The sequence below is a fragment of the Psittacula echo genome (assembly GCF_963264785.1).
Source record: "Psittacula echo genome assembly, chromosome: 1".
In the NCBI taxonomy this organism is placed as follows: Eukaryota; Metazoa; Chordata; class Aves; order Psittaciformes; family Psittacidae; genus Psittacula; species Psittacula echo.
Window position 1 is genome coordinate 2,134,686 of NC_137735.1, and position 121,896 is coordinate 2,256,581.

The 121,896-nt window shown below is 46.4% G+C and overlaps 1 protein-coding gene across 2 annotated transcripts; it reads left to right on the forward strand.

Moving 5' to 3' along the window:
- Positions 1–50,590: 50,590 nt before the first annotated feature.
- Positions 50,591–119,380, forward strand: GFRA4 (GDNF family receptor alpha 4; the record flags this gene model as incomplete). 2 transcript variants are annotated; one of them, XM_080636860.1, is made up of 8 exons in its annotated part: positions 50,591–50,630; positions 105,583–105,870; positions 108,775–108,855; positions 112,441–112,786; positions 115,646–115,755; positions 116,709–116,843; positions 117,585–117,742; positions 119,185–119,380. In XM_080636860.1, the coding sequence occupies 8 exons, from the start codon at positions 50,591–50,593 to the stop codon at positions 119,329–119,331; spliced, it is 1,305 nt and encodes a 434-aa protein (XP_080492986.1). In that variant the 3' UTR covers positions 119,332–119,380. The 2 variants fall into 2 exon arrangements, with proteins under 2 accessions (XP_080492986.1, XP_080492987.1); XM_080636861.1 differs by having other exon boundaries at positions 105,583–105,861.
- Positions 119,381–121,896: the final 2,516 nt, after the last annotated feature.

A 121,896-nucleotide genomic window follows, 5' to 3' on the forward strand; every position in this document is an offset into this window, starting at 1 on the left:
AGGCAAAGCTGGAAACATGATTAGGAGCTGAGAGTATTGAAGGAGAGAAAGCTTTCACTTGAAGGTTGGAGAAGAAACAGTAGTGTCTCAGTTACACTAGCAGGAGTTATCCAAAAGGACTGGATTCCCGTTTCCCTGGAATATCTTAAGGTGAGCAGCTACTCCACCTCTGAAATCCATCTGAGTTATCTTTGTTATGTTTCCACCCATGCCCTCCTATTTACACCCTCTTTAGCATCCCAGAGCAGTCTTGTGGCTCTGCAAGTCTCTATAGATGGTTAATACATTTCACACCCCAGTTTCCTCCATCAGAGCCTGGCTAAGCAATGTGTATTGGAATTCATTTGGAGAGCAGGGTTGTAAGGGTTTTAATAAAATCCAAATAGAAACTCTTTATCCACTAATAGTTTCAGCTACAAATAGGAAACAAATTTCTATGCTGAGATTTACTCTGTATATACTCGGGCATTTCTTGTGGGTTTGAGCTTTTTTCCCTCTCTTTAGCCGCTCTGTAGGTACTGATTTCACTCAGCACTTGTTCTATTAGTTACACTTACAACTGCCAGAATTACTCTTCTGTCTAGTGAATGCACATTTTTTTTTTCTTAGATTTGCTTTTGCATTTTTAGTTTTGCGTTAGAGTTTCTTTTCTTCCTTCATTTTCCTCAGCCTGTAAGGGGGTGCCACTTACGCAGTCATACTAAGTTCCTAAGCTCAGCTGGGCTATTCCCATACACCCCTGGATCAATGATACCATATCTCTTCCCACAGCTGTGGAAAGAGGATGAAGCATCTTTCTAAATCACCTGAGCTGGCCAAAGCCAAAGCAGTGAGAAGTGAATCTCTTTCCTCAGTATTAGATCCTTCCAAGCACTGTCCCTTTCTGTTTAGGAGGGGACACATCGTTGACTCCACATTATTTCATCAATGCTTCAATTTCCAGTTTAAACATTTGTCAGTGGATTTTCTTAGCATCCTCTGCAGCACAAAATTGGGCTGTTGATTTGTGCTGTGCCTGCTCACAGTTTCTGAGAATCCCCTTATTGCCTCTTTATCAATAGCCACCCTGCTTTTCCAGGCAGCCTCACAATTTGTCTTGGCTGTTACAGATGGATTTAAAACAAGGAGTTTTATCTCTCAGCTATTTCTGGCTCAGTATCCCAATCACCTCTGCCATCATTCCCCCTCCTACTGAGATTCAACCACCAGAGAATGAAGTGCATTTTGGAAACGTCTTGTTTATGCCACGTAAGGGATGAACAGCCTGTCCCTTCAGCATCCTCGTGCAGATATCCTCAGTGAATCTTGAGCTCATTTCTTACAATATTAGAAAGTTGGAAATCCACTGTGTGAAGGCATCACCCATATGAAACCTGCAATCACGGGTGCATGAAGGTTACCTACTGGGAGAGTTCGGAATGCAACAGCATGAAAGCTCTTATTAGCTCCCTGAATGCCTTTAAACTTTACAGACCGTCACAACATGGCCATCTGGATCCTGGGCACATGATCTAAAGAACAAAGCACTTGCCATTTACAGTACATAAATCTGGGGAGATTTCAGTGGAGGTGATCATAAAAATGTAGAAGCACTAGAGGTCAGAACGCTTGTATGATGGCAATAAAAACAACCCCAATGCAGAAAGCAAGTCCTTTTCACTCAAATCTCTAATATCCTTCACTATTAGAAGTGAAATGACACTCATATAAGGCAGCAGGAGAAGACAAACCAGGGTTATCCTAAATGCTGGAAGGAAGAAATCTAGTCATATACTGTGAGACCAATAAAAGCATGTGCTATTTAATCTGACAGATTCTCACTTATTTCTGGTGCTCCAAAGGTTTTCCTCTTGCTCCATGGGAAATGCAAGTGTAAAGCATCCATCCAGATCTCCATCTCCTCTGACTATGGGTACTATGCTCAGTGTCTCATCAGGGGAATTTGGTATTTACCATTTGAATAAGAGTTCCATCCTGAGAAAACATCCTGCTGGAACTCGCCTGGCAATAGATTCATCACTCAGCTTTGTGCATGTGCAAGCGAAAAAGAAAAGAAGCCTGCTAAGCCTTGCATCCCTGTCCTTCCTCCCCCACTATGTGCGCTCGCCCTAGTGCCATCCAATTAGCGCTAATTGATGCTTTCAGCAGTGGGAGCTGAGCATGTCCCATTCTGTCTGTATACCTAGAGAAGGTCATTTCTAGTCCCAGGCTGAGAGGGAGGTGTGGAGGGATGCGCTTGCACACGCATGGGGGAGCGCGGTGGGCAGAAGGACTGGAGACCACCAGGTCTTGCAGCAGAGATGCGCCTCCATTCTTCTCATTACCTGTCACTAGGGCTTTTAATTACCCTTTCTCTCTGACAATCAGAATTGCAGCTCCTCCAGGACTCGTTTGCTGGAGGTGGGCAATGGCATTATTAAAGTCTGCCATGTACCAAATGTCAGGGACTGGAGCTGTCACATAGCCAGCATTAGTGTGCCCAGCATCAAATCCTCACCTCCCACTGCTCCCACTATGGATCCTCCTGGTAAAACTTTCCATCCAGGGCAGTGTGTGACATGTATCACTCATTGCTGTATGGGAGAAGAAAACAAGAGGTCAAAGACCTCATCAGAAACATGCAGACATAGCAAATTACCCATATGGGCACCCACCAGCCCTTCCCAAGCTCCCCAGCATCACACCAGCATCATGCAGCAGGAACTGTAATTCTGCATTAGTGTCGGACCACTTCAGTATCCTCTTTCCATGGCTTTTTACACCTGGATCAGTACGATTACACTGGTAAAGGCAGAAAGGGGAAAGTTGTGTATGTCAGCCTGTATGACATGAACACATTTCTATCTGGTGCAGGATTAGACCTCAAATCCCTCCGGAGTCATCTCCTGATGGATCAAACGCAAGCTGCTTCATCTGCTGGATTTATGGGGTGGCTCAAGGGTAAATGATAGCATTCAGAGGTTTCTTTGCTCTCACTGAGACAGTTTAGGTGTTTTTCAACAGCTTTACTTCATAGTTATATAAGTAGACACCATTTTTTGACAAGAACATTAAGAGGCAAAATGAGATTTGAAACAGGAAAATAAGGGGACATTTGAAGGGGAAAAAGAAAGAAAGCACTCACCAGGGTGAGAAAGAAAAAGAAGGAGAACAGGAGTAGAGGAAGAGGATGAGAAGGAGTGTGAAGAAGAGATCAAACATGGGATCACATGGCATTTGAAGACTGCAGGGATCATCCTGGAGGGATGATGTGGTCAGATAGGAAGCAGTGGATATACCCTCAAAGGGAATTCCAGCTCCGCACTATGCTTTCAGGCAGTAGACCCCGCATACTTGTGCTGAGGAGGTCATGAAGAGAGGGGCCATGTCATGCTGCTGTGCACCATGGCTCCCATTGTTTTGAGTGCTCCATGCTTCGGGTGGGAATTTGCTGGTTCATCCCAGCTGTGAAACTCTTGTGTTCAACCCCAAGTTGCTCAAGGACGGGCATAGCAAAGGTTGGAAGAAAGGAACTGAACAGCAATGCAGGGAAGATGACTCCTCTACTAGAGTGTCCACATCACATCATACAGTATGAGGCCATAAACTGGAGGAGGAACTTTCCCATTGTCCCTCAAGGAGATATTACATGGAAGGGCACACTCCTGGGCTTTGCAAGGAGCTCCTGCACTTGCATAGTGAAAGTCAGTACCAGAGCCAGTGGGTACCACTCAATGGCATCTCTAGTGCAGGTGCATGGCTAGGATGCAGGGACAAGTCCTCCTGGGATGAACCCACAAAGAGTGAGCTGGCTGGTGAGGATCTAATCCCTGAATCTGGAATAAAAGCTGGTCAGCAGAGCAAGCTGTGAAGTGACTAATCCGAGTAAGAGCTATCTAAAATGCCTGTGAGCATGCTTTTAACTCTCTAATACATGTAACTTGCCTAAACACTGTTCTACATACCCCAGAACTGCTGCTTTTTTCCAGCACTGAAGCAATACTGATGTGCCTGGAGGAAAAGTGCGACGGTGCCTACTCTGATAATGATATGAGGGAGTCTGGGAGAGCTTTTAATAAAGCTCAGTCACGGGCACAAATTGCACCTTTCATAGTGGCTTTGGAGACAGAATCATTTTCATCTGGGGACAGGTGCTTTCGGGGTTCTCTTTATTTAAACTAATCTCTCTGTTTCCAGGAGATGGCAGATTGCAATTAGAGCACAGCATGCTGGTCAGGGCTGGGTGTCCGCATCCCCATCCTCCAGTCCAACTGGGAAGGGAGGCATCTCCCCCAACAGAAGCAGCTGTTGGAAAGTGCAAAGCCAAGGCAGGAATGAGAAGGCAACACACAGCAGTGAGACTAATGAGTCTGCTGCTCGGCTCTTGGCTTATTTGAATTCATTTAGGGCTTAGGGAACTTTTCCTGCCTTTTCTTTATGGCTGTTCCTGTGTGGTTGAAGGACGTTTGTGCTGAAGGTAATTGGGTGGATTTGAAGCCTGTTTGAAATGCTCGGGAAGGAATTTTTCCCCCAAACAAAGCAAATTGTGTCTGGGTGAGATCCTCAGCTGCTGCAAAGTGATGGACATCCTGTGACCTCTGCTAAGGATTGGACATAAAGTGCTTTAAAAGGCTGTGTTTGTGTCCCTGTTGTTATTAATTTGTTAAAGGCTGAAACCTTCAAAAGGAGCCAAAGGAACAGAGGAGCCTGGTTCTTACTGAATTGTGGCCAGGCTTATATGAATTTCTACAGGACACTGAATTCCCACAGTGCTCTTGGAACAATTCTGGCCTTTGGGCTGGTGATGTGATAAGCACTGTAACACACAAATAAAACTATTCCATCTGTGCCTCATGAGCCCAAAGAGATTGACAGATTAAATTGAAAAGGTCCAAACAGGTCCTCTAGGATGGAGGCTTTGTGAGATCTATCATGGCCTGGCAGACGTCTCATTCTTACATCAATGTAGGGTTATCTCATCCTTCTTCCCCAAGGCTGAAGACAGAGTAAACCAGGACAGATTGCTTGTGGGCCTCTTCAGCTGAGAAGGACACATCTCAAAGTGACTGTTCATGTAGGAATCACATAGGGTCTTCTGGCTAAGGACGACTAGGAGATTATGCTGGCCATCCATGTATGATCCTTTCTAGCTTACATATGCGTGAGCCTACCCTGGGGCCTTCAAAGCACTAGAGCAAGAATATCTACTTGCAGTTTGTTTCAGAAGTGCAATTGCATGCAAGATTGAGGCCCCAGGGGTTCCCACCCCAAGCAGGAATGTGGTTTGAGGTTTGGTGAGTGAGGCACATTGTGCTGTTATAATGGGTACACCCATGCCCTAGCACAGAAGGTGAAAGATCATCCTCACTGTTAGGTCAAACTCTCTCCCATTTAAATCATTCATAGCAACACAGTGGTAGGGCCATCTTTAAGCCCCACTGGACTGAGGCCATCTAATAAAGGCTCCTCAAAAGGACACCCACCTTCTTGGAGGAAAGCATTTCTTGAAGACAACGACCAACTGCCTTGTTCATGGTGCATCCCATTCTCATCCCACAGACCTACTCAAGGATCCCTATTGCTAAACATGTCAGCCTTTCACCGCAAGCATGGCTTAAGGTCTCATGCAGACCAGGGATGGTTTCCACCAGGCACTGGAGGCAAGGCTGGTCTAGTCTGAGGGGAAGGGATAATCATATCCATATAGGTGAAAGTTGAGCTGAGGGAGATGTGGCCTGAGGGATGCTTGAGCTTTGCAAGGCCAAGATTCCTTATGTCTCTGAGTTGGTACCTCTCCTCTCTTCAAATGGGGACCATAAAGTGAAGTCTTTGCTTACCTGACTCTGCTGTGATTACAGAGCCCTCTAGTTTGGAATAAAGTTGTAAAGAGCATCTGCTGGTGGATTGGGTTTGATTTGCTTGAGGTCAAGCAAAGTCAACCAAGGTCAGCAGCCGTCAAATGGGATGGGGATGTACCACTGGGATTTCCTCCTGGCCCAGAAGCGAGGGGATAGGATCAGCTACTGGAGCTCAAGCAGGGTTCCGTGGTGGAGCCCCTGTGATGAGGAAAGGCTGGATGAAGAGCTTTCCAGCAGTGAACAAAGAGCTGGGGATGAGATCCAAAGTGACGTGCATGGGGTCACACAGTCTGAGCAGCAGAGGCCAGCCCTGAACCCTGCTGCCTTCCAAGCCAGCCTGGCATTCAGTGAGCATCCTGCTGCCTTCTGTGTGGAGTGATTGCCCTGTTTTAAAAAGCAAAGAGGATTGATTTGCTGAGTGTCCCTTTGCGGGTGCAGCTTGCAGCTGCTGCTCTAACTGTGAACAGGAACTCCTCCTGAGACAGGAAAGAATGTCAGCTTAGGTAAAAATATATACGAAAATAAAAGATGAAAACGGTCCTGCAAACTTAAGTGAAGGAATTTGCACCATTCTGGAGCTTAGTGACAAGAATAAGTCCTGAAACATCTCAGTAGTAATTAGTTCAGGTTAGATCTAAGGCAGGAGCTCTTTACCGTGAGGGTGGTGAGGCTCTGGCACAGGTTGCTGAGAGAAGTGGTAAATGCTCCATTCCTATCAGTGTTCAAGGCCAGGCTGGACAGAGTCTTGGGTGGCATGATCTAGTGTGTGGTGTCCAAGCCCATGGCAGGGGGATTGGAACTGGATGATCTTCAGTCCCTTTCCAACCCAAGCTATTCTATGATTCTATGTTTTATTCTAGTTTCAAAGAACAAGCTGTGCCCTGATGTTGGATTCTGCTATCCAGGATTGTGCTATCCCGGGATTAAAGAACCAAACTGGGTTTGCAATATGTCATTTTCTTCATATACCATAGGTGTAAGGTAGGCATTTATATTCAGATTGGGCTTTGTCTTTATCAGCCCTTCCCAGCAAAGCAAGTGGATGATTTGATCAGCTCTGGGGATGAAGCCGGAAGGGAAAGTTATTTAATAAGGATTTCAAAATGGAAAGTTTCATCTTCTGAAAAACTTCCCAGTTTTGACATTTGTTCCTGTCTTCAACAGAGCCAAGAGGAGCCAAACTTTGAAAAGCATTTGGTTCAAACAGGACAAAGAATTGTCTCCAAGGTGGTCAGATTGAGCTCAGGCAATGAAAGAGAACATCAGATACCCCTTGAGCTACTGTCCAGGCAAAAAAAGAAGCGCATAAAACAAACCTGGGTCTAACAGCACTGGGAACTAACATTTCCATGAGGAACTGGCACACCTAGGGATGAATGAAACGTTAAATGAGGCAGCTTGTCTGGATTATTCTCCATTGAAATTCTGTTAAAATCAATTTTCTCATCAATTTTTCTTAGTTCTGAATCATTGCGATTCCCAGTGAGATGTAAAAGCTGCTTTTGGCCATCTGGGGTCACTGAACATATGAGATCTGTGCGGTTTTAAAGCATTGAAAATGCACACAGGCAATTTTAGTTCGCATTGTAATTTCACTAAAGTGCTCCAATATCATGAACAACCCACACAGAATAAACAGCAAAATGTTTGCAATACTACACAAGAAATATGGGAAAACCGGCTAGGTTTGCAATGCTCCAAGCTCATTTCCACTTGGGATAAATCAAAGGAGAGAAGATTTTGCTCGTTGGACTTTGCACTTGTTTTTCATTAAAATCTCCCTTGAAAGTGAGTAAAGGCGCAAAATTCTGTATCCCCCCAAAATTTGCTGTTATATTTACCCACAAAGTAAAGCAGCAGCTTTGGGGTCTTCATTCTCACTTCTTTGCATGCTTCCGGCTATGCTGGTTTTGCTAGTGAAAAAGGAAAGCAACCCCAATCAGCTTCTCCCACCAAACTGCTGTCGTGTAACACTCATCTGCAGGTCCCTCAGACCAGAAGGCAATAGATCTGCCAAGACTTCGTGTTTTGGCTCAACGTATCTCCAACAGAGCAAGTAAAGTAGGCAAAAGCTCCTCCATCAGAAGCTAGAACTATATATAACTATATATAACAGGAAGTTGTAGTTGTGGCTTGGGACAGAGAACCAAAAAGAGCCACATGGGAAAGCACTAAACCTATGCAGATTGCTTTGACTTCCTTTTGGTCCTGGTAACACTACCGCGGCCACCCTGTGTTTTGGAGATCCACACACTGAGAAGGTTGGGCTGTTGGATCAGTCATGACCACGCAGCTGCAAGATGCTATTGAGATGCTTTTGTTCACACCACATTTTTGTATTCATAACCCAAAGGGTCATAGGTTCATTTGAACTGAAAAGGACCTCAGGAGTTTCCCAGTCCAACCTCCTACCCAAAGCAGGGTCACCTTCAAGATCAGATCAGCTTAGTCAGGGCTTTGTCCAGTCTGGTCTTGAAAATCTCCATGAATGGAGACTATGTTGGTGTCTCAGCCTTTTCCGGTGCTGGAAGATGATTTCCTCGCTGGTAGATACACATGTATATTGGGTATGAAGTTGTTATTCCAAGGAACCTGTCCTAGGAAATAGTGAAATCCTCAAATGATCAGTCTGGGGCTGCAATTACAAGTCCATAGAATAACTCAATGCTGCATTTCTGCCCTCATGTGTCGGGCTGTAAAATTCTCAGTTACAAAACAATGTTGGCTTTACCTAAGTCCAAAGTGAAAAAAAGACCCAAAAACCTTGCACCACAGGCAAGGAAGAAGTGTTCTACAGCATAGCCCATTATTCTCCTTCTAAGAGCAGCCACAGCAGAAGGTGTGAGTACATACATTACACTACCCAACAATACTCCCCCAATCCACAGTAATTCATGGCGGTGTGTAATTAATAGGCCTCACTGAATTTCCCACTGTGAATTCATCTCATTGACTTCCCAACCACTGTAAATTTTCAGTGCACACCATACCCTACAGCAAGGACCACCACTGCTAACCATGCGTGTGAAGAAGCACCTCCTTTTCTTCCTTTTAATCCTACCTCCTGCTGCTTTCCTTTGATGCCCTGGCACCCCTCAGAGAGAAGAAGCAGTGTTGTGCTGGCTAGGCACCCAAGGCTGAATCCTGGCTCTTGCTGTGAATAGTGCTTGGAAGCAGAGAGATGCTGTTATTCCCTGCTCCAAAGCAAGTGTGGACTTTAGAGGGTGTAACATAGAATCATAACATGGTTTGGGCTGGAAGGGAGCTTAAAGCTCATCCAGTTCCAACCCCGGCCACGGGCAAGGACACCTTCCATTAGAGCAGCTTGCTCCAAGCCCCTGTGTCCAACCTGGCCTTGAACACTGCCAGGGATGGGGCAGCCACAGCTTCCCTGGGCACCCTGTGCCAGCGCCTCAGCACCCTCACAGGGAAGAACTTCTTCCTTATCTCCGACCTGAACTTCTTCTGTTTCAGTTTGCACCCACCACCCCTTGTCCTATCGCTACAGTCCCCAATGAAGAGTCCCTCCCCAGCATCCTTGTAGTCCCCTTCAGACACTGGAAGCTGCTCTGATGTCTCCACGCAGCCTTCTCTTCTCCAGGCTGAACAGCCCCAGTTTTCTCTGCCTGCCTTTGTATTGAGGTGCTTCAGCCCCTGATCATCCTCGTGGTCTCCTTTGGACTTGCTCCAACAGTTCAGCAGTCGAACAGTATCTCTAATGACCTGTGTTATTGGCCAACTATCCAACTGTGTTTGCATTCCAAAGCCAAGGGAAAGTAGATTTGGATACTGGTGAGTCCCCACCAAGGCGGCCGTTCTTATAGTCTAGATGATTATACCAGGGATGAGAGTGAGGGCTTGGACTGCAGGAAAACTCTTTACCCATCTGTGTCTTAGCTTCTTCATTTATAAGCTGGGACAAGCTTAGCTTCAAAGAAGCCAGACCTCAGAGAAGCCTTCCAGTATCTGAAAAGGGGCTATAAGGAAGTTGGGGATAGACTATTCATTAGGGTCTGTAGTGATAGGAAAAGGGGTAATGGGTTAAAACTTAAACAGGGGAAGTTTAGATTGGATCTAAGGAAGAAATTCTTTACTGTGAGGGTGGTGAGGCACTGGAATGGGTTGCCCAGGGAAGGTTGTGAATGCTCCATCCCTGGTGGTGTTCAAGGCCAGGTTGGACAGAGCCTTGGTTTAGTGTGAGGTGTCCCTGTCCGTGGCAGGGGGGTTGGAACTGGATGATCTTAAGGTCCTTTCCAACCCTGACTATTCTATGATTCTACGATTCTAAGCCAGGGGATGCACTTTGACTTCCACAACACCTTTACCCTCAGGTGTACATCCCAAGTTTCATAGAAATTACAGAACTAGGTGAAAGTCACCACCAGGAAAATGCATTTCCACCAGCAAATGAAGCACTTCTTCAAGTCCTTTCCAGATGTAAAGGCACATCAGAGCTGTGGTTTAAAGCAGAGAGAGTAAGAAGCTCCTTCTGCCACCTGATGGTGAATGGAGGTAAGGAGTCACAGCACTACATCTGCTCAGTGCTTAGCCAGAATTACTGAGGACCAGGCAGGGCATTGGTTTTTGCCACTCAGCTATTGGCAAGGGCTGAGAAACATGGCCATAGGGACAGTTTGAGCTCCAAATGTCCATCCTTAACCTCCTCCAGTGACATGTGCAGTAATCACTGGAACAGAAGCCAAACTGAGAGTACACCATGGGGTGCAAGCTGAAACGCCCAGGAAGATGTGGGACTGTGTCTGGACTTGTGGGAGAGAGGTGTGGGAGTGATCCTTGAACATCCTTTACATGCCTGGAAGCTCCTCATGGGTATTTTTCTCTCACTGAGAGGACTATGAGAAGCCGCTTGTATTGTAAGGATGTTCCCTTTTAACCAGCCCATAAGCTAAAGAGACCCACAGCAAGGGGAAACAGCTAGCAGGTCAGGGGAAGGAACGCTTTGGAATTGACTCAGGAGCAGCATTACTGATGCAACCTTCCTTTCAACCCTTGGAGAGTTTCTTCCCTTTCATCACCGCCCCAAAACCTGACCAAGCTCATTGTCATTGCTGTGCCACCCATGTTCTTCTGCTCCAAGCATGGAGCTAATGGTCTCCCCTCTGTCCTTCAGACTTCATACCTGCACCCAGTCTCTTTGGTCCCTGCACAAGCCAGTCACCCCAAACATGGTGGTGCACACATTCCTTGGCATGCTGTGACCCTTCTTTCTGAGAGTCCAAATTCCTGCAGCCCTGCAAGGTCCCAGAGGGGCTGACAGGGCATTAAGGTCTTCTGTCAGTGCAGTTAGAGTGAGAACAGTGACCGTGTAAGTCCCCAGGTCTGCAAAGTGAAAGGTAAATCACGCCTCATATCAGTGCTGTTGGCTTGATGGAGGTTTGGGAGGGAAGCAAACCCCAGCCATTGCCAGGATGGCAGTCTTTCAAACTGATAACAAGGGCTTGATTTTACAGAGGGTGACATTCCTCACATTTTTCCTTGTGATTAATGCTTTCCTTGTATGTCCTTGCCACACCGAGAGCTCCTTCATTGCACAATAACCCTTTGTGTGCTGCAGGACACACCCAGCAAACAGCAGTAAGGTCTCAAAGTTAGATCCATCATGGTAAAGAGATGGGGGACAGTCTGGGTACCATGACTAAGAGTGTGGGCTGCACTGGGTGGAGCAACCCCAGAAAACAAGATACAGGTGGGATCTGATAAAACCATTGTGATAGTGGAAAGATGCCTCCCCTACAACACTGCTGACTTTGAGGCTCTTGGCATGAGCATTGTGCATAAATCATGTTTGAAACGGCTGAGCTGGCAGCAATGATGCATACCAGAGCTTTGGACCTTCTCAGGGCTGTAGAAACATCATCTACAGGGCCATGCTTGGGGGACAGGCATTGCAGAAGGCAGTGTTTCCCTGCAGAAGCCTCTGTTGCCCCAGTTTTGGGACTGTGTCTGGCCAAGGAGCGCTTAGAAGCAACTTTAGACAATGGCAAAGAAGATCTGGACAGAGTCCCAAAAGCCAGGGAAGACATTCAGCATGGAAACAGAGCTAAACAGCCAAGGACCATCCCCCTTTGCAGTCTGCTGTAGTCTGGGGTCATGCTGTAGAGTCCATGCCCCCATGGAGGCTTTGGGATGAGCAAACAACTGCATTATCGCTGCTTGACTGCCCACTGCAAACTCAGGTTGATTTCCAAAGCTGAGTCATGAAGTAGGATGGTATGAAAAGGGCAGCATCCCTTACTCATGCATGAGATGTAAGAGTGTGGGAGGAACAGGGGAACTCTTGGGATCCCAAGGCCTTTTGTAGGTCTGAAACAAAAGCAGTAAACTTCAAATCACGACCAGCATGGAGAGGATTATTGCATGTTTTGATTGCTGATCGGTGAAACAACTGGAGCTGGTATCACTGGAGCAGAGACGTAGCAAAGAGAGAGCTGGTACGGTTGTTAATTTTCCTCATGTGTCTTGTTTATGTTCACAGAGTGTGGTGGCAGCAGCAGCAGCATTACTCATCTGAGACCTGGGTCCTTCGTGGATGTCAGACCTTCACAAGTAATCAGGTATGAGCTGTTCTTTCAAGGGTTGGAGCAGATCCTGAGAGTGTATCATCACAGAATTGAATAGGGATGTGAAAGCAATGGAGAGTGCTTTTCACCATGGATTTGGTGCATTTTATTGCGTGAGCAGTGCATTCAAATCTCTTCCAAATCACTTCTGGGCCCCCTCTCTGGGTGCTGAACAAGACTCTCAGCATTTCTAACAGCTTCATGTTAGTTGGTTCTCAGCTCAGCTTATTCCTTCTTCATGCTTTACCATCATGTTGGGATTGAAGGGCACATCCATTCCCTCACAGCTTGCTTACAGCAGTGGCTTCAGTGTTTCCATTCCCTGCATGAAAAGGAAGCCAAGAAACCAGTGCTAATTGTACAGTAATTAAAAGCCAAGTGTGAATACTCAGTCAAGGGTTAGCTTGGGTGAAGTCCCAGGCACAGCAGCAGGGTGGCTGTTTCAGGAGTGGGAACGTGCCTCATATCTGAGCTCTGAGCACTGCAGAGCTAATTGCTGAGCTGGGAGGGCTGCCCAGCTCTCAAGACCTGAGCCAGGCTCTCAACTTGGAGCCATGTGGTAGCAACAGCTTGTCCACATCTTAAACCCAGAGGTTGCATGGCACTAGGGCAGAAGCTCAGGGATCAAGAGGCAAAGCTTCCTTCCTGAGAGGTTTCTATCCTTGGGAGGCTCTATTGGGAACTGTGGCAAGAGGAGTGATGATCCAGGTTGAGGTTAGACAACAGAAGATGTACCTTTCTTCTCTTGGGACATGTGTGGTAGGCACAGCTAAACAGCACAGCTTTGTAGAATATGGGCCTGGTCCTTTTGCTCCAAGGTGCAAATCATGAGTAGCTTCACAAGATGTCATGGAGGTACCTCATAGGCTTTTTGGAAGCTCCCAAAGGGTGAGCGTTCCTTGATTATTTCTCTTTTATTAGTCTGATTAGTACATGGTTTTGAAGGTTGTCACTTGGAGGCCATTTCCAGAGCCCCAGCTCTCCTGGAATTTGGTGGTTGAGACACCCTCAATATTGGGCTCGAGTCCCCCTTTTTTCCTTCATTTTATTACCATTTTATTACTTTATAACTTTTCAAATGTCTGAATCCATCCATGTGAAACTGGTGTGAGAACAGAACATGGTGCAGTGACATTTAGTTGCCTTTTCATCTGTCTTCCATCCTGATGTTATACACCAGAATCATCTTCTCTTTGAACCCTCATAGAGATGCTCTCCCACTGGCTTTGTCTGCAGCAGTGTTTACTCCACTCTACCTAAATATCAGATCCAAGCTGTCCAGTCATCAGGTAGTCAAATGCCCTCCTGAGTAGCTTGACTATCTGGCAACAATACATTTGAATGGATGTTGTTAGAAACACTCCTGCAGGAAACCTTCCTCTCCTCCATCCCACTGTGATAGCATTGTCCATGTGCCTCTGTAACCGATTGTATAGCAACAAAAATGCCTCTCCTCTCTTATTTAGGTGAACAAAGATTTACCAAAAATGCTCATTTTCTAAGAGGTCACAGGAAAAGTGTTTCAATAAGGTGGAATGACAATAACTAAATAAGAAAACTTTACATTGCTCAGGGCTACCGATGAGATCAGTCTCAACTGAAGCAGACATTCAGAGGAGCATTTTCGCCAATTGCTACTACTGGGTGCTGGAGAAGAGCTGCATCCTAATTTCTTGAGGTAATTGTAGCTCTTGAGGTTCTTTCAAAAGAGGTAAAGGATTTGTCTGCATTTCACGGCCAGTTTTGAATGAGGTGATCCCATTTTGCCTCCAGGGGAGGACAGCCTTCCCAATAACTCCAGAGCACTTGTTCCTAAGTCAGTGCATTTATGTCATGATGCAATATAAAAAATGAACATTGCCAAGTTTTCATAAAGCTTCCACAGAAGAGAACAAGATGCAGCTTCTCTCTATTAAAGAGAGTGCCAGAGTATGTGATTTAGTAATACTAACTCCAGCTCTGATGGATAGCTACACGCAAGCCACTTGGGAAAGTGCCTCCCCAGAAATGCACCCAATGGGTGTCAAAGATTTCAGTGTCCTGTAATGGAAACAGGATGATTTTATGAACCAAGATGCAACCAAGTTACTTCCTGCCAGCCAAGCAAGGAAGAGCAGTATTTCAGACATCTCCTTAATGGTTAATACAAGTCAATTTGGGCCATCAAATGCTGCATATACACAATGCCACAGGCTATTGTAAATCTGCATAATTGGTACTTAACCACTAATAGTGGATTCAGTTACAGCCGTAATTAAGAGTGTGAAATTTCAGTGTTTATTACATTGGTGTAATGAGGACTGATCCTCTCTCAGTTTAAAGTGGAGTAACTACCATCAGCCACCATCAGAAGGTCTCCAATCTTCACAAAGTACCCTAGCTTCCTGGATGGTGACAGCAGCTCTATGGCGGTGAGACACTGACACGCCACCAGCTGAGGATCAGCCTTTCCTCTGTGTGCTCCAAAACAGGCACAGCAGAGCTCAGCAAAGCCAAGTAGGAGCAAAGAAAACATCTTTGCTCCTGTTCCCATACTCCTGAGCCTCTTCCAGGAAAGGACCAAGCAGTAGACGATAACAGCTCTTTGAGCTGACCTGGGGAGGGCAGGCCTGTGATTGAGATAGAGGTCTCCGGGGACAGCAACAGTTGAAGTCTTTCCAATTAGCACTTTGGATTGGAGTCAAGAGCTGTCAGGGCTTTAATTTACTAACCTGTGTCCCTCTCCCTATATATCCATGTGACAGCTCATTCGTTTAGGGTTGATAGAGTGTGTGGTTGGCCTCTAACTGTTCTCCCATCCATCTCCCTCTCCAATTTACTTCCTCAAGAACATTTTCCAAAGTGGAATTTCCATGGCTTGTGGACGCCCAGGCCAATTTATGCCAAATATTCCTGATGAGAAACAAAAGCTCAAGTCTTTATGAGTCCTTTTATGCCTGTGGGTATGTTGGTTGATGTCCATCACCATACAGAGGAGACAACGTTTTTCTCGACAGTGTGTTAAGCAAGCTTTTATTGAGCTTGTTGGACACCAGCAAGACACAGCAGCTCTATTGATTCTCTTTGTCCAAGATCAAAATAAGGGCTACAAAATTGCACCCTGGTCAAATTGTTCCCTGAGAGACCCTGAGCCTTTGGTCCAGAAGATAGACTTCCTGGAAGACAGGGTATTGCATGTTCACCATCCACGTGCTTTGTTTAGGGTAGCCTCTTACCTGCCTCTTATTAGCCAGCATCTCCCACCAATATCAATACTGTATTATTGTTGGGATAAACATGGACAACCTTCCTTATTATTTCTGAGCATGTATTAAATGTCACTAGCTCCTGAGCCTGGTCAGAGCAGTAGATAAGGCCCAAGGCTCAAGAATGCACCCAAGTACAAGTCCCAATAACTTCCTGAGATCCTTCGGCAACTGAACAGCCAAAAGCAGCAAACCATTAGCAGATATGCCATAGAAACCCTTCTTTGACATGTACAATCTACCCTACATCCTCATTAAACCTCATGGTTTCCTACTCAGAGCTGTCACTTTCTGTTTAGAGTGCAATAGATTTCCAAATGATACTAGGCATATAACTGAAGGGTCTTATATCCAGAAAGGACCATTATTACTCAAACACCCATAATCCAGACTATCTGGCTTCATCTGACCTAGTGTCCACCCTAGAAACTCTGGTTCTGCTTGAATCTTCCTTAATATTATACCTTCAGTCTGCATGCTCACTTTTGAGCCAGTTGTCTACAGTGGTTCCTCTGGCCATGTAGACAGGTCTGCAATGTACAAATCTCCACTGGAGTTAGTCCCCTGGGCTCCCTTTGTGGCTAATTGGGAGAAACAAGACACAAGCCATCTGGTCTCTTGTATAAATTTACTTAGGAGGCAATGAGTCATTCCTAGAAGTACCCATTTTGCTCCTTCGGTTACAATGGAGGGTGTGCAGCTAATTTGGATGGAGATGTGTACACTGATCTAAAGTCTCGGAGATTTAAAGTTTAAAGGCTTCAAATGATGTGAATCCAAATGACCATAATTACAGCATAAAAAGGAAGGAAAGATACTCCAGCATCATTATGATGCTCATGGAATAAGAAACAAGAATGAAAACACAGAACCAAGACCACATGTTCTGCTATTAAACAGGCATCACAGGTCAGCTTCTCAACTAGTGGGAACCTGCTACCTCTCTTAACATCCATATTCCTTGACCAAGGAACCTGAGTACCAAAAAGATGCTGGAAACAGGTAGAACCAGAGCAATGCAAGGAGTAGTTTGAGGATCAGTGTAAGATCTCACAGTTTCTCAATGCTGGTGAGATTTCAAGGACACAAAGACACCTGTGCTTCAATTGAGACTGATGGGAAGTAAATCCCTCCAGGTCCTTTATGCCTTTGGATCTTACCTATTCAGCTGCATTACGATAAAAACTACTGTAAATTGCGAGCTGGGAGGGGCAGAAAGCAGTGAGCAAGATCAGTCTTGTTAGTTGTTAGACTGACAAGAATAATGGAAAAGAGGAGGAGAGGGCACAAGAGAATGCAGGAGCATTAGGCAGAAACTCAGTGATGCTTACGCAACCTAAAAAACAATGCGATTTGCACGCAGCACCGTTTAACCTCATGGCCCTGTGACTAATGAATTTTCAATGCTGGGGGATAGAGAAAAAACCAAAACACAACAATGACAGCAATAAAGTAAGAGCCACAGCAGCCCACAATTAGCTGGCAAAGCAGCAGAAGGATGGTGTTTTCCCCAGCCTCTATTGCAAAGCTTTCTCAGCAGTGTATCTGAGGGGGCATCAGTGGGAGATGGACAGGCTCAGCGCAGGACTTCAATTCTCAGGCATCGTCTGACTGATAAAGGTTTTAATTGGAGTGTTTATGTTTCCAGTCCTCCAGCAACACAGATCTGTTCTGATAATGTGTTTTAAGGGACCAGAGGTAGCGTTTGGAAGATGAATGTGGTGTCAGATGCCCACTGGGTTACGCAAACATTATACTCACTGAGGATCCATTTTCCATTGTATTTTGAAGGCTTTTAATGAGTTTTCCAGGCATCTGCTTCTGGTTTTATGGAACTTTACCTCCTCCCTCTGCTTTTAGGTATCAAACTGGATGATCACCTGATGTAAATCAAGTCACTTTCCTCGACTGGCTTAGGTGGGCTCTCAGGTAGGATTTTGAACGGCAGAGATACTCTGAAGACAGGACACTGGAGCCGCTGTTCTTATTACAGCCCAGGTCAGCAGTTTTCATAGGTAGGGGTGCTAACAACATAAGGAAGAGAAACAACTTTTCATTCTCATGAATGAAAGGAAAGGAGCCATACAAAGGAAAAGGAGCCATGCTCTGCCTGACCTAATAGCCTACATGGCCATCAGTATCTGTGAAACCACGGATTAGAGGAAGGCAGATGGAAGACATTCATGGTTGCACTTCCATAACCCAATGGTGAGATCTAGCTTTGGTGCCTAGCCACCACCAGTTCTTGTTCGAGAATACGATTGCTTGGGCAGTGAGCTGTGGATGTGGACACATCCCTGAAGCACCCAACAGTGCTAATTCAGGGATGGCTGCAGGCATTCTGCTGTGACTCTGGCCTTAGCAAGGGGCAGCAATGTCATTCCCTCCCTAGCATGCACACGCAGCAACTCACACCATTTGTCTTCACTGCCTCCAGTGGCTTGATTAGCATGAGAAAGTCGGGCTGACACAGATTTATTTGTTTTGACTACATGTGGGGCACATTCCAAAGTGCCACATTGACAGCCTGGGAGAGCACAGTCCTGCATGTGCCCTGGAGAAAGGGAAAACAGCCATACAGACTCCAGCTTTTCTGGCCACCATCTTTAATGAGGAGCTACCACTTAAGAAGGCCTACCTCCAGGTAGAAGAATATTATCCCCTACCTCTTCAAGACAAAGAGAAGAAGAAGAGAAGAAGAGAAGGCTGCGTGGAGACCTCAGAGCAGCTTCCAGTATCTGAAGGGGGCTACAAGGATGCTGGGGATGGACTCTTCATCAGGGACTGCAGTGACAGGACAAGGGGTAACGGGTTCAAACTGAAACAGGGGAAGTTTAGATTGGATCTAAGGAAGAAATTCTTTACTGAGAGGGTGGTGAGGCACTGGAATGGGTTGCCCAGGGAGGTTGTGAATGCTCCATCCCTGGCAGTGTTCGAGGCCAGGTTGGACAGAGCCTTGGGTGCCATGGTTTAGCGTGAGGTGTCCCTGCCCATGGGAGGGGGGTTGGAACTGGATGATCTTAAGGTCCTTTCCAGCCCTAACTATTCTATGATTCTATGAAGCTGACTCGTAGCAGCTTGCTGGGATACTCCCTTTTCAGACTTGAGATCATTTCAGATGAGTGAGAAGAAATTTTGAGTCTTTACAGCTTGATTTCAACAGCAACCCAAGAACAAACAGCACAAAAGCCCTCCAGTTTGTCCCCCTAAAAGACAAGAATTGTCTAAAAAGGCGAAAACCAAAAGGAATATTTTCCCTTCAGAGGTGATTTCCCACCCCACCAACATTTCTGGTTGTTCCATTACAGCTTACAGGGCTGTCAGATTCATAGAGCTTGGGAACATGGAGACAGGAAGTATTTAGAATTGGCACTGGCTTTATTTTCAGCCTTCCAAAGGCAGCCCAAAAGGAGAAAATCAGCCTCTGAAGATTTATATGCTCTTTGAATAAGCAGCGAGCAGAGCTTTGAATTGATCCCAGTTCATTTAAAGTGAGAGCTGAGCAAGGCTGGGGCTGTTGTAGGGTCAGGACTAACAAAAGTACACTTCCACATGTCCTTGGAAACCCCAGTGTTATCGGCAACATCCTCTGCTCCTAGAAAATTCTTCCTTCTAGCAATATACCTCAACCTAAAATCCCTTAGAAAGGGATGTGCTGGGGCATGGCACACAAGTGCATGCTCATGAGGTAGATGCCGTGTACCACAAAACAATGTCTTAATCTCCTTGTGGCTGTGTCTAATGAATGTGCTGCCCTCTCTCTTTGATGTAACTATAGAGATGTGTGTAAGGAGCAGGAAAACCAGCAGAATCACATCCACTTTGCAACAAGAGGAAGATTTCCTTTAACCCAAATGATTATCCAATTTAAACTGTGAAATGCTGGATGAACAGGGATGCTAAAAAGAGGATTCTTGCATAGAAACAAAGAGTTTCTCCTTTACAACCCACCCCTGAGACAGCCCCTGGGAGAATTCACTGTCCTCTTCTTCCTTACAGTGGTTTGAACTGTATGGTAATGTATTAGAACTATATGCAGAATGTTGGGCTGTAATCACCAGCTCATGGCTGTCCCCATGTCCTCACCGTTGCTGGATAATCAGCAAACTCCAAAGCAAGAAAGCAGAAACTAAAAGTTGTTGACTGACTTGGACCCAACATTGTGTAGGGTCCAATGAGTCATTTCTCACAAGAACTGATTCAGTTAAAAGTGGAGGGATGGAGCCCGTGTGTTATTTGTGAATATGGGTTGAGTGCAGGTGATGGCTTCAGCTGAAAATAGAAGCACAGCGATGGTAGAAGGGAAATGTCCAAATGTTTCTTTTCAACCTGTCTTATGTTTCACATCAGAAACACCAAGGCAATTTCAAAGCAAAACCTTTCAGCTTCTATTTGTCATTTCAGAGTGGAGTTTCTCTCAGTGTGGACCTGTTTATTTTTAATAGCTTAGAAATGAGACAAAAAAATTTAATTAGGTAGTCAAGGGAAATATTTTGGGTTGACCCTAAATGATCTATTTCAGCTTTTTTTACTTTCTCTGAAAATGAGAGGGGAAATGGTTGGGCTTGACTTACATCAGTTGTTTTTTATTGATTTTCCAGTAAAAGCCGGAAAAAGAATGATTCCTGAGTTCTGAACCTTGCTCTGAACCGTGCTGTATCTCACGCTAGTGTGGGTGAAGTACCTTCTCCTGATTATAAATAGTCTGTGCTTATAGAGAGTAGTTGGAAATATAAAGGATTGGGAAAAAAAACAGAGAAGAATAAAAGCTGCTTGAATGTCTCACCAGCTTCCATCATGCTGACAGTGCTCAGCTTTGCTGGGGTTTTATCTGGAAGCACATCCGTCCTTAGAAGATGGGCAGGGATGGAGACAGAGCTGGGGTAAGGTGCTGGATGTGGAAAGGGTGAAGAAATGACCAGGGAGCCTTGGGGTCACTGGAATGGTCATGACAGGGTGCAAAGCTTGTTCTCCTCCTGCAGCCGAAGCAGCAGGGGAGGAAAAAGCTCAGCTCTCTTTTGCTTCCTAAGGAGAGCATCTCTGCCCATAGCACTTCATCTGATCCCATTCCCCTAGTTTTCTCCCCTGGGCAGTGAGCACAGAAAACAAATAGCATTTGCCCCTTAAGGGTATCTTGTGCTAACACAGTGCTCAGTGCCTCCCAGGATGTGCAGTCTCTGTTTAAATATGCTCACAAGAGCATGCTGATTTGTCTATGCTTCCTACTGAGACCGGCAGGGTCTTCGTTAGAATCAGGTCGGCAGCTCACATCCCTAAAATTGCCATGAAAAAGCAGGCCCAATGTCTGAATTCTGGCCCCGTGTTCTCTGGGAATGTGGATCATCTTCCTTGTCTGCTCCAGGCAGCCAGATTTACCCACAGCCTTTTCCTTCAAGAACTGGGGTTATTTCTGCCTGGTTTTGGGTCTTCCCTTCCCTCCTCCTCCCAACACCTCCTGAATCCATTTATCCATTATCCATTTTCAACCACCTCCGAAGCAGAAGGGAGAGTTTCCCGAGCTAACAAAGTCTGGGAAAAGCAGCAAGGTTGGGGAGAGAGTCTCAAACACAGGGATTTATTTGCAGGCTCTATTGGCTTTTCTGGCCCTGGACTTTGCTTTATCCTTGCTAAGCATATCACAGCATGGGACAGACTTCGGTGCAGAGCTCCACAAGACCTCACTTAGTCTATTGTCAGGACCTAAGGAGCTTGAGGATGTCCAAGATGTCCTGCTGACACCAGATGGGGTTTTCTATGGTAGTTTTCTAGAGGTGGACTAGGTCCAAAGAAGGATCTGGCATGCTGCCACTGAGAGATGATGCTATAAATGCTTCCTTCATCACACAAATGAGGAGCTGGTGGCTCTCAGCAGTGGTAGTGGGAAGGTAGAAAGAGAAGATTTCCAGCCATCCCAATGCAAATCTCCTCCGTAAATCTCCCTTGAAGACTCTGACAGATGCTGGGGCTGTTAACACTGAAATTCAAACAATCTGGGATTTCCTTTCCCAACACATTTGTATTCTCCTGAGAGAGGACCCTGTTCTGTGTCATGTCGACTCCGCACTGAATCTATGCTCAACACCTCTCCCTCTCTGCGTACAACATTTATATATCTAAAAGGAGAAACTCAGAAAAGGAAAACGAAACAGAACAAAACATCCACCTAAGAAATACCAGTAAGAAAACAGCTGTTTCTGCAGCCCCAGAGGGAAAGAACAGCGAAAGAGCATCTTTGGAGGCTAACAACCAGCTAAGCAGGCAGAAATCCTCTCCTCTGAGGCTGTGAGCTGCACAGTTTCCCACCCTTGCTCTCAGCCTGATTTCTGGGCAGCTGCAGCACAAAACCCCAAGCTTACAAATGAATCAAGCCATATTTGATGCTGTTTCTACAGAACCCGTTGGGGAAATGGCTCTTCAGTAATGTCTGTCGGGGTAAAAATAAAGAAGGAGAAAAACAAAGGCATCTTTTTACATGTGTATTTTATTTTACAGCATTACAGAAAGGACCAAAATGGACCAGGGAAAGCAGGCTGGTGCTCACCCCGAGTATATATTGACACCAGTGGCGCTAGCGGGTGTATACTCATTTATGTCAGCTGAGAAACAAGGCCTGGGGTTCTTATTATACAGACAGCATTGAATCCTGATTTATTGTTCCCCATGAATGAAAAGAGGGAGATGGAGGGTCAAGCAGCATAAAATCCAGATCAATAGGAGCAGGGAGTTATCTGTGTTCAAGTGGTGCTGCTGAAGATTCAGGACAAGCAACTTGTTTACTGTAGGAAATACTCTTCCTTCAACACCATCATGAAGTAAAGGAGTCCTCCTTTTTCAAGATCATGATCTATGATCTATGGTGGGGGTAAAACCAGGTTTTTAGAGAAGATGGGGAGTGCTCCCACTCCATCTCCAATGGAGCAAGGCAAGGAGATCAGTGTGGCTGGTGGGACTGTGAGAAGCCTGCCCAAGCTCTGGAAATTGGTTGGGAAAGATCACACAAAACTGGCTGGAGCGAGGCCAAAGGAGGCCATGGAGATGCTGCGAGGGCTGGAGCAGCTCTGCTCTGGAGCCAGGCTGAGAGAGCTGGGCTGGGGCAGCCTGGACAAGAGAAGGCTCCTGAAGGGGAGACCTGAGAGCAGCTCCAGTGCCTAAAGGGGCTGCAGGAAAGCTGGAGAGGGGCCTGGGACAAGGGCCTGTAGGGACAGGCCAAGGGGAATGGCTTTAACCTGCCAGAGGGGAGACTGAGCTGAGCTCTTAGGCAGAAGCTCTTCCCTGCGAGGGTGCTGAGTCGCTGGCCCAGGGTGCCCAGAGAAGCTGTGGCTGCCCCATCCCTGGCAGTGTTCAAGGCCAGGTTGGACACAGGGGCTTGGAGCAAGCTGCTCCAGTGGAAGGGGTCCCTGCCTGTGGCAGGGGTTGGAGCTGGATGAGCTTTAAGGTGTTAAAGACCTTAAAGGTCTCTTCCAACCATGCCATGACCTATGACTACGTCTGCACCTCTCTAAAGAAACAGAAAGGACAGTTTTGAGATGAAATGCACTCTGGATTCTCTTCTTGAATCACACCCCCTTGGCATAGCTGTCTCTTGGTACACCTGTGGACTCACTCTGCAAATATAATAGCTCTGAGCTCAATGCTGACCTTTGGGGTGCAAAAGGACTGGCTAAACTCTATGTGCGAATATTGCTCTGAAAGTTGCAAGCTTCCTAGGAAAATTTAGGTGGGTTTCCCATTTTCTGGATAAAAGAGCGTACAAGGCAAAGAGATATTCCTGTATTCCCTCATGGTGAAAAAAAAGGCAACAATAAAGTGGAAAATTTAGTGTGACTATCTTCTCAGGCAGCAACATCTGATGACCATGAGACACGTCCCTGTGGGAAATCAGATACTTCATTCATGGAGCAAAGCTTGGAAAATGAATGTTGGCATATAGCCCAAGGTGGAACATTAGGAAACACTGCCCTGGAACATGTGGGAATCATAAACCATCTCATAGAAGGGAGTAATCCTCACTATTGATGCAGGGATGCCCATTTCAGCCTATAGACCATGTGGTTTAGCTATTCAGGCACTATGCATTGTGTCTGGGAAATGCTGGATTGAACCAGTTATAACATAGGACACTGAGCAAAGTGGACATAGGGGTATCTGCTGGCTTTTCTATCATAGAATCATAGAATAGTTAGGGTTGGAAAGGACCTTAAGATCATCCAGTTCCAACCTCAGCATACGTCTTGACAAGGCTGGAAAACCAATGGCAGAATCAAACAGAAGGAAGACCCTAATCATAGGAACCAGGGATTTTGAAGAACACCATGGTTAGTCCAGAAATGGTGCTGGAGAATCAGGCCCTCTGATAAGTGGTGCCACATGAGGACCAGGAGGAAAATCGAGTACCTTTCCCTTTGAACCACAAGAGGATCTTTAGGAATGCAAGGGAAGACAAATAACTCTGCAGATCTCCTGCTGACATCCTCCTCTGATTCTGTTTGGCTTCCTGGAGTAGGTAGAAAACTATCCTGGCTAATGAAATTCTGGGGTAGGAAGCTGTGCTTCTGCGCTCCTGTCCTTCAGCCCAGAAGGGAGATGAACTACAAGGGGATATGTTATAATTGTGATTGGAAGTAAGGAATATCCTCAAATGCTTCCCTGGAGGAAAATCATAATTGCATGTAATTTTAAAAGCTGTGAGAGAAGATGCGGGAGAACACAGGCCTGGAAGATAAAGCTTTCCCTCACTGTTGGAGTGGTTATGGGAAACACTGATTGGAGGGCACAGGGTAAGATCTAGGATGCTGTGATGATTAAAGAAACCCAAACCACAAATAGAAGAAACTTCCTAGTTAATGGCATGGAAGACTCCCATCTAATAAACTGGAAAGCACTCTCTGAAGTAATAATACAATAAGTCATCCTCCAGGAGGGGCTGCACAGCAGAAGGATTTGAGCCAGCAGACGGATGGGAAGCCAGCAAAGGAGCAATTACCTGGTCATTGGCTTTGCAGAAAGCCTGAAGTGCCAAAGCAATGATGGTGGTGTGTGGTGCTCTGAGCTACCTAAGTGTGAATGGAAGTAGCTCTGACATCCATCAATCACTTGATTCAAGATGGAGATGTCTGGACAATGATTTAAGAAAAGCAGAAATTGTCAGGATTTCTCGTAGGTGATTCAGCATGTTAAAAAGTAGCATTGCACCCAGCTGTTCAAATCTTTGCAAGTCCACTCTTTTTAAGGGCGATTTGAGGGGTATGGAACAGTTTTATTTTATTTTATTTTATTTTATTTTATTTTATTTTATTTTATTTTATTTTATTATTTTATATTGGTTTATTTTATCTTTTCTTTTCTTTATTTTTATGTTATTATGTTATTATTTTATTTAATTTCATGTCATTTATTTTTTGCATGTGGGAATTTTCTGCTTCTTTTGAAAATGGTCCCGTTTCTCATCGAAGACTCAGGGAAGCTTTTTGCCAAAACCTCACAAAACACTGGGGTTCAGTGGAAGGTTGATCTTTTCATCCTTGAAAGAACAGAAGCTTTTCTGTTCCATTTCTGATTCTGGTTTGATTCTATCTCTGTTTTCTGGAAAGAATAAACCATTTTCCAGCCACATTCACTTTAAAGGCTGGCAAGGTCAAAGTCTTGGAATATCTCTGAAAGCTCAGAAGGGGTCTCAAAAGTCTCTGTTCAAACCTGCCTCTGGGCTGTAGCTACATCTTTTAAGATAGAATCATAGAATCAGAATAGTTCGGGTTGGAAAGGACCTTAAGATCATGCAGTTCCAACCCCCCTGCCATGGGCAGGGACACCTCACACTAAACCATGGCACCCAAGGCTCTGTCCAACCTGGCCTTGAACACCGCCAAGGATGGAGCATTCACAACCTCCCTGGGCAACCCATTCCAGTGCCTCACCACCCTCACAGTAAAGAATTTCTTCCTTAGATCCAATCTAAACTTCCCCTGTTTCAGTTTGAACCCGTTACCCCTTGTCCTGTCACTGCAGTCCCTGATGAAGAGTCCCTCCCCAGCATCCTTGTAGGCCCCCTTCAGACACTGGAAGGCTGCTATGAGGTCTCCACGCAGCCTTCTCTTCTCCAGGCTGAACAGCCCCAACTTTCTCAGCCTGTCTCCATACAGGAGGTGCTCCAGCCCCTGATCATCCTCGTGGCCTCCTCTGCACTTGTTCCAACAGTTCCATGTCCTTTTTATGTTGAGGACACCAGAACTGCACACAGTGCTCCAAGTGAGGTCTCCCGAGAGCAGAGCAGAGGGGCAGGATCACCTCCTTCGACCTGCTGGTCACGCTCCTTTTGATGCAGCCCAGGATACGGTTGCTTTCTGGGCTGCGAGCGCACACTGCAGCCGGCTCATGTTCATTTTCTCATCGACCAACACCCCCAAGTCCTTCTCTGCAGGGCTGCTCTGAATCTCTTCTCTGCCCAACCTGTAGCCGTGCCTGGGATTGCTCCGACCCAGGTGTAGGACCTTGCACTTGGCATGGTTAAACTTCATCAGGTTGGCATCAGCCCACCTCACAAGCGTGTCGAGGTCCCTCTGGATGTCATTCCTTCCCTCCAGCATATCAGCCGAACCACACAGCTTGGTGTCATCGGCAAGCTGTGTGGTTAATGAATCAATGAGTGATACAAAGACCAAGGACCTGAAGAGTTTTGAGGCTGGGAGCAGAACAAGTGTCACACTTCAGAAGAAGCTTTGAAATCAGTGCCAATTTCTGGCTCTGAATTCTCCAAATCATGGAGGCAGCTGCAAAGAGCAGATCCAAATTCCTCCCAATTCAAGACAAGATCTGAGCGCTTTGAAATGTAGCTTGATTTGAAGCCTGGATGTGAGTTCTGCTGGAATTCTCCCTCTCGTTCAGCAATGCCTTCAGAAAGCATCAGAGACACCAGAAGATCCCATCAGGACAAACCCAACTTGTGCGGGACTCTTTGTTTAGATGTTATTCTTCATTTCTGGTGAGCCAAAGGGAGAAGAAACTGTGTGACAACATATACAAGGCACAAGAAGGTGGTCTGGTGTGTGATGGTGTTGGTTTGCTTTAGCATCTCCCTGCCACAGCCATTAGGACAGTCAACGACTGGAGGACAGGCAGGGACCTGACCATAGCAAGCCCTTAGGTGCAGAAGATCATGCCTCTCAAATCCAAATGAGGATGGAGGTTGATTCCCTGCTGTATTTCACCATCCCAAGACTTTGCTAAAGGGTAGATTAATCTCTCCCAAGCAGAGACTTGAGATGTGGTTGCAATGCTCCTCACCCTTATGCTGGAGGAATATGGCCACAGGCAATGGTGGAAACAGGTCAGCCGAGCTTCAAACCTCCTTTTGAGTAGAGCTCTCTAAAACACATTTACATTGTCAGCATGACATGCTTCAGACCTCACAGGTTACAACTGTCCCATGTAAAGGATGTATTTGGGGCTGATGTCCTTCAGGGTTTTAGGGATCTTAGGTTCCTGCTTGAGAACCTTCTCATCCAGATACAATCTCAAGGAGATGGAAGGGTGAATTCATTCTTGCACAACACATGTGAGAGATTATTACACAAAAACCCAAGAGATCCTTGGGCAGGGGTATTGGTGAAGAAAGCCAGGAGAAATCGTGTATTCTTAGAGTTCCTGGAGGTATTTAAAAGACATGCAGAGGTGGTGCTTAGGGACATGGTTTAGTGGTGGGCTTGGCAGCGATGGGTTAACTGGACTCAATGAGCTTATAGGTCTTTTCCAGCCTAGATGATTCTATGGTTCTTGGAGTTAGGACTTTCCTGGCTTATCTGACCCTCCAGATAAGCATAAAGCACCTTTTCAGCTTTAAATAATACCCAAGGATGTGGTCACTCCACTTCATGCATCCCAGCTTTTTTCTGCCCAGGGAGCTTTGATCCTGTGACATGTTTCTCCATGGTCCAGCACAAGAGATGAAGGGTATCATCAAACAGTGGCCAGTGCCTGAGTGCTTGGAGCAGACGAGTCCAGTGGATTGACCCCTTGTACAAAAGAACTACGTACCCAGAGATTTGTTTGCCCGGTGAGGATGCCCCTGAAGACAGGGAAGGGATGGGATCATAACTGCATCAAACTCATACCACCCTCCAGAACAGCCACTGACACATCCAAATGCAGCACCTCGGCCTCATCCCTGTGCAGCCCAACCGATGCTTTCTAAGGAGCAGCTACTCATCTTCCACAGCCGAGCCTGTTCATGGGTTTATATGTGTCTGTGGGGTGAAGCTAGCCGGCTCCTTCCCCACACTTGCACACCACTCCATGCCCAGCTCCCCTGTCAGCAATAAGTCCAGCTCTTTTCTGGCCACTGAGTGCATTCCTAGCAATTGCCTGGCCACAGGATTAGATGAAAGGACAGCAGTGACAGGAGAGCTCTGGAGATTTGCACTTCCTTTGCCAGCATCCTGAAAGACTGGTGCATTCACAGACACAACACTCCATTATTCATGCCTGAAAGATGAAAAATAGGGCACATTATGATATCAAAACCCAGCACCTAAAATCTCTCACTTTGCAGTCTGCAACTGAAAGCATGTATCTGGCTGTATTAGGATGGAGAAGTTTCTTTTCCCAGGGAAATTTCTCCTTCCCTGCTGCCGCAGAAATCTGTGCCCCTGCACTGTGGGGCACAGATTTCTGGCTGTGGCTGCTAACTCTGAAAGCAGAACATCTGCCTGCATGCTCGGGGCAGCAAATTCCATCACCATCCAAGCATATCTTGATTTATATTGTGGCAATCCAGACAGCAATCTGGTCTGCTGTTTCTTGGGAGAGGGGTGTCTACACATATATATATAAAATGTATATATATATTATGTGTATATATATATTTATAGCAAGTAAATCTATGCTATAAAGCAGCACCCATGGAGCTGTGGCTTTGCAAATTCACCTTCCCATCGAAGCCACTCTCTTTTCCCTGGGTCACACAACAGCCTTGTTTGCCTCTGACATGGAGTTTTGAGGCTGAACAAGTGTCACACTTCAGAAACAAACCTTGCAGTGGGACCTGCCTGGCAGAACAGGGACAAACAACCCTGAACATCAAACATACATGTTGCTGCTGTCTTGTTATGTCAACTCACTGTCTTCTAGAAGTGGCATTCATTTGTTATAGAGGTTAGCTGCTGTTACAGACCCAGGGGATGAGATTCATCTTATCAACCTGCAGATGTTTGCAGTGCAGGTATCTATTCACTGTTGCTCTTGAGCACCACGGGGGAAGAAGCCATGGTTCACCTGAGCAGATGTAGACATGTAGCTTGAAAGAAGATGAGTTGCACCCTAAACCCACCTATTTTTCCTTTCTAATTCTAAGGGTAATCTCTGTGACTGTCTCCAGCAATCAGCCTGACACGTATTTCAAGTTCCAGCCTTGTCTTTCATGTTTGCCAGGGAAGACATTACACCAGGCATACCTTTGGGACAAGTCGAGACAAGGCTGAGGCACGTGAGGAAGGAAGAGTCCTGGCAATGAGGCACTTTGCTGCCAGTTGGCTCCCCACCTGCAGAGACTGCCAACATCTGCCTCTTTCACAAACACCTGGATGTGCTGACAGCAATGACCTGTCAAGGGAAGATCTCTGATGAATCCTAGGAAGCAAAAGTGTCCAAAACGAACAGAGCAGTTGTACAGAGTATGTGTTTGTCTTCCTGTAAAAGCCTGTTTCATGTAATGTCTTCTTACCCTCAAATCATTCTCTGAAGCACTACTGATTTATTATGGTTGGGGAAACTGAGGCATGCTGTGGCAGCACAAGTGATGGTTCCGAGAGTGTGAGTCACTGTATGCCAAAGCAAAGGGTTGAACCTTAGGCCTGAATGCTTTGGTCAGTGCTCTCAGCATTAGAAAATGTACCTTTCTGGTTGTCATATTGCTTCCCCTCCAACTTGGGAGGGAGAATATTGGCTGCAGGTGTCCCTTAAGAGGAAATGGAAAAAGAGAAAGATTAAAGGACAGAACCAAAAGCTGATCCCTTGTGGCATCCTTTCTCTTTACAAGGTCCCGAACATCCATTAAGGAAGCTTTTAGGACCAGCCCTTTTTTGTCTTACAAATGAAACCAGATGCCAAACCCCCAGAAGTGGCAGCAACAGTAAAACAAACCCAACCAACAGCTTCACCTCCTGAACGGGGCGGCAGTGTGAGGCCACCTCAACAAAGCCATCACGGGACCATCCATCACCTCCTCAAATTGCCGCTGCTCTAACTAAAGACAGACCATAAAGATTTTGGGGGTTTTATCCAATATTGGAAAGCAAAGGCACGCACTGAAAAAGTGATTAAGATCTTCATTGCTATTCATAAGGGGTTTCACTCAATAAGCATCTATGATGGATGATGGAGGGTTGCTCCAGCTCAGGAGCGAAGGGGCCTGATCCTACATGGAGTGGAACATGGAAAGGGTTTTATTTTCAGTAGCTTTTCTTCTAATTCAACAACAGCTTGTGGGAGGGGATGCTCGCTTCTTATCTATCTGGGGATGCTCACTTCTTATCTAGCTGGAGATGCTTGCTTCTTATCTAGCTGTGCTGTGAAATACACCCTAAATATGTCCTTTCATGTGAAAAAAGGGTTCTGGGCTATATTTATTTGCTACCTTTTCCTCTGAACATCTCCATCTTCCAAATCCCTGTTTAGTGCTGCAGCAGCTCTGGGAGTGTGTTTCTCAAAACCAGAGACCTGAGCAAGGTCTCAGGCAATTCCATAACAAAGGGGTTGGGGTGAGCAATCATCTCCTTTCCAATGCCCCCCATCTCCTGACAAAGCACCTATTTAGGTTCTGATTTATGGAGGTTTTGGGCCACAGAATTAGAATGAGAAATGTGGGTTATTTTTGCCTTTTTACTGAGCAGGTTTTTCACCAGGCAAAAGATGACTGGGGGAAAAGTGCTCGCATTTCATCATCAAAACATCCTTCACTCTTCAGTGGCAACCTTTGCTGGCTTTTAACAAACCTTTTGAGGTGTGGAAGGGTTTTAGTACTTCCAGCAGTGTCAAGAAAAGATAGTACTTTCCCCTTTTATTCCTCCTTCTAATCACATCCTCCCCTGCCTGCCTTCCATCTCCCCAGAGCTGCCTGCACCCTGCTGCTTTCCCCATCCCAGCCTCTGCTTTCTTGCCCTGTTGGCAGTTTTGCAATTTGCCTTTTTTCCCCCCTTTTATTTCCTGTCATTTAGGATTTTTGGTAGCTCCTTTCCCGTGGATTTTTAGCTTTGGCAAATGTGCAAAGCCTCCTCCTTTGGGAGAAGCCAGGGAAGCATTTCCATTTCACTGCAAGGGACTAGAAGTTCCTGAATCTCAATGCCCTTGAAGCCATGTGCCTTCCTCTGATTTAATATAGAGCCTTTATATGAAGTTAAGGACAAATACCTTTCCTTACAGAACCACTCCCTGTGACAGCCTCGCTAATTAGTTGTTATTAACAGTGATAACAGAGCTATCAGATTTAATAGGCAGCAGATTATGGCAATTACAGTGAATTCACTGAGTGTGGGAAGGCTGAAGTTTGGCTCCAGGGACAAATGGGCACATTCTGTAAGGCAGCACACACAGGGCAGAGCTGCTGCATGGAATGGTGCTCCTCAAGGGCTGAAACCAAGGCTGGGAAGATGCACCAGCCAGTGGGACCATGGGGTGAGGGAGGGTAGATATCATACATGTAAAGAATGGAAAGAGCTGGTTTGGAAATGCCGCTTTCTTGCTTTCCTTCTTGATTTTCCTCTTGATTTTCCTCTTGATTTCCTGTTTTCCTGCTTTCTTTCATGCCTGCTTTCCTTCTTTCTTGCTTCCCTCCCTTCTTACTTCCCTCCTTTCCTGCTTTCCTCCCTCCTTGCTTTCCTTTCTCCTTGCTTCCCTCCTTTCCTACTTTCTCTCTTTCTTGCTTCCCTTCCTTCTTTCTTCCCTTCTTTCTTGCTTCCTTCCTTCTTGCTTCCCTTCCTTCTTGCTTCCCTTCTTTCCTGCTTGTCCTGGGTTCAGCAGTAGCAGTCAGTTTTTCTCCTTTTTAGTAGCTGTTGCAGCACTGTGTTTTTGACTTTCAGCCTCGGAACAAAGCTGATAACAGTGATGTTTAGACTGACCAAAGACTTTGTGAGTCTCATGCTCTGCCAGGGAGGAGGAGGGGCCGGGAGGAAGCAGGGACAGGACGCCTGACCCAAACTAGCCAAAGAGGTATTCCATACCACAGCACGTCATGCCCGGGGATGTAACTGGGAGCTACCCGGAAGGGCACGTCCTCTTTTCGGTCGGGCTCTTTTCCGGCGAGCGGTATCATATTTTCTTCCCTTGTTATTTCTCTTATCATTATTATTATTGGTGGCAGCAGTAGTGATTTGTGTTATACCTGAGTTACTGGACTGTTCTTATCTCAACCCGTGGGAGTTACATTCTTTCGATTCTCCTCCCCATCCCTCTGGGGAGTGGGGGGGGGGGAAGTAGACTGCGTGGTTCTAATTTACGGCCTGGGCTTAAACCATGACAGTTCTTTTTGGCGCCCAACGTGGGGCCCGAAACCACGAAGGGTTGAGATAACGACAGATCTGACCGGAGTGTGTCTAATCGTATTTGTGATAAGCATTCAGTGTTTTAGATTAATAGTCACTCATCACAATGCTGATTTATTGGCTCTCAAAGTTGTTGTTTTTGATCTCACAGTCTCAATATGCCGTAGGTTACTTAGAGCCGGTATTTGCTGTGTTGGTGTTTTTCAAGTGTGGGGCTTGGGCTAAGGTTGTTGTCTCGTTGTATTTTGTAGCAATGACTTGTAATACAATAGAAGGATTGATCATGAAACTGATCTGGCTTGTGTTCCCAGTGTGGTCACCACCTTTATACTTTGGGAGGTATATAATACAAATGCTTAGCAACTATACATCTTTTTTCTCCTTCCTGGGTGGTCAACCTATGAAGGAGACATTCTTTTACCCTCCCAGTGCCCCTCCCAGACCGTTTACAGCATCGTTTGAGAGTTTTGAAATTTTTGAGTGGCCTTTTAATATTGTTGAGACCTGTTTGCTGATTGTGATGGGGGTCACCATGTTGGCACGCATACAGAGTGTGTTTTGTTCACAACCATTACGTCTGATCTCAAGAGTTAAGCAGAGTCGGGTTTGGGTCTTGTCTGGGGTTAGACGACAAAATAGGGGGACCGAGAGATTTTCCCCGAGGCTGGACAGCCATGAGTGGCAGGGTGTGTGGGATAGTATGGGCAAGTATCTAGGTCAGTGGGCCCCTCCAGTGTTTTGGAATTTCACCACCGAACAACTGCAAAATCCAGAAGAATTAGTAAAACACTTAAATGAGGTGTGCTGTCATCCTGGTCATACCAGAGAGGGACAAATCATGTCAACGTGCTGGGGCTTGGCCTATGCCTACCGGGCCTTGTTCAACGCTATCCAGCACCTTCAAAAGGGAAAAAATGTCCCTGGATCTGAGGGCGAAGCAACAGACAGCGCAGCTACTCCAGCTCCGAGCACAGCAGCTACACCACCGCCAGCGACAAGTACAGCCACTACTCAAACTTCGACTGCAACAGACAGTGCAGCTACCCCAGCTCCAAACACAGCAGCTACACCACCGCCAGCGACAAGTACAGCCGCTACTCAAACTTCAACTGCAACAGACAGCGAAGCTACCCCAGCTCCAACCACAGCAGCTACACTACCCCCAGCAACAAGTACTGTTGCTACTCAAACCACAGTGATGACTGCAGCTAAACCAGAGGACCAATTCGTACCAATATCGATTGCCCCTCTACGCAAGAGAAAAAGCAAAAAAGAGGCAAGAAGGGTGAAGCGAGATGAAGAAACAATGTATTCACCACTCAGGACAGCATCTGGTCAGGAGTCATCATCACATGACGAAGAAGAAGAAGAGGTGACTTCTCGACCTCGGACCTCAACCGAGCTACGGAATATGCGAAAAGATTTTACCCGTCAACCAGGGGAGCACATCATCACCTGGTTGCTGCGATGCTGGGACAATGGGGCCGATGGTCATGAACTAGGAGGTACGGAAGCCAAGCAGCTGGGATCACTTGCTAGAGAAGGGGGAATTGACAAAGCAATTGCAAGAGAGAAAAAGTCCCTCAGTCTTTGGAGGCGGCTCTTGGCAGCTGTGAAAGAAAGGTTTCCATACAAGGATGATGTTACGAGTCGTTCGGCCAAGTGGACTACTTTAGACAAAGGCATCCAGTCTCTGAGGGAATCAGCCATCGTAGAGATGATTTATCACATCAAACCGAATAACGGAGATATACCCATAGACCCAGATGAAGTCGAATGTACACGACCCATGTGGCGAAAACTTACACGGAATGCACCGTCATCATATGCCCATTCATTGGCAACAGTAACCTGGGGTGACATAGTAACACCAACAGTGGATGAAATGATTCATAAACTCCGAGAGTTCGAAGACAATCTCACCCCTTCCATCATCTCAGCTGTGGAAAAACTGTCCCAGGATGTCAAACAATTGAGGGACGATCTATCTGATTTATCCAGCTCCTCACGTGTACCAACACAGGTCTCAGCTGTTAACAAAAGACGTCCTATTGTTCGAGACAGAAGATATAGAAGGCAAACACCACGGGCCACCCTATGGTTTTACCTGCGGGATCATGGAGAAGACATGACGAAGTGGGATGGAAAACCTACTTCAGCTTTGGAGGAACGGGTGCATGAATTGAAAATAGGAACAAGGGTCAAGACTAATCATCCCATGAGAGCTGCGGCTTCAGTCTCTGGTGAGCAGGTTCCCAGATGGAGCGGAAGAGCTGATTTTACTCCAGCTCCTATGATAACGAAGAATAATCCCTTTCAATACGACTTAGGTGTCCAACGTTGTGATGACTGTTAGAGGGACCCTGCCTCCAGCCAGGTGGAGGTAGGGGATAATCGGATTTACTGGACTGTGTGGGTCAGATGGCCTGGCACATCAGTCCCACAGAAGTATAAAGCTCTCGTAGATACCGGTGCACAGTGTACCCTGATGCCGTCAAGCTGTCAAGGGGTGGAACCCATCTATATCTCTGGAGTGACAGGAGGTTCCCAAGAGTTGACTGTACTGGAGGCTGAGATCAGCCTGACTGGAAGGAAATGGCAAAAGCACCCCATTGTGACTGGTCCAGAGGCTCCATGCATCCTCGGCATAGATTACCTCAGGAGAGGGTACTTCAAAGACCCAAAAGGGTACCGATGGGCTTTTGGTATTGCTGCTTTGGAGACTGAGGAAAATGAGCAGCTGTCCACCTTGCCTGGTCTCTCAGAGGATCCTTCTGTTGTGGGGTTGCTGAAGGTCGAAGAACAACAAGTGCCAATCGCGACCGCAACAGTGCACCGGCGGCAATATCGCACCAATCGAGACTCCCTGATTCCCATCCATAAGCTGATCCGCAGTCTGGAGAGTCAGAGAGTGATCAGCAGGACCCGCTCACCCTTTAATAGCCCCATATGGCCAGTGCGAAAGTCTAACGGAGAGTGGAGACTAACAGTAGACTATCGTGGCCTGAATGAAGTCACACCACCATTGAGTGCTGCTGTACCGGACATGCTAGACCTTCAGTATGAACTGGAGTCAAAGGCAGCCAAGTGGTACGCCACGACTGATATTGCCAATGCATTCTTCTCAATTCCTTTGGCAGCAGAGTGTAGGCCACAGTTTGCTTTTACTTGGAGGAGCGTCCAGTACACTTGGAACCGACTGCCCCAGGGGTGGAAACACAGCCCTACCATTTGCCATGGACTGATCCAGAATGCACTGGAACAGGGGCAAGCTCCAGAACACCTGCAATACATTGATGACATTATTGTGTGGGGTGATACAGCGGAAGAAGTCTTTGAGAAAGGGAGGGAAATAATCCAAATCCTGCTGAAAGCTGGTTTTGCCATAAAACGGAGTAAGGTCAAGGGACCTGCACAGGAGATTCAGTTTTTGGGAATAAAATGGCAAGATGGACGTCGCCAGATCCCTACAGATGTGATCAACAAAATAACAGCAATGTCTCCACCAACTAATAAGAAAGAAACACAAGCTTTCTTGGGTGCTGTGGGGTTCTGGAGAATGCACATCCCAAATTACAGTTCGATTGTAAGCCCTCTCTATCATGTGACCCGGAAGAAGAACGATTTTAAATGGGGCCCTGAGCAACAACAAGCCTTTGAGCAAATTAAACGTGAGATAGTTCATGCAGTAGCCCTTGGACCAGTCCGGAACGGGCCAGATGTAAAAAATGTACTGTACACCGCAGCCGGGGAGAATGGTCCTACTTGGAGCCTCTGGCAGAAAGCTCCAGGGGAGACTCGAGGTCGACCCCTCGGCTTTTGGAGTCGGGGATACAAAGGATCTGAGGCCAGCTATACCCCAACTGAGAAAGAGATACTGGCAGCCTATGAAGGGGTTCGAGCTGCTTCGGAGGTGATTGGCACTGAAGCACAGCTCCTCCTGGCACCCCGGTTGCCCGTTCTGGGCTGGATGTTCAAAGGCAGGGTCTCCTCTACACATCATGCAACCGATGCGACATGGAGTAAATGGGCTGCACTAATTACACAACGAGCTCGAATAGGAAATCCCAGTCGTCCAGGCATTCTAGAAGTCATCATGGACTGGCCAGAGGGCAAAGATTTTGGAATGTCACCAGAGGAGGAGGTGATGCGTGCTGAAGAGGCCCCACCATATAATAAACTGTCAGAAAGTGAAAAGCAGTATGCCTTGTTTACTGATGGGTCCTGCCGTATTGTGGGAAAGCATCGGAGATGGAAGGCAGCTGTATGGAGTCCTCAACGACAAGTTGCAGAAACTGCTGAAGGGGAGGGTGAATCGAGTCAGTTTGCCGAGGTGAAAGCCATCCAGCTGGCTCTGGACATTGCTGAACGAGAAAAGTGGCCAGTACTTTATCTCTATACTGACTCATGGATGGTGGCAAATGCCCTGTGGGGGTGGTTGCAGCAATGGAAGCAGAGCAACTGGCAACGCAGAGGTAAACCCATCTGGGCTGCTGCACTGTGGCAAGATATCGCTGCCCGGGTGCAGAACCTGGTGGTGAAGGTACGCCATGTAGACGCCCATGTACCCAAGAGTCGGGCCACTGAGGAACACCAGAACAACCAACAAGTGGATAAAGCTGCTAAGATTGAAGTGGCTCAGATGGACTTAGATTGGCAACATAAAGGTGAATTATTTTTGGCTCGGTGGGCCCATGACACTTCAGGCCATCAGGGCAGAGATGCAACATACAGATGGGCCCGTGATCGAGGGGTGGACTTAACAATGGACACTATTGCCCAGGTTATTCATGAGTGTGAAACATGTGCTGCAATTAAACAAGCCAAACGGTTAAAGCCTCTTTGGTATGGAGGACGATGGCTGACGTATAAATATGGGGAGGCCTGGCAGATTGATTATATCACACTCCCACCAACCCGCCACGGCAAGCGCCATGTGCTTACCATGGTGGAAGCAACCACCGGATGGCTGGAAACATACGCTGTGCCCCATGCCACTGCCCGGAACACTATCCTGGGCCTTGAGAACCAGATTTTGTGGCGACATGGCACCCCAGAAAGAATTGAATCAGACAATGGGACTCATTTCCGGAATAACCTTATAGACACTTGGGCCAAAGAGCATGGCATTGAGTGGGTATATCACATCCCCTACCATGCACCAGCCTCTGGGAAAATCGAACGGTATAATGGGCTGTTAAAAACTACACTGAGAGCAATGGGCGGGGGAACTTTCAAGCATTGGGATACACACTTACCAAAGGCCACCTGGTTGGTCAACACCAGAGGATCTGCCAACAGGGCTGGCCCAGCCCAGTCAGAACTTTTACATATTGTAGAGGGGGACAAAGTTCCTGTGGTGCACGTGAAGAATTTGCTGGGGAAGACAGTCTGGGTTATTCCTGCTTCAGGTAAAGGCAAACCCACTCGTGGGATTGCTTTTGCTCAGGGACCTGGATATACTTGGTGGGTAATGCAGGAAGATGGGGAAGTCCGATGCGTACCTCAAGGGGATTTGATTTTAGGGGAAAACAGACAATGAACTCAATTGTACGCTGTTGCCTGCTATAGCCATCAACTAGAAGTCTGCAGGGCACCAGCGACTGGCCCTGACTTCCCTCCGACCATCATCCCAACAGAGAATGAACTTTGATAGAACCGGATGAGTTCTACAGTGAAGGAACGATCAGCATCAGCAGACAACGATCCAACACTGCACACAGCCTCTCCTGCCCTGAAAGACTGTTACAAGAGATGGAGCCCAACATCATGAACCGAACGGACTCAGTAGCTTTATAGGAATTGGTCCGTGCACTAAGATAACAGTGCACTGAAATGAGAGTGAGGGTATATGGAAAATGTGGGATCTGAGCATGACGTGAATGGTATGGAATAAGGGGTGGATACAACGAGATCGGGCGTTTTCAGGGTGGTGTGGCCATAGGCCCTTACTCCTTCCTTCCCTTCCTCCTTTCTTCCCTTCCTGCTTGCTTCCCTCCTTTCCTGCTCCCCTTCCTTCTTGCTCCCCTTCCTCCTTGCTCCCCTTCCTCCTTGCTTCCCTTCCTCTTTGCTTCCCTTCCTCCTTGCTTCCCTTCCTCTTTGCTTCCCTTCCTCTTTGCTTCCCTTCCTCTTTGCTTCCCTTCCTCTTTGCTTCCCTTCCTCTTTGCTTCCCTTCCTCCTTGCTTCCCTTCCTCCTTGCTTTTACTTTTCTCTTGCACTTTTGCTCTTTGTCTCTCACTTTGTTCCTCTCTCCCCTCCCTTTTTCCAGGAGAAAACTGTGAGAAAGAGAAAGATGAGGAGCATTCAGAAAACATTAACATGTAATTGCTTCTCACCGTCCCTGGCCAAGTGTCTCTGATGTGTGTGAGCTGGTTTTACACACTCCCCTGGATGATCATGGAGAGCAGGGTGCCAAGGACAATCTTGAGACCGAATCATTCTATAAACCATAGTGAAAAAGGGTCTGGGGTCCAAACGCCACCTGGTTGGAGGAGTTGTGGTGTGGGAGAAACCTCAGAGGTCCCCACAGCTCAGCTCATCAGTGATTTCGGCAAGTCCACCTGCCTGGACCTGTCTCATGGACCATAAATGTGGAAACACTGCTGAGGACCACCTCATCCTCCCTCCCCCTGAGCCTGCAGCCCCTCCAGCAGTGCAGGCGTTTCCCTCCGCGCATGCATTCCCTTTTTCCCTGCTGAATTTTTCTTCATTAAATCAGCCTTTGGGAGCAGAACCAAACACAACATCCTGACACGGCAGCCCATCACTCCTCGGGAACGCACTTACCAGAGGCAGCCCCGGCTGCTCTGTTTTCCCCATTAGCATCGAAGCTGCTGAAGACATCCCCCTCTAGTTTCTATAACATGCAAATCCCTGTCCCCCACTGCTCTCTCCACTTCACTCACTCCTCAGGCAAACAGCTTGGCTGGAAAAATGATCCAAGACACAGAGATCCTGGAGCACGGTTGCTGTGATAGCCCCCAAGGAACCACTCCTCTGCTCCTCTGAGCTGGACCCCTATGCCTCATGTAGCATCTTAGGGAGGGAACAGCACACAAGTGATGGAGGAAAGGCAAGAGGCTGAGGGGATGCAGATGTGAATTCCCCCATGCTTCCACTTTGCACTTCCTTTCTTAATCAAATTCCAGGAGTGTTTAGAGACCACCACTGAGATCAAAGCCTTGTTAGGCTGAAAAAGAGGTAGATCCTACCCCCAAAAAACTGCTGAACTGAGCTGGGAAAAGGATAGGGGAAGGGGGCTTCAGGGACAAACTCTTTGGTCCTGCTCTTAAAGGCTGGGGTACAGCCAGAATTACATCTCCATCCCTTCTTGTGAATCATCATCCCTGGTTTATCCGAAGGCATGAGTGAAATTTGCTAGCAAAATAGGAGATATCAGAAAGAGATTTAGAAGATGTGGCATGGAGAAACCATACCTATTGCTCTTTATCTGCTGCTTGCCCCTGATGAGATTTTGCTGGATGTTTGCAAGGCTTGGGCTTGAATTGGTTGCTGTGTTGTAATGTGTGGAGCTGCGAGAGTCAATGTGTCAGACAGTGCTATAAGGAGTGCATCAGCTGCTAGCACAGTCACCATGAAGGGTGGTGGAGCTGTGATGAATAGGTGACCTCCCCGGACCTGAAACAGGCTGGAAAGTAGATCTGATGGAAGCACAAACCTCCCAAAGACTATTTTGTGCAGCATTCTGTGTTGTAACAGGCCTTTTCTAAGACGTTTTGTCTTCCCCATAGATTCAGTCCTTTTTTCTGCTCCTCCCTCTCCATCTCAAAGCTACTTTCTCATCACAACCCAACTGAAATCCCAAAGGGAAACAGCTCAACTAAAAGCTCAACTTGACCACTTGCCATGGGTTGGCTAACTCAGGCACAAAAAAGCCCCATCCAGAATGGGCCAGAACAGATATCTATGCAGCATTTTGGTTCAAAGTGGTTTGAATGAAAGAGATGCAAATACTGATAAATGATTCACTTCATTTTTTCCTACTCTCTCACAAAGAAGAAAATAAATGACACAGACTCAATTTCTATAACATTCTGTTTTCATCTGTAAGAAGAAAATTTTCAAGCTTAGGTGCCAAAAGCAGGAAAATTAAGTCTCTGTTTAGACAGTTAAATAAGAGGCTCAATATTCAAAAGTACCAATACCCTGTATGCCTAATTGCTACCAGAGGAGGCTGAAACCTTTACTTTTAAAAGGATATTTTCCAACTCCATAAAAAAAAAAAACCAACTTCTTTATTTGCAAAGCAATTTCACAGAAAATGTCCATTAGGGAATGAGGGACAGAAGTCCACTGAGAAACAGCATCTGTGTTGCTTCCTTTTAGAGTTCAACTGCTGGTGCTAGGCAACTCAGATGGATTCAGTAGCAACAGAGTTACAGTGATAAAGGTCCTATGCTCAGCTCTTCTTCCGTTCCTCTGAACTGAAGGGTTGAATCCAAACTACTGCCAGTGGATATTAGGGGTTTCTCAATGTTGACCTCCTATGAGAAGATGACCTGCTGAGTGGATGAGGGAAATGCTGTGGATGTTATCTACCTAGACACCATTTCCCACAGTATTCTCCTGGAGAATCTGGCTGCATGTGGCTTGGATGGGTGTTCTCTTCTCTGGGTAAAAACTGGCTGCATGGTTGAGCTCAAAGAGCGATGGTGAATGGAGTTGTGTGAATCTTGAGCTTAGTGCATCCCTACCAGCTCCATGTATTGAAAGTACAAATCCATTATTGTACAGCCTTTGTTATACTGGTGTTTGATTTAGTTCTGAGCACAGACAGGGAGCTCTTAAACAAAGCAGAGGAGAATGTCATCGAAGTAGGAGCTTCAGGATTTGACCTTGACCAAATCATGAGAGATGTTGGATTACATCAAGCTCTAAGAACTTCCTATCATTTCTCCTCAAAATGCCAAGACCCAGGACGGACACTGATGAAAGATTAGATGCTCTTAGATAACTTAATGTGCAGTGGAATGGCTATGAGTGTCAGAAAATGAATAAAATACAACCCAAAAGTGTCATGAACTGAAAAACAGGCTGGTGCTGGCATGAGGAATAACATGGTTTGGAGAAGAGCTGTCATCTAAAGATGGGTGAACTTCATCCTCGTGTGCTTCTGAGAAAGCTCTGAGACATGCTAGCAAAGCCATGTGGGAAAGGCTGTGTCAACCCTCCATGCCAGTGGCTAAAGAGAGGACTTTGGTCCCCAAGGGCTGTCCGTCAGCTTTGAGGCTATTCCACCAGATTTACTCAAAGACAAACAAGCTTGGAAGGCAAATGTATAGACTTTACAAGAAGGCTTCCAACCAAAGGGAAGAGGATTCTTTGCCCCAGGTTCTATTTTGTTCTATTTTATGCTCATGCTGACTCTGAGTGGACACCCTCAATGTGTGTGATATCACACAAATGCTGAGTAAGAGAAATTCCTTTCTCCAAAAGGATGGGCAGCTGGATCAAGGCACCAAATCCACTTTGCAGGGTGAAAGTTATTCAGGCAGCTGCTGTTTCTGGACATGCAAACAAATCGGCATTGGTATATAGCTATTTTCATAGCACTGTGGTTTTGCTCTAGTATCTGGTCCCTAATGACTTCATGGGATGAACCATGGGTCATTTGGTGCATTGAATATTAAAGGGACTAAGGTGGCATTCAGGACATGTGAATGATGTTTGCCTTCAAAGACCCTCTTGCATTACACAAGGCAGTGACAGCGTAGCTCAGTTATAAAACATGGTCACCTTGATAATGCATCAAGACACTGGCTATTAGAAGTTTAGCAATGAACACAATATCCTCACGCTCTGAAGAAAAGGAGGAGGGGAGGAAAGACTTTCAGCCATAAAAATGTCAATCTCTGGTTTACTTAAAAACACCACTAAAACAATGAGCTGAAAACGGGAAATCCAGAAAACTCCTTCAATAAATGTCAGTACTTTTAAATTAGGACAAAGGAATTAGAAAAATGGAGGCTTATGTTTAATTCACTTGAAAGCAAATTAAAGGGTTCGGCTTATGGATGAAAGAGAAAATTAGGTTATTTTTTCTCTCGGAGAGTTACCAAGGCTACTGCAGCCCAGAGAAAGCCACAGTTCAGCACACAGCTTTGGAGAGCTTCTATTGACAGGGCTGTTTGCACGTCTTAAGTGGATTTAGGAGAAGTGGCTCCATCTCAGAAGCTGGACCAGACACTGTGTGTCACATCCCAGCATGGGCAGCACTCGGTTGGGTCTAACCCAGGCATTTTTCCCAATATGGGGATGAAGCCCCCAGCAGCAGGTTATGTGATTTTTGAGATACTCATGTGCCGGTTAAAGTCACCTTCTGACCCATAGTGTGGTACCTCCAGCATTTTCACATGGGCTAAATGCCTGTTTTTAGTCAAGTACCCCAAAATGTGCCCCCCAGTCTATATGTGTGCATTCATTACCCATTTATACTGTCATGGCTCAAGGTGGGAGTGATTTAACAGAAGAAACAGGTTTATCAAGAGCTCTGTTTAAGGAAACCCTTATTTTCAGGTTCTGAGTTTACATTTTGTGCTATTTCATCCTGTTCCTGCTCGTTCTCGAGGTCTTCTTTTATTTAGCTCCTCCTGCATTTCAGGGAGATTTCTCAGCTTTGTTCCACCAACAGGCTTCATTAGAACTTCTTTTCCACCTTAGGGGCCAAAATTGCTATAGGAAACCTTAAACAAATCAATTGCAAGAGAGCCCCAGGAGATGCTCCACTACTAGATGAGCTCCCCAGACCAGCACTGTTCAATATCATTTCCCCATTAGCCACTACCTTACTTTTGGCCTGGTTCCCTCCTCAAACGCTGTTTTCCTGCTAGAGTAACAAGGTTTCCCCATGACACTGCATCAATTTTCCACTTAAAATCCAAAGAAAGGAGTTTTTTCTCATGTCCATTTTTTTGTTCCTAAACAAATGCATTTTATCCAAGAAAATACTAAGTTTGCATGCTGTGATCTCTTAGCCATTCCCCATGTCTTCAGTTCCCCATTCCCCCCATATTGTTATAAAGCCCAGTGAAGCTTTGAGCAGAGATTTACATCTCTGATGTCTCTTGGATTACTTCTGTCTTTCTGATGTAAGCACTGCTTTTGCTGGTCCCCAGTCCAGAGGCTGCCCCTTGACTGGACAGTTTCTGGTTTGCATCCTTGCCTCCAAATCCAAGTTTGTGCATGTTGATCTGCAGAAATATGGTGATGGAGAGTGTGAAGTCTTTCTGATATGATGTTTTCATATTAGAAACATTAGAATCCCACACAAAATGTTAGGGAATGGAGCTTCCCTGTAGTTCTTATTTCTCAATGCATTTTCTTTCTCAGTGCACTTTGCTTTTCCACCTTCTTTAACAGTGCATCTTAACTGAAAGCAAAGGTGAAATACTTATTTTTTCCCAAGGGATACCTACATACCACATATACAGACATATAACTGGATATCAGCCATAATTTCCTTCATTTCACTGTATAATGTAGGCCCATCTTCTGTGTTTTCTTTTCAATGTATCCTATGAATGGATATAAGAAGAGTACAGGGGGATTTGGGGTCACTACAACACCCAGATTCCTTTTCCCCTTTGTTTACTACAAACCATGGAAGATTAATCCTGCTGTATCCCACCTAAGGGGTGGCTGTGCTCCAGCAAAGTGAGGACTGTGATTTGCTGCATTTATTGATGACGTAACTCTGCAAGGCAATGTGGTCCTCCAATTGACCTGGCTGGGAGCTCAAGCTTCCCAGGATCTCAGGCTTCCCAGGATTCCACCAAAGGAACAGAGTTCATAAAACCTGCAAGGATTGCCAAAGTCTTTGCATTTTCCTGGGAATCCAAACCTACTAAACTGAGCAATGAGTTTGGACACCCTACAGGTGCTGAGACACTGGAGTACTTGGAAAAGTGAAGCTCTTCCTAGAAAGGTTTCACAGCTGCCACAATGAATTGTTTTGGGTGGGGTTTTGTGTTCCTTATTTGCTCCTAAATGGTAGCAAGAAACCCTCCTTCCCTTGTGGCAGCCCAATTTAATAGGTTTGCATGACATTATCGCAGAAGTTCAGCAACCAGAGTCCATAACAACACATCTGCAAGCAACAAAGAAGAGCAAACTCCCTAAACTAGCAAAACCCAGATATGTTTCCAATTCACAGCTCTTACAATCTCACAAACAGCTGATAAGCCAGAACCTAGACTCTCCCCTTGCCTTTCATTAAAACCAGCACCAACACCACCTGATTAAGGAGGTGATGTAGAGAATGCAAGTTGGTGGTCAAGCACAGCAGGCGAGGATGAACATCACAGCAGCTCTTTCAGCTCAGGACAAGGTTATAGGATCATAGAATAGTTAGGGTTGGAAAGGACTTTAAGATCATCCAGTTCCAACCCCCTGCCATGGGCAGGGACACCACTCACTAAGCCATGCCACCCAAGGCTCTGTCCAACCTGGCCTTGAACACCACCAGGGATAGAGCATTCACAACTTCCTTGGGCAACCCATTCCAGTGCCTCACCACCCTCACAGTAAAGAATTTCTTCCTTAGATCCAATCTAAACTTCCCCTGTTTCAGTTTGAACCCGTTACCCCTTATCCTATCACTACAGTCCTAATGAAGAGTCCCTTCCCAGCATCCTTATAGGCCCCTTCAGATACTGGAAGGCTGCTATGAGGTCTTCATGCAGCCTTAGGTTAATCTGTTTCTGATAGTGGCCAGTATTGGTATCTAAAGAAGACAATAAGAATGGGAACAGCTTTGGGTAAAACCTTTACAGAATACTCCCTTAACCTCTGAACTTGCAGCTCTGGGATCTCCTGAGCTACAGGTAATGTTTCTGTACTTAACTTACCCTGACTGGAAAAAGGTTACTCCTTACTTGTTACTGGGGTCCTTACTGTGAAGTTGTCTAGTTTAGTTTTTTGGAGCTATGTTACCTTCTAAGAGTTACAAAGTCCTGTATGAAGGCAGCAACACACCAAAGATCCACTTTTTGCAGTCAGTTTTGGATCTGTTTCCTTTTAATTTAACTTCTTGGCCCTCACTCTGATATGAGATGAGGCAGAAGACAGACGACAGCCATCCAACTTGTCCAAATAGATCTGTACTCTCTACCCACACCGACATCTTCTCCAGGCTGAAGAGAAGATGTAGTCAAGCTAAAGTTACTCTTTAGATCTGCAGAAGCTGATCCACATCTTAGATTCTATGGTATAGATGAAGCAGGGGAGAACAACCTCTCACCTGGCTCTGCAGGTTGAAATGGTTTTTGAAGGGAGGGTTTGGAAAAGATCTAGCAGCTCCAAAATCCTAGTGGCAAGTGTGTTATCGAAGTCCATTGAAAACTGCTCCCCCTGATCCATGTTGTCCCCAGGAAGGACATCAAATGAGCATCCTACAGGTAGGTGTGTATGTGCCAGTAACAATCCTACTGCAGAGCATCCCATGCTGGCTGACTTAGAAACATCCTCCTGTGCCTGCAGACAAGGTGCCAGCCATCCCATGGGCTCTGAGTTTATCCTCCTCGTTTCCTGAGCTCTAACACCTCCAGCAAAACTCTCCTGTCTCTGATCACCTCCTTTGGGTGATCTCATTTTCGCTCATACAGAATGAGGTTTGTCCTGTCTTCACCTCTCTCTTTGATGCCCATCATTCCCTCCTTCCTCCTAGGGTTTTCCAACAGGATTTTCCTCCGCTGGATTTTCTTCCTGGGCTAAACAGCCAAATATTTCATGTGAAGGGAAGACAGCTCATCCTTTTTCCTCCTGTTTGTGAACATTCTCAGCACAGCAGGGAGTATATTCCTGTTTTGTTGCTTTGGTAAACATTCCTCTTTGCAATCAAACTTTTGCTTAGGACCCATATTTTTGAGCTTGAGAGGCAAAACAAGGTCCAACTTGGATACTCAGATTATTGCTAGAGTGAAGAAGGGCTGGGTTTCTGCAATCATTTGGTTTGTACACAGCTGATGTGAGGCTGGATGGGTTTCCAGCAGTTTTGAGCAGTTAGAACACAATCCTACCAACCATATCCTCATCAGTGTTTTTTGAAGCCACATCAAGGAAGCTTGCAGAGCTGACCTGGAAGTGTGTTGCTATTTTTTGGCCTATCTTAGTACAAATTTTGAGGTTTTCCAAATGGTTCCAAACAGTGAGGTCTAGAAACGTTTGGGGCAGGGAGTACTCTGGTGCCTCCCGCTTTTGGAGATCAAGATAGTTCATAGAGGTTCTATTCCACCTCTTCTGCCTGACGCATCCTCCCTATGTCTGCCTGGCTTTTTCTGCCACCCCAGCAGCAGGTTTCCATAGATTCTTACTGTTCCCATCCCACTTTTCTGGACAGTTTCATGTCCCCTGGCCAGCACCGGTTTATCTTGTCTCGTGTGTTACAGGCCAAGAGCCTACCACCATTTCCCTGAGAGGTGTTGTGAAGCAAGAGATGTTTGCGCATGAGTGCTGTCCATGGATGGAGGGATGTTCTGGAATGGTCCTGACTGTTTTCCAGCTTCCCTGAGTTGCATGAATCCCTTAATCTCTCAGTCATCGCTTCATTGTTCATAAAAAGGGACAGCTACAGCTCTCTTGCGTTGTTTCTATGGCTATTTTTGGATTAGGAGACCATTTATTATCAAGTGTGCATGATTGGGTCCTCCACAGCAGTCTTAAAGAAGACAAACCAACCTTGTGTTTCAGTTTCCATTGTAACCTGTTTCAATCTCACAACTGGGTTTCTATTAATCAGCGTATTTCATGTGCCTTCCCTGCCCAGTGATTTCTCCGTGGACCTACACAAACAATCCTTTCTTTCATTGCCTTTGCTGAATCTGTTGGCTGGAGCTCTGGGGAGCAGCTTGTTGGGATAGGTCTAATATGAGCAACAATGCTTTGATCAATACCTGAATTCATTTGTAAGGAAAGGTAGCAGGTAATTTCAGGAGAGGGGTGTGTATGTGTGTACAAGGAGTGGTTTTCTTCCTTAACTCTATTCATATCAGCATCTACCCAGTGATTAGGAGAAAGCCCAGATCTGATAAATAAAGCAGCAAGGAACAATGATCCCTCTTTCTTCATGGTATTTGCAGCATGTCTCTTCTGGGTGGCTTTTCCCAGAGCATGAGTCCTTCCCCTAAAGAAAAGGCAGGAAATACCTCCCTGTTGGGATGGGTGGTAGGGGTTGTCTGTGCCTGGACTTTCCCCATCTCCCAACCCCCTGCTATTGTCTATTTTCATCAAACTTAGGATGAAGTGTTGCTTTCATCGCACTGATTCATTGATGACTTCCTGTTGTATGGAAGGGGACGCTGTAGCCTGTCCTTAGCCCAAGAGGGGACAGAAAGGCTGCTTTCACATTGCCTCCCCCAGCTCTACATGTGCAGGTGGAGGAGTTTGATGCTGCTTCCCTGATTGGACCAAAGGGCATGTTTCTCTGCAGCTCAGACCTCATCAAGGGGACAAGACACAGTGCAATGGAAAGAATCACAGAACCCCTCATTGGTTTGGGTTGCAAAAGACCTTAAAGCTCCTCCAGCTCCAACCCCTGCCATGGGCAGGGACCCCTTCCACTGGAGAAGCTTGCTCCAAGCCCCTGTGTCCAACCTGGCCTTGAACACTGCCAGGGATGGGGCAGCCACAGCTTCTCTGGGCACCCTGGGCCAGCGTCTCAGCACCCTCACAGGGAAGAGCTTCTGCCTAAGAGCTCATCTCAGTCTCCCCTCTGGCAGGTTCAAGCCATTCCCCTTGGCCTGGCCCTACAGGCCCTTGTCCCAAGCCCCTCTCCAGGTTTCCTGGAGCCCCTTTAGGCACTGGAGCTGCTCTAAGGTCTCTACTTAAGGAGCCTTCTCTTCTCCAGGCTGAACAAATCCAGCTCTCCCTTCCGTGCTATCAGCACCCTTGTGGGAGGTGGGACACTGAGCCAAACCCATCCTGTCTTTAATGAGTAGGGTGATGAGGCTTAGGTCACCTGCTATGGTCCAAGGGCATCAGAACATCTCATTCCTGAGGGGAGTGCAAATGTTTCCCAGGGAAAATATTTTTATTTGCTTGTTAAAAAGCCTACAAACCCTCCCATATGTTCCAGCGCTATTCTTTTTCCTGGGCAAACAGCTCCTTCAAAAATAGAACACTAAAAAAGAATCTGCAAAATAATTAAAAATAATAATAAGCAGAAAAATCCAATAATTCCCCCAGTTTCCCAGCTGGATGTTTCAATTGCATCTCATTGCCGTTTCAGTTGTAAATTTGCTTAAACACAATCATACTCTTCCTTAAGAAGTCAAAAATACCCCAGCTCCACAGTGATGCTTTTTTACTCCGAATGAGGTTTTGTTAACACTTTCTTTTCCTCCACTGAGTAGCCAAGGAAATGCTCATTTGGGATGTGAAATACAGTTGTTTAAGGCACTGATTTATTTACAGCTTTTCAATGCTGACAGAGGACTAGGAAACTTGCTAGAGGAGCAGCTCCAGCCTGGAACATGGAAGAAGCTTTCCAAAGGAGAGGAATGCCAAGGATCAGACTGACTTTTTTCATTTTCCAAGAGGAAAAGGAAAATCAAAAGGAAAATCTCAAGTAGTATTTTCTCCTCTTCTTTATGCTTGACACAGAACACCTACATGTGGCTGTTTGAATGATTTCCCTTCTCTGCTTTGTTCATTGGAAACACAAATGTGCAATTCTTCCTTTTTTCCTAGGAGAACTTGCAGGAGGATGAACGTGGTGATGCCACAAGGAAACCAAGTTAAGAACCCCGAACAGCTCCAGTACAAAAACCTTCCCGGGGCATTTAAATACCTGCTCAGCTGAAATCCCTGACCCAGCAGCTGGGGAAAGCTCTCGCTGCAGATGTTCAAAAGCATTGCCTGAGCTTTTGGCATGGAAAAAGTGCTCCAGTGCTGCTCTGAATCATTGAAGGAGCTTCTGTGTTAGGGAGATGGATGGGGAGGAAGGAGGGGAGGAAAGAGAGGAGAGAGGAAAAAGAAGGAATAAACATTGAGAAGAAGGGAAAAGCAAGAAAAAGAAGGGAATGGAAGGGAAGAAAGGAAAAGAAAGGAAGGAGAAGAGAAAGAGGGGAGCGGAAGGAAAGGAGAAGGGAGGGAAAGGAGAAGAAGGAGGGAAAGGGAAGGAAAGGAAAGAAGAAAAGGAAAGGAGAAGAGAAGGGGGGAAAGGAAGGGAAAGATAAGACCTTTGGAAGGGCAAGCGTGCATTAGGAGGAGGAATGGAGGGGCTGTGTTTACAGGGTGCTGCTTTGGGAATGAGACTTTTTCCTCTGTCGGTCAGTTAATTACTGGGTGAACCTGAAGCCATCACTGCACATTTTGTGTCTCAGCTACTCCATGCATGAAATGGAGGTAGTGGAAAACGATGCTCACTCATCATAAAGATTAAAGAGCCAGGCTCTGCTGTTTGGCTTCCTCAGTGTGGGTCACATGCTGGGACACGGAGATGAGGTGGGGGGGGGAGACGCTGTGGGGTGAGAGAAGCACGAAGGGACCACAGTGAGGGGTCTCTTGCAGGAACAGGATAGGGTTAGGGCACCGTGGAGAGGGAGGTGTGGGGACATGGATGGAGATTTATGGACCTGAATTTACAGAGATGTTTTCCTGGAGGAGCTTTGGAAGGTGATCATGTTGTAGGGGATTAATGGAAGGTGTCATGGGAGGACGTGGCCCAAGACTTCAGGGCTGGGTCTCTGCTAGCAAACAGCCAAGACCAGGACACAGGTCCTAAGAGGATGGGGTTGTCAGAGGCTGCAAAGAGATGAGGGTTTGGGGTGTGCTGGGACCCTCCAGGAGGTCACCGGGTGATGAAGAAGACATCGCAGGGCTGGAAGGGACCATGCCCCGGGGGTACCTGGGGGGCTCTAACACACCGGGCTACGACCTGCTCCGGGTTGGAGGAGGCTCCACATCCCCCCCCTCGCCCCGGGGGCCGGGGAGGAGGGGAGAAGCGGGGCCGGGCTGTCAGGCCCCTCCCCACGGGGCCGGGGCGAAGCGGCGACGGCGGCCCAAGGAAGGCGGCGAGGGCTGCGGACAGAAGTTTGCTGCTGAAAGAGAAGGGAGAATTAATTATTTAATAAGAATAATATAATTGAACCTTCGAGGAAGCGCCCACCCCCTCCCCATCCTTCTTCATCCCTGCGGGGATGCGGCGGCGCTCGGCCGGCGGCAGCCCGCGGTACCCAGCCCGGCTGCGGGCATGACCCGGGTCCGGAGCGGGGCTGGGCCGGCCGCGGTGTGAGCGATCGCCCCGGGGGCCGGGCTGGGGCGGCGGGGACGGCTCTCGCCCTGCCCAGCCTCCGCGCATCCTCCGCGGTGCCGAGCCGAGCAGGGCCGGTCGGTCCGAGCCGTGCCGAGTCGGTGTGATCCGCGCCGTGCCGAGCGGTAGGATGAGGGGCATCTTCTACTTCTGCACGCTGATCCTCCTGGGTGAGTAGCACGGAGGGGAGAACTTTCTGCTGGGGGTTGTTTGCGGGGTTGTTTCGGATACCCCCGGCCGGGGGGGGTCTTCCCTCTTCGTCCCCCCTGGAGCAGCGTCGCCCATCTCTCTGCTATGGACCGAAGCGCTGGGATGTTTCGTACTGTCACTCCGGATAGTCCTGTTTGTCGTGGAAAAGGATAAATGTACCCCGGGAATTGAGGCTGGGGCAAGAGGAACGCGGAGGGATTGTGCTGGGGGGCACGGACACGGATTTTGCACACCGCCGGGAGCCCCATGGTGCTGATGGAGATGGAATATGTCGGGGTTTTGGTCTTTGGGTGACGGGGTTGGCAGTCCCTGCTCCGTGTTGAGCTGTGCAGCGCCGTGCCTGGAGCACCGACCTGACCCCAGCCTGTGTCTGTGTGTGTGTACTATGGGGTTCCTGCTGCAGGTTTCCTCTTGTCTTCCCCTAAAAATGGGCTTTTTTATTGCGTCGGAGCGAGGGGTTCAGCATCCCCGATGTCTCCCCTATCCCTCCAACCGCTCCAAGGCAGCCTTCCTCCACTCTCGTGGCTGGGAGATGCTGTTCCCCGTGGGGTACTGCCATATCCGAAAGGATGTAATCTGCAGCACCCTCGCTTTGAGCATCCCGCTCGTATCCTCTTCTCCCCAGCTCGGAGCGGAAGGTTCTCCCGCTTGCAATTCCCAGGGCTTCCTTCTCGTTTCCCTGGTTAGAGGCTGCAGCCCGGCTGCGAGCCGCCTGTTTTGTCTGGTTGTAACCCCGACAGCTCCTTTAGGGTATTATTTCCCCCTTTCCCTGTGCTTCTTGGAGACAGCAATCACAGAACGACTCTGTGCTGAAATAGACCAGGGAAAGCAGCGGGAAGGCAAAGGGGAGGATGCGCCCGTCCTCTTCTGTGATAAGGTCTTGGGATGTATTGAAGCGGCTGGGACATCCCGGGCGCCTCCTCCGCTCCATGAGCATCCCTGCTGGGAGCCCACCTCTTTGGGAAGACCCCGGGAAGATTCTTCCCTCAGTGGGAAAAGCTTTGTCAAGGCTCCAGGTAACCCCTCTCGCCGGCTCTGCCTGTCACTAGATGTCAGCATCAGCAACTCTTGCAAGTCCCAAAGGCGGGTGTGTGTGTGTTTTGTGATTTCGATCCCTCAAGAGGGACCATCTCCAGCCAGGGAGCGCTTTGCTCCAGGATGCTTTTGCAGCCAACATGCCCCATGCTGGGACGGCTGCTGCCTCGCCAGGTCTGGAGCTGTGCCTTGGGCTGGGGAAGGTCTCAGCATCCCTCTGAGCTGGAGATTTTTCCTGCTCGCAGGGCTTCTGGGTGGGAGCCCAGGTCTCGGCAGGACCCATTTTCCAAGTGGTTCAGATTGGCTGCCTCACTGATTGACTGCCTGATTGACTGACTGCTGCACTGATTGATTTTCTCTAGAGAAAGTGGACTTAAAGAGCAAATGGGCAGCTCTCCATTGTCAGCAATGCAATTGGGAATAGTGGGCAGGTGTTAAGGATATACTCATCACTACAGCCAGAGTAAAGCCATCAGCTGGTATTCACCCTTTGGCCTTCTGATCCTTGGGTGCCCAAAAGGACCTTTTTATCTCTGAACTGGCATTTGATCCCTGCAGGCTCAGCACCCTCCCAGCAGATGCCATTCAATGCCCTCAGCCTGCTCCCTAGGTATTTTCTAGATGTCTGTGTTATGGATGGGTGAGGGCTGCTCATTTAGATGTGCCTGAGGAGATCCCCTGCAGTGACTGGGAGTGCTGGGCTGGAGATGACAACCTCTGCAGCTGCAAGCATGGCAATTCCCAGCTTCTCCATCACTGGCTGCACACCAGAGTGAGAGCCTTGCTTTGTGTGTGTGTCCCCTGCCATTTTTGGGATGATCCTGGCTGGAGAAGGCAGGGCTTGGAGAAATTAGGGCTCTCCAAGGTGAGATTAGGCAGCATTGCCATTATCCAGCCTGGATGGAGAGCTCCTGCTGCCACTTCATACCCAGCAAACTGCTGGCACAGGGTGACTCAGACCAGGAAACTTCCATAGTTGAACACAACAACCACTTTTCATCTAGACCAGGTCCCTGACATGTCCCACCAGCAGCCACAGGAGTGCCAGCAGCAAGGACAGAACAGTCACACAGCTGGGGACAGGGACATGGCTTTGGGGAAGTTCATAGTAATGTCCTCTGATACTTGCTTGCATGTGTGATATTGGATAGAAATCCCACCCAGACAACAGTGGTGAGGCATCCAGGAAGACTTGGTGGAAAATCAGTGCTTTGGAAAGCACTTATATGATGAAATATAAAGAATATAATGAATTTTACAAGGACACTGGGTTCCACCTGCAACCAAAGCTTTGCCCATTCCTCATGCAGCTTTCGGAGGACACATCAGTCCCTGCACTAGCATAATAATAACGAAAGGATGAGAAGGAAAATCTGGGCTTGAGTTTAAGCAGCAGTGAAGTCCCCAATGGGACCAAAAGTCATTTCTGGACCATTGCAATGGAGAGCAGGATCCCAAAATGACATCTGGGCTGTCTCCTGCTGACAACTGCTGCCTTTACCTGGCAGGTTTTACTGTGCTCCATCATTAGCATAATTCCTGGCATATGTTTCCCACAGGCTCTTTACAGATGCAATCAAACCCAAGGGATCGTCTGGCGGATTTTCACCTGGTTTTTGGGAACTCGCATTCCAAGGGGGAGAGCAAGAAAAAACCTCTCTTGAAAAATGCATCTGTGTGTATGAGAGGGGGAAACGCTCCTTAAATTAGTGCCTTTGTCAGTTCTGACAGGAGCAATCCGTTATTTGCATCAATAAGAGTGGGATATTTATGTCTCTCCGTATTGGTGTGGAGGAGAAATAAAACCTCTCCCTTAAGAGGCTGCCCTCAAACGCTGCGCAAATCCCTCTGCAAAGATCTCGCTGCACCCAGAAAGTCATTTTTCCAGAGCTCTGGAGCCTTAAATAGTAATTACTGCTGGGTAAAAATTAGTACTAGTTAAGACGAATCATTATGATGAATTACTGTGGATGGGGTTTTATTTTGCTTTTGGAGACAGAAATGTCTTCTCTGCTCTCTCGGCAATTTTCACAGATGACTTCTATTGTGCCTGCAATTCCCCTCATCATTTTCACACAAGACTTGCTCATTTTTATAACTTTCCACTTGGTCATTTTTAAACAGGACTTTAAATGTCGCTCAAGTTTCCCACCTTCCGATAAAAATACTCTCCTACCCATGAGTTCTTTTTCCTTCCAGTGGCCTTTATATTCCTTTGGCTTCCTTAGAATAAATGACCTCTTTCTTCTCAACCCCAAAGTGGGAGAGGACAGATTCAAAGGCAGTTCTCCTGCTAAAATAGCGTTTTTAGAAGGACACAATTCACTGAACCCAACTATAAAAAGCTTGTTCCTGTCAATCTTCAGTTCAGAACAGTTCCCTTGTTTCAAGTGCATCTGTCAAAGTCCCCTCCGGCAGCACCTACCAGCAGTGATCTTCAAGCCTGGATGGACTCATGGTGGGAGCTGCTTGATAGCGGGTGTGGGAGTAGGGCTGGGAAAGCATTTCCACCACCTCCTGTGGTCCGCCTTCATCTGTTTGGGTATCACAGCTCTAAAGGTTCAAATATGGGCATGTTGGGGATGGAGTCCTGGTGAAAGCAGAGTGGAAAACAATGGTTGAGAGGATGGGTTTGAAGAGGTGGATGGGACGTGGAGCCCTGGATGAGCCTTAGGTCCTGGAGATGGAAAAACCAAGTTGGGTGGGGAATTGTGTCCAAGAGGGTGTTGTGGTGCTCAAGGTGATGGAGGACAAAGACCCAGGAGAGCAGAAAAAGTTTCCAGAAGGTGAAGCCACTATTTGTCCTGAGTAAGGAGAACCTGGGGCTGCCATAGGGCAGAAAAATGGATGTGTGGGAAGGATAAGTATCTTCTAAGGTCAATTCACATTAAAATCACCCGTAAGTCCTCCAGGATTTGGGTCTAATAGCAAGTGATGTCACAGCTGACTATTGCTGAGCTGTAGCGAGCTTGATAGGTGTTAAGAAAGGTTGAATGTGCCCAGGCATCCCTCTGCATCTTACTGGAGCTGAGGTGGTAAGAAGTTCTACCCTAGCTCAGATCTGCCTTGAAGGATGCCCAGAGATTGAGAACAGATCTCTCTGGATGCTGGTCCACTGCTTGACTGCCCTTATGGGGGGAAAACAAGTGCTTCCCTGTATGCCTTTGGATTAGATATATATTCCCCAGCTCAAAAGTGTCCTGGCCATACCCTTGCATCTCATCTCGTCACCTCCCTCCATGCGTATCCCTCTTCTTCCTTCACAGGTAGCTCCCCAGGGCTCATGTTCCTCTTTCTGTCCAAAGCCATCTGGAAAGCAGCTTTGCCTGAAAGATGCAGTAAAAATAGTTGTATTGTGGTTTTGATTTATTGAATCCAACTGGAAAACCCTGTCTGCAATACCTGTCCTCACTGAGTGCTTTGACAGAGCTATTAGCAGCACTCCCCACGCTACTGCTGACATATGGGCTGGGGTGTTGTTTTCACACACACAAGTGCAGGCATCTGGCTTCAAGTTCATGGGTCCAGTTTATTGAGGAGAAAGGAATGGGGCAGCTTTTCTGGTGCTTCTTCCAAAAGCAGGATCAAATGGCTCATCTTTCATACATCGCCAGGCTAAGCCATCTATTCTTTGCACCCAAGGGATGGCTGTTCACTTTGGGATGGGATTTTAAACAGATCCAGATGTTACAGGGCTGTGAGTTAAGACCTGAGAAACCGGTGAGTTTGGCTTTCCTCCTCTCTTCCTCTTACTTGTACAATGAAAATAAAGGCCAAGCACATAAGTTGAGTCAAGACTCAACTTTAATGTTCCTGTCTAAACTGCTGGTCTTTAGCTATAAGTGAGCTGTGCTGCCCGGCTGGAGGCATCACACACATGTGATTCAGATCTGATCCAGTGGAAGGTGTCCCTGCTCATTGCAGGGGGATTGGACTAGATGACCTTTGAAGGTCCCTTCCAACCCAAACTGTTTCATGATTCTATGGTCTCTTCTGCCTTGAGGGAGTTAACCCATCAGGAGTGGAGGTACTGATGAGAAGTGCTTGCTTCTCCAGACAGGCAGCAACAGGAGTGTCTTTGGGTGTCTCTGTCTGTGTGATTTGATGTCTCTGGAGGCTCAGAGCTGAACTAGACCCAGCAAATGCACAGGCCAGGTCTTGGGAGAGCTCCAGGGTGCCTTCAAAGATGGCAAGTTGAACATAATCTCTGCAAAATAATCAGGCTTCGCTTCAAGCTTTGCATCAAACGGGGCTGGCTGATGCCTCTGCAGCAGCCACCTGGGAAATCCCATCATTCTTGATTAATCAGAGCAAAGGAAACACAGGGCAGCTACAGCCTCGTGGGAAGGCAGCCTTCACTTGCATGACAGCTGTGCAGTTTTTGGAGCAAACCTGGTGTCTGGGCCACTCGTACAGGGTTCATGTGGTCCTGGCCGTGAGAATTTTTCATAAACACTCAAATCAATCATAAAGGGGTTTGAATTTCTCGATTCATCTTCTTTTACAGCCTTTATTGAATGCTTTGCCCTATTGTTTTTAACTCCTGCTGCCCATACTGAACCCTCCATAAGTATCAGCTCCGTCATGCTTATGGCTTGAATTTCTTCCTGTCCAGCGCTTATCTGCGTCACCCATAACTAGTGTCCAGGACCTACAAACTGGCTCCCAAGGTGTTGTCTGGAGATGCAATGATTTGGCTTGCAGCCAACCTGGCCCCTTCAGACTTTTCCCAGAGGAAAAACCAGGAGGAAACTCATAGCTTCTCAGAGCTACCTGTCTCTGTGACTTTGGATAAACAAGCCTTAATAACACACTAGCTATTTCTTCTGAGATTATAACTGCCATGCATGTGAAGATAAATGCATCTCCCATGACAGCCTTCACAGCAATATCTCTTAGATATTGTACAGCCGACTCAGTTACCTGCAGTCTGGAAATAGGGAGCAGATGTCTCCTGTAGCACCAGGCATTTTCCCCTTTGTTGCTGTCTGTGTTCTCTTCTGATGTTCAGCATGTACAGCAGAAGGCACCTTAAAAAGATGTCAAAAGGCACAGGGCGACATAAATCCATGCACACTGAATCTTCTGTAATACAGGCTGCAGGTTCGGATGGTGTGTTTGCTATCTACTAATGGAGAGGAGAGCAAACCAGCACACTGAATTATGAGACAGGGCTTGGAATTAATCAAAGCTGTTTGACCTCTTTGTGTAAAGCCCCAGACAAGGCCGTCTGTCCTAGGTGTTTCCTCTGCATGGTGAGGCGTTACACTCCTCCTTGCCAGGGTTAGTTGATTTGACACAACAGTTAAAGCAATTTCATGTCGATCTCTTCTTTCTTCTTCCTTTTTCCCCCTTCCTGTCTGTTTTGTTTCTTTCTCTTGGTAAGAGAATATAACCCAGAGAGCCTGCTTGAGAGACAAACCGCACACCTTGGTGTGCTTTGATCACAGTCACATCATCTTTCAGAGAGAGCATGGGCAGAGGCATCTCAGCTGAGCTTTCCTTCCAGTGTGAGGAAAAAAGGGGTTCATGGTGCTCACAGCCTATAAGTATATTCAAGGTAATATGAGAGAGCTGTTCTCCACCTCACAAGGCTGAAATGAGAAGGAACCTGAGCTGTGTGTTAGGAATAAAAGCTTTGATTTCAACCAGGACAATATGTGATTACTTAAAAGAAGGGAGAAGAGCAGGTTTCCCTTTGGGAAGATGATGGGATCACCGGGGGTCTTGTCAGGGTTTTTAGGCTTTGGTAAAACCTGAAGCCATAAGCTATGCTGCCCAAGGAATTCCTGAAAGGTGGACAGATATCCTATTCCCAAAGGATTTCATAGAATCCCAGACTGGTTTGTGTTGAAGGGACCTTAAAGCTCATCCAGTTCCAATCCCTGCCACAGGCAGGGACACCTTCCACTAGAGCAGGTTGCTCCGAGCCCTGCCCAACCTGGCCTTGGTTTTCCCTATTCCATAGGAAAGCTTATCTCCTTTTTATTATGATTTAGGATGCTAATTGTAGGGAAAAATCTGAGACCAAAATGAGGAACTTCCTCTAGGATCCACCCTTAGGAAGCTCTCCTAGGGAAAAAGATCAGGAATTGCAGTAAACTTGCAGCACAAGACTTCTCCATAAGCGCCTGAAGGTATGGGAAGTGAATAGAAGGGAAAATCTTAACCTAATTCTGGTCTGGATATGGAAAGCAAAGGAGAGGCTGGATGGAAGATGCACCTGAAACTTAACAGGGAATCCAGGAGCTGGGAGGAGGAAAGTGTAGGACTGTGAAGGTTTCAGCCATTCTGGAGCTGGGGAAGCCCTAAGGGTTGGATTCCTCTGTTTGCAAAAGGTGATGTGAGTCTCCTCAGGCAAAGTACATCTGAAGTGACAGCTTGGGGACCCATCCATCAGTGTGGAGGCACATGCTCCAGGTACAGCAGCTTCAGAGTTACCACCCTTCTGGGACTAATGCAAGGAGATTTATCTCCTTCTCCTGCTATGGCTTCATTCTTCCTCCCTACAGACGCAGCCAGACCAATCCTTAATGTGGGCTGCAAAGCCTGTTAGAAATGAAGTACTTGACTCCAGGGGGGCCACATCTCTGGTTGGGTTTGTTATATGCTATCACATTACCAATAAGTTTTAATTATAATCTGAAGGAGTAGAGCAAAACCCAAAATGAACAAATAAACCCTTAATTAACAAAAAGAAATCCCATGGTCTCCCCCAAAAGTGCTTAATCTGCAGGTTGAATGCAGTGCAGAAGTGAGGAATTAGGGCATCTCTCTCTGAGTGTCTCTCAGGTTGTGGAAAATGATGCACACTCACTGCATCACCCTGTAAAATAAGGCTATTTTTAAGGTAAGGAAGTGATGGTGAGGCAGAACCAGGTGAAAGCACAGAGTCTGAGATATTTGTGTTTGTGAGAAGCAGCTAACTACAAGCTGGAATCAGAGTTTCTCATCAGCGCATCGGGAACAACATGACTTTTAGCGGCACCCATTGTGAATGCAATCTACCCAGCTCTTATTTTGCTACTTGGGCAAGAAACTGAATTCAAGAGCAGTAGCTGACTAATCTGCTCTGAAAATCTTCCCATATCCCCAGCACGGGGATCAGTGATCCTGCTTTGCGCTGGGATTAGTGCTGTGGGCTGCTAAAGAGAAAGGGTTGAATTCAGCGACGTGGCACAGAGATGGGAGCAGCCGGGGGGTGTAGAAAAGAAAAGCCTCTGACAGGAGAGGAGGCTGGAAAATAGAAACCCATTCTGCCAGAAAAATACTGGGCTTTTGGTACAATTTGGCTCCCGAACAACAGTGACAAATCAGGGATAGTAAATATTGCAATAAAAGATAGCGAGAGGGAAATAAAAGGCTCATTGAGGATAATTTCAGGGAAAGGAAAATGAGGACTAAAATAAAGCCCCAGATGTTTCTGTTCTGTTTTACCTGCTTTTATTAAGAAATCAGAAAATGGTCTTCCTGGAGGGAAGCTGAACAGGAAAAGAAATGGGCCCTGTTTCCCACTCCCCATACACTAGACAGGGCCCAGCAGGCTGCAGGAGATGGATTTCACCTCACTTGGTTTTCCCAACTGAACTTTAAATCAGAGGAGAGAGACTGACAGGTCCAGAGGGACATTTGCCCTCTCTACAGATTGCTGTTATAGCCAAGGACTACAAAACAAATCAAGGTGGCAGTTTTAGGCCTTTCCTTCATTTTACTTGAAGCTCAATAAGATGAACCCATCTAAGACACCAAGGTTTCTTGGCCTACAAGACAGCTGGTGACGGAAGAAGTCAAGGAGCCATCATTTCAATTTCAAACCCAATTAAAACTAAAAGAAAGATGAAAAATGTAGTATTAAAACATTACTTAACACTTCGTTTTTCGACTCACAACTCCCAGGTTTTCCCAGGGAAAATATTTTCCCATGGTAAAAAGAGAAAGAAAGAAATCCAATGGGGAATTTCCAACTGTTTCACAAACCTGATGGCTCCAGTTGCAGTGATGATTGCTAACACCTGGAGCTGGTGACACTGTTAGGGCTCATGGGGGCCACTCATAAATCACACAGTGCCCAGGAGCCTTTGGAGGTGTTTGAATCTGGTGGTCACATCTATTAAAATCCCTGAAGTGCTTTTGGCCACGGCCAACTAACCATCTTCTGAACATTGATCAGAAGGTAGCACAAGCCAAAGTCCATCCCCAGTTGTTTTGCAAGTGGTTGCTGTGTTTTGAAGGGGAGGAGAGTTTCATAGCATAAATGAGGCAGTTCTGGGTCATTTGGACCAGTACCTTGAGTTTCTTTAGTTAACTAAGTATAAAACCCACCCTTTCCCTCTCAGACAACCTGCAGATGTTGTCAGACAAACATGTTTCGTCTTAATCTCTTTCACCCCCCTACATTCATCTTCCTTTTTGCTGCTTCCAGCTGGGGAGGCAGAGCACGAACAATGACATGAGATAACACAAAATAACTGATAACACTGGCTAATTTGTTCAAGAAGAAATAAATCCCCCTGTTCCTAATGCACTCATGTGTGTGCAAGCCCTGTCTATGCAGATCCAGCAAGAGGCCAGGGATGTGCATATGCAAAGCGAGTCCATCAGAAGTTTCTTGCAGAGCCTGTGTAACGGCTGTATCAGCTCTGAAGTGTCCCCTCCAACAGGCAAAGCCTTTCTTGCCTTGCCATTGCAGTTAGCATGACCTCGTGAAAGATAAGACACATGAGAGAAGTCTGAGGAAGCTTGATTTATCTCGAGTTGAAAAGGGAAGAAAGACACAGGAAAGAACACGATCACACTCTATAAATACCTTCAAGGTAACAGTGCAAGGGAAGGAAGAGGATTAGTCACACTTCTGTAAGACAGGGAGGGGAGGAGAGAGAGCAACAGCATGAGGCAAAGAAAGAAAAAGTTTTAAGTATTAGGAGCAAAATGTTTAGGCTATTTTTCTTTCTCATTTTTACTGGAAAAAAGGAATTGAAGGTCTTGGTTTGGGCTTGAGGATTAATGAAATCCGTCTTCAGGAGAGTTGTGGGTCATGGGCATAAGGATTAAATGGTGCATCCGTATGTAGGACCTGCCGGTCCTGGGTAAATCTGTGAGCTAAATAAGGGGCCCATGTAGCCTTCACGGCAGCATCCGTGTCACGAGACACAGGGTTGTCACGCTTCCTGGTGCACTTGGAGTTGAGGGTTGGCCCAAGTTGTTTCCCTTCCCCCTTTTCCCTGCACTCCATATATCCCACACTCATGTTGAAGGTACCATGGAGAGATGGTGCTGCTCAACCAAGGGTCCTAATGGTAGAGCTGCGAGGTGTCTCAATGATGGATGAAGAGTCTGGGTCAGCAAGAGGCTTGGCTGGCCCTGGGATCTGCCTGTTGGTAATAGGTGATTAGGTTTCTCCTCCTCTCTAGTAAAACAGCCTTGCTCTTGGAGCCTTAGACCTCACCTCACCCTTTCCACCTCCTAAATCATAAGCCCGTACAACCATAGAATAGTTTGGGTTGGAAGGGACATTAAAGATCATCTAATTCCAGCCCTGCTGCCATGGGCAGGGACATCTTCCACTAGACCAGGTTGCACTCAAGACACGAGGCCTCCTGCCCTCAGACCTGGCCCCATCCTCCCTGGGAATGGAGGTGAGGAAGGCAGGAGCTTTGATGCAACCTCCCTGAGGGATTATCTCCAAGTCAGGCTTGGACAATCATTGTTAGTGTCGCCTTCTATCATGCTGGGACTCCAAAGTAAACCTTTTCCCAAAAGTGTGTGTAGCTGCTGCCAAGATGCAGCAAGTGCCAAGAACTCTTTCTTTTCATAACAAATCAACTATCCAAATACAGGTGTCCCTGGAGGAAACCCTTCAGGCTGGTAAGAATGAATGTGTTGATTCAAGTAAAGGTAAACAAGCTGTTCTTCATCTGTGGTTTCCTGAGAAAATGGATCTTGTGTATGTGTCAGTCTGTCTGACCCGCATGACTTTGAATCCCCTGGCCAGGTGAGATAGGCTTGATAGAAGCCTTTGAAGATGTTTAGATCCCATAGGTTGATGTGGAATTGGCTGTGGAAAAGGGAATGAGCATTTAGTTTTGCTAAGACTTAGTGAAGTTCATAGCAGAAAAGGTGCCTGTGGAAGGAGATGTAGAAATCCTGGGTTCTTTCATAGCTTTTTGCTAGCTAAGCAGTAAAGTGTCTGATGCAGATCAGTGTAGAGCTAAAGAAGCATCTTCCTAGGACCACAAAGGCAGCCCATGAAACTTGTAAGTCCAGGAAGAAAAGGTAAAGTGAGAACTTTATGTGGGTTCAGAACTGCTCTGAAGATAGAAGCAGCTGAGTATGGTCCGTGGATGTTAATCATTGCAATGTAATATGGCTGCGGACACTAATACAACATGCCGCCTCTCAGGTGATGCCCAGGACATTGGTCCTGTGCCATCTGCACCTTCCAAGGAAGGCTACATATTCCAGAGGGATGGATATTATCATGGAAATCTGTAGGAACTTCCCAAGGTTGTTGTCACCTTGAACATGCCAAGGATGTAAGAAAATTGCTCACAGGGCATTGGATAACTGTTGATGATGAAGGGAACTGGGTAAAGCATAGGCTGGTATTCAGAGGGTCCATAGGTCCAGAACCTCCTAAGATGAAGTTCACCCTGTTGGACAAAGCATGGACAACAGGGAATGCCTGGTTATAGTAAGACTTTCATCAGCTTCAGTGTGTGCTGCAGCTCTGCTTACACCTCCTTTGCTGCTTGGCTCAGACGTGACACACAGCTCTCTCCATCTCTGTCATCTGATGTGTTGGGTGGCAAAGGTTAATGGCATGGCATGCAATGGTCGATAGCTGTCGACTACAATGGATATTGTGACAGCTTCCAGTGAGGAAGGGACATGGATTAAGTGAATTGGCTGGTGCTGTCTCTGCTTCTGTGCATACGATTTGTGTGTGCACCCATCCGAACCTCACTGTTTGTTCTTGTTGTCTCATGTCCTGCCGCCCCACAAATTCAGGGGCTGGTCCAGAGGTGCAGAGCATCAAATCTGCCCCGTAGTATATTAGCAAAGGTAAAATCACAAGGTAAAAGATGAGAAGGGGAAAAAGGTGGAAGAGAGGGAGGGGAAAAAGTGTTCCTTCATGGTGCTTCTGTTTTCTAACAGTGTTGACATTATGTGGAGTAACCGAGTATAAAATCTGCCTATCGTTTGGGAGCTGGTGTGCAGAAAAGATGCTATTATCTGAGCCTTTTATGCCTCTTTACCCTGTCTGGATCAGAAGAGATAAATGCATAGATAGGAGCTGAGGCTCCTATCTTTATATAAGCTGTCAGGTGCTGCTACATTATTTTATGCTGATTGTTATAGAAAGCCTCCACAAAGAGATATATGTTTCTATATTCCCCCCACGTTTCCTATTTTAATCTATAATTTAATAATAAAAATGTATTTGCCTATATTATTTTTATTTGTAGTGTCAGTGCTTCTCTTTCACTCTTATTTTTTCATATAAACATTCACAGACACAAAGCACTTAAAATATGCACATAATCAATCTTCCCTGTTCTCATTTGGGCTTCCTTTTGACTATTATTGCAGTCCTACTTTAATTTACACACTAATGCAAAAACATCTTTGGTATAAAGCAGGTTCCCTGTGGGGATGGCAGACTCACACTGAGCACACACACATGAATGCATGGCCATAATTACATTCAAGCACGTTGCCACATCCGCATGGCTCACAGGTCTAAAGTTAAGCACATATACACATGAAATGATGCAAAAGCCGTATCTGTTGATGTCAAATAGTCAATAGTGGGAACAGAACAGGTTGGTCAGAGAGGTTGTAGGTGCCCCATCCCTGGCAGTGTTCAAGGCCATGTTGGATGGGGCTTGGAGCAACCTGGTCTAGTTGAAGATGTCCCTGCTTATTGCAAGAGGTTTGGACTAGATGAGCTTTGAAGATCCCATCCAACCCAACCCTGTGATTCTATGGTTCTGAGCATCCTTAAGCCCTGTCCTACTGTTGTCCAACCTGGTTATCTGTCATCTCACTGATATTGTTTCGGCTCCTCCTGACCAAACAGTACGTTGGCACACATAGGAGGTGTTGTAAGCCCAGGATGAAGGTGTCTGTACTGGTGGAGGAAGGTTTAAGCATGTGGACACAGGCAAGCCAGAATGTCCCTTTTGACTCCAGGGTCAAAGATTTTTCCAGGCTTGTTTTACATGGTAGTACAGTTTAAACTCAAGATGCCCTCAGAAGCAGGGGGCTGACCTCAGTTTCCAAAGGAATGTTTCCCATCAGGAGTTAAGCATTTCTCAGCTATTCCTCAGTGCAATACGGATGCTTTAAGGCCAGGTTACAACTGGGTCAGCAGCTAACAAACGTGAATAGGAAATACATGGGGCACAGAGCTTTGCTAAAGTGAGTCCATGTTTGACCTCCTGTTTCTTCACAAGCACTGTCAAGGACAGGGACTTTCTCTTTCTTTCATCTAGCTGTACTGGTTTTACCTGTACATACCCCATGCTGCCAATATTCCAACAAGGCCAATAGTTGTAAAAGTGCCTGCTGGAAAAGCAAGTGATTGACATATCAAAGGATAGAGAGAACACTAATGCTGAAGACTGAAATGTGTGAGCCAGGAGGGACGATGGGGATGTCATTGTAGGTAACTAACCAGAAGTGTTCCATTTCTAATCACAGAGCTTTCAGAGGTAAATCAATCACTTCACTGTTACATTTGTTAACAGATGCTGGGGTTGACTTACCCATCAGGGCTTGGACAATATTGAGATGCCTTCATCGTATTAGGACATTGAGCTTCCCATAGGTTTTGGAGAGTTAGGTACCTTAGGAGGAGGAGGTATGTCATGAATGCCTAGGGGTCTGGAACCAGCCGTCTAACATACATTGAGATCTTGGGTGAGTTTGCTTGAGTTGAGCTCATAACCATGATTTCTCTGCAGCTTAGACTCTCTAAGATTCGTGGCCTTACCTGCTTGAGACATCAATGTAGATAGCAGACAAATTGCTCCAGACAATGCTGTAGGAACCACTGATGGTTGAAGCAAGCAAAGGGCTTCTGAGCTGTCTTTTTCTTGAGTTTAACAAATGTTTCACCTCACTTCTTCCTCTTCAGAAATAGTCTTTCAATCATCTGAAGCCACTTACAATCATTACTGTTCTGGGGGGAAGTACGTGCCTTTTGTTTTGGTTTTATTTTGAGGCTTAAAAGAACGTAATAGCCCTTAGTGTCCTCAGAATTTCCAATGGGCAGCACTTGAGAACATCAGTTTGATGGACTTGAGGCTGTAGTTGGGATGGGCTGTGTCATCAGACTATAGCTCCTAAGGTGCATGATGAGAGCCTGGTGTGCAACTGTCCTGCTGGCGAGCCTGGATTATGGAGAGAAGGGTAACTAAAGCTGTTCCCAAGCAGCAGCTTGGCAGCATTTCAGCTTTTCAAAGTGACACAATTACTGGAAGTAGTTTCAGTCGTGATTATTTCCCTCTTATGGCAGAAAAACAATCTGTGGAAAACTGGGACAGTTTCTTTCCACGTGTGTTGCAAATGTATCCAAAGGGAAAATGAGGGAATCCCAAAGCTGGCCCAACATCTTTTGCTACTACACATCTGAACCCTGTGCCATCTAGTACCCAATTCTGTCCAGCATCTCCTCATAGGCCTGGTTATAGAACTACAGTACTACAGAACTACAGTAGGAGTTACAAGATAGGAATTACAAGCCGGAGCTTTACTCTATCTAGCTTGAACCCAACCCCTAATATCCAAGCCATAGGATTTCTTTAGGAAAAAAGAACAGCTGTATAAAGGATTCCTTCTGCTCCCATTTAAAAACTCCCAAGAGAAAAAAATCACATGACAAAGCAACCAGGAGCCACTAACACAGACACGTCTCTATTGTAGTGATTTCTTTTCATTTGGATTAATACGATTGTGTTTAAACCTCAGATCCTGCTGTCAGGTCATCAGAGCTGCAGGTTGTTTCTTGACCTTCATCACATCTCTTGGTGGCAGTAGGAGGGCTGTTATTGGAAATATACAGGACTCTGAATTCACAGAGAGACCATGAGCACAAAGACTGCCTGTTGATTCCTCCACACTGTGTTCAAGGCCAGGAGCAAAGTTCCTCTGCATCACAAAAGAGCCAAGTTGGAAAGGACCATTTTGACCTTTCTGTGCCACTTCATAACTGGCCTTTAGATTGGAAAGATGCACAGACCATCTTTTCCAGCACATTTCCAAAAACCCAGGAAAACTGCAGTGCAAACTATTAACACATGCTCCCTGTGCTTCCTGACATGTGGTGGCTATTCCTGCACATGTTGTGCATCCCCTGGGATATGAGCTTGGCCACATGCACCCAACCATGCACACTGATGCTCTGTGTCCTTCAAGGACACAGCCATAATGCAAAGTGCAAGACAGGCTCAAGAACAGACTGAATCATTTTCTCCCCTGGGGACTTTGCACCCATGTTGCTCACATTGCTGCCCAGAACCCAGCTGGAGCACAGCAATATCTACACGGTGTTTTGGAAGACCTTTTTTGAGAGCAGGAGGTCATCTTTTGTGGTCCTGGTCCAACAAGCCCACTGATGCTTCTGCCTTCCAGAGAGGTCCACGTGGGAGTTGTTATTGGGACTGGCAGCATGGACAATGGGTAAGGACTGAAGAGTAGTCTTAGTCCTACCAATACCTGCTGAATTACATCTATCTTTATTTATGGTTTTCTTGCTACACAGACAGGGAGAATACCTTCATTGTGGCTTCAGGTAGGAGATGAATCAACAGCTTATGCAAAGGAATCACCCAGCTTGGTCCTACTAGAAATCTTTGTCCTCCTCCAGCCCTGGCCACCTCCCTTGGCAGTTCATGACAACCAATTTCTACCTGTGGCCGTGTCACAGGCCATGAAAGGCTGCCCATCGCCCCAAAGCCTGCTACAGGAACCTCAGAGATCTGGTTTAATCAGCAGGTTTGCAGAGAAAATGAGATTTGTTTTTCCTGGCTGACTTCCATCAGCAGCAGCCCCAGCTCTCCAAGGCACATCTCAATTAATTAATACAGTCAAACCTTATTAGAGACAATCGTTGGCCAGAAATTACCCAGTCCTGAGTTCTCTTTGCTTTTCTCCTTGTTGTTTCTCACTGTTGCTTTCCTCCCCAGTGCCTTTCTCAACAACAATGGGCAAAGCCTGATGTAAAGTGGGAGTTTCTTCAGTGTGTAGTGGAAGTTCAGCCCTTCTCTAGCCCAAAGCCCTGCTGCAGCTGAGATTCCCAAGCAGATTTCTGGCCAGAAACCATGCAGCCAGCCCAGGCAGGTTACAGCAGCTGGGGTCCCAGGGGCTCTTCTGTCACCATAAACTTGATGTTGGTGGAAGAGCAGCGAGCTTCTTCTGTGAGACAAATGAGAAAGTGACCCAGGAAGCTCCTCTGATGAGGGCTAAAAGCACTCCAGGCAGATTGAGGGTTGACCTGAGAGCCTCTGAGTCTTCTAGACAAGAGAGATTGGAAGGAAGGAAGAATGGATAGATGATAGAAAGATGGAAGGAAAGAAGGGGGGAAGGAAGAGGGAAGGAAAGAAGGAAAGACAAAAACTAAACCCAGCACAATCCAAACCAAAGCACACATCAGCACATGCAAAAGGTGTTTGGTTCTGTATCACCACCCACAGCTGCTGCAGAATTCCTCACCTGATTGTTTTGACACTTTGGTAAATACTAAAATGCAAGGAGGATAAAGGATATAGAAGCAATACGTGATGTCAAGGGAAGAAGGGCTAGGGCAAGGCCATGAAGACGAAGGTGGCAAGATCCCCTGCCTGCCCTGCCTGTGGTGAGAGCCTTCTTAAATGAAATCAAGTGCTGGGGCTGGGGTTTGCTCCTCTACTTAGCACGAAGGTTTTGGGATGCCCCAAGATGGATGCCCCATCGCTGGCAGTGTTCAAGGCCAGGTTGGATGGAGCTTGGAGCAAGCTGCTCTAGTGGAAGGTGTCCCTGCCCGTGGCTGGGGTTGGAACTGGAGGAGCTTTAAGGTCCCTTCCAACCCAAGCCATCCTGATATTCTATGAAGACCAGGAAGGTCCCTTTACCTCAGCTCCCACGCTACAGCTGCGTGCACCATGGTCATGAGTTGGTGGTGTAGCGATACCCGGGCGTGCAGCTTGCAAGAGCCCCTGAGCCTGGGAAATGGAGTTTTAGGTGACAGAGACATGGTTTAGAGGGTGGTCTGGGGTTCACAGAACAACCATGTCCAAAACTAGGCTGCTCTCTCTCGAAACAGTGATGACAGAGCTGCAGAGACTGCTTTGTGTCTGTGGGTAAATGAGAGGCATTGTCCAGAGCTGTCAGAGCAGCACTTTTCATCAGCCTCAAATTATTATTATTGTTTCCTTTTAACATGAATGCAAACACATCAGCCTTTCTAGATGGCTTCATTAACCAGCCAGCACGTCACTCAGAGCCTCACAACTCTTGTCAAGTACTAACGTCCCTGTCCCATGCTCATTGCAGGGTCTGAATTCCTCTAACTCCATCTCCTGATGGAAAACAGGCTCAGGGTAGGATTGAAAACAAAGATAATAGCAATTGTTCTTCTTCCTTACAGTCTCTAAATAACAGGGTAAATACCTGACAGTCACTGAAGCTTGCATCCAGACTCAGTGCTGTATCACAGTGATACAAGCAAAAACTGAGCCTCATCCTGGGTTTTAGTGGATCTGAGTTGAAAAGCAGGGCAATGTCTCATCCTGTGTGTGTGTGGGAAGAAGAAATCTCTATCTATTTTCCTCATTTTGCTTCTTCTGATTGATTAAACAGGAGGGAAACAAGAAAAGTGCTGCAGGGTCATTATTAAAGCTGATCAAACTTCAATTGACTAAAACCAGAAAAATCCTTTTGTTACATAAAGGTCTTGATTTGCTTATTTTAATCCATGCATCAAGCTGTTTCTTTAAGCCTCAACACATGCCATTCCATTTCCCAGGAACTTTACCCACCTTTCTCGTCAAAACTTTGTCAAATAGAGGATGTGCATCACCTTACCATGTATCTCATGGTCAGAGACCACTGCAAGCCTGACCCATGCCTGCTGCACTGCTTGTAGGGCTGCCCCAGTGTCTTGTTGTGTTCCTCCTTCTCAAGTCTGGCTTTGAGACTCAGCATTCCTCCTTCAAAGCTTCAGTTGCTAGAAACAGGTGCTTATAGGAGAATCTCATTTCTTTTCCCTGAGCAGCTATTCATCATGCACAGAGAGAGATGTCAGAAAGCAAAATGTAGAAGGCTCTGTCCTCCCATTCCTTCTGGGATGCAAACAGCCCTTCCCTTGTGCTGATCCCTTCCGAGGCATGTCCAGGCTGCCCCTGTTTCTCCCACTGCATCTCTGCTGTCCTGTAAGAAGATCCTTCTCCTCTCAGCCACATACCATTGAGAGGTATTTCCTTCAAAGCTCTCAAAACAAGGGGAAACTCAATATACTTCCTGAATAAATGAAGCATGGAGAGGTGTTTTCTACACCTCTTTTGAGGTTGGGGAGCTCTTCAATATACTATGAGAAAACACAGTTGAAGAGGTAATTTGGAGGAAGGGAATATTGTGAATTCACCCCTGGTCCTGCTGCATTTCAAGATCAGTCAAGAAAAGCATGTGTAGAGGATTTCAACAGAAGGCACAACACATGGACTGGCTCAAAGATGTTGAGGGAGGATCAAAACCATTGCTTCAGATGTGAATGGAGAAGACTGTGTTGGCTGATGTGCAGGAAGGAAGTTGTAAGTATGTTTTAGCTGCAGTATGTCTAAAATGCTTGAGCTTTGATCCTCAGCTAGACAAAGAAAGGAGCTGCAGGCTCGAAAGTCTTTGAAACTTCGTTTTAATCAAGGATAGGTACTCCAAAAACTACAGAACTGGCATGAGAAATGAAGCAAGTCTGAGGCGCTAATTAAAACACCACAGTCACTGTTTGGTTACTCATAGAGCCGTGAAAGCTGTTAGAAAGCTCAAACCAAGCTTTACATTTGATGATGCGGTGGTATTTTTGTAGCTGAAGTAACTTTGGCTGCACTGGCTTATTATCAGCCTCTGCAGAACCATACCTGTGAACCCTCCTGGTCCCTGGAGAGACAGAGGGCCATTGCTGGTGACCCTTTTCAAATCAAAGGCGCTGTTGCACAGAGGAGGTATCAGGGTATCTGAAAGCAAAGGCATCTTTGGAGAGGTGCAGGGCACATGTTTACAGATGAATTTCCTCAGTGCAGTGGTGGGGAGCAGGGAAATGTGGTTGCCAGCCTTTGAAAAGCAAGGCTGGGAGCTGTAAAACCAGCTGTGTATGGAAAAGCAAGCAGAAGTCAAGGAGGAAGAAAGAGCAGTCTCCTGAGGTTAAACTCTTTCAGCTTGAACCAGTGCAACATTCAATACTTACAACTTTCAATACTTATAACGTTCAACACTTACAACTTTCAATACTTAAAGGAGCTTATAAGAAAGATGGGGACAGGCTTTTTAGTAGTGCCTGTAGGGGAACAAGGATAATGGTTTTACATTGAAAGAGGGTAGATTCAGACTAGATATAATGAAGACATTTTTGACAATGAAGATGCTGAGGCACTGACACAGGGTGCCCAGAGAGCTGGTAGATACCCCAAGCAGTGTTCAAGGCCAGGCTGGATGGGGCTGTGAGCAATCTGATCTAGTGAAGTTGTCCCTGCTCATTGCAGGGAAGTTTGGGCTACATGAACTTTAACATCCTGTCCAACCCAAACCATTCTATGATTATGAGCATCCTTAAGCCCTGCCTTAGTGTTGCTTAATCTGGTTATCTATCAGGTCACTGGCATAGTTTTGGCTCCTCCTGACCAAACAGTGCATCTATGACTCTATGTTTCTGTAACATCCATTTGGTTGCACCAGGCTCTGGGAAAAGCTTCTGCAGCCAGGCTTGGAGAAGGCACCTGCAATCAGATCCTGGTGGCTGCCATGAGGGCTATGATGGATGAAGACAGCAAAATGCAGGTTCTGCTCACTAATCACTAGGAGTTTACCCAGGGATAGGTGCTGTTTGCTTGTGGCTCAAGCCCTACTTTTGGCTTTGAACTGGAGGAGAAACGGGCATTGAAAGGGCTTGGCCACACTGTTGATGTGCCTGAGTGCAGAGGTGTTGACAGGGCTATGGGGAGCAGCAGAGGAGGGTTTTACTGCTCCTCTCCAGTGCTCACACAGAGTGCTCAGCCACAGTGTTTGCAGAAGCATTCAGCAAAGGTGATGCCAGGATGGGAAGAGAGGAGGAACACAACCCGGCACAAATGGGGGTGTTATAGAAAGCCTTTAATGTTCCCCACCCCTCTTGCCACAGAATCCATGTAGTGCTTGATGAGAACCTACAAAACCTGTTTTGGGACACCAATGCTCACACTGCCTGTATAAGACCCTTCATTTTCATCAATCTGAAAGGAACCAAAGAATTTTTCCCTTTAGAAGCATTTTTGGTTTAAATTTATTAATACTCAGGAGTGCTTCTGCTGTCACCATCACAGTAAAGATGAATTACTCCAAATCAATTAAAATGACCATGTAGATTGTCAGCATAAAATCTGATGAAGTCGTAAGTTTTCCTTTAAACTACACAGCTCCTTCCCCTCAAACAGCAGAGGAAACCTTGCACACTCCTAACTCACCTGATACAAACACCCGTGTGTGTTTGGAGAACTGTATCTCTTAATACAGGATCCAAGCCAGATGGCCTTTGGCTTTGTGGGTTTAGTTTAGACCTCAATGTGCAAATACATCATTCTTTGGGTTTGGAATAGTTTGCAATATTCCTTGTATGACCCCAGAATACTTTACTTGAGAAATGCTGCCATGCAGAATTCCTTGCAAACTACTGCTTAAAGGAGGTTTTATCTGCTCTGTAAGCAAAGATAGGGACTTTGGTTAGCAGAGGCAATCCATGCAAAACCCAAATGCTGTGTGTGCAAACTGAGTTATAATGATGGTTATAGTTATTCCAGGGCTGTAGTAGGAACAGCTACTCCCTCTGGGAGGTTTGGGTTTAGGCAGAGGAACAAATGAGTTGAAAGCAGGGATTTTAAGCTCAGCAACTAAACTAAGTTGAAAACCAAAGTCAAGCTAAGACACAGCAGTTAATGGGCAAAAATGGGCATGGGCTGTGTGGACGCATGTGGTTTTTGGGGTACATCTCAGAGACCCCTCATCTTCCAAGTATTTCTTAGCATCTAGGAAAGCATCATCCCCTTGGATTGAGAAAATGAACTCTTCACACTCCTTTAATAGCAAATAAATGCTGGGCAGAAGCCAGTGTTTCCAAGGTTATACCCAGGGGGCCTGTCAGAGTGTATTTAATGCAGATTTTCTCAGCCATCCTGAGACTAGAAACTTAATGAAGTTTGAAAGGAAAAGGAACATCCCTAGGATTCAGCAAAAGGAAAACCCTTTTTAATACTGCTGGTCCCTCTGCACTGGGGAGCAAGGCGGTGGTAGTCAGCAGCCACTGGTACTTCTAACCTCAGTGAATGCAGTGTATGGGGTGGGATGGGTGAAGGACTCTCATGGTTTCACCTTTAAGGGTCTGAGCCTGATGTCTCTTGTGCCAGTGACTGCTCTCAGTTTTCTTTGGGGGTTGGAGTTTGCTCTCCAGGTTGTTTTCTTGTCTCTTTGTCCCTAGGTGTCCGCTCCCAATGGGAAGCTGAGACTGCCCTAAGCCAGTCTCTCCTCAAATCTAAAAGCAAGCAGCTAAAAAACCATGATGTGTTTTACATATTTGCAATGTATTCCCTCATATTTGCACTCTAATTTTCACTTCTTTTCATAGAATCATAGAATCATGGAGCCGTTTGGGTTTAAAGGACCTTAAAGCTCATCCAGTTCCAACCCCTGCCACAGGCAGGGACCCCTTCCACTAGAGCAGCTTGCTCCAAGCCCCTGTGTCCAACCTGGCCTTGAACACTGCCAGGGATGGGGCAGCCACAGCTTCTCTGGGCACCCTGGGCCAGCACCCCAGCACCCTCACAGGGAAGAATAAGATCTGATCTTAGGATGGAGGGAGTGATACTGAACATTTTACTCATGGTTACAGTCGTGCTGTGGCCCAGGGCTGTTGCTCTTTGGTCACTCCAAATCTCTTGATTTTTTCCCCTCTATGTGAATTTTTTCCAGGATTTTGCAGACAAGATCCAGTAACCAAAGCCAAGCAATTAAATCATCCATCTCCTTTTTCCCCAACTTTTCCTCTTGTTTGCACTGGATAAGTCCGTTGGCATCACAAAATGTTATTTCCTTTTTCACGTTTTCCACCATTTTTTCCTTGTTTAAAATCTCATAAGGAGGCTTTTCTACTCTCCATCACACAGTGTTTCAGACACCCATCAGTGTCATATTGTATTACTTAAGAAGTCAGGGGAAGTTCCATCCTCCTGAACAGCCTTTCAATAGGGGCAGCCCTGAGGTGGGCTAATTTTGAGTTTAATATTAACAGTTATAGTGTTGAGTATCAACCAGTGTGTTGAGTATCTGAAAAGTGTCAGTGGTGTTGATGAAGCTGAGCACACTTTCTGATCGTATATTGCCCATATACATACATATATATGCTGCTTATATTCATCGTATACATACATATTCTGATATAAAGTTCTGCTTTATACTTGTGTTTTGCCATGTCATGCAACCGTGTTTGTCCTTGTTAGAGTCTCCTACAGACCTTACTTTCACCTAGAAGTGAAGGGCACTACTAGAAGATAGCTCAGATGGCAAATACCTCTGCAATACCTATGGAGAGAGGGGCAGGGGATCTATCAATGTTCCTGCAGCTGAAAACCCCTCTTTATTTAACCCCTACCGAGGAAGAAGGTTTGCAGGCTGGTAAGCATCCCTTTGGGTGGCATGCGACAGACAGAGGGGTGACACGGTGGAAACCCTGCTGCAATAACAGGAACCCAGGGTGGAAGCTCCCTGCTGTGAATTTCAGTATAAAACACTGGTCAAAAGTGGGGATGGGATCCCCCTCCTGTGTGTTTAATTCACGCTGATCCTCTTTATTACTCTATGGAAGATCACTTTCTAACTGTTCTAAGGGTGCCGGCTCTTCTGGTACCCATGGCGCCATGCAGATATCAGGTAGAAAACCCGAGGAATTTCTCATGGCAGGACATTGTGGATGTGTACATGGGTCTGTGGGGAAGCTGGAGAGGTTCCCCAGAGAGAAATCTGCTCAGAGTCAATGCATAGTGTAGAAACAACTTTTTGCTCAGGATGTCAGATACCGCGTAGATGAGGCCCTTAGTGACATGGTTTATTGGTGGTCTTGGCAGTGCTGGGGAACAGTTGGACTTGATGACCTTGATGGTCTTCTTCAACCTTGTTGATTCTATGTTTCTATGTCCACAGGATGAAGGCTGGAAAGGTTTCAGGGGGTAGTATCATGTGCTGATCCCATTTTTGCAGTTTTCCCCAGGCATTTTCTGTTGGTCATTGCACCCAGGCCCTCTGGAGCAGATGATGGAGAAGAGGGGCTCAGTGATGCTGACACGATAGACTCCGTCTGAGCATAAACCTGGTCTTGTGCTGCAACCTTACAGCATCTTCCCAGCCCGGCAAGCAGGGAAAACAGATGGAGAGATAAACCCAGCAGGAGGAGAAAATGTTTCGGGAAAAGGGAGGAGAAAGGAAGAGGAAAAATACAAACAAGGGAGACGGTGTCAGCGTATTAGAAGAAAACAGTGTTTGCGAGTATTTGTCCTTGGGAGTGTTCATGCCCAGGGTGCTTTCTGATGCTAATCGAGCAGATGAGGGAAGGAGGATGATATAAGCCTCTCTCCTAGGGTAAGAAGAGATGTGATATCTTTGCCAAGTGAGGAGGGAGGAAAAACACTGCTACCTGAAGTCCAAGGCAGCGTTAGCAGCATGGAGCCCTGAGTCAATAACTCTGGGCAGGAGGGATGGAGGGGAAGGTTTTACAAAGCTCATTTATATACCTGGAGTAAAAAAGCTACTTACTCATTCTGATCAAAGTTAAAGGAGAGATTTTCACCCATCCCTCTGGGGCAAAGCTGATGACTTGTCTCTGAATACATCAGCTCCGTGCTGTTCCCCTCTCACCCCAGCCTACACCAGAGTGAACAGACTGGTCCTTGCTGGTCTATCTCAGCTTTGTGCAAGGATGGAGGTGAAATGGTGGAGGAGTCTGGCTTTGCAGCCATGCTAGGGTGGGGAGATGCTCCAGGACATCGTGACAGCACTGGGAAGGACTTCTAACGTGTGTTCAGGATGGATGCGATGGTGCTTGAATGGCTGAGACTAGGGTGGATGTAAAGGCGTCTTTATGAACTTCTGTAGAATTATTTTATAATATTATTGTATAATATAAAATTTTATAATATAAGTAACCCATCTCAGGGTGACACCATGGACCTCAAACAGGTCCCAGGGCTGAAACCCAGTTGTGAGATAACAGAATAAGGAAGGGTGAGAGGGAAAGCAGGCAAAGAAGGAGGTCTGGAAAGCCTAACTGAGCACAAAGAAGATAAATAAAGCTTAGATTTGTGAGTCTGGAGTTTGTGCTTGTGCAAAGAGCAGTAGTGCAGGACCTACGCACCTTTGGCAAGGGTGGGAGAAGGAGTGTTTGCTGTCCTGGGATTAATTTAACTCCTAGGAATGTGTTCCCAAGCAACCAGTTGATTTCCAATGTCCAGGGGAAAAGAAAAGGGGAAAAGGGAAACAGTCCAAACCTCAAATACACCCACTGAAGAGAATTGCAGTGATATAGAATCATAGAATGGTTTGGGCTGGAAAGCACCTCAAAATCATCTAGTTCCAACTCCCTGCCATATGTAACTAAACAGGCATATCCACACCCAAATGCCCAGATTCCCAGCTAAATTCTTAGCCCTTCATCTCCTTATTTATGAAGGATCTCTGCTGATTCATGTCTGCTGAAGTTCTGGTTCGACACTTTTAAATGGCCAGCGTTCCTTTAGAAGATAATCAGCACCTCCAAAGGCTTTTCTTCCTCCTTTCCACCTTCCCACCAGGATAAAAGATTTCCCTGCATAATAATTGGCCAGAATGGAAATTGCACACGTTTTTCCCTAAGGTATGCACAGCCGAGCATCTGCGGGCTCAGCTGGGAAGTTCGATTTTATTCAGCCATTCAGCCCGGGTGCTCAATAAAAAATGCAAGAGTGACAACAACATAAAACCACCCAAATCAAAGGGCAAAGGAAGGTAATATTGCTGCCAGCTAGACGACTCCTTTTAATCTGGGCTCTGTCCCCCTCCTTCTGATGGGGGGGAATGGTGTTGTTATTGAAGTCAGATGAGAGGGAGAGATGGGATCCTGGGTGTGCGGAGCTGGAGTGGTTTCAGGAGATAACATTTAATTTTCAGAGGCAGAAGCTGGAGCTTTGTTGTTGCAGAAGGTGTGTGGATGTGTCGGGGGAGGCTATGGAGAGCAGATGATGTTTAAACTTCACTCAGTGTCAGTGCAGAGCGGTACGGGGCTGGATCTGTGTGGTCGGCCAGAAGCAGACCCAACTGGAGAAGAAAAGTGTTTATGTGGTTTTTAGGTGGTGATTTGTCTTGAAAGCTTCTTTTCCTTATTGGAAAGAGGTGGGAGATCCTTATAATATAGCCTCTACGTGCTTTACAGCATCCCAAGGCATCCAAAGGGCCTGGAGCCCTTCTGTATGGGTATGTGGATCCTGCCCAGTCTCTCCACTGGCTGCAATGGGAGCTGAGGAAGCTGCCAGCCACATTACTGTCTTATGGATCCACTTGGTGACATGGAGCTCTGTGTTCCGACCCCAAACTGGTTGAAGTCCTTTCTTGTTTGTGACACTAGGATTTCCCTCTCCTGGTCCCTGTGGCTGGTGGTAGCTGGAAGGACCTTCTGCCATAGATTAAATGCTCAAGGATGTTTGGCCAGTTAGCCAGTTTTGGATGATGGTTGGAGACATACAGTGCAATGCAAACCTAACTTTTCCAGATGCAGCAGCCCAGATTGTATCCCTGGACACCAAATAATCAGCCTAGCTTGGAGAAGTGTGACTTTCCCCCTTCAATGCTTTTATTGAAGGCCAAGCTGGGTGGGGTTTGGAGCAAGTTGCTCTAGTGGAAGGTGTCCCTGCCTGTGGCAGGGGTTGGAATTGGAAGAGCTTTAAGGCCCCTTCCAACCCAAACCAGTCTGGGATTCTATGATTCTATGATTTTGGAGGAATATGGACAATGTCTCTGACAGGTAGACCACTGTTATGCCCAGAGCGGTTGCAGACAGCCGTGTTTAGGAAGCCAGATATCTGGAGTTACAAGAGAACCTGTGTAGCTCCTTCATGGAGCTACAATGTCTGCTCAGAGCCAGCATTTTCCAGCCTATTCTGGGTAATTCTCCATTATCATTACAGATACTGCTGTGGCATTGCACAGAATCATTGAGGTTGGGAAGATCATCTAGTCCAACCCCTACTCTCAAGCATGGTCACATAGAGCCAGTTGCCTGGGACCGTGTTCAGTTGGGTTTTGAATATCTATGAGGATGGAGACTCCACAACCTCTTCAGTCACTCTCACAATAAAAACCACTTGTTTTTCCTGTTTAGTGGCAATTCCTGTGTTTCATTTATTGCCCGTGGCCTCCATTCCTATCATTGGGCACCACTGAGAAGAATCTGTGTCTGTCTTCCTTATTCCTCCCAACAGGTATTTATGTGAAGGCAGAGCTGCAGCCACAAAGCAGAGGCAGACTGGATCCAAGGCCAGGGCTCAGATGAACTTCTCAGGTCAGGAGTATGTGAAAACTTGGAGCTGGGGCTCAGGGGCCTTTGAGCTGTCCCTTTTCTGCCACTGACTTTTTGTGTTCCGTGGGGAAGGCACCTCACTCTACCACGTTTATGCTTTTTCTCTTTGCATTAAAACCCCACAGCAACGGATTAATTGCTCTTCCTTATTGTCTTAAAAAGGCTTTAAAGTACAATAACTACCCTCAGTGCAAGGAATTCCACTTTTTAGCACTGAAATGGACCAAAATGTTATCAATAACCTCATCTTGATGAGAGCTGAGTGTTTTCCTGTGTTCCAAAATGCCTATTTCTTTGTCCCAAGGTGCTCATGTGGTGTTGGGAAAAGAAACTGTATGGAATATGAATATGTAAGTGTGTGTACATCATGACTGCTGAGGAAGAAAGAGGAAAAGCATCAGTCAGACGTGGGTTTGCCACTGAGCCTGCTCTTGCAGTCGCAGCTTAAAGATCCAACAGGAGTAAATTCAGGCCCTCCTTTTGTAACTCACCCCCAAGCAGCATCAGGAACAGGGTGGTTTGGGTTATGCCCATATAACCCCAACCCAAACCTCTTTAAAGAGCTACTCCAGATGCCTGTTGATGGTCAAAGAGAACAAACCAACAATGTTAGTGAGGGCAGGTGGGGATGGAGGGCTTGTTTGGTGGTGCTCAGCAGTCAGATGTTGGCACAGCTGCTTCCCTATCCCCAGTTTTATTTTGGTTGGGATTGCTCTGGGATTGCTGCGTGATGGGCACCAGAAAAGTCCCATGATCCCCTGCTGTTGACTGAGGTCAAGAATTAGGTGTGAGCGGTTTGCAGATCTGAACTGTGGCTCAGAACACCCATGTCTTAATCTCGGCTTTCAAATCATCATTTTTGCTAGGATTAGGGCTTTCTGCCTTGGTCATGAAGACCTTCGTGGCAGGGACCATATGCTTTAAAGATAGGTGGTGATGTGGAGGGGGACTTCACAGTCTCCTGTGCTACAAAAATGGCCATGCCACCACTATTAGACCCAGAGTGAAATAATAGAGAAGTAACTTGCCCTGAACTGTGCCAGGAGTCTGTTCCAGGAGTGGGAACAACCCTGAGGGATTCCCAGTTGCATTTGATGCTTATCAACATGCCAGCAGGCTTTGCAATGAGAAACAGGCTTAATCCTCACTATCTTGATGGGCTTTTTGTGTGTGTGTCAATAGCTGCCAAACACTTGGTCAGGAAAGGGTCTCTGAGCTTTAAGGGAGTGAGAATAAACCCCCACGCTTTCACATGAAGGTAGGGATGTGAGCTCATTGGTGTGAGACAGTGAGAACCCTCTGGGTACCTGAGTGAGTAACATTCAGACATCCTCCTGCATTCATAAAATTGGGGTCAATAACACCATTACTGATTCTAACTATGGCAGCCCCATCTCCCAGAGTGTCAGCCGTAATAAAAGAGCTCCCCAAATGTCAGGCTGAACATAAAGGATATTAGAAGCCTAATGGAGCACATTCATACTCCTAATTGTGAGTAAAACATCAGCAAATGACTGAATACTTCGACAGGGTTGTTTAATAATTAGGCCAAGATGCAAGAGATGGAATTGAGCTTGCTGCTGAAAATGAGGCAGGGCTCATGATGAGGGGAATAAAGAAAGCCTTTTCCAAAGGCAATTTGAGACGAAATATTGCTGGAAGAATGTTGTAAAAAATGTCATGGATACGGTCTCAGCGTGCATAGTCAATGGGAGGGCGAGCTCGCTGCACTGATTGCCTAGGGAAGAGACTGCCAGAGCTAAATGTAGGTGAATAAGTGAAGTTTAAAGAGCAACTTTGTTGTGTTTGCTTTCATTTGGGTTTTTACATCAAAGACCTCATTTATCCTCTCCTCCAAGCAAACGGCTACAAGAGGCAGAGCCATCCTGCTACCTGAGCTGTAACGAAAACCCAGCAGCTTTGAGCTAGAAACATGAAAGACCTTCTTTGTGACCCTGCTTTGACTTTGACTCTGGAGATCCTCCCCATCCCTTGATTACTGCACCTCTCTGACTGATGCCATCCCTTCATGTAACTGCACTGAACGGGTGGGGAGATGTTTGGTGTAGAAGATACAGGAAGTATCTTCTCCTTTTCCTGCATGGGGATGTGTCACTTTGACCACCTCCTGTCACCACTGTGTAGGAGAGACTGTTACCTTTGGTGACTTTTATACCAGACTATGTCCATCAATGCCACCTTGATGGGAAGAGTGTGGACAGAAACGGTGCGGCAGATCTACTCAGAGCAGAGAGGGTTGTGAAGATAGATGCAGGGAGTACAAGTGAATTGGATCCTGCTGTGATAGGGGTTGATGAATGCCTGTGACACATGGATAGGAGATCTCTGAGGAGATACCAGTGGATTTTAGGGTACAAGTTTCCAACCAGTGCAATGCTGGCTGGATTTTGGGACAGGAGAACAAATAGAATCATAGACTAGTTTGGGTTGGAAAGAATGATAAGATCATCCAGCTCCAACCCCTGCCACAGGCAGGGACACCTTCCACTAGAGCAGCTTGCTTCAAGCCCCTGTGTCCAACCTGGCCTTGAGCACTGCCAGGGATGGAGCATTCACAACTGCCTTGAGCATCCTGTTCCAGGGCCTGACTACCCTCACAGTAAATAACATCCTTATATCCAACCTAAATCTCCCCTGTTTCAGTCTGAACCTAGAGGAAATGATCTTCTCTTGCTTCCACCGAGCTTTACAACTCCCATGGCATTTTCAGCACAATCGGCAAAGGGTGATCGCTGGCATCCCTGCCCTGTTCCAGCAGTAACAGTTATACTCTGCCTCCCTAAACCCATCCTATCCTCTCAATTAGAAACGATTTTCTTTCTCACTTCATGACCCAAACAGTTGCCTCAATTAGCAGTGCAATGTTGATTAAACAAGCCAGTTCCTATAGATGGTTATGAAGGAGTCCGTAGGGCTTCAAGCACTGATGGAATGCACAATATTAATAGAAATCAATCGAATTAATGGGTTAATTCCTTGCTAATACATAGTGCTGGAGGAGAAGTTAGGCTAATGAAAATGCATGTATTCCCTAAACCATTCTGTTTGCATCAAATGATTCATCCACCAGTGCTTCTTTGAAACAACATTATTATATTAAAAGCACATTTACTAAGTGTGCATGACCAAGGGGGAAGGGAGCACAAAGTTGCTTTCAGCTAGCTCTGCCTTATCAAATTCCCTGTGCAAGGTTCTCTCTCTGTACCTGTTGTTTCGCAGGTTAGCTGGGGAGCAGAGAGAATCAGGGATCTGTTGTGAAAGGGGGGATTTTCCTTTGAAGCAAGCAGCTCTTCTCTAGTGATTGCAGGATAATTTGTCTAGATAGACATTAGACATGCCCTGGGCTAGCTAAAATGGTGGCAAAGAGTGAGAAGCTGTAGCTATTCTGATGCCACACTAAACCCTGCCTTGTACTGGCTTTGTTTTGCTTGTGCTGGATAGACCCACCAAGCCCCAGCTCCTGGGTTTTTCCTTCTGCTGGTGCTGATTTGTGGTTGGAATTGGGTCTCAGTGGGAGAAGTAAAATGGGGTAATAATTGCAAATATCTGGGTCTGCAAAAACAAATGCACATTTTCAACATGCTTGGACATCAGTTGGCACCAGCCTTTGTCAAAGGTCAAGAGAGCCTGGAGAAGAGATGCAGGGTGATACAGTGTTGAGCAGCAGAGGAGATAATACATCTCTTGCATCCTTTTATAAGGGGCAAGAAGTCATGGGCTTAACATGAGGGAAGATCAGGAGTTAGAAAACACTTTCTGAGCACTGGCAAATAGAAACACTGGAGCTGGAGACATCATGGATGTGTGTAAAACACAGAATCAGAGAATGGTTTGGGTGGGAAGGGGCCTTAAAGCTCCTCCAGCTCCAAACCCTGCCACAGGCAGGGACCCCTTCCACTGGAGCAGCTTGCTCCAAGCCCCTGTGTCCAACCTGGCCTTGAACACTGCCAGGGATGGGGCAGCCACAGCTTCTCTGGGCACCCTGGGCCAGCGCCTCAGCACCCTCACAGGGAAGAGCTTCTGCCTTATCCAACCTAAATCTTTCCTATTAAAGTCTGAACCCATCACCCCTTGTCCTGTCACTGCAGTCCCTGATGAAGAGTCCCTCCCCAGCATCCTTGTAGCCCCCTTCAGACACTGGAAGCTGCTCTGAGGTCTCCACGCAGCTTCTCTTCTCCAGGCTGAACAGCCCCAACTTTCTCAGCGTGTTTCCATATGGGAGGTGCTCCAGCCCCTGATCATCCTTGTGGTCCTGCACAACCAAAGAACATTTCAACTGTGACCCTGTGCTGTCGATCTGATAAAAAGAGCCCTTTGTAGGCTTCATCCAAAGGCCACCCGGGCAGCTTATGACCCACTTCAAAATCAAAGCAGGAGCTGGCTGTGGGGCAACCCGCCACTGGCCACGGGCAGCCTCAGCCTTAAAACAAACCCCACTGAGCCAGCACTTATTCTAACCGAGCAGAGCAGGTTGCAAACCCTTTGGAGTTTGTTTCCCCTCTGTGGGAAATATTGACAAAACCAGAGGCAAGAAAAACAATCCAGGCAGCCCCTGAAGTTTTGGCAGAAGAGAAGATGCTTTTGGCTGAAAAGTAGGTGATTTGGATCATGCATCTGTACTGCATGCTGGGCGATGAACTCCAGCTGCAGAACCCAGAGCAGAACTGAGCCAGATTGCGGAACTCACCATGGCCACAGTTCAGAGGCCACATTTGTCTTAGTTTAGGGACATTAGTTTCTTTGATTTAAAGGCAAAAAGTATCTATCACCTTCTCTTTGTCCCTCTGCTTTGGGTAGGTGAAAAGAAACATTTGATCCCACAGCAGTTTGGGAAACAGTGCTTGGAGAGATCGCTGCAAAGCTGGAAAAGGCATACATTTAGATCAGCCAGACAAAAAGCTTTGTGGCAAACAAGCAGCAACAGCCACTGAGTTTCCCACATGTTATAGCAAGGCTGATTTGGAGACTGATGATCATGCGTGTCCCACCACTGTTTCTGCATCTCCTGAGCTCAGGGACTCCCTCTGCCAAAATCCCTCTGCTGCTCTTGTGTTTGAGTTCGTGCAGTGAGGCTGGGCTGACAAAAGAAGACCCCTTTTAAGTGATGGGCAGTCCTTGCTCCCCAGGAATGCTGGAGCTGGTTGTTCTTCGCATCCCACTATCCCCAGCTTTCCATAAATAACCATCAGGAGTCCTATTATCTCCAGAGTACCTCCATTCTCCATTAAAAGATGTCTCTTTTTTGAGCCTAGACTATCCCAAGCCATGCTTAGGAATGACTTCACTGGTCAGAGCCACTGCCAATATGTGGATTAGCTTGGTTTAATGATAATAGATTTTATTTTAAACATTGCCATTTGGGCCAACTTTAGGCCTTGCCCAAAGTAAAATGTAGTGAAAAGGTTTCTTCATTTGGGGGAGGAAAGGTTTAGTTAGATAATTTGAGGCAAAGCCTTCCTTTTTGATTTAAACATGGTTTCTAACTAATTCTGCTTTGCAGAGTGACTCCAAAGCTAAACTTGGGACTAACCCCCTAAACTCATCAGTTGCTCTATGCCTCAAAAATCAAGATTTCTCCTTCTAACAAGGGGGTTTTTATCATCTCCATGGGTAACCAGGAGACAGCGCCTTTCCCCAGCCATGCACGTACAATGTCAATACAATATTTTCTTTAATTTACTAAAAGTGGCATTGATTTCCCACTTGATCTATCAGTCTTCTGGACCTGAGCACCGCTGTGATTTTCACATAATGAGCTCTGTATTCAAAAGCACTTACGTGATGTGGGAACCTCATTTCCAGAAGTGGTTTACAATTTTATGAGCATGTCTCCTGGATTACAAGAGCAGGAGAAATGTCTCATTCCTGTGCCCATTGGTGTGCCTTGGCCCTGGCCCAAGGGTTCAGCACACATCAGGCTCTACTTTGACCTATTTTTTGGTATCCATGGGAAGGAAACCTGGATGCACAGCCTGGAAGGACTCAGGGAGCAGGAACTGCTCATTTCTGTGACTCTTCTCCTCTCTCAATGAAGTATGAGTTAGCAGTGTAGAAGTGTATGCGTCTGTCTTTATTGGGGCTACCTTTAGTGCTGGCTGCTGGGACTAGTCATAGGTGTGAGCAACCATGATACAAAGTCACTCCTGATGTGTGTGCACATCTGGAATTGTTCAAGGCCAGGTTGGACACAGGGGCTTGGAGCAAGCTGCTCTAGTGGAAGGTGTCCCTGCCTGTGGCAGGGGTTGGAACTGGAAGAGCTTTAAGGTGCCTTCCAACACAAACCAGTCTGGAATTCTATGGAAACCTCTCCAGTATAAATGTTTGTATGCCCAGAAGAGGAAGCAGAGATAATCGGGCACGTCAGCAAATTGTCCAGCTCGTGAAACTTACCTTTAATCTCACACTTTCATACATCTCTGACTTCACTGCAGAACTGACACCACCAAAAATAAGACCAAGGCCTTTTCTTTGTCCACCAGAAACACCTGTGATATCAGCAAAAACCCAGAGTCACCAAACCGAGCTCCATAGAATTACTGTGGCTTCAAGGTTGTGTAACTGTGATTAAAACCTTGTCCATACATTAATTCATATTTCACAGGCCTTTTTGTGGGTGTTCCATATTGTGAGTCCGCTGGGGAAATTCCAGCTCCCTGTTCTAGATTCATGATCCGCTTTATTTTGCCATCTATTCAGTTCTTGTCACTGTGGCTATTCAGTCAAAGGAAATTGTTGTGGCTTTCCCCCAGGCTGGTGTAAATCAGTGTAGCTTCAGTACAGTCATCTTAGTCAGCTGTGTCTCTGGTGTGCCAGCTTCTAATCTCATGAAATAGGGGATTTCTCCATAGAGAATGGCATTGCTGCAAGCTGGGAATACTCAGAACAAGTGTAGTGAAAAATTCCCAGCTCACAAAAGCAACCTAAAGAGGGACTGCCTGAAAAGGGGGTGGATGGGGAGGAATGGAGCTTGGTTCATGACTTAGAGCCAACAGACAACCAAGTCTGCAACCAGTATCACTAGGTTTGTTTAGTTCAATACGTGGGTCCAACCATCAGCCCAGACTCATAGGAGATATAGGAGGCTTGAGGGCATGCTTGATGAACCCAGATGAGCTCAACCCACCTCAAATCTGTTCCCATTATGTTTGTCCTTAATAAGTACCCCACAAAAGCTGCAAGAAAACTGGAACTGGGTTAAGTATGGAGGTAGAAAGGCCAAGCAGTGAAAAGATAGATCCAAGGCTGTTTGTGCAATATAATTCCTTTCCCCTGGTGCACATCCATTCTGATATGGTCTTCAACTGCATGATTAAAAATATTGATGTTGTTCTTGGACAAGATAACAATGTGTAGTGTGGAGGTACTGAATAACTGAGGACACAAATCCTCGTCATGGGTACATAAGCAAGGCATGTGCAATGAGCTTTTCCTTTATCTGAATGCAGTGTCCAGGTTAACCAGGATGGGAGGGAAAACTCAATCCCTTATCACAGAATGATGACATTTTGTTATGGAGAGGAGGTAGGGCCCATGGTGAACCGGCAATTCTGATGATCTGCTGAGAAGATGTGGTCTGCAGGACTCAAACCCTTCATGGACACAGAAATGAAAGCTCCATGCTGGAGCACAGCTGGGGTGAATGCCAAAACATTGGCAATGGGCCCCTTCCCATTGCCTGGAAGGTCAGATTTGGAGCCGTTGGATCAGTGAATGAAAGAACTGCAGGAATAATTTGTGATTCTGCAAAGACCTTCCAGGGTCAGAGATTTTAAGGAATGAAGTTGTTGAGGAAGGGAAACGAGTGGTGCAGTGATTCTGTTGTCACAGTGCTTTCAGGAGAAGGAGAAATATTAAACCTCAAAGGGAAACCAGTAACAAGAGGCAGGGGAAGAAGTTGGGCCAGATACAACCCAAAGAGCCAAAAGAAGCACAATTTGGCAAGAAGGGTGAAAAACTGCTGGAGCAAGCTACTCAGGGTGATAACAGATTTCTTTCTCTCTTGAGGTCTTCTAATCAATGGGGACTCTTCTCTGGAAAATACACTTGAGCCAAAGACAAATTATAAAGGCCATTCCCACTGTAAGTAGATGCAATCTTTTAGCCTGTGTAAAGGAGGAGGGCAGCTTTGACCTCCTGGCCTCTGAACTTGTGAATCATCTAGTCCTTTGGCTTCCTGAAGGGCCTCTGCCTCGCTCACGCAGACAGCACTGAGGGATTTAATCAACTACTTGCTGACCACAGCAGAATGGTGAAGCTCATACATCCCGGCTGTAAGTGCAGGTCACGATAGAGAAACAGCCAAGTGCTTCAGACCTTTCCCCTCTCCCACCCATGGGTGGTTTTTGTTCTGAATAACCTTACGCTGACCCACTTCTTGACTATAGATATTAGCTCTGTTCTGATCAACAACCACATCCACCCTCTGTTCATCCAACACAAACCCTTCATTCCTACAATCCCAACGCCTACCCTAATGTGCTGCCTCTCCTTGATCTCATTTACTCCATAACAGCTGCTAACAACCCACTATGAGCCCACACAAGCAAAGGAGCTTGCACTCACACCAGCATCCAGGAAGTTCCCATCATCCAGGAAGTTCCCATCATCTGCCTTTCATCCTCTGAGATGGTACCAACCTTCTTCAGTGGGTCTGGTCTGAAGACAGGCTCATGCCCATTCCCTCCTGGCTATCATTTCTCCCTTATGGTTTCTGTAGTTTTAAATGGGTGTAGAAGTCTTCTTTTCCCAAGGGCACTGAGGTCTCTATCTCATTTGATGATTCCCAACCTTCCTCTGCGTCGGGTCCTTTCTGATATTGAGCAGGGCACCATGGGGGAATAATGCAGGAGGTGAATTCTTCTTTGGGCACTGGGAACCTCAAGTTCATCACACAGCTGAAAAAACACTTTGAAGATGAAAAGCAGCCACTGCAGCCCTTTGCTTTATTGTTTATCCCTGCACACAGCCAGGAACGCTGGCCCCTGACTGCAACAGCAATTGTGAACAGAAGTATGACTCTATAAGGTGAAAGGCAGCAGAGGAACTGGACTTGACTGGTAGTATTGTCCCTGGCCACGTTCCGAGCAGCCCTGAATTACTTTTCATCATGTGATGGAGGAAAGGGGGTCCTCACAGTCAGCTGCTGGCACAGTTCTGTGTTGACTGAGAGCAGCCTTAATGCACCATGTGGGGGGAGGAAAGGGTTATAGAAATAACAAATGCCGCTCAAGGAGGGCTGTGATTAGCTGGACTTTATACAGACAGTTAGGAGGAAAGCTCAACTTTATTGCTTCTGGCTTTTTCAGCTGCCTCTGGTCTATTCAAACTCCATGACACTTAATATCAGCTTAAACATTAAACTTCTCTAAAGTGGGAAACCAAAGTCAACAGGGAGCAGTGAAGAGACCAAGCACGCTGTTACCTACATTGATTAGATGATAGAAAATGTGATTTTTCTTTAAAGGTCCTGTCGATTTAAGTGTCTGAAATTTAGTGATGTGCAATAGAGTTTCTAATAGTCCACATGTTCCTGGTAAACCTTCATAATCAATTTCCTTTATGCTGCTCTCTTGTATTATCCATCATAATCATCTTCCCCCAGCTCTCCTTTAGCAAGTAATTCTAAATTTCAGGCTTGTTTGCAACCTGGTGACCTTCCCCCCCCCCCGTCCCCAGCATGAAACCTATGAATAATCATTGGAAGTGTGTTATAAATAATTGCATGTGTATTGCAGCCAGTAATTAAATATTAGGATCCTGATCCTGCTCCTGTGTGGATTTTCTCTTTGCCAGGGTAAAAGAAGCCTTCGAGCAAGACGCTAGACCTTTGTATGGATTAAGTTGTCTTGGATTGCGAGGTCATTTCTTGCAGCAAAATTCTTCTTTGCTTATTTGAGCTGAGGCTGAAAACTGATTTCCAGGACAGAAAGAGGGAGGGCATAAGGCGAAGGTTCAGAATGAATGTTCAAACCTTGCTGAATAACTCATTATTATTTAATTCCCCTCCATCCCCTGGGATGTCTCGGAGGGACGGAACACGTAATTGTCATAAACGCAGGTCTAACTCAGGTGAAGACATAGTGACTTCAGGATGCTGTTTCCTTCCTTGGTGTTTCAGCAGTGCTGCTTTCCAGGGAACTTGGTGTTTACAGCAGATGACACCGCTGGCACTTTGCTGCTGCGTAGCGCTGTGAAAGCTCATCCCACCTTAAACAAGCCTTGGCTCCGGATGGTTTATTTAATCCCTGACACAAATCACAGGTCTTCTCTTTAATCAGCTCCCTGCTTTCCCTGCCAATGAAGTTAATGATCCCTGCTGTGTCCACATTTGACACCAGGGGCTTACGTTTTCACTATCATCTCTCTTTGTTTCAATGCACCTTCAGCAAACAGTTTGTTCCTATGTGATGAGGATTAAACTCTAAGGGTTGTATCCCTCTAAATTAATACCAGTGTCTACCTGCAGCTGGGTTCGTTGCCCTGCCTAATGTTCTGCTTGGTTTCCAGATGCTGCTGCGTATATATGCAGACTTCCTATGCGACTGTGTCACATCCGCAGTCCTGTTCATAACTCAGATACCCTAGAGCATCTGGAATGGCACCAAGCACCTACAGATGGACAATCAGCTTCTCTAGTGATACAGAAATACCTAGCTCAGATGGGGTCAACTAAATGAATGCTGGTGATTTCCCATCTCTCTTCCTCTGTTCAACCTTTCTACGATGAATAATCAAATATTCACTTTTTACCCTGTATTTTCCATTTATTTTCTAACACACTGCCCTCATCCTTCATTATCTGCCCATTTCTGCCTGCCTCCTGCCCAATGCCTCAACTCAGCATCTCTAGGGGAAACCAATCTGTCATCCTGGGTTTGGAAGAGCCCCAAGACATGGTCAACTTTTCTTCTCTCTTTCTTTCTCTCTCTCATATTGTTTCCAGTGTGGTTCCCTCTTCTGTGGCCTCCACATTGGTTTTATGCCTTTTATTGCTAACAGTTAGCTGGATGAAATACCTCTTTCACTCTCTCTTTTATGACATGTCTTTGGAAAGAGTTGCCAAATCTGCTTAGATCTTGCAATGCTGTTTCTTACTGCTCTGTGTAGCACTTGAAATATTATACAAGGTACAAATATGAGGCTTACATTGCTTCCAAAGGCAGATATTTAACGTGAGTTTGGTGATTAAAATAACACCTCTGGGTCTAACTTGCAGCCAGGCCTGATGTTCTGGGCAATGTAGATACACATAATAAGAAACACTCCTGTGTGTAAAGTTATATTGATGCATAGACTGGAGTTGTTTTGTGGTTGTGTTTGTATAGACTATGCCATCATGCTCGTTTGGGATGAGAAGGGGTGATTTCAGCTCCTTCTGTATTACTCATGATGTGTCCCAGCTTGTGAATCCTTGCATTTACAACCTCAGTGTCCTTTTAATGTGGAGTTTTGTTTATTTCAATATAATTTCTCATGGGTTTGTCTTTTTGCTCTTCCAACACAGCCTGTCTTTTCCTTTCCATGACCTCCCACCCCATGCTTATTATCTGTCTCCCCCCATCAGCCTTGTTGGCTATGGGGTTAATCACAGCTAAGTGAGGCTCCCTTCTGTCTCCTGTAGTTGCTGAAGGCATGAAGTGTTTCCAGAAAGTGACAGAAAGCACTTAATTTAGCTCTCTCTTTGGATTGCATACCTCTTAATCAGCTCTATGTTGACTAACTCTCTGCAGTGATGTAATATTTTGCCTACATTTAAAATACATACTTACATATATGTAAATACATATATATATATCTGCATACCTCAAATCCATCTGTCTTGCACCAGTGCTCATTTCTCATTGCTTTTTCTCTTCCTCTTTTCTTCAACTAGAAGCTTCTTCAGTTTTTCCAAGTTGGCTTTCTCCTCTAATCTCAGTTTCTGCCTTATTCATCCTCACTTATGCTTTAGGCTCTCAAACTCCAGCCTTCATATTTAATATCTACTGTCAGAAGCAAAAAGAGGTTGGCATGAGAAGAAGGGATGAATGATAGATGCAATGACCTGGGCTGGTACAGACATGTACACAAATTTGTCTTTGAACCCAAGGTTGCCTGGAAAAGCGCCACTGGAGAAACATGTATTGGAACCCTGTGGCTTGGTAAAGTCAGGAGAAGGATCTCTGTTCTTGGATTTTAATCATCATTCATCTTCATAAAACTTCGGGGGGGTTTAGCTTTTGTTTGAATGAATTTTGTGACTTTCAGAGAAAACAGAGGTGGAGGAGTATAATTGAGAGCTTGTTTACTGCCAAATTCATCTTAAAGCAAGGAATGCAAATCGCATAGCAAGGGTGGAATTATATATGATTAGAACTGCTTCAGCCCTTGCAAAGAAAAATAGAAAAGAACCTTTATATTCACCAGTTAATCATGTTCAAAAAAAAAAAAAAAAACAAAACAAAACCCTGGATGGAACAAAAATGAACTTATTCACAGAAAATGGATTGGACTAGATGATCTTTTGAGGTCCCTTCCAATCTCTAACATACTGTGATACTGTGATACTGTAAAAGGGGTCACAGGTCCTGCTTAACCTATGGGTTCTCTATCATAACAGTGCAGTGCAGAATGCAATGTCATTGAAGTGGTTTAAAGAGGTACATTAAGAAAAGAGTTCATTGATAAATGAACCTTTAAAACTGGGTGAGATTCTCGCTTTAGCAATGAATGTTCAAGGTCTGCACAGTTGTCTTGGACTGTCTTGCATGTTCTTGTGTTTTGCAGGCAGAGCTGGAAGGTTTTCAGTGCTTAGTTCTATGTAATGATGTATAGATAAGAGCGCGTTGAAATCACTGAAGGCATGATCCAAATAGTGTCCATTTTTTGCTAGCAATTGCTAGCCTGGCAGTGGTTCAAACTCAGCACCTTTTGAGGTGGAATTTCCTGATCCACAGAGCACCAGAGATCAAACAAAGAGAATGTAATTTTCTCCTTGCTTCTCTCCAGTGAGAATGGCAATCTGAAAATGAATCCCGGACCCTGCTGAACCAACGACGTTAACATGCTCTCAGGACTGTTTGATGCAGTGGGCATCACAGCTTCCTCAGAGAGCTTGCTGAGCTTCATGTACTGAGTGGTCTGTCTTTGAAGGCATTGCACTTATCTTGCTATTGTCAGGAGTGGACGAGGGGATGCTACGTGCTCTGCCTTATGATCAAGCCTGCAGAGATGGTGTTGAGACAAAGGTGGGTGCGGAGTGAACAAACAGGACAGCAGGTTCCTTCAGCTCTATGGCAAGGATGGCAAAGGAAGACACAGACCCTCAGTGGGTGCTGAAAAGTGCTTAAAACCTCCCCAGCCACCTTTCTGCTGCTTTGGTAGCAGAGTTGTCAGCATCTGATGGTAGCCAGTGGATAGATAAGCAGCTTCAGTAGCTGTGTTAGAGCCTAGCAAAGCAAGGAAGAGCTATTTGAGGAGTGTTGGCCAGATCTATTTGCTGGACAAAGCAGAGGCATTCATGGATCTGAAAGTTAAATACAATGGGAAAACATCCCACCATCTCTCCTGGGAACTGGATGTCCCTTGGTCAACCTGCCCAACACTGGGCTCTCTACCATTCCCAGCAGAGCCTTGCGTTGAGCCAGTAGGCACCTATTTATTCTGTGTTTCATTTCCAAGGTAATACAAATAGCTAAATTTCCCCATTACCATGCTCAGCACATGCTCAAATCTGTATTCAGTCTTAAACAGCTTGTCTTTTGTGAGTTAGTGTTGCGGTTGCAGCTCTTCCCTGATGGGAGGGATTCCAAATACATTTCCTTTGCTTCCCAAGAATGTCCCTAAACACCAGCCTGCATAATCATCCTCAGAGGCAGAAATGATGCTTCTTATTTTCACAACAGCCTTACAGGCTTCCTTCTTCTCTGCTTTGTTTTTGCACACCTTCATGTTGAATACTTCAGTGAAGTCAGTGCTGATTAACACCAACTTAACTGTGAGATGCCTTCTTCTGGGAGAGCCAGACCTCACATGGACTTCATTCACTTTTCATTTGTGTCTGATTCCAGTGTAATTCCTTTGATTTTGTGGCACTAACTCCCACTTTACAAGTCCACACCAGCCACAAGGTCTTCAGTGGACAGTGTCAAAGGTATGGAGAGTGGGAAGGGACCGCATGGACAAAGCCAGCTATTCCAGCAGAGAAGGGAGGATGCAGGAGCTGTTTCTTACTGATGCTTCTGTAAATGATTCCACTGCTGGGGATTAAAGAGGCCCTCTGTAACCTGTTCCACTTTTTAACTTCCATGGAACATTTTTCTTAATATCTAAATCTCCCTTTCTGTGCATTTACTCAGAATTATTCTCATCTCACATCCCACAATGGTGGAGGGTTATCTGTCACTGCCCTTCTGAACTGTCTTGTTTACGTATCCAATGCTCTGGTTTTGCTTTTTCACAGCCTTCATCCTAAACTACACTAACGCTATTCTTTCAGCCTTTCCTCAGCAAAACCACTTATGAATTTAACAGAATTCCTCTGGGATGTCGCCATCTTCTTTAACACATTTTTCCCCTCAAAAAAGGTGGACCCAAATTCCAGTTAACACCTCAATGGGGCTGAGAAGTGCAGGATAATTGCTTCTTGTGATAAATATGGACCACTTATGTCCCAGAACCTTGTGTTTTCTGGTTTGCATCCTGTTGCTTTTTCTTGCTCAGCCCATGGTCATGTCTCTCATGCTGTTGGCAAGCCACCCATTCCCTAGGATCTGCTTTTCCCTCCTGCTCTTTTGCACTCATGTCGCCCAGTGCCACTTTTGCTTCAGTGTCATCCTCCTGATTGCAGACACTGCCTCTAGCAGACAAAGATAACTTTGAATTCCAGTCTGGTCCTGAACGTTGCTTGTGACCCCCTCCTCATCTTCTGTCAGCCACAAATTACAGAAACCTGTTCTCTATTCTATCATCCAAGTCATTATGTGAATATTGAACAGCACCAGAGTCAGGACAGACTCCTGAAGACCTTCTTAGTCTCAAAATGTGCCCTTCCTACTCTTCTTGGAGCACAGCATTCATGCGCACGCACTTAACCATGATTGCTCTGAGGCCATTCTTAAGGGCACATCATATGGAGCCGTGCCAAATAGCTTGCAAAAGTAAAATCATACCATGTCACCCCTTACTTTCCTGGCCAGCCTCATCCACATGATTGGTCTATAATTCATCTGATTCCTTCTTCTGCTTCTTTAAAAAGGGATTTTTTTTTTGGCCTTTGTTCACTCCTTTGGGATCTCATTCTTGATGAGGATTGGGAAGATAAAGATGTTACTTTCCTACCATTTCTTGTCATTGATGTTCACAGGTACCAGCAACCCCTGGGAGAACGTATTTCTGTATAAATAGTTGTGTGGCATGAAGGGTGGTGGTGATTTAAAACAGCACTTGAAAGGGAAATCTCTTACTCTATGAAGAATGTGACGGAACATGGCAAGAAGCAGCCTGGATGTTGTTCTGAAGGTCTTGCCAAAAATGGTCCTCAAAGTGCTTGATCTTCTTGCAACTGCTGCTCATCTCATCACCTACCATGTGTCTTGCCTTGCACAACAGCAGAAATTCGGGGTCTTACATTTCATTTTCTCAGAGAGGGAGAAGCCCATGACATGCATACCAGATACAATTCTATTCCTGATTTATGAGTATGTACCTGTCCATCAGTGGGTCACCATCACTAACACCCCCCTCTGCATCCTCAGCCTCACTCCATCAACTGCTTCTTGGTTAACAACTCCTCCGTAGGAACCGATTGCCATCAGAGACCAAAGCAGATGGAAAGCTTTCTCACTGCTTTCATTTTTTCCCCAGTGTAAATCCTTTTTTAGGTTTACATCTTTAGAGAACATGAAACACTGAATGGTATCGGGAGGAAAGTGATACACAGCAGAGAAGTGTTGACCAGGAAAGAGAAGTTCTGGAATTATTTGGGGTTAAGTTAAGCTAAAACTTATCAACTGAAAAAGAGCATTCATCAGCAATGTGGGTGGATCACAGTCAAGAGATAGGTGAGGCTCTGACTTGTAAGTAAGGTCATAAAAGAAAGAATCTGGTTAAAAATAAGAAAACAGGGAAAATAAAATAGCATTAAGATGTCTTTAATGGCACTGGTGAACAAGGCACAGGAATCCATGCCATCAGATCCTAATCGCTCAGTGCTTCAGCCTTCAGAAATGCTTCTCTGTTCACGAGACACAAATTAAGGGAAGGATTTGGACTATCTACTAACATTGAAAATAACTTTGTAAAATAGAAGCCACTGCAATGTGCCAGCCCCCAGGAAGAGCAGGAAAGAAGGACAAGACCCTTGGACTGAGATTAGATCCCAAAGAACTCAACAGGAATATCCAGAGACAGTATTTTCCTTTGCCTGCCAACGGAGATGTTTCCAACACAATGGCTGGAGATGTGTTTCCTTTTATGCTGTTAGCTGCCCCTCTTGTGTCCTTGCAAATTGCCCTGAGAGGACATTGAAAGTCTGCATTTTCAATCCCCCTGAAGGGAGATGTTGCTTGTACAGATTTCCCCCTAGGGCTTTAACTTGCTCCTGAGGCTTTTGACAGAAAAGTGCAAGAATTACTTAAAGGAAATGAGGGCATTGCAATACACATAGATAATATCCTGAAAGATTGAGGTGGGAACAGCAAAAGAGGAAGAAGGCAACAAAAAATTGCAGAAATAGGTCAGGAAATGGGGCATGGCAAGAGAAGTCTAATTTAAAATCAGAAGCATGATCTATACGCGAGAAAGCATAACTGAAGTGACACATACACAGACTCTGGCCAAAGCCGGGTGATTACAGAGATGCTGTTTTGACAAATAAAAAAGATTTGCAGAGGTTGGTTCCTGGAATAAAACAAGGTGGCAATTCTTCTTGATGGGTTGTAATGCATAAGGACTCAAAATGAAACAGAAATGTCAAACTGGGCTAGGAGTTTTGAAAGTCAAAGAAAGTAAGCACTTGAGTTCTGGTGAGAAGAGTCACCCAAAGATGCACTTCCTGTTCAGCAAATCCCTCTGTAAATGATTTAGGACACTGTGATAGATCTCTTCTGCAATTTGCAAGCTGGTGGCATTGGTTTACAGAGATACTCTGGGAGAAAAAACATCCTAATTGCTTCTTGGCTTCCCAGGGAAGTGGTGGAATCACTGTCCCTTGGAAATGTTCAAAAACCATGTAGATGAGGCCCTTAGTGACATGGTTCAGTGGTGGACTTGGAGTAATGATTGCATTTGATGATCTTAAAGGTCTTTTTCAACCTTGTTGATCCTATGATTTAATGATTTAATGTATAGAGGAATGTCTTTGCTGCATGTTAAAGAAAAATACCCAGGTAGGGAAGATGGATTCCAACAAAAAAATGGACCCTAAATTCTGTGTTTCCAAAGCAAAAAGCTCATTCACCTGCCATAAAGCAGGAGGGTGTTTAGCTTCCCATGAAGCCTGAGTAGTGTGCAAGCCAGGAAAACGAGAGCTGAGAGCAGGCACAGTCCCTAGACTGTTTGAGGAGCCTGTTCTTGCAGTCCATGTGGAGAACAACATAACACATGCAAATCTGTGGGAAGAGATTTCTTTCATCTCAAACACAGTAGGGAATAAACTTCTGGAGGCCACAGCCAAAGACAAGACATAGCAGAAAGCTATTAACAGTGTCACTGAAATAGTCAGTGTCCACTGCTTGGGACTTAGATGTCAATTCAGATCAGAGCTTTCTGTAATTGATAGGATAGCATACAGATGCCGAAAATTAGCAGTGCCAAAAATACTACAGCCCTGAGGTATTCCATAGAATCTGTGAGATCTTGAAGAATGTGTTGCAGTGGTCACAAATGGACACAGAGGAGAAGAAAAATGATAAATGGATATGCATGGAACGTGTCAATGTTTCTACCTCAGAAAGAATAACCAGTGATGATGGGTCAGATACGGTGGACCTGTTGGATTACCCAGGTACAGTAAGAATGCATCATTAGAGACTCTTCTACAAAGGTATCTTGTAGGGAACAGTAAACCTTTATTTGGCAGATATAGGCTTCTAGAAATACCGTGTTTTTGATCATTCCATGCTTAAGTGACAGGACTTGGCAAGATTTTGCAGAGTTAGTGAACACCAGAATTCTTCAGTCAAATGATTTGAAGTTAAAGTGAAGTTAAGGGAGTTAAGAACATTTCATATATATATTTTTATATCTGTATAAAACCATTACAGGCTCTGAAAAAGATCTGTATCTCACTCTGCTGGACTTAAGAAGACTGCCTTTAAGGCTCTGATTGTTGCTAGCTGTAACTCTGCTCAGAAGGCTGAGAATTAGACTGTCTTGCTTAATCAAATCTGGGCTGTGAAGCTGAGCTTATCTTGAAGCACAGATAGGTAGAGAGATGTATAAAAATACATGTACAAAATAGAACGATAGATGAGAGACTTAGTGTGTGTGAGGTGTCCCTGTCTATGGTAGGGGGGTTGGACTGGATGATCTTAAGGTCCTTTCCAACCCTAACTATTCTATGATTCCATGAAACTCAGTTACTGCAGGCTCAGTGGCTGATGACCCCTGAATGTTGTTTTAGTGACAGCTGGACATAAGCTGCGATGCGAGAAGAACTTCTGCTTGCAAAACAGATGTAAAGGGATCACACTTAGGTTAATCCAGGAAATGGAGAACAAGGAACATATTCTCCAGTCTCTAGTCTCAACATGGGCCTGAGAAGCATTTCTTCTCAATAGAATCATAGAATAGTTAGGGTTGGAAAGGACCTTAAGATCATCCAGTTCCAACCCCCCTACCATAGACAGGGACACCTCACACTAAACCATGCCACCCAAGGCTTCATCCAATTTGGCCTTGAACACCTCCAGAGATGGAGCATTCACAACCTCCCTGGGCAACCCATTCCAGTAAATCTTCCTATTTATTCCATAAATTTCCTATATTTATATTTTCAATATAAATATTCCTATAAGGTGTGGATTGTTGAGGAACCTCAAACACCACAGCACTAAGCTCTTTGGGGATCTCACAGCTCAGTGACTACAGTTAAGGAGCATACACTTATTGCTGCTGTGCTTGAGAAGGGAAAACGTAGAAGCATTAGAGCCTGTACTAAGAGCTGGAGCATGTAACACTCTCTTTCCTCTAAAGACTGGAAAACTGGCCCCACAGCAATTACTGATAATGAGCTTGAGGGTGCTGAGGCGCTGGCCCAGGGTGCCCAGAGAAGCTGTGGCTGCCCCATCCCTGGCAGTGTTCAAGGCCAGGTTGGACACAGGGGCTTGGAGCAAGCTGCTCCAGTGGAAGGTGTCCCTGCCTGTGGCAGGGGTTGGAGCTGGATGAGCTTTAAGGTCCCTTCCAACACAAACCATGCTATTATTCTATGATCTTTTTGAAGTCACTGGCTTCTCATCTAAATTGCCCCTTTTTGCCACAATATAGGCTGGTCACATGCTTAAAAACATCCTTTTCCCCTCCAGTGGGGAATGGGCTTCTACCTTTGGGGCTGCTATATCCAGACCTTGCCTAGAAAAAGACCTCATCAGGACTGTTGCTTTCACCATTGCAATGGAGAGCTCTGATATGTCTCACAGTCTTCTCAAGGACATCAAAGAGGAAATGTCACAGCACTGGATGGCAAACAGAAGCCACCCATGTGTGAAGCATTACTGATGATTGCTCCTTTTCAGATCACTCTCAGTTCACCCGAATGAGGCACCAATTGAAGGGATAATGACTCCTCTTTCAATGGCAGCTTTCATTCGAAGTATTTTGATACGCCAGTAAGAGTTGCTTTAAAATGCTAGCAATAAACACACATTCAAAGCAATACATTTAGTGCCTCGGCTGTAAAGTCCATGTGTGTTCCAATCAGCTGTATTTTTGATGGAATAAATGCTAGGCAAGAACAATACTGCATTTTCCACAACCCTTCCTCCACACACACACACACAGAGTCACTTGAACATGCACATGCACACACACATTCTCTCTTCCCTGTTTTCTGGAGAGATCCCAGTGAGGTTTTCCAGGAGATGCAGGTGATCTGTATGCTTCCCACTTCGCGGCCATGGCCAGTTACACCACCTTGCTGTGCCATGCTTCTCCAAGAAAATGCATAATGGATTCCTCTCTTAGAGACAGGATGCCCACAATGTCTTCTTGGGACCAGCCTAATAGGAATAGCAAAGACCATTCTGAATATCGGGAAACTTTGGTATTCGTATCGAGTCACCTTCCTTACAATGTGCTTTCTAAAGTGTATGAAAGTCAAATACCAGACTTGAAGCCACAGGAAGTCATGCAATCAAAGCTCTTGCTCATCATCATCTTTTGGGTGAATAGAGGCATGTCTGAGCCTTGTCCAACACATAAATTGATCTCTGGACAAGGAATATGAGATGTCAGAAAGGGGAAGAAGACAAGGTTGTATGATTGAATAGACCCAGCCAGAGTTAAACCCAAAAAGGAGACATCTTCGGTCAAAATTTGCTTTGCTATGCCTTGGGAGAGAATATTTAAGTCTCTATCATGTGGCCAGGACATTTGAAATTCAAATTTAATTGGAGCTTGTGGTCTTATATATATTCACTTTAAGTGTTTAAAGTTCTCCTTTAACCCTTTAGACCTTACAGTCTTTAATGCAGTTGGCCTTACAGCTCTCTGATAAATGTGCTCTTATCTTCACAGACAAGGAGCTCATATCCAAAGGCCCTCAGTTATCCCACCGGATGCTTATTTTTTGGCACCTATGTTAAGATCCTAGCGATCACAAGCCTCTTTTACTCCCGTCTCCTGTTGGTGGTATAACTGGTTAGCACTGGGATGAGGGAATCACCTCTGTTATAGCAGAAATCAGGGATTGAAACCCCTCAGTACAAGATCAAGATGTCCCCAAATTTTGGCAAGCAATGAGCATGATGTGGATTATCTTCACTGCCAAAACTTGTATCTTGTTTTATGATATGGGTTCAGAGTCCACATCTCAGAAGAGCATGTACCGAGTTTGAGACTTGATGGATGCTCAGAAATTTCAAGCTTCCTTTCTGATCAGATGGATTAATCTTATTTGGAATAGATACAGAACTATTTGCAACCAGGTCATGCACTGAGTGTAATGATCTGATTTGCATCTTCCTCTCTCATAAGAGTATTGTTGAGAGCTGATTTTGGTGGTTGTTCTGGCTGAGTCAGTCCAGCAGGACAGGGCATTCCAGAGGTATCTTTAGAAAACAAAGGCTGAAGTCTTGTCTGAAACGATGAATTACTACAGGAGAGTAATGATCTCTAGGGAGACTTCACCCCAAGTTATAGTGATAGCTTTCATGAAGAATTCTTTTCTCCTTCAGGGAAATGGAGGCATGATGTGACTTCACTCGACCACAGACACCCAGAAGGCTCTGGATTTTCTTCCAACTTGAATGTTTGCAAACACAATCCAACATCTAATGCCTCAGCACATGGGTTTTAGTATTTTCTTCCAGTCAGGTTCTAGTCATTGACTTGGTGGGGGACAAATAAATTGCTTCATCTATTTGGGCTTTGTCAGAGTCAGAGTGACACTTGCCTCCTTGACAAATGGCTTAGAGAGAAGGGCTGCCAAAGACAAATAGGGGATTATTGAGTTCATCTCAGCAGATGTCTAAAACCCAACTCACTGAGCCCTCTTTGGCTTGCCTTTAACACTTGTGGACATGACACTCCACTCTCACTTTGCATTGTAAGTCCTCACAGGGTAGATAGCTGGGTATCATCCGACTTGCTCAGATCCATCATGCCAAAGGGCAGGTAGGATGGTTTGCTTAATAAAATTAGGCAGGGGTCTTGACCTACAGGACATCTCAAGTTTTCAGGCTTCTCTGAAGGTATTGAGGTGTCACGTGTGATAAGCAGGATTGCAGATCAGAGGAATGTGGTTTCTTCGGGTTCTGATTCTATACAATGAGTAAATTATCTTCTATGTGGATCAACTATTAGAAGAGAAGAAAACATGTAGTGAATGTTACTGTCTTTATTTGTATTTCCCCAGTGCCTGTGAAGTCCTGCTTGAAGGCACTGAGCAAATACAGACATAAGATTGCTAATGACCTGAAAGTAAGGGGAGAAAGGTCAGAGCTGTAGTTACAGTCAGGAAGTACATTTTCAATGCCTGCTCCAGACATGCAGTATGTTGTTGGCCTGAGCTCTTTCGTGTTGCTTTGACATCCTCAGACATCACATTCCTGAGGTGTCCTCAGCAAATTCCACCACTCCAGTGCTGGCTGGGGAGAATCACTGGCAAAAGGAGATCAGTTTGCACCATGAGATTTCATTATGTGTGTGTTACATCTGTAAAACCATCTGTCCACAGAGGACTGTGGGCAGTGATAGCAGTGAGTGGTGTCATCCTCCTCGTATGAGCTGCTGATCTAATCCAGCAGAACAGTGAGCCAGCCCTCAAAGTGTCCATAGTATTGGAGCACCGAGCATGCACTAAGCTCAGGGCAAGAAGGATGAAAGGGAAGGAAACCTTTCTTTGCCTAGAGAACAGCATCCCAAAAGGTATCAACCTGGTGTAGTGGAAGGTGGCAGGGGATTGGAACTGGGCGAGCTCTAAGGTCCCTCCAACCCAAACCAATCTGGGATTCTGAGTCAATTGCTGGGCACTATGATATTGAGGTGATAACTATGAGCTCTGGACAAGGTGTATGGGATCCCTTGGAAGGGCTGTTCTCAAGCAGGTTTGGCGGAAGAACCATTGATACAGCAAAGGTGTTCACTCTGCAGCTATGTCAACAGTAAATGGGTGAGCACTGGACTGTAAAATCATGACGTGAGAACCTAGTCTGAAAGAGGTTTAGCAGTGACCACCTGCATTAGCCACCGGTCCCCATTAATGCATCACTGTTGGTTTATGGATAGTTGGGAAATACTAGGAATATTTCTTCCAGACTCCCTTTCCCATCATTTTTCGCTCAGTACAACAGTGTGCAACAACTTATTTCTGACAGCTCTGAGTAAGCTGAAAGGTTCTGGATATCAGGCAGTTGCCTATCAGCAAGCACCAGCATTTGTCCTGCAGACTGAATGTGACCCATCACAACCTATCAGGGTTGCCCAATGATGGCCATTTCTCCCAGCTGAACACTGAGGCACGGTCTGGTGCCCACCTCAGGCTTAGACCTTGGTTCTATAGGTGTCTGTCACGTTAGCACAGCATGCAAGTCCACTTTGCAATGTCCTCTCCCAGCCATTTATGTGTGCTGGCTATGAGAGTGACTCTGACATGAAGAGAGACATCCACCTCTGCAGGAAAAACAAGGCTTGTAGAGGGACATCCCCTCACACACCATGGCATGTTGGATGTCATACGTTTGGTCAGCAGAAAACCTCTGAAGTGCAGCAGGTACAGGAGGTGGCAGAGCAGAAGGGATCCCATACCACGGAGGATGCATGCTCACAGGAGATCCAGCCTGAGCACAAGGGCAATGAAAGGCAGGAGCCTTCTGCATCACTCACTGCACAATGGGTGCAAGATTTGACAGGCCTGATTTGGGATGAATTATGTAAAACGTGTCCAAATAACCTAAAGGGGTGATAAGCCACTCCTGATGCTTTGTTGGAGATTTTGGGTGGTTATTTCCCTCTTTGCAGCAAATACTATAAAAGCAAACACCAAATGTTCTGGAGTCAACAGCTTGTCATGGAAATAACAGTGTTCATCGCTCCCTAGGACTGTGTGTGAATCAGGGATGTCAAAGGCTTCACACCTAATGCATACAGAACTGGAGGGGAGGGGGATGCATCCCAGAGCACCAGGTCAAACAGCACCACGAGAAACTGTGGTTCCTCCTTAAACATCCAAAGCACAAGTGTTGGATGAATTAGGAAGGCAAAGTGACGGGGTGGTGCTCTCCTGGCATTTTATTGACTGTTTCCAGACCACATGGGGTCATCTTTACCGTGAGGGTGCTGATGTGCTGGCACAGGGTGCCCAGAGAAGCTGTGGCTGCCCCATCCCTGGCAGTGTTCAAGGCCAGGTTGGACACAGGGGCTTGGAGCAAGCTGCTCCAGTGGAAGGTGTTCCTGCCCGTGGCAGGGGTTGGAGCTGGAGGAGCTTTAAGGTCCCTTCCAACACAAACCATTCTGTGATTCTACCTTCATACTTCTGTACTTCAGGCACAGCCGCCTTCCCTTGGTGAAGGAGATGGTCTCCTTGGAGGAGAGTCAGACATCCTCATTAAACAAAATGCACTTTGAGATACCTGTATAAGAACCGAGGGTCTGTTAAGGCAGTGGGAACAGACAGATTTTTCTCTTATGCCTGTGCGTTAGGAGTAACTTCATGTAAGTGTCACTGAGGTAAGCAAGAGCAGAAACAGATGCGGAGCACAGCTACAAACAGGATGTGAAAATAAGCTCATTACTCCATCTGCCCACCGTAAACAGCGTGAAATTAGCAGCAAGCGAGGAATAAAAATGCAGACAAATAGCCTTTTAAAGAGAGCAGAGGGAACTGGAAGGTCTGCTATTAGAAAAGCAGAGGCATTGAAAGCCCTTAACTACTCGCAACCCAGTGCATACCCTGAGCCCATGGTTAGTCAAGGGGTAAAGATGGAGGAAAATCCCTCAGCAACAGATAAGGTGCTATATGTTTGAAAGCAAAACCAGAAAGAACACCCTACCTTTAGGAGAGAAGACCTGATTTTGCTTCTGTCCCTGCCTGTTAGGAAGCACCAACTATTTCATAAGTCACAGAGATTTATCATCTTTTTCCCCCTAAGAGGCACTCTCTTAATGTTGCATAAAATTACTCTCCCAGGGGTAGTGTGCAGAGGAAAACGTGGTGTTATGTTGTCTCAGTTGCAAAGACATCGCCAACAATAAATCCCTTGAATGATTTGGGTTTTAAGTGACGTGATTATGGAACGGGTCATTCGTGACACTCCAAGTTGCTTCAAACACCTCTGACGTTAAGTCTGAATGGGGGTGTTTTATGCTTTGGGTTTAGGCTGTAAATATTCGCCCCTGGCCTTTGTTCTATGGGGCAAACCTCAGCTTGAGGATATATTTACTTAGAATTTCACAGGGAAATCTCTCAGATGGTCGATGTGCTTGATTTATTTAAAGTGGGATCCCAAAGTGGTTTACAGCTTTTACAGGCTGGCTGTGTTTATAACCATCCTGGGGAGTATCTTCCACAATTCATGTAGCAGAGAGGGGAAAGGAGGGTCATAATTTCTATTTCAACCTACTTTTCTAGCCTCTGACATGACAGTGGCAAAGTCATCTCTTCTAGAATAAAACCTGCCATGTGTTATCCTTGTCCAAAGGAGATCCTTTGGAGAAAGCCAGGGTAAAATAAGACAAGGACTTGCTTTCTTTTCTCTATGGCTTCAGATATGTGCATGGAACATTCAGGGGTGTCTGAAAGCAGAGGCTGTGAGCAGCTCCGGTTCATTTTATGGATCTCAGTGAAATTGCAGAGACCAAATGATATTTCAAGGAAACTGGTTCCTTGCGTTCGGAGTTCTTCAAGATATGACAGCCCAAGGCAGAGTTTGTTACACGTTGGAAATAATTTTTCTCTCCACATTTGGCAGATCCAAACAAGCCTTGAGTGCTAAATAAACCAGGCCTACGAATAAATCAGGGGTAGAAGAACTCAAATTGGAGGTGATGTGAGATTGAAATAACTGAAAGCTCGATGTTGGCCACAAGGCACTTTGAAATAGTCTGGAGTTTGATGAAAGGTTTTGCATTTGAGATGCCATTGGGATATTTCAGGAGGAAACCTCCTGGTGGGTTCACCCAAAGTCTGTAATAAACGTAATTGAAATATCTGAACTCCAGCTGCTGCCTTCTATTCTAATCAAGAGCAATAGAAGCAGCTCCTTCTTAGCAAACACCCTCCGACTGCTGAGGGAAGGGGAATGGCTATACTGGGCTCAACACCCTCCAACTGGGAGGGCAGCAGAGGCAGACACAGAAATTAAGGACAGGAGAGGTAGCAAGTGGAAATAGGAAAAAGGACTTTATGGAAAAATCAATAGAGTCTTGGAGAGAAGGGAGATCTCATGAACCCCCAGAAGTGGAAATCAGGGCTCCTGATTTTCTAATATTGTCCGATTTGGATCTCATGAGGAATAGATTCTGGAAAGGTTCAGAAACCAGAAGATGCCCCCAGTTTATCTACCCCATGAAAGCTAAGGTATCCTTACCCTTCTGGTTCCTATCCAAAGGGAGGACAAGTTAAGTTAGAGACAAGGAGTTCCTTTGGGAAGTATTTGAGAAGTTCTCCTTCAAGGTCATGACAGCTGTTTCTGGTTTTATACTACAGCAGGATCTGAAACTACATTATAGGCACAGAGACTGATTCTCCCCTTCCAGAAACCAGGTTTCCTTCTTCCTCACACCCCCAAGCCATAGTGCAGTCATGCCCATCTATGTCAGCATGGTCCAGAGCATCACACCAGCTACGAGTGTGATCTGCCTTGTTTCAGTCCCCATCTCCTCTGGGTGCCACCATGCTCTGCTGAGTACAGCTGAGCCTCTGGCATTGCCATTGCTGGGGTGGAACAATATAACCATGAGCCTTGGAATGAGAACATCCCCCGGAGTCAGTCTGGATGTGGCCAGCCTGCTTTAGAGAGGAAGAACGTTTAATAGCATGGAATTGGTCTGCTCCAGGCCATGGGGACACAGCACCATTGAGCCCTGTTGAACTAATTTATTGGTGTATGAGTAGCAATAACGTCTTCCTCCCGTGCTTTCATCTCTCTTCCCAGTATGTGGAAGAGAGCACTTTGTGTTTTTACAATAAACTCTGAGGAGAACTTAGAGAAGCTTGGACAAAGCCAAGACAGAGCAGTGGGAGTCCTGGGGAGGGGGTGACAGTGAACATGGGCCAACTGCTGGGATACATGTGAGCTGACTCCATTTCAAAACACCCCACACAGGGCCATCCATAGCTGCAGTGAGGTGTGGGAAGGGTTAAGCCATATGCAAGGGGGAAAGGCTGGGGTCTCCATAGCATTTGCGATGCTGTTAACTTTGGAGGGCAAAATGAGGGAGAGCTGGGAGAGCAATGGGCTTGGAAAGCTTTTTGTGCACCAAGAAAGAGCAAGCACAGGAACAGGCAATGCTTCTGCCATATATAATCTGGCTTCCAGGCTGACCTTGTCCAGGGTCTGTCTCTCAAATCAGGAAGAACCTGGTCTCCAGGAGAGAGGTGACCTCTCCTTCTGGGTCCTCAGTAGGATGCCACATTGCTGCTGATGGCCTATCAATATAAGAGAGAGGGTTGGGTTGAGGTGTTGGATCTCAGCTTGTGTCTTGTTCCCTTAACATCCTTCCAACTTCCTTTTACCAACTCCTGTTCATCTGTCACGCTACTGTGCAGTGCTGCAGTCAGTGCTCCTCATTACATGGGCAATCCACGAGTAGGAGTGGTAAGACTGAGCATTTAAACCCTCCAGTTGACCTGCTGGGGAGGGATCTGCCCACTTACAGATCTCAGAAGCAAGGTCATTGCTTGTAGAGTGGCTGATGATTAGAGAGATTTCCATCTCTGCATATGAAGTTCTGGAGACCTCATAGCAGCCTTCCAGTATCTGAAGGGTGCCCACAGGGATGCTGAAGAGGGACTCTTCATCAGAGACTGTAGTGACAGGACAAGGGATGATGAGTTTAAACTTACACAGGGGAAGTGCAGGTTAGATATAAGAAGAAATTCTTCCCTGTGAGGGTGCTGAGGCGCTGGCCCAGGGTGCCCAGAGAAGCTGTGGCTGCCCCATCCCTGGCAGTGTTCAAGGCCAGGTTGGACACAGGGGCTTGGAGCAACCTGCTCTAGTGGAAGGGGTCCCTGCCTGTGGCTGGGGTTGGAACTGGATGAGCTTTAAGGTCCTTTCCAACCCAAAGCATGCTATGATTCTAAGATGGATATCCCAGCCTGGTCCAACTCATAGGAGACGCAATTCGTTTCCCACCTGAGGTTGCTCCATCACCCTTAAACAACTTGTCTGGTTTTCTTGCAGAAGGCATGGCGGAAGCTGTCAGCTCAAGCAGGGACTGCCTTCAAGCAGGCGAGTCCTGTACCAACGACCCCATCTGCAGTGCCAAATTCAGGACCCTCCGGCAATGCATTGCAGGCAATGGAGCCAACAAGCTGGGCCCCGATGCCAAGAACCAGTGCAGGAGCACTGTGACAGCCCTGCTCTCCAGCCAACTGTACGGCTGCAAGTGCAAGCGTGGCATGAAAAAGGAGAAGCACTGCTTGAGTGTCTACTGGAGCATCCACCACACGTTGATGGAAGGTCAGTCAAGCAGCGTGCTCATTTCTTGATGGTCTTCCTCAAAGGGAATTACTGCTAGGGCTTTCTACAGAGCTCCCCAAAAGTGACTACAAAGAAGGTCATCCATGCAGCATCCCATTCTCTCTCATAACCTACTGATCCCTATGGTAGAAATGTTTTGGGGAAAGCAATCCCTCCTTCCTTTGTTTTTTTAACCTGGCCTCTTTTTATGGTGTTCCCAGTATACCTTGATATCTTTTGCTTCAGAAATACATGCTATGTCTATCTACCTATGCTAGGCAAGACCATGAAATCCATGGATATAGTACACAAAGTATGGGCACTGAGCTAAGAAACAGCATGAACTTAAAAAATATCACTCTCTTGGAGGCTTTCAAATGCACCGATGTCTTTGGGTTAGTGAAGATTTGGGGCTGGTGACATCAGTTGGAATTTAAAGTGTTCCCAGAGCCAGTATTTAGTAAGTTTGGATTTTGATGGTTTTTAAGAGTCATCATAAAAGCACACCTCAGTGGCCATAACTCTTCCCTGTCAGGCTGGTATTTTATGCACCATGAAAATTAAAATGGGGAATAAAACAGAACCCTCCAGCTATGGGCTGCGATATAGATTAATAAAACACTGCTGGCTGAACACTGAAGGGAAAGGTGCAGGGTGATAACACAGGCCAAAAGGCCAAGCAAAACAAAGAGGATGCAGACTCTAATGCACAGGCTTTGCCAGAATGGAAACTGCTTGATCAAGTTCCCAGAAAGCTGTCAGGTGCCACAGCTTGGAGGGAGCTTGCATGGGGCTATGAAGTGACTGGGGAAATAAGAAGCCTCAGCACCACCCAGGATCAAATCTTTCCCATAATTATATGCCAGATATATATCTATGCCAGATGGTTTTACTTGTGTTGAAGCAAACTTTTTGTAAGGGACCGGCCAAGGGGAATGGCTTTAACCTGCCAGAGGGGAGACTGAGATGAGCTCTTAGGCAGAAGCTCTTCCCTGTGAGGGTGCTGAGGCGCTGGCCCAGGGTGCCCAGAGAAGCTGTGGCTGCCCCATCCCTGGCAGTGTTCAAGGCCAGGTTGGACACAGGGGCTTGGAGCAAGCTGCTCCAGTGGAAGGGGTCCCTGCCTGTGGCAGGGGTTGGAGCTGGAGGAGCTTTAAGGTCTCTTCCAAACCAAATCATGTTGTGATTTTATCATTCTATGAAGTGAAACCTGGGGAAGAGGTGGCAATTCAGCCTCTCCATTCATCAGAATAGGCTGACCTTCATGACCTGAATCTTTGGACACACCTCATCTGCACCATGGCTGTGCAGGACAGTGGTGTCAGGAGGACTTCCAGGTTGAGGACCACTCCTGGAAGAGCAGTGTGAGGACAGCAAAGAGTGCTGGGAGCAGGCAGGGGCCAGGTGTGGGTCTGCAGATGCAGAGTAGGAGATGGGTGCTGAATGGCCAGAATGGATGCACTTCCTGCCCAGCAGCCTGGGACCTCCAACTAGGGAATGACTGTGAGAAGGCTGGTATCAGAGACTGCCAAGACTCTGCCTTACTTGTCCTCTGCTGTCATGTCCTGAGCCTCACATTTCTTCAAGCTCAGAGTACACTTGCAATGCAGATTCACGCTCCCAAACCTTTGATTCCCTTACCTTAATTTCCCCAGGGAAATATACTTCATAACAGTCCCAGGTTTCAGAGTCCTTACAGAGGTTTAATTGACTGAGAAAGGAAGCCAATCCACATGCTCCTTGTAGAGCTTTGTCTCTCAGTCCTCCATACCCAGGAGGCTGTAAAAGGCTTCCTAGAAGCCCTCTTATAAAATCAATTGTGGAAGTGTGCGTTCAGGGAATTTGCAAAGCATACTATTTACTCAGCTTCTCTTGAGCGCTCCTGTGTTTAGCCACCTTCCCATTTGGAGACACAATAACACGATGACAACCCGATAACAATTCTCTGATAAGGTGCTATATCATCAGGACATAAAACTGCTACGCTGGAACATACAAATGGGCCCCTTTCCAGTCAGTAACGATGCAAGATATTTCAATGAAGGTGTAAAGCTGCCTTGTAAATGCACCTGTAGTAATTGCACAGGGCTCTGTACCCTGGGAGCTATTTCTTCCTGACCGCAGCTGGTGATCAGCATATGCCCGGAGCATGAGGTTTGATAGTCCTTTTATCCCAGCCAGTACATCTGCTGCTGCTGTCCATATCCATCTAAATGTCTAATAAAGGAAAAAATGATACTGAACTGTTTGCCTCAATAATATTCTGTGGTATCCATCAGTCTGACGGGGTATTACAGAACATTGAGTGCATGAAAGGGAAGCACCAAGTGAATAAAATGAGCTTCCCAACAACTTAAAAATGAAGTTTTTGCGGGAGCTGTGGGTCATTAGCTCCATGCCAAGTAAGAAAGGGCTGCTGGCAAGGAGAAAGGAAGAGGTGTAATAAATAGGAAGGCATGTGTTGCCGCACACACAACCCTGTCCAGGTGAGTACCATTGACCCAGGGAGGGACATACAGGGAACAGCAGGAATGGTGCTGGAAACCCCATGTATGTAGGGAGCTGAAGGTTTGAACCCTGCCCATGAGCTTGTACTACAGTTTGGTGTCCTCAGTAGCAAGCCCTGTAAGGGGGCCCAAGACTTGAGTTATAGAGGGTTGCAACCCAGCAGTTCCCTGAAAAGCTTTCCAAAGCTGTGATGTACCTTTAAAAGCCAGTTATATCCCATTCCCTTCTCTAAGGATATGGCTACGCATCAGTTCCTGTGACTCTGAGTATCCATTTACTTATGGCCTTTAGAGCACGTCCCCTTGGACCCATCAAGCAAACCTGCACTGCAGATGTTGAACCTTGTACGTCTCAGACATCCCTCAGGAGCTTCAGCTGCCTTCTCACCACCTTCTCTTTTCATCGCAGGCATGAACGTACTGGAGAGTTCCCCTTATGAGCCATTCATCAGGGGCTTTGATTATGTCCGGTTGGCATCCATCACTGCAGGTAGGTGTGAGAAGTTGCTCTTACATTCACTGGTTCACACTGGGGGGGGCTGGCTGTGGGATGAAGTGCTACAGACAGGGTAATCCTTTGTGCTCTCTTATGGTCCATTCACACAGCATTGCATGGTTCAGGACTAGCAATCACTTTTCCAAGGAGCTGCTTATGATTCCTGGGTTAAACTCTTACGTGTCCTAGGAAAAAAACTTGTGATTTTCATAATTTGGCTTTTCCATGTCTATAGTGTGAATGACTGGGATTGAGGAACATGGTAGGAAGACCTTTTCCAATGAGCCATGAGGGGTGGGCTGATTCTCCATAGCAGGTGGATGACCTGTGTCATGCAGACACCCTGCTGGGGTATCATTAGGAATGAGAAGGTGTTTCCACATCAGTCACAGGATCAAACACTGCAGGCAAAAAGGTCGATAACCTGACCTACGGGTTGATCCCAGCCACAGACTTTAACTCCATGGCCTGAGGGCAACCTCAGGACTCAGATCCATGTTCTGCTCTGTGTCATGTAACCCACTTAATAATGTTAGCAGAGCTGCCCAACACCTTTTAAGCCCCCTGAGGACACGAACCCCAGCTCAGCAGTTAAAAGGTCAGTGTGGTAGCTCTTAAGCCATCCATCACCAACATCACAGCTGCCACCACAATCACTGTTTGACTCTGCTTATGCACCACAGACATGGGGAAGCTTTACCGGCAGTGATTTTTCTTACCAAATAACCAATATGGGAGCACATAGTGTTCTCATGTTCCTTTGGCAGATGTACCAAAATATCTGCCCTGCTGCAGCTCATCCCAAATGTGCACTGGACTCCAGGGTGGCATCCACAGATGGAGTGCACCCAAGCGAGCAAGGAGCAGCAGGTCCCTGCAGCCGATGGATGTCTGCAGTCCCCGCGATGGAGAGGCACTTGTTAGGTGAAAATGTCCAGGAGCAAATTAACTCATCAGCCCTCAACAACCTGAGTAGAGACGGGAAAGGGGGTGCTCCTTGACCTCACATCTTCTTATTGACTCCACTTGGCTGATTTGAGCGTGGAAAGTGAAGCATGCACAAAGCTGTTTGCGGGGTCATGGCCTTCTTTACCAGAGTTTTTTCCCTTCTGCTGAGAGTCCTACAGGGCTCTTCAGAGCACAGCAGAATCTACTGATGGGGATTTTTATGCACGGTTAACACATTGCAGATTTTTAAAGCAGACTGAAACCGTTTGGGCAGCAAAGTGAATGGGCCCAGAGCAGCAAGGGTATATGCCAAAGGACTGAGCATCCGTCTAGGGATGCGAAGTTTCTTGGTTTAACCTTTTTTTCCCCTGTTTATACTCATCAACACCTTCAATAACATAATTTAACCAGTGCTCAGATCATACAGTCAGCACTGCCAAAGAAACCTCTTTTAAACCTCCCAAACGCAAAAATTCCCAAGAGCTTATTGAAACATAAGACATCCTCATGATCACGTGTCAAGTCAGAGCAACAGATATTTTGAACCCAATTTTACATAAACAATATATATCAATTATTCAAACTGTGCAAATGGAATTCTACCTCTCTGCCCTAATTGTAAAAACCATGTAAATGGAATTCTATCTCTCTGCTTTAATTGTAGCGGCGATTTAAAAAAGCACATCCTGTTATTGTGGGGGAAGAGGAGACAAACGAGTGTGTTCCTTGTGATTCATTAGCTGAATGGGTAATGAAACCCTTCCAAATAAGTTTTTGCCGACAGCTCCCCTATGTAAACTGGTTCTCTCACAGTATTCACCTCTGGGCATATTAAAGGAAGGAATTCAGTGGTGGGAACACACTAAGCAAAAGTTTCACCCATCATAAAGTAACTTCAAAACTTGGGATGTGACTTCCAGCTCACTATAAGCAGAGGGGACAACAGGAAGGGAAAAATAAGTGCTAGGATAAAGAGCCTCTGATAACGTCAGTGAAAATGAAGAAGGGCAACCAGTTCTGAAGCGCTCAGAGAGACTGTCAATGTTATAACACTTGTTCAGCACTAACTGGCTGGTTTTAACTCCCGACCAAAGACAAGGCTTGACTCTGCATTGGAAATTTATCTTTCTAAGGATATTTCCTCTCTAAAAAGTCCTTCTGCGCTGGGGACAAAGCCCTTCTAATGTGCTTCAGGTCATGGGCTTCATACAGAGAGGTGAAAAATGGCTTCAAATTCCTTTTCTCTCTTACACTTGAAGGATCTTCATCTTATCGGTCTGATCAGACAGAGCCTAATGTCTCAACCAAGTCCCACCTGTGGCATTTCCCCTTCTATAAAACAGAAGCCAACTCACTTTTAAAGGACCCCTAAAACCAGTGTTAGACAAATACTTTTCCCTCTTACCTATTTCCCCCATTTGCAGAGGAGGTTGCTGGCATATAAACTCATGAGAGATCTATTTGCCTACTGAAGACAGTGTGTTTCTCATCTGTCACTGTAGTTTTTGTTTCATTTTCCTGATTGTTCCCCTGATGCAAGTTTTCCTCCACCTTCCCTGCATCCTAATGGTACACCACTGGTCTCCCACCCAGGCTAACCTGGGACTTCCTTTCTCCTCTTGTTCAAGAGGATGGAAGTGCAGAGTGATCTTGCTGAAGCCAGTGTTCCTTTCAAAGGGAGAGACCCACATGCGCTCACATGCAGGCAGCATCAACATCCCAGGGACATCATGTTGGGTGGTAGCTCTGATTCCCATCCCAAAAGGCACCGCTGCGACTTAGGACATGGGCATACCGGGCAGGACTGGTCTGAATTGGGAAAACCAGAGAACTGTTGTGATACTTTGAGACCCAGACAGCTCTCACTTAGCTGGGCATGAACATAGCACAGCTAGCTGCCAAAGCCAGACTTGGCCCTACAGAGGCCTGAGGAAGCTCATTGCACAGCATACGGGTGCAAGTCTGGAGTGCAAGGGTTAACACCCATCACCCATGTATCATTGCCACTAACTCAGTGTTTGATCCTGAGCAGAGTTGGTGGGGAAAAGGTCCATTAGAAGAGATCTCATCACACTGGTGAATCCAGTCATGGCCAGAAGTAGATGCACTTTCTAATGACTGCTGTCTTCCCAGGCCTCAAGTTGGTTAATTCATGTTGGGAAAGTGTTATGAGATAATCAGGGTACTGCAAATCTTCATTTTATTAAATCATAGAATCACAGAATGGTTTGGGTTGGAAAGGAACTGAAAGCTCACCCAGTTCTAACCTACTGCCACAGGCAGGGACACCTTTCACTAGAACAAGCCCTGTCCAACCTGGCCTTGAACACTTTCCAGGGATGGGGCATGTAAATGTAGGAGCTTGGAGGAGCAGTCTCTGGGGTGTAAGGTTTGTTGTGTGGCTATGGAACCTCTTGGGAAAGGTGAGTAGGGAAAGTGGATTTGGTCCTGCCATGGCACAGTGAGCAAATGTGGACCTCACCCTGGTCACTGCCTTCCTGAGCGGGTGATGGTCTCACCAAGGTGGCCATGGATGGGAGCAGAACGGGGATGAAGGTATCTGCACAGGGGGGTTCTGCTGGGTGGGGAGATCAGCACAAAACCCCATCCCCATCTCCCACCACCCCACAGGCTCTGAGAACGAGGTGACCCAGGTGAACCGGTGTCTGGACGCCGCCAAAGCCTGCAACGTGGACGAGATGTGCCAGCGGCTGCGGACCGAGTACGTGTCCTTCTGCATCCGCCGCCTGGCGCGGGCTGATACCTGCAACCGCTCCAAGTGCCACAAGGCTCTGCGCAAGTTCTTCGACCGCGTGCCACCGGAGTACACCCATGAGCTGCTCTTCTGCCCCTGTGAAGACACAGCCTGCGCCGAACGCCGGCGGCAGACCATCGTTCCTGCCTGCTCCTATGAGTCCAAGGAGAAGCCCAACTGCCTGGCGCCTCTGGACTCCTGCCGGGAAAACTATGTCTGCAGGTAAAGCTTGCATACACCAGGGTGGCCAACACAGAGAGCTGTACCTTGGACAAGCCTTGGGTTCAGCCACTGGTGACAGCCCAGAACCAATGCACTCATCTGAAGGATGCTGACTGGAGGCACCCATCCCATCACAACTCATTGACAGGCCATTGCCTGAGTGGCTTCTTCCATTAACCCATGTCCTTGTCTTACATTTCTGTACAGAAAGTGCTAACAGACAGAAGATTTGAGATGTTTGTGTTGGAGTATTTTAGATCTTTTCTATGGGTTTTTGGCTTTTGTCCTAAAAAAGGCATAGTGTAGTGTAGTGTAGCATACTGTAACGTAGTGTAGTATATTGTAGTGTAGTGTAGTATATTGTAGTGTAGTATAGCATAAGTATATAGTATATAGTGCACATATATACTATATATATACTACTTCCAGGTTTACTGTGCTATGCTATGTTATGCTGTGCTGTGCTATGATGCTATGCTATGTCATCCCATCTCATCCCATTCCATCCAATACTAATACCGTACTATGCTAATATATAGCATATAATATATAGTACATATATAACATAGCATAGTAGACCTGGAAATAGTTCCAGTAAGGTACAAGCTAGGCAGGGATGTGATATGGGGTGCCTGCAGCCACTTTCACCAATCTGTCTTCCCACTGCCTATCTGCCCTAGTCCAGAGCATTCTACAGGAGCACCCAAGCTATCCCAACAGTCACAGGCACTTGCAGATACCTTAAAAATCCATTTTTCTTCTTTTTTATTAGAAAACTTAATGATGTGTCTAAAAGCACACCTTTCTGCTGCAAGGCTGGATGTTTTAGTGATTGTGATAGAAGTCTCAGCATCATGGTTGTCACTCCAGGTCCACCATGTAGTGTGTGGCCAGGGTGGTTTCCTTCTCTGTTTCCATTTAAACTGCATGCATGCACACATACACAGACCCATCCCAATGTGCACAGCCACAGGAATACTCCTTAAGTGTTTTTCCCTCAGCTGTATCATTTTCACCCCTCTATTTCCCCAAAGGTTTACCCATACAGCTCTCAAGAGCGGAGCCCATCTGTCAGTAAGAGATGTAAGACTATAACAGAAGCCTTACTGCACTATGGTGGTCCCAGCCCAGCATCTTGTGTGCAGCTGTGGCCAGGAGCAGACACCTGAGGAAGAGCACAAGAGCAAGTGTAGGACACATGTCCCACTATTGTCCTAGTCTCTAATTAGAGGTGGGTTTTGGGACTTCCTGAGCTGAGCTTCCAGCAGCCATCCCCTACCAGCACATCGCCTTTCAATATCTTTTCACAAAGGGAGGTGATAACAGCAGCATCCTCTTGGAAGGATGGACTGGTGCTAATACTCTCAACTCCAGGAATGTGGATGAAGAACAACTAAGCTACACGTCTGAAGCTGATCCTGAAAGATGCAAAGCCCCTGAGCCACACCAGGTTTCCCCCAGCTACCCATGGAGTCCAAAACGGATATGGGTACTGCCCTCTCCCTAACAAGACATCAGGCCCAGAGGGAACGAAGAGGTTTAAAGGGATTTCCAGGAGGGTGGGAACCATTTCCTGCAAGCAGCACAGCTGTTCATTATCTGGTTCCTTGGTCTCTGAATATATAATATATAACATCCTCTAGAGACACAACAGGAGCATGGGGTCGATGTGTGACCTGGTCAAAGCTAGCGGTGCAGAAACCATAAGGAAAGCCAGGCACAACTCATGGCACTTGAAAGGAAGAGAGTAAAATACCCCAGGGCTAACCCAGCCTGCACTGCTTAATCCTCCTGCAGCTTCTTCCCAGCTGTAAACCCTTGCATGTCCCAGCTTGGAGGGATGGGGTCTAATAATATGAATTATGCAAACCTGCAATCAGTACCTCCCTCCCCTAAATAATGCAGCAAAAATTGGGTCAGGAAGGGTTTGCCTGGCCATGGCTTGGGGGAAAAGGGTTGTTGTGGGGTAAACATGGGAACAAAGAAGAGTTAAAAGGGAGGAAAGTAGCAGGGAAAGAAGTGGGCAGGAAAGTACAAGTTGGAGTGCTGACACTGACCAGGAGCACTGGCAAAATGCCTGGAAAACAGAGGTTTTCTGAGGGATCAGCGTGCTCAGATTTTCTGAGATTCCCGAGGCAGAGCAAACGTTTGACACACTCGGTTCATAGTTCAGACCCTGCAGGTTGTCATCTAAAGGGCCCTATCTTTAAGTGTTGGCAGTGCTAGTGCTTGCTCGGGTTTCCTAATCAGCTTGAAATCCATGTGAGATGCCTTCTTGCCTGGCCACAGGATGCCTGTTTAGATGGATCTGAACCTTCAGCATGTCCTGTGTCCTACCTGATAGCCCCATGGGAATGGCTTAGATATCCCACAATGTCAGTTTAAAGCCATTCCCCTTGGCCTGGCCCTACAGGCCCTTGTCCCAAGCCCCTCTCCAGCTTTCCTGCAGCCCCTTTAGGCACTGGAGCTGCTCTCAGGTCTCCCCTTCAGGAGCCTTCTCTTGTCCAGGCTGCCCCAGCCCAGCTCTCTCAGCCTGGCTCCAGAGCAGAGCCGCTCCAGCCCTTGGAGCATCTTTACAGCCCATTACTTGTAGCCCCAGAGGGACCCTGCAAAACATTAACTGCAACACCTACTTGTGTCTCATCTCAAAGGGATAAAACTTACTTCTGGGTTTGTTGGAGTGAGGCGGGGCAGGAGAGTATAAAATGATGTTCATTCAACCCAGTTTAGTAACACCTACAGCAGCAAAAGACTTTGCAAATGTGTTCCCTTCTGTAAACACCACCAGTGTGCCACTGCGTGCCTTGTTGCCCCGAATATATGTGCTGATATGTCCCTTTTGCTCTCTTGCTCCATCAGGTCTCGCTACGCAGAGTTCCAGTTTAATTGCCAGCCATCACTGCAGACTGCGAGCGGCTGCCGGAGGGAGAGCTATGCTGCCTGTCTGCTGGCCTATACAGGGATTATAGGTAGGAGCTGTGTCCTACAGCTGGTCCTGTCTCTAGGTGGGAAATATCATAGAATCATGGCATGGTTTGTGTTGGAAGGGAGCTTAAAGCTCATCCAGTTCCAACCCCTGCCACGGGTAGGAACACCTTCCACTGGAGCAGCTTGCTCCAAGCCCCTGTGTCAAACCTGGCCTTGAACACTGCCAGGGATGGGGCAGCCACAGCTTCTCTGGGCACCCTGTGCCTCAGCACCCTCACAGGATGAGGCTTCTTCCCAATGACTTACCTAAATCTCCCCTTTCAGCTTAAAGCCATGAAAATGGGGCAACTTTAGGATAGCTGCAGCATAGGGAGAAAAACCATGCTGCAAGATCCCAGCTTCTCTCTCAGGTGGGAACAGATGGGCCATCCCAGGGTGTCTGCTCTGTGAGGGGTTCCCTGATGCCATCACTAGTGATGCCACTGGAAATCACCATCCACTGCCATCTTGCTGTCTTCAGAGGCTGTCAGATTGGGTTTTCAGATACTGCAGAGACCCAGCTGGTAGCAGTCAGCACATACAGAGTCCCAAAAGAAGTGCCAATGACCATTGGACTTGGTCCATCCTGACGGATGGGACAGATTGTCAGCTATTCAGGTCAAGATTTCATTCTGGTTTAATCCTTCTTTTGTTTTCTCTGACCACTCCGGAGATTGATTTTGGCTCTTCTATTGACAACATGGAAACCTTTATGTGCATTCACATACGGTTTTTGAATGTTATTAGGGAACCTGAGATCCCAGGAGCTGCCCATTCCTTGGGCCGATAGCAGTTTTTAATTGACTGAAGGCTCTGTTGGTGGTGGGGTGAACAGAAGGGTTGGGACTGACCCTTTTCTCCTCCCGGGGACCCCAACAAACCAGCAAGGAGGGAAATCATTGTCCCTTCTTGATGTACCAGCCTTGCTATAACACTTCTCCATCCTTCCCGGCAGGCAGCCCCATCACACCCAACTACATTGACAACTCCACTTCCAGCATAGCTCCCTGGTGCACGTGCAACGCCAGTGGCAACCGGCAGGAAGAGTGTGAGAGCTTCCTGCATCTCTTCACCGACAACATCTGTCTCCGTGAGTATCACCCCTGGCACATTGCTGCTCCTGCAGCATCACCTGCAAGCTGGTCAGGCTGCTTGTGATGAGAATACGAATGATAGAATCCCAGCAAGGTTTGGGTTGGAAGGGACCTTAAAGCTCCTCCAGTTCGAACCCCAGCCACAGGCAGGGACACCTTCCACTGGAGCAGATTGCTCCAAGCCCCTGTGTCCAACCTGGCCTTGAACACTGCCAGGGATGGGGCAGCCACAGCTTCTCTGGGCACCCTGGGCCAGCGCCTCAGTAAAGAACTTCTTCCTTAGATCCAATCTAAACTTCCCCTGTTTCAGTTTGAACCCGTTACCCCTTGTCCTGTCACTGCAGTCCCTGATGAAGAGTCCATCCCCAGCATCCTTGTAGGCCCCCTTCAGATACTGGAAGGCTGCTCTGAGGTCTCCACGCAGCCTTCTCTTCTCCAGGCTGAACAGCCCCAACTTTCTCAGCCTATCTTCATACTTCATGAGCCCCTGCTCATCCTCATGGCTTCCTCTCGACTTGCTCCAGCACTTCCATATCTTTCTTATGTTGGGAAGGATGAAAATGCCTGGGTCCTTGAGTCAATAGGTGTTCAGCTCCCGGTTCTTTCAACAAAGCAGCTCTTAAGACAGGCATGCATTTGAGTGATGCAGTCAGAGGAGGCTGGAGAAGGGATGTGTGTGCTTCTCCTTGGAAACATTGCCCTGACAACACTTTTCTCCATCTCTTCCCCACATAAAGAAAATGCCATTCTGGCCTTTGGCAATGGGACCTACCTGAATGCAGCTGTGGCACCATCCATCCCCCCCACCACACAGATGTACAAGCAGGAGCAAAATGCCAACAGAGCCGTGGCCACCCTAAGAGAGAACATCTTCGACCACCTCCAGCCCACCAAGGTAGGAGAGGCCATGGCCCTAAGACCTGCTTGGCTGTGTCTATACTTCCTCCATACCCTCCAGCCATCCTCAGCTGCCTCTTCCACCTGTATCATATCAGTTATGTACATTCACCTCCTGAAGTCCTTGATTCACCCTCTTCTTCATACCCTCACGTATTCTTCCCCAACATCAAGCACAGGGCAACATATTCCTATCCCTGACTCTGCCCTCCTGCCTGTTGGTCACCTTCTCTTTTCTTTTATAGATGCTACAGAGATATATTGAGTTTTTCTTATGAGTACTGGGACACCCATGGGCTTTTCAGGAGTGTAGAAGGGAGCCAGGACCACTCCACTGGTTTGGCTCCTCACCTTCCTGCAGGGCTTCAGACAAGCTTTTCAGCTGCCTGGGACACAGGTTCCTCCCTTGTTAGATGAGGATCCTGGAGGTCGTAATGTAGAGGTTTAACTGCCTGAGGCTTGCAGATGAAATATTCTGGCCATCAGCAAATTGTTAGTATCAAAATGATATGAAATTTAAATTATTTCAAACCAAATGGCAGATGAATTTACTGACGGTGGCAGCAGTAGGCATTAAATATTTCATTTTGAAATGAAATCACACCGACCTTGGTTTGTCACCCACCAGAGTGATTTTCAGATTGAATTATTTCACTGTTGAATAATTAACAGTGACCCTGATTTGCTGAACGTTCAGGTAACAGAAGCTGTCAGCTAACTAGATTCCAAGGGCTGAGCGTGAGCCTTGCACTGGGCTTAGTGGATCCCTTCAGAGAGCTTCCACACATGGGGCTTTTGAATCCCCTTCCCTGTTTCTTTTGCTGGGAAATCACTCGATTCATGTCCCACCAGTCTGTTTTCAGGGAGCAGCAGGATGGGAGTGTAGAAACGTGGCATCAGCTTCCTTTGCTGCTTTTCAGGGCATTGGTGGCCATGCACAGCACAGGCAGACTTTCACCAGGTTATACATACATCCTATACAAACATTTCTCTTCCCCTTTCCCTTCCCTTGCTCTTCCTCTTTCCTTGTTTCCCTTCCACTTTCCTCTTCCCTTTTCCTTGTTTCCCTTTCCTTGTTTCCCTTTCCTTGTTTCCCTTTCCTTGTTTCCCTTTCTCTTCCTCTTTCTCTCTCTTTCTCTTTCTCTTTCTCTTTCTCTTTCACTTTCTCTTTCTCTTTCACTTTCTCTTTCTCTTTCTCTTTCTCTTTCTCTCTCGCTCTTTCTCTCTCTCTCTTTCTCTCTCTTTCTCTTTTTCTTTTCCTTTTTCTTTTTCTTTCTCTTTTTCTCTTTTTTTTTCGTATTCCTCCTCCTGTTGCTTCTCCTTCTCCTTCTTTCTCCTTCTCCTTCTTGTTCTCCTTCTTTCTCCTTCTTGTTCTCCTTCTTTCTCCTTCTTGTTCTCCTTCTCTTTCTTGTTCTCCTTCTCCTTCTCTTCCTCTTTCAGGTAGCTGGAGAAGAGAGGCTCCTGCGGGGCTCCACTCATCTGTCATCAGGGACCTCCAGTGCAGCAGCTCCCTCCCTCTGGGCAGCCTTTCCACTGCAGATGTGGCTTCTCGTGGCTCTTGCCGAGCTGAGCCTCTTTGCAATGTGAAGCAGGGTGGGCACACGCCAGGCACAGACTCTCTTTGTGTTGGTTTCTTTACAAAACAACCAGAAACTTGTTTGGGGAGAGGGGGTGGGAGGAGGGAGGGGATGGGAAGGAGACGTGAGTGTGTGGGCATCCCTTCCTCCTCCTCATCCGTCTGCCACTTGATTCGGTTTTATACAATTAGCATCGTTGACAACCAGCTCATGCTTGGTCCTGGCCACCTTTCCACCCCATGGCTTGGTGGTCTCTGCAGTTCTCTGTGCATGGGGTCGGAGCCATGGACAATTAATTCCCTTGGAAAAGGTGAAGGAGTGAGTTGAGCCAAGAAATGAGATCTGCAAAGGAAATGCTTTTGCCTGCCCCAGCCAAGGGGGGAAAGACTTTTGATGGATGAGCTGTCAGGAGGTTTCCTGAAGCCCTGACTCACACTGGGGGGCTCCTGACAGCACACGTCGAGCAATGTGGAGCTCAGACTGTCTCCATGGTTGCTCAGGACACAAAGGGCATCCCAACTGGTTCAGACTGAAACCAGAGCACCAGTGAGAAGGCGGTTGGTTCTGTTGACCAGAGAGGATCCTGAAGCACCTTTGGGTTAGACCGAGAAACCACACCAAGAACTGGCTTGAAACCATGGCCAGCGTGCAACCAGCATGGACCTCCAAGCTGTCACCTACCCCTTGGGCTCTCCTTTTTAGAGAAACGTGTGTCACGTATTGGTGGTGTTCAGGAAGAAACACGTGTGTTGCATTTCGTTCGCGGCTGGCTTTCCTCATGCCCCAACCCTTGCACCACTGCTCACTGGTCCTGTAAAGTGTCTGGGGGAGGTATTTTTCTGTCACATCCAAACAACCAGAGGCCAATGTTGTCCCACTCCAAGCTGACCTTTCTCCATGAGGGATGAATATGTGAGCCCATGGGCAGGACTCGATGTGAGCCCAATGCAACCCATTCTCACGTGCTACCTGTGCATCTGCCAGTCCTGCAGAGACAGAGGCTCCTAAGTCAGGATTTCATTAGCTTTCCTAGGAAGACATAGGAGGGAAAAGGTTTGCCAGATATCACCCTCGGGATATAAATACCCAGCCAGTTTGTGAAAAGGCCAAGTCATGAATCATTTCATGGGTAGAGAGTGGATTTCTATGGTTGCCCTCCTTTCATTGCTGGCAGAGGCAACCACTTGTATCCAGGTTATCAGGTGCAAGTCCTTTTTACTAAGCTGAGAGGTCATTTAAGCAAAGGTTGATGAAGTGACCCATTCCACTGAGCTGCAACCAGAGCCCAGCTGGAGGGTGAGGACAAGCATCCCCCGGCTCTCTCAGGGCACAAGGAGGCAGATACATGATTTGGGACTATCTGAGCACTGGGGTCTTCCATGGAGGAGGTGAGCTGAGGACTCCCAGTGCCTTCTTGCAGGGGTTAACCCCTCACTAGATCAAGCCAAGAAAGAAGATGGTTAAGGAAGGGTGAGAAGGTTTCCCAGGATAAAAGCTTACCCAGGTTGACCATTACAGAAGGCACAGGAATAGCTTCAGATTTATCCAGAATATTTGGGCCTGGGCTTTGAAGGAGCCCATTTATTCCTTGGTTTGTGCTCCTCAAGGAACATCATTAGTTCTTTAGCATTTGGATCCATAGAAAGGCTTAAGAGCAGCTGATGCAGCAAAGTCCAGCACTTCTTATTCCCATTCCCTGCAGAACACCTTCCGTTGTTTATTGCTTCAGATTTTGCTGAGAAACTGCAACAGCTTTCTTGGGTTTTGGTCACTTGGTTTTGAACACCTGTGGATGTGTGAAACATGCACAGAAATCCTTTTGGCTGCATCCTATCCAAAGTTCTGCTCCTTAGCATCCTATGGGCTGTAGGAATTTTTGTCTTAATCCAGGGCTGTGCAAAGGAACGTCAATTCCTAGATTCATGGAATTGCTTAGGTTGGAAAAGACCTTTAAGATCACCGAGTCCATCAGTTAACCTGCCAAGACCCAAGGCTTGTGTGCAGGGTGCCAAGTCTCACTCTGAACTGAAACTTGGATGTGAGATCTCCCCTGCCAAGAGGCTCACTCAGAGCAGAAAAGCAGGTAGGGAAGTAGTGCTACAGGCAGGAGAGCCCCTCACTTCCCTTCCCAGTGCCATAGCCATGCTCTGAGTGTGAACATCTCCCTTTGACCCAGGACATCAGTGTCCTCTGGGAGACCACGGAGCCATCTCTGCTCCAAGTGACACAACTACGAGCTGCAGCTCTGCAAACCTGGTGTCCTCTGAGCCACAGGTGAGAAAGGGGTTAAACCCTAATGCTCAGCCCTTCAAAGGCAAGGAACTACCTCAACATCATGAGGTCATGCTGTGAATTGCCTTCTCCTGCCTCTTTCCTTCCGAACCCTGTGGTCATGCCCTGCTCTTCTACACATTTATCTCCACCAGCCTTTAATCTGTCTGTGTAGGATGGGCATGAAGTGTCAGCTGCTTTCCAGGAGTACCCACTCATGGCTCCACTGCTGTGCCTCTCATAACTCACTGGTGGTGATGCTGAAATGCCACTTTGCCATTTTCTTCTCTGACTGATTGACATC